We start from the raw sequence: 119,272 nt of genomic DNA on the forward strand, positions 1-119,272 counted from the left end.
ACTGTGGACTGGACGCGATCGACCGATCGCGCAGATCTACCGATCCCGCTAGTCCCTACATAACATGAATTACACTTTACAGATCCGGGAGGGAGTATATTTCAACACTTATTCCACAGCACTTTTCCCCAACAGACTATGAATATATCGTTTTTCCTAATCATTATATTTAAGTCGGATCACAAACAAACCTAAATATCTGCAGGATCTAGGGCACTGGCGTACGGTCCCACCGCTGTGGCTGCAGTGTACCGGGGCACGCCGTATTCCTTCAACGCAGGCGCGGTTCTACGGGTGGGCTAGGGGGGGGGCTGTAGCCCCCCCCCCCCCATTTTTTTTTTTGTCTAGCCCCCCAAAAATAAATTCCGTAAAAAAAAAATGCATTAGCAAAAAGAAGGATTGTGATGTACATGCGAACAGTCTCCCCCTAAAGAAGAAATAGCCGTGACAAGGGTGCATTAGTTAATACAATATCCCAAATGCAAATGACAGAGGACACTCTTCTGCCCATCTTGTGAGAATATGATAGAAATCCAATCACGCATACCAACACGAAGCTCATTAGAATGAAAAAAGTGGCAATAAAAAAGTTGCAGTAAATAGCGTTGCTCCAATGTACTGGTTTGATCATGCTTTAAAAGGTAGAATGTTAATCCCTTTTGTATCTAATCTAAAAGTAATAGGATTACACAGCATTTTCTTTGTCATCTTTGCATTAAAAGGTCTGCAATTATCTGTTAGATTACCAAGATTGCGTCTTGTTTTAGTTAAACATCCTTTTAAACAAGGAAACTTTTGTAAGGTAAAGTTATTAATTAATGAAAGTCTACCCTGCCTTGCAGGATCACTCAAACCAGTACATTGGAGCGATGCTGTTTACTGCAACTTTTTTTATTGGCACTTTTTTCATTCAAATGAGCTTCGTGTTGGTATGCGTGATTGGATTTCTATCATTTTCTCACAAGATGGGCAGAAGAGCGTCCTCTGTCATTTGCATTTGGGATATTGTTGAAATCGTGCATTTCTATTTCATTAATTAAGAATAATTTTTTGGGGGAACTTAGGACTTGTGATACATGTATAGTGTGAATGAGTTTAGGATTTTATTGGCGCTCCCCATTGAAAATATGGCATGATCCCCCCCCCCCCCCCCCCACTTATTGATTTTCGGAGGCCTTAAGTGTCAGGAAAAAAATAACCGGTCCACATTTCAGCACGCCTCCCTGAAAAAATTCTGGATCCACCGTGCTAGCCCCCCCCCAAATATTTGTTCTAGAAACGCGCCTGATTCCTTGGTATTCCCAGACATCACATGGGCATCATATGACAGGCACGTGGACACGTGACCCCCCCCAAAAAAATGCGACGCCTAAAAAAAAATGCGCCGCCCAAAAAAAAATGCGACCAACAAAAAAAAAATGCGACCAAAAAAAAAAAATGCGACCAAAAAAAAAAAATGCGACCAAAAAAAAAAAAAGCGACCAAAAAAAAAACATGCGACCAAAAAAAAAACATGCGAGGCCGTTGGCACATATGGAACACCATAGTATCTTGTAATCATTCCCAGTTATACTTTTTACTAGAGTAAAAAGATGAATAATTTCCTTAGGCCAAAAAAGACGTCTCCGGTTTCTGGTATGGAGCTTGCCCCAATACAAAAGTTGTGCGGTGACGCGGTTTTTTTTCCCTCTTATTTTTTTTTCTTCAAATGTCGGCTGATGTTACAGGTGACGCTTCGATCCCCTTAAAACTCTCAAATATATCCTTCAGAGTGGAGCTTGAGGTGACCTCGGTCAGGTAATAAGGCTTGAGAATTTTGCACCCACTTATACGATGATCTCGACCGACACGAACAGCCTTCGGGAAATTTGGATAGGACAAAAATCAGAGAAAATGGTAGTAACGTTAGACCATACATGCAACATTGACATCGTGCATGAGCTGCCAGACTGCTCCATTACATATTGCGCTAATTGAACTGAAGAAGCCATTCTTTTCTTAGACTTCAGAAAAGCGTTCGATACAATTGAGGTTAACTTCATTAAGAAAGCGTTGGAGTTGTTCAACTTTGGTCCGTCTCTATTAAAGTGGACAGATGTGTTGTACAGTAACATAGAGAGTTGTGTCACACAAAATGGCTGGTTGTCAAACTCATGAATTCAATGTTACTAGAGGCATCAGACAAGGCTGTCCTCTATCAGCATTATTAATTATAATTGCTGCAGAAATTTTGGCTCTGAAGATTAAAGCTAACGAAAACATCAAAGGTATCAAGATAGATCAAGATGGAAACCTAACGGAAATTAAAACCGCCCAATACGCCGATGACACGACCATCTTTTTTAAAGACAAAAACTCCATCATGGGTGTACTAAATGAAGTTGGTATTTTCGAAAAAGTGGCGGGTTTAGAGATTAACCTCAATAAAACAGAAGGTCTATGGCTAGGCAAAGGTAATAATAATTGTGATCTTGCCGGTGTCATATGAAAGTCCGACTCGTATGAAAATCTGACTCTTTTTCCCTTTTATTGGTTAAACCCTCTCACGTGACCGGTCCCTCTCCTAATTATCTATGCATGAGCATGCGCAATACCACCAATGAGTCCGTATTTCATAAAACCTAAATTCATGCTACACCGGTATAAAATGGCCAGTGGACCCTTTTAAGTGATTAGGTGTGTATTTCGGCAGAAGCCAAGAGAAGTTGAGAGAGCAGAATTGGAACAGTAAGGTTACCAAGTTAAAAAGAATTTTGAATGCTTGGAGAACTAGACACCTAAGTTTGGTCGAATTACAATCGTTAAAACACTCGGTGTTTCTCAAATTATGTATAATGCTAGTGTGTTGCATGTACCAGACTCAGTCATCAAAGCTGTAGAACGAATGCTCTATCATTTTGTTTGGAATTCAAAATGTGATAAGGTGAAACGAGACACAATGACGTATGATTGATACTCAGTCTCAAATTAAAGCACTGAAGGATCCTGGGAATGTCTAGCTAAGAAAGTTCTTTCTCCGTATGGAGGAGTTCCGTTAATATTTCAATTTAGCTGTCTTCCTGCTGATATTGTTAAAATGTTGGATATATCAAGTTGTTCTGTACCTAGGCTCTACACAGATTTGTTATGGTTCTGGTTCGAAATCAAAGATCAAAATATCGGTGTCTTTGGTTTGCAACTAGATCCCACAGAAATAAGAAACCAGATCCTGTGGGGTAACAGTCTAATACGTGGGCCTAGTAATGGTAATCCGATTATCCTCAAACGCTGGATTGAATCAGATATTGTGTTTGTGGGAGACCTTTGTCCTAATGGTTTTGTTCCTTGCAAAGACATTTGGAATCAGCTCATCTGTAAAAGAAACCACATCGCCGAGACTTTTCAGATTAGAAAGGCAATTCCGTACATCTGGATCAAAACTGAAAGCTGCTACTCCACCTCAATTCAATGCTCCGAATACTGATGAAATAGTTGTTAATTCGGAAAATAACACTACCATCCTAAATAAGCTGAAAACCAAGGTAATTTACAACATTTTTGTGAAGAAACAGTGTATGGTTAGCAAAAGTGAAATTTACTGGAAAACTGTTTTTCAGCTTCCGCATGACTTTAACTGGAAACAAGTCTGGAGTTTTAAAATTAAAAAAGTGTCGATAAATAAATATAAAGCTTTTTGTTTTAAGGTACTGTACAACATACTTCCTACTAAATCGAATTTATCCAGGTGGAATCTAGACAACTCATGCAACTGCGACATTTGTAATGAGTATGACAATCTAAACCATTTTTTGTTTTCACGCAAACATCTGGTTCATTTTTGGAAACGTGTAAATCACACTATTTTATCTGTTAATTCTAACTTTAAGAAAGACATCAGTTTCAAAGAGATTGTGCTAGGAAATAGCACTAACGACAACAATTTCGATAATGTCAACCTTTTTATAATTATTGCCTCTTTTACTGTTTTCAAATGTAGGGTCATCAACACACATAATTCTAAGACAATTCTTAACCTCGTGTTTCTTTGGATGACATTTGTAAATGAACTTAAATTTACTGAATCCCTCTTACCAAATTTCAATGTATCTGTCTTCTGTGATTTAAGTTTGTAGAGTATTATTTCAATGTGTAACTAAGTGATGTTTTTGTTAATATTTATTGTTAGAGGAATGCGAATAATAAAAGGCCTGGAAAGGGCAAAAGAGAAAAAATATATTGCGCTAATTATAAAGCGTTTACAGGTTCCAGAGACACGACCATCACTCCCTCAGTCTGGCTTCCAGTCTCACAATTATAAAATTACAACACCGTCTGCAAAATGGTGCCCGACTAAATTCAGTGCAATTATATGGGAGTCCAGAGAGGCCACATAAAGCTTATACTCGATCGTAACCCCATCTAAAAAATGTGCAGCAGCAGGATTGCAGTCAAACCAGTGCATGCAGTGAGTTTGGCGGTTTTGAGACATCATCTTACATTGAAAAAAAATACTTTTTAATTTGCCGACGCGCATGGCTACGGCGACGCGCGCGCATACCAGAAACCGGAGACTTTTTTTGGCCTAGTATAAATTCTGTGAATTTGTAACAGTTCTCTTTGATTGATCATTTGATAAGTTTATTCGTTTTACTTGATATGTTATAGCCTTTTATCTTAGCTTAGTTTATTCCAGTAGCTAGCCTTTTCTTTATTTTCTCTATATCCAAGTGTTCAATCTTCTATATTCCTTTTTGTTTTAAGATTAATTTGATTATTCAGGATCTTGGTAATTTTCGTCCTGATTAACTTTTACTTTCTTATTTTGAGTCATTCATATTCCCTGAATTGTTTTAAGTGTTATTATGCAACAGGTGTAACCTTGTCATGCCTGAGGCATTGGTCTTGGTACAATGTCCTTGGGGTGTACTTCTGTGTAAAAAAAAAACACCTACGTAAGCACGCGTACTTGTGGTAGAGGGCATTGACCAGCACTGGTGACCATGACAACGATACGCACAGCCTATTGTTTAAAGAGACTTTCGCTTTGATTATTTGAAGATCCATTTACTTATTATTTTATGAAGTTAATATTTATGTTCACTTGACCACTGAACTGCATCAGAGACAGGTTGTTGGTAGCACCCTGCTCCTCTGTTTTACTGTCTCTGTCTCCTCATAGTTATTGAACCTGCCATTATGTTCATCCTCTGTCCTGCAACAGCACAGACAGCCTTTCGTAGGCCTATACTATACTGGACAGTTGTGAGATTTGGCGTAGCCACGTGCATTCGTCAACTGGCAGCTGGAGAAGGGGTATAGATATATCCTTTTGGACCCCTTTTCGTCAAGTCATCTTCATTCTCATTGTTTACAGCACAGTGAGAGTAAATGTCTTCAAGTTTCCTTCAGCATCAAGTCAACAAATCCCCCTACTCTATTATTTCCGTCAAGTCAAGCCAAGTCACTGAGTCAAGTTTCCAAGTCAAGTCAAGCCAAGTCTACACAACTTCTCATCAAGATAGACCCCTTAATTACCTTCCCTTAAATATTCATTGAATAATTGTATCATTTTGTTTATTATTTTAGAACCCTGGGTTTTCATTTTATAATATAGATATTCTCCATAGTGGGGATATTTATATAAGCATACAGCGTGTGAAAACTGTTCTCTATTTAGCCGGAAAAGAATAAATTCAACTGGTTTTAGCCAAATTATAAAAAAGCGTAACTAGTAAAAATTAATTGTGTCGGCGTGTGCACATTGACTAATCATGCCCGCTACAAATGAATAAAGCCAGAGACTTCTGGTTGGATCTCTCTATTTTTTTTTTTTTAATTAATATCCAAACTCCAGAATATACTTTTTCTTGAAGGGGGCCATCCTAGTATCGCTCAAATATGACACAGGTCTGTTCCCACAACCGTATTGGGATAATGTTCTTACTGCACGGAGTGCATAATAATTGTGCAATGTCCTCTGCCAGTAAATCAGGATATTCATAGAATTAAGATTAAACCAACTTGTGTTCATTACAAACACTGGAGTAACAACGGTGTTTTCTTTGTGTGTAATCTTGAAAGGGGAGACTTTCTTACCTTGGTTAAGTTTATGACTAAATGTAATGTTAAGAATAATTTTCTTGAATATGGAGGGTAATTAAGGCCATAAAAACTCTTTTGGTACTGCGTTGATAGGTACCAGTAGGGCACATATCTGCTTCCCTTTTAGCTTTCATTCTATTCAATTTTAGGCTACTCTTGGAGGACACAAAGGCTCCAATCAGGCGCGGATCCGGGGGGGGGTCAATCCCCCCCCTCCCAGCTCTGGCAAACTATTTCAAAAATTAAAAATTATGCGAACCCCCCCCCCCCCCCCCCCCCCGCTCCGACACCCAAAAAATTATACTGGTAATAATGTCCGCCTGTGCACAAAATACTGACATAGCCAGCTTGGTTAGGGGGTATTTATACACTATCCGCAATATTGTGTTAATAATCGTCAGATTTGAACAGCGCCCCCATTGAAAGTATGGTAGGAGTCCCCCCCCCCCTCTCCTATTGATTTCGGGGGCCAAGTGTCCGGAGAAAAACAAAACAAAACCTGTCTACATTTCAAACATGTTGAAACCCCCTCCCCCCTCTTTGCACAAATTCCTGGATCCGCCCCTGCCAATCGCATTTGCAACATCTGCTTAAAAAAGTAGTCTGTATTAATGTATTGCTAAAGTGGGATAATACTTTGTAATAATCAGCGGTACAAGCGACACTACATGGTGTCCCAATAAACAATGTGCATGAAGAAATCGCTGATTTTCTCAAAAGTTGGTCAGACTAGCTAATCAAATTGTATAGCATTTTCAAGCCTATGGTCTGGATTATAATTGGTGAAAAAAATCAAGAAAATGCAACGATGCAAACCGTACCAGAGATATCTTTAATTTGGTAAGGCTATGTATTTTTCAACCTGTACAACGTAACTTCCACACTTAGTATATATTTGCTTGTATACAGCGTGTCTCAATAAACATTGTGCATGAAGAAGTCGCTGATTTGCTCAAAAGGTGGTCATACTAGCAAATCAAATTTTATATTATTTTAAAGCCTATCTTGTTTATAATTGGTGAAAATATAAAGAAAATCCATCAATGCAAACCAGAGATATCGTTGATTTTGTAAGGCTACATTATTTTCCTCCTGCACAATTAGAATCTTGTATTTAAGCATGTTAACACAGAACGTCAAAAGGGTAAGCAACGTTGACGCTCGAGTAATTTGAATGTATAAATTGCTCCGTTTCATCTTAAGTGGGGTCTGGGAACCAGACTGCAAAAACATGATTGGTTTTCTTGGTTTTTCCAGCATATACAAGCCCAAAACGTGAAAAAGTCAGTTTAACAACAATATTTGCCATTAACATACTAATCCTTCAAATCCATTTATTTCTGAGAATTGCAGCGTTTAAAATGTGATTAAAAGTCCAACCGATGTTTACATGAAGAAGCTTGGCTCGAGCGGGCCACCTTACATTTCAGCACATGTTCCAAAAGTTTGATCACACACTGCTTATAAATGATTTTCTCAAAATAATTCTTGTCTCAAGAAAGTTGAATTTTCGTGTTTCACTCCATGGAAATGGACAGGTCGGTGAGGACATTACTTGCGCTAATGGACAGCGCCATCTATTGACAAAAAAACAGTTCATGTTTGCAGTATATTGTTTGACAGGTGTATCTACACATATGTACATGTATAAGGGCCAACCACGCTCAGCAAACAGCCGTTCACGTGCACAACCGCGGGTCGATTTTTACGACTGCTATTCATGGTTTTACGACCCTAAATCCTTCCATTCTGGAATAGAAATGGTTAACAGGCCTGGTCTATGCATTAAGGCAGCTATTAATGCGCAACGTTAGGGAAGCAGCGATTACACTGATCATACCGAAGTTATCCTCCTGATTGTCGAGTTTGTGTGAAAAGTGCACACCAAATATTCATCGTTCTTGTTGTTGTTTTGAGTGGGTGGGGATCACCATCACTCAGTTGCCCGTGTGTGCTGATTTTGAGCACGCACTTCCCCTGATCCACATTTTGGGCCAATCTACCACAAGCCGGCAGCGTCGGTTTAGATCCCGGTCTACACTCACGTCATCTAGTTGCTGTACCTATCGTACGGAGATGTTTCGACGCCAGAAAGCTCCGCCTGTATGGGTTTGGTTAACAGTGGTGACATGGCTTGCCTACTTGGTAAGTTCTGTTTGCGCTATGCACACTTCAAATTAGCTTCCTATCCTTGTTCGAGATTTGATTTTGAGAGTGCAACAAAATGTGTTCAGTGCTAGGCATGCTGTTAGTTTTGAATACATTGTATATATGAAATACACTTGAGATATTAATTTATTCATCTGGTGAAGAAAAATTATTTTACTTATTTTAGATGGTTGTATTAACTAGTGCCATTATGATTAACGACAACACACCTGGACCCCATTTGAAATTAAAAAAAGAACAAATATGTTTTTATCGGAACATCCTTACTACACCACGGACCATACACAGAACCGGACCTAAACAATTTTTATAGTGTCCATGTACCATGTATATTTGAATTGTGATTTGATAACGTCCGGACCAGGGTACGGGTGTTGTGTTTACTGTTGCATAACTACAATAGTTTAACCATGGAGGAATAAGAATTCTTATTCCTCCATGGTTTAACTCATCAAGCAATCATCAAGCAATCCTTATCAAGCTCATCAAGCAATCCTTATCATCCGACACCCCCCCCCCCCCCCCCCCACACACACACACACAAACACCCACACATACACTCCTCTTTCTAAATGGCCGATTTGCTTTCCAAGTACCATGGTACACGTTCATGGAAATGAAATCCAGGGCATGCGGTACCCCAACAAGTGTGCATACTTTTTCTCAATACAGTATCCACTGAGCTGAAACTTTCACAAGTTTGTGCACCCGCCTTGAAATGATTCTATCGGACAATTTTGTATGATTTTTACCTGATTTATTGTTAATTTAAACAAACATGGAAATTGGAAGAATGTTTGCCCAAACGTGCTACAGATGGTTGGTATTACCACCGTTCGGCACAATGGGCAGCCGAGATTGCTCGACGCTGCGACTTAGTCTGGTTCCCTGACTTCAAGATCCCCGACGGTACATTATAATCGTTAGCCATATAGCCGTGTACGTGCATTATAATATTATACTCGAGGCCGTAAACAGCTTTTGGGCATATACTGGGCATCAAATTTTGTCAGTGTAAACTTCGATTTAAATGAAGTTCAAACTTGTCAAGGACTGATTTACCAAACACGCAGTCATTTCTTTGGAAAATACAACAATGTCACACGTAGTCAATTATAAAACCGAGCCCTCGCGAACAAATGCGATCGTTGACAGCGAAAGATGCAAGTTTGGAAATTTCTAACATTTTCGGAAGCGAGACTAGACTCTACCCTTTTTGGTGACGAAAATATGCGCCTACTGCACATAGAAGAGTTAAAATCATTAATACAGTTGACATAGTTGCACCTACAATTGTTTCGTTTTAATCGTATGCTCATTCTTTTCGATTAGGTTGGATTGTTTTCAATAAGCATTTTCTGACTGCACTTTGGTAGCTTTCCCCTGATACCACTTGACATCGGTTTGAACTAAATCAACATGCAAAGAAGTGGATAATGTACTCAGTCGGCATGATCAAATACGCAGGACGGCAAATGTTATCCAAAGACCCTGAGGCGCATTCGGCGGCATCAATAATTGCATTACTAGCCTATAGAGAAACAAACGGAGATATTATCCTCATAGCGCACGCAGCCCTCACACACAATGGACGGAGAAATACTTGCATCCTACGTGGATACGATAGCAGTCAGCGCATACCAAATCAATAGAAAGTTTTATAAACATTCTTTTGTCGGAAAATTTTCTGTGTGCTTTTCATTTATTTCCTAAAAGGATCAGTTCATAGGTCCATGCAATAACAATGTCTGCGATTGGGATGACAAATTCCAGCAACTCCTGCTTACTTTGCGTTGTACTTGCTATATCTTGACCAAGAAAATCGGTATTAAAATGTAATTGAACTATGCATGTAATTACAAATCATTTGGTGCATCTTATCCGTGTCTTAAGCATATTATAAAATGGCTTTTAATCTGACAGCACTACTTTCTCAAAGTTTGTTTTTATAATGTCTGATGGTAATGATAGTCGTACCATTCTTTCACTTATTTTATTCCAATTCTACGTGCTTATTAGTGACGAAGGCGTTCATTTCTTGATGTCAGCTCAGATTATGTCTCGAAAAGTTCCTTCGGCCCCGAGGTCTTCAGTTTATGTCGCTTCAGAGGATTAACCTGGACTGAGAGTACAACATACATGTATAATGGTTTTTCTCAACTGGCCCGAAAGTTTGTGAATACAGCAAATGGTGATCATTTTGATTGGATATATCCTTAAGGGGTTCCAAATTGCTGCTATACATGACCCACGGCGGATCCGGGGGGGGGGGGCAAAGGGGGTCATGCCCCCTTCGTAAACGAATCCATTTTTTTTTTATATAAGTGACGTCGCAAAAAATGGCAGCCAATGCGTACACCACCATCTTTTCCTAAAAATGAAAATTGGTTAAAGTGGTCAGTAATTGCCTCAGATCACACCACAGAGCATCTAGAATCCAACAAATTTCCGGGGCCCCTAACCTAAGCAGGCCGCGCCCCGAACCCGAAGCCGTTAATTTTGGGACCCACTTTTTGGGGGACGGCAAATTTTTTTTTTGGGCCTCCAAAAAATTGTGTTCTGGATCCACCCTTGTGCTAAAAAGGTTTTTGTTTTTAATGGAATAAAAGCATATTGATCGTTTTAATTATATTTTTCCAGGAAATTGTAGTTTTAAGTCAATGGATGTGATAAAATAACATGTCACAGGTTCCTTAATATTAAGATGTAAATACATCTTAATACATCTTAATACGTCTTAATACGTCTTAATACGTCTTAATCGTATGGCATTTAGGTATAACTTTGATCACAAGTTTGTAGAAATGAAACAAGGCTAATCATAAATGACGATTCAGTTCTTCTTGATGTTGTTTTTGTTTTTCACTCGTTGTGGAGTCAATTTGTGGTTTACTATCCGTGTTTGTCCTTCAGGAGCAAATAATAAGCGATCAAGCGAGCGGCGTGTACACGGGACACCATGCCGGGACAAAAGTGAAACTGTAGCCATTGCTAACTGGAGCTGTGTGCATGGAATGCGTTTTGCAACGAGTTCCTACCAGCAGCTGTCAGTGCTAATTTGACCGCAAGCAGGCAGATGAACTTGCACTTATGCTAGCTCGTTTGATATTGAACTTTGTGGCTTTTCATCAGGCAGGCCCGACGGCTTTTCAATTACTCCAACATGACTCTGTGTCGACCTTCTCAATTTGTTGTTTAGCAGAGTGGGCATTATAGTCTGGGTTAGGCTTGATACAAAAAGAAAATACAAAATGTATATGTGTGTAACTTAAATTTATCACGCAGGTGGAATATGGGTTCGTACATTTTGCTACCTTTATACGATCGAGACAACACGATCTTATTCCTTCGGCTGTAGTATTCATTGGTCGCACAATTAGATCTGCTGTGTGCAGTAACGACTTATACATGGGTATAAACAAAATACAAATATAAAATAGAGGGCAGTTTATGTAAAAAGAGTTGCGGACTTTTTTTGCGGGATCCACTCGAGTTCAAACGATTCTGCTTCCACTTAGATTTGCCTTCATTTTAGTTTGCCACGATAGAACTGTAACGGAAACAGAATATTGGGATGGAAATACCAGACGAAATGGCGAAGTACGAAATGGGCATTGAATGAAATCTTGGATGAGAAAGTTTATGAAAAATGGTGGCCGGACTGTTCAAGCCTTAGTTTGCACGGACCGGGAAATGACACTGTGGGTGCTTAATACCTTCAAAGACCTTGATAAGAAAAATGGATTGTTATACGTGAATTTGTTAGAAGTGAAATAATGGTGATTACTAAAGTCGAACACTGCACAACAGTTGGATATTTCTTTCTGTATTATCCACGTGTCGCGCACGATTATTGTAAAATCGTTACATCGCGTGAACTGCCAAGTTAGCCACTTGACTTGGTTAGTATTGTACAGTAAGAATTGATCGGTATCTCAGCGGGAACTCAGTAGTTGTTGTTTGTATTTTATTTTTCTCATTTAAAAAGAACAACGATGTTACCAATAATCGTATACAATTATGTACATTATAGCGATAAGGTTGTTTGAGGCCTCATTTAGTATTTGTCTTTTCGGCATATATCGTAGAGAAACAACATGCCCATAATGCGGTGTGTAGGCCTATGTGATAACGTAAGAAGTATATAAACGGTTATTGTCATTTTGTCACTAGCACATTTGATGAGGTATTGCGTGCCACTGTGAAACCCTTGAGGTATTTGGAGCAGATGTGATGAGATTTCAGCGGATAATCTGACCAACTGCAACACCTGCCTTCTGTCGGCCAGGCTTTGTGCATAGGCACAATACCTCCATCGTGCAATATTTTTTGGTTGGAAGCTGCATTGAAAAACTTGAGGTCATCGTATGCAGTAGGTTGTGTAAAATTATGTCAATATAACTTTATATATTAAGAGTTATTAAAACTTGGGACCAGACGGTTTAGGGTAAAAAAAATCATTCTATTTTTAGCAAGACTTAACTTTCAGAGAATCAGTCCAGTGGAAACTCAGATTGAAAACGCGATGTATTCGTCTTGTCGCTGGTTTCAGTCGAGTGAACTGTCACTGGAAAAGAGCTCATTGTAACTCTTTGGAAATAAAAGAGTAGGTTAAGAAGGCGAGAGTATGCATGGTCATCACCGCTCAGTGCGCTAACATGTTGATTTAAATGGCGTTTCTGGCAGGTTGCAAATGTAGCACTCCGTATTCTCTTTTAAAGTTTTAAAATATGGTTTGATTTTGTATCATAATTCATGTGTCTATCATGTACTGCGTGTTCACTCAAGTGTAAGTAAACTTCTTAATAATCATTATAAAGGCGCCACATGTGATATGCAGTCAGTATAGCGTGCACTTCAACTGACGAGTGGCAAGTCACACCACATCAGCTGGGGCCATCATTAGTACCACGGCAGACTCATTATTGAAATTCTGCTGTGAAATCTGGAAAGTGTAAATGGGATAACATTATACTGCTGGGGAAAAAACGTAAGTGAGATCATGGAGCTATTGGTGAGATCAAAAGCAGAAAAATGCACTAGGCCTATAACTTTACATGTGGGCATCCCTTCCATGCAGCACGGAGTCTTAGCTATGCAGTAATTAAATACATGTATTCCTATATTCCGTACTGGAAGGGACACTCCTGCAGTAAACTGGATAGGCGTCTCCATTCTGTGGCTGTCATTTCCTTCCCTCTTGCCTCAACTCTCCCCCTAAAATCTCTTCCCAATCTTCTCGCAGCTTTTCTCTGTCTGTTCTCCATTTAAGCGCGATTTATGACATCCTTATCATCGTTCTTCACTGACCCACTCTCTCTGTCTCTCCGCCAATTTCATTTGCCGCGCCTGCTCACTCCGATGAAAAATGAATGAGTTAAATAGATAGCGGCGACTTCAAAGTAGACTAGCCCGCGTTTTCGGTCATAGCCGTAATGAAATCCTCGCTGCGGCTTCCCATAAAAGATGAAAGATGGCGGGTATTTTTTAATCACCCATTGATGAGGCGGTCTTTTCACAGCGGTCGTTCTCCCTGGAAAATTCACGAGGATAAGGCTTCGGTGCCGATGTGAATTTTATCTGCAGTTGATATTTTATGATCAAGGTAATGCGAGACATTAAAGGCAGTGAGTCATACTAGACCATGCATATTCCATGGAAATAACCGTCCTTATTGTAACCGTGAACTGAATTTTAAGGCCTTTCTCGTGCGGCACATTGTAGCGAGTCAGCAGTAAATGCTATAGGATTCTATAAAGCTATATAGCTTTCTGTTGGGATGATGCAACGAGACACGTGAGATTCTGTGTCAGAGAAGGGTCATTTTCTGCATCCAGGAAGTAGCATGGCACTTTTCAACGTTGTTTTCTCTTCGAATGCTATCGGCGTGACTAGATTAATATAACTGCCTTTAAAGGTAAATTTTCGTCCGCAGATCGCCAAAATATTATGTTTACTACAAATGTTTATTAAAAGGTCTTGGACACCGTCCACATAATGCCTTACATTTACGGAGAACATGTTGAAAAACCTGTCGCGACAGCGATTTCACCTTATTTAAGTATTTTAAAGTTAAGTGAAGAAAGTCAACATTTTTGGAGCCATTGATTGTGTCAACATAAGAATTTCCTACTTTCAGTGATCTATCCAACTATTATAATCTCGTGGTAAACGCGTTTCAGCCTTAGATCTAGAAGGGCGCATTCTATTGAAAGTGTTCCTCTGCTGTTAGCCCGCATGTCATTCTGCCAAACAAACCCATAATATGCATTACGTCACGGTGATCAAAGAAAATAAACACTTCATTTTACCTTTTCTGTCTGAACTTAAGAGATGTTAAATACACCTTCATTATGAAAGAGAGGCTTCAGTAGTAAACGTATGCCACTCGAATAGATCTTTGCTAAAGTTTGGCAGCCAATCAGTCTAGCTTCTGGGTCGTCCGATACTGCAATTCCATGTAAAATGAAAATACCGTATAAAATCACCACACTGACACATGACATCGCGCTTTTGATAAAAACATAGCAGCTTAATTATCGCTGGATTTATTATTTTTCTATGTTATTGACCTATTAGGCCTATACTGAACAATCACATGTGTATGAGAATCTCTCCGGTTGTTGAGGATAATTTTAATTTTGCTGTTAAAGCCCTGTTACTTTTATGTATACATGACACCATGTCATGTACAGCGAAAAACTGTATTTATGTAGTTCATATAAAGACAACTTTGTCATATTTTGCTATATTTTTAACGCTGATGTACTGTATTCCCACTCCCATGCAGGTGCACTTGACATGATTAGGCCTAAATCTGGACCGATAATATTGCCTTCACTGTGATTTTACGAGTTTATAAAAAACACAAAAGAGCGTGTCGCCATTGAAAGACAGTATATGGCAGGGTACCTAGTCTGTCCTGGTGTGTAGAGAAAACCACGTAGTTATAAATTTGAAGGACTTGTTTGCTTGGGCTAACAGCATTGACAGATCATAAACTAATCGCGTTGTGACAGACAACCTAATCCGCTGATGGAGAACCTGGGCCCTGTCGTTCGAGACGTAAATTATTTAAATTCGATGAATGCCAAATCGTAACCTTCACCTATACATCTGACGATGTTGACGATTTGTATACCACGAATCGTGAACTATGACAGACTGTAGACCCTAATAGGGTTTCTGTTCAATTTGATAAGAAATGCAGACAATTTACTGACAGTATTTATATCATAATGACCATATAGGTTTCCTTTAGCTTTACTTCTTTTTTGACTTAAAACTTGCATTACAATTCCAGTTTCACGTCGTATCATGCATCTGAAATGAAACAAATATGTTGATTTGTTTCCTTTAAGTCTGGAGTCAGCAATGCAATCCGTATAATAATAATAATAATAATAATAATAATAATACAGTATTTATAACGCGCGCTATCTCTGGAATCCATTCAAAGGCGCCGGTCTATAGATGTAAAGAAAAAAAAACCTCAATTATTTGGTATAGGCCTACATGAATAAATAGCACGAAGTACTGTTTCCTGCCGGTATTTGGCCAGTCCGTGTATAAACCAGTGAACAGGGTACAGTTTACTCGGTTTTTGTGATGCAGTCAATCGTCCGTGAACCGTCGGTCAATAGGGATTACCTTGTTTTCTACTTGTGTTGAAGGGTCTATTGTCGCAGTTATATCAAAGCACGGGTACCGGTACCAGAGAATACAAAAAGCTTCACACAAAAAAGTTATCGAGTCAGCCAAAAGGTCTTCGGTGCGGAAGACTTAACACGAGACATGGACGATCTAGTCAAATACAGTTGCCCTTTTGTGAAGCTGCGCATGTTAGCAAAAGCCTATATATCTTTACCGCTGAACGGTCTGTGCATTTTAGTTGACTTTAGATGTAGAATTATACAAACACGAAATATGCCTTAGTCGAAATATATATCCTGCGGAAAAAAAGCTTCCGCATTAAGGCCCCTAACAAGCACAACTCGCGGGCATGAAGCCGGTGGAGTCACGGACCATTTACCTTGCTGTGAAGACGTTACATCGTAAACTCCCCGGAAAGAACTTAATTGCCAGCAGAAATCAAGAGATTTCGTCCAGTTTATGTCCAAACTTTCCAGTGCCATGTTTGAAAGGAACGATTCTTGCCTTGAGTATACACATTGCTAAATGCCACCATCAACATTATTGTCCATCCACTTTTATGCTGTAAAGAAAATCGGGGATGGAGATCGACATAATTTACAAAACTGTTCAAGATTGTTTCGTTGTCAGATCTACAAGTTGAGCCGCGGTTTAATTCTGTGACATACCATCGTCCATGAAAATATGATGCAGTGAATTCGTTGTGTCATATAGTAACATTGACATTTAAACTATGACCAGCTTTACCCCCTTCTCTCAGACAAAAAAAAATTCTATTTTATACTCCGTTGGTGTGAATTTCCGGAAATGTTTCTTGTTCTATTTCGAACATGAGCGACGCGGGAGGGGGAGGGAGCAAGGGGAAGGGACGCTTTCCCCTGGAAAAGTATTTAAAAATATGTACATGTATATGTATATATTAAGAAAACCAAAAAAAAGGGGAAAAAGAAAGAATAAAAGGAAAAAGAGGTGTGAAGCCATATTTGCTATTAATTTAACACACATTTAACAAAATGGGCGTCTGCAGGGGTGTCAACGGGGGTGGGATGAGTAAATGTCCGCCGCCCACCCTCGAAAAAATGATAAATTGAGAATATGCTATCGAAAATACAAGGATTTTTGGGGGGAAATGTGCTTTGCCCCCCCCCCCCCCGGAAAAAATCCCGTCGACGCCCATTAAAATGAAGAATCAACGACTTGCGATGTAAGTGTACTAAGCATGTTTGTATATTGGACCTCTGCCTTTACAGTCAAATTACTATAGAGGATCGCCAAGGTTTTAAAAGAAAACCGGTCACTTTAACCACGAAGCCTGAATAGCCACTATGCCATAATGCCGCCACAAGCAAAGCTCATAAACGTACACCCGCATGTGTTACTATAAAGTTACAATCGGTGATCGTAAGCCACAAATAAAGCATAAATCCCCCGGCTCTATTTATTCTCAATAAAAAGGAAACAATAAACAAAAGAATGATAGGGACGTTTGCCATTAACGGCGGTTGGGTTAGGTTGCAGCTGCATGCAATGACCACGGTCGTCTCCCAGTCCCATTCTAGCCTCCATGCACCAACAGTTGCTATTGAATTAAAATATCTTAGCACCAAATCAAACCCTCTGATTCCAAGTTTGCCTTCCTTTCGGAAGCTTATAGCGGTCATAAGTTGCTGAGGAAGCCATTTTGTAACCCTGGCGAGTTATTCTTTCGCGGGTTTTTTTCATCGGGTGTACTTGCGCTCAACCTGACGATGCATGTTCAATTTCGGAGCAGAAATTAAAATTACAATAAAACATTTCAATCTGCACAAGAAATTGAAATTAAATTTTTACCATTCAAACGTCGTGTATGGGAGACGCGTTTTAAGATCACGCACAGACGCAAGCTGCCCAAGCAAGTAACCGCACTTTCAGTAACAATGTGCAGTGGAGAGCTAGACAAAAAAAATTTAATAGGAAAAAAGTTTTGCGCAAAGTATAGGACCTTTTATATATTTGGTGATTTATCCTGGGCTGTAACACGTTTAAAAAGTGGAGTGTATCCTTGAGACATAAAAAATAGTTTCGTTTTAATAGCAACTTGAATTGAGTGTAACTGCTGGTCATTCAAATGTCTGTGTACAAGGTCGCATTACCGCGTCGAGGTAGACAAGTACGATGTTTGAAACAGACCATTAACTTGCAACTATTAACGTTTCCATTGCTTGGTTGGCTAATATTCTGAATTCTAGCTCAAGGAGCTAAATGCAGTCATTGTATCAAAAGAATGAATACAGTTGCTTCGGATAGCCATCAACATTGCATACAGTCTTCATCTCCCATAATCCATCCATACAGTGCATAGTTGGCGCTGGTTCTGCTGTGTGATTTACGATGTTTGCATTCTTGGCACGCTGTCATAATCTTGAAGTATATGGGCCCGGCCTAGCTCTGCTCGTAAACCCCAACGACGGCTCCCCCAAACACCCGTAAATGCACGGGACAGCATGGGGACAGCGAACTCCCTTTTATGATCAACGACAATAAAATTGTTATTGCAGGAAATCACAGTTATGTAATCATTTTCATCTGTGAGTCGGCGTTTGCATGTCTTTTCGTCCATGAAAGTTAAGCCTGTAAAGTACAAAAAGGCAGTATGCAGTTCGTTTTATATATGGTGAAATTTGTTGATTCGCTGATGTATCTGTACATACGTAGCCTATTTTCCATATCAGAACAAAAGAGACTTAATGTTGACAAAACACACTTTCACACCGTCATGATTTTGGTTGCTAGGCTATTACTTGAGAAATGCATTAGTCGAAGCCTCTAGTGCAGCCTGAACCCAACCATGTAAGCGAATCTTCGAGTTGACCGTCAACATGCCCGGAGCCGTACAGCATCATATCATATTCAACATCATATTCACGGAGCAAGTAAACTACATCGTTGTGACATGCCGATGTAATTACAGGGTTTTTGCGTAGGTTTTTTCCCCAAACGTTTCCCTTTCAAATCTTCAAATTCGTCCAGCAAAATTTAGTGCAATTCCAATGTTTAATTAGTTTTTCAAACAATTTCATTCAATTTTAGTTTAAGCAAATTAAAACCATGGGCACACATGTTCGTCCCCAGGAGTATTTGATTGCGTCACGTCTATACGCCGAACAATGTTATTCAAAAAAACATATTCGTCTTATGTCAGACAATTTAATTGCGATTTTGTTCAATATCGTCATACTTCACTGTGACATCTACATTAGAAGGCGTAATACGCCGCTGATAAGAATAATTTCCCACTTTTTATTTCCTTGATTCTTCTTAGTTTTGTGTTGTTTCTTTTGATTTTATCTTTTTGGAAATACGTTAGGCTCAGTTTTCGGGAACTAAGGGTCGTCCCGCGTAGAATTTGACATTTCCTTCTTTCATTTTAACACTTGTTTTATTCGTTTCAAAATTTTAAAAGTAATATATGTTTTGTTGTTATTGCACTTGTCTTTTGGTAACTGCTCGCTGAGTCTGGTAACTGCTCTCTGAGTCAAGCCCATCTAGGATTTGGTCTGATAACATCATGCGAACGAATGTGCCGAATTGTGCTCGAGGACACAAGGAATATGCTTCAGCACTCACCAGACCAATTTACTTAACACGTGTTTTAAATTGATTGACGAATTTGATCTCTGAATGCTGTCATTGGCCTATGGACCTTTTTACTAATAAATTAGTAGTGGCTGAATCACGGGCTTATTCAGCTAAATGACGGGCTGATTCCGGGCTAATTAAGCTTAATTCAGCTGAATCACGGGCTTATTCAGCTAAACGGGCTGATGTACGCTGATATCCGCTGCCACGTGGTACGGTGGCCTGATGAACGGGAGAATATTGTAAAGGGCTTTGAGATTGTTGACACGATTAAAAGCGCTATATCAGCATTACAGTTTATTTTTTATTTACTTATCACGTTGACACAAAGACGCCCTGATGTGCATTATTGTGTGTGTTCAGTCACGGACCATGGTCCGTGGTTCAGTACAACAACTGAAGCCTCAGTGAAGGGGATGATTGGCCAATTGTAAATGAGGGGTGTATTCCCATCTTTCTGGACATTCACATAAGCCGATGCAAGTGGAAATAATGGCAAATAAATTAATATATCGTAAAAAGACATCACCCAAATGCTCGTTAAAAATATTCATTTGATTCAATATTATACAGGTTGACTGCACACCACTGACGTCGTCAGAATGTCCCAGCAAAGAAACTACTTCTACCGGCGACTGTTGCCTGCAGTGTCCCGCTGGATGGGGCGTCCAGTCGCGCTGTTCAGCAGTCAACAACACCATCTGTACGCAGTGTTACAATGACATCACATTTTCATCCGAGCCCAGTCACACTGCTGGCTGCATGCCGTGTAGAAGATGTGCCAGGAATGAATTCGTCATAAGATCCTGCAATATCACACATGATACCTTGTGCGAGTGTAGGAGGAACTACTTTCATACGGCGGATGGATCTTGTAGTCAGTGTAACACGTGCCCTCCTGGATTTGGTACAACTGTGGCATGCAATACGTACCAAAACTCGGAATGCGATTTCTGTTCAAATGGGACTTATTCTGACGTGACGAGCGCCACCAATGATTGTGTACCTTGCAGTATGTGCCCTGAAGGCACTGTTGTGCTGAATACGTGCACAAGATTTTCAGACACTGTTTGCTCAGGTACATGTCATTTAAGTTGAAGTGATTCATTAATGTAATAAAACGGTGCTTTTATTTTGGGAGAAAAATATGTCCACATTTCTTAAAACTGCTATGGTGAACTCCTTACCTTGAAACGATCTCAGAAACCAAACACAGTCGATATAAATTATAAAGTAGACCTTATATTCTGCCTTTTCTCATCTTGAACGGCAGCCAACGTCGCTAAGGAATGTTTTATGCACAGAGACATGACGGAGTCAAACAGCATTGCAGGATTAATATTACGTCAACATTTGGTATAGACAAATTGTATAGGCTAGAAGTCCATCTTTGATTTCCTTGTAAACAGATGCTATCTATACGTAAATTGTTTTTTTTTAACAAAGATACGAGGCAGTTTGCGAAAGAGTGGATGATATTAAGTGCATTGACATAAAAGAATCGTTTTCATCTACAGTGGAAGATTGTTTAAAACCTCTTTGTTTTATTGATACCACAGATAAAGCGTTATCAACAACCGTTGCATACCATCCAGCCAGTCAAACCCCAGATACGGTTTCACGTGCTATCGACGGTAGATCTCCTAGCATCGTACCCATCTACTGCGCTATCCTGGCTTTCGTTGTTATTGGTCTTCTCGGATATGTCGTCTTTAAGAGATGGTCTTTTAGAAGAGTAAAGCTGCGATCTCATTCGAAGCAAACAAGGTAATTTAGTTGTGTATGGAGCTCATATCACATGCATGTGGCATGGACATGCAGATCTGGTTCAGTGTTTGCATCTGGGTTGCTCCAGATTGCATTTATCTCAATTTCAATTTCAGAAACATTTATTTCCTTCAAAAGCAGAGAAAATCATTATATTATATATAAAGTAGAATAACTGAAGACGTGATCTTGAGGAGCCGGAGCTTGCAAGGACATGCCATTAAATAAATCACAATACATTGAAACATGTTAAATACATTGGAAAACAATGAAGATTTCAAAGAAAAAGAAAAATGCTTATTTGACATTGTTCATGTCAGAAAGAGTGAGAGTGTTTAGTTTAGCGAAGAGAGGTGCAGTGTGGTCACGAGGATAAGAAAAAATATATGAAGATACTCGTGGATAGTTTCTCATAATATGCTTCCCTCAGAGGATGAGGAAAAAAAGTATGGTATCGCATAATGCTTCATCGGGGGGAGAGCAAACGTATGATGATACTCGCTCATGGATGACATCGCATAGTATGCCATTAGCCCTTTGAGATTTATTTACACTCACGATAGGAGGGCGCTAGTTGAAGTGGGTAAACTCTATCTAAATATCTCTAAAAAGCAGTTAGCATCAGATCTTCTTTTAAATTTGTTTGCCTTACCCCCTTCCCATGCAGAATTTCTGGTTTCTTCATTATATGGGCAAATAGACCAATCCAAATAATATATTTCAATTAACTCGTGTGTTTTATGTGGACATGTGCAGGTCTCCCCCAGGGTCTCCGTCAAAAGTCGACATCGAGAAGGCCTGTTCTGGGAAAAATTCTAGTAAAAAAACGACAGCGGATTTTTCGAGTTTAGCATCCGTGAACACTCGGCCGAGCGACCAAACACCTCTAATGGCCGGTAAGTAACTTCTATTTTATCGGTATAATATAGAGTTGCTCAACAAATACAATCATGTTTCGAACCGTATACCGCTTTTTAAAAAATAGCAAATAAGAGTATAGCCTACATGTCTGTGGGCGCAACAAACAAAATGTTTGGAATTTGGTTACGAAACCTGGAATACAAATATATAGCAATATTTCGTTAATTTGTCTATTTTCACGACCCTGATCACTTTTATGTGCTCGAAGAGTCATCCAAATAAACACATAATATTCAGAAATGCATTATTTTTTAAGGAAACAATCGATTTGATCTCAATAAACAGTCAAAAATTAAAGATGAACTTGATAAGTAATTTTGTCTTAATGGAATATACTGATGAAGGATACGAAGTTAAGTGATTAGCGAAAAATGCTTTCATTTATTGAGAACGCATTACTAGAATGAGAAGGCATTTATTGGCCCTGGAGAAATGTCAGTATAGAACAGGTAACTGCATTATGCGTTTCTTTTGCACACTGAACAGTTCCTAGCACAACTTTGTATCGAGATCTACCGACAGCAACACGTTCGGAAGTGGAGTCTTTGCTGGGTATCTCCAGGCTGGATAGGCGGGATTGGAGGGGGCTCGCCCACGAGCTGGGATTCACTGACAAAGACATCGTACATTTTATCAAAAGTTCTCATGAGGATTTGCCCGTTCATCGGATCTTGACTGTATGGTCTGACGGAGAGGGCGCTGTTGTCAGCGTTTTGGTAGCTGCTTTACAAAGACTGAACAGGCAGGACGTGCTTAAGAAGTTACCAGTAATTGCATGATCTAAACAAATTAAAACATCCAGTTTACAAACGATGTTGTATTGTAATTGTAGTATAATGTAAAGTTTGTACAATGTACAGTTAATGCCATGTATCCGTTACCGGTAGTTAAACTGTATAGACTCTCGAATTTGTTAAAGAGCTCTTGATCACTGCACATCTGCAGGATGCTAAATTTTGACACAGCATTGTGATAGTGATATATTGCGGCAGAAAAGGTGTATTGAATCAATGAGCTATTATTCTCGTATATTAAAATATGAGGCGTCAGCTCGCCCCCTTCGCATGCCTAGTCGCCCGCTTTGCGGGAGACTCGCCGCGGAGCGGGCGATTACCCGTTTCGAGGCTGATCAACTCGTGAACCCATGTCATAGGCCTACCCCGCCCCCGGTTACTTCCTAGCTCCGCGCTTCGTGACCACCATTATGGCTCGCTTTCGACGGCTCGAATCCAGCGGCGTAGTATGAGTTACCTTGACTAGCTGAAGAACAAAAAAGTCCTTTTTTCCGCGATTTTGTGCGTATTTACCACCTAAACCCTTTCTTTTCGAGGGTGGCTGTTTATTTTAACGTCCGTGGAAAGCGAATAGCGGTAGTCATTGTCTAACATTAACCATGATATAGGTTTTGAACAGTGCCCCTCGTTCGTTTATTGCTACAGATTGCGCATTTGCATCATCCCAAGACGAAAGTGCTGGAATCGCGAGTGAAGTAATCGAACGCGCTGATATAGACGTACCCTTGAAGTAAGAGTTTTAAAGTTCAACCTCTGCAAAGCTCCATTCTATGTGCGTAAGAATAATGGGGGTATAGTTGCGCTTTTCTGCATTGTTTAGTTTTGATTCAGACTACACCTTCTTTGAATGGCCCACCCATAATCGACGTGTACCTGGTCATCCTTTACGTCTGAGGACTAGGAACAATGGGTTACCTGCAGTAACAATAAACCCGAGGACCTGAGCCCAAGTCCTCAGGCTTTCATGTAGTTATGGGACATGTCGAGAAAAGGTCCAAACAATAGGAATAAAAGAATGGAATAGTAATGGTCCTCAGTAGTATAGTAAGTTTGTAACACCTGACTGCGTGTGGGTGGGTGGGTGTGTGTGTGTGTGAGCTTGTCTTACATACGCAGTGTGGACTTCCGAACAAAAGACGTCCACATAATGTAGGTAGCAGCGACGAAGTGTGGACTTGCCCACGTCCACACAGTGTTTCCCCATTTCTGGAAAACAGGTTTAGAGGCATTTTTGGGTTAGGTTTATCTGTAGCAGAATGAAGAGAAACACTAAAGGGAATCATTGAAAAAAAATTGGGTTGTAAGAGTTTTCACAGTTTGAGAAAAATGAGTTTTTCCACTGGTGTTCCTTAACTACACGAAAAGAAAGGAAAGTCCACACTAGGTATGTGAAACAAGTCTGGGTGTGTGTGTGTGTGCTGGCTGTGTGTGTGTGCTGGAATTTACTACCTTACGGAGACATGAACACAATAGGGAACAAAAGATTGTATACGTCTCCAGAAGAACATTTCTATAGATGAATACGTCTCCACAAGAATTTCACGAAATAGATATATGGATTTTACTCAAAAACTAGGAATTTCCAAGGTAGGTTGATTAGTCGCAAATGGAAGAGTTTTAGAAAAGGGATATTTAGTCCAAATTTCAGCCCAGGAAATTAATTCTGGTTAAAATAAGAGCATTTTGAAACTTCAATTTCAAACTCGAAAACTTTACTACACGAGAACAAAGAAATGTCTCCACAGGAATACAAATTCCAGAATGGGTGTGTTGGGAGGGGGGTCGTCTCGAAGAGAAGTGATGGTTTTACTTGGGTAGGACCAAGTCCTATAGGACCATTATATTTCTGGTGTTTTTTAATTTTTAATTTTACAAAGGCTAGGCCTAAGTGTATTGAAGTTATCAAGGTTATTACACATGTGCCTACATTGCGGTTTTGAACCTAAATAGTGCTTAACACTGCGTCACAAAGGTCTTATCACGAGAGTGATCCTCTTCCCCTAACAAATACTTCATCAAAATTTAGAACAAAGATGAAGCAGTGTGTTCAATCTGCCGCAATCGGAGGCACGATGCAGGGTTGTAGGCCCTAATAGCCCTCAGACACGGATGACGTCACACTTTGTCTACACGTGCGCTTTCCTATGGGAGCCAGGTGTGGACAAGAGCCCCCAACCTCCCATAAGAAGGTACGCCCGCAATCATAGCGTGACGTTATTAATGTCTCAAGTCCATTAAGTCAAACATTGGCTTACCTGGGGCGAAACGCCCCTCCCCTGTTCGAGGCATGTGGAACAATCACCCTAATCCCCCAAATAATGAGGGGACAATATGCTATAAATTTCAGCTCTTTGTACTTAAAGATGTTCCAGGCACAATAACATAATAATGTAAACTTGTTGACGCGAAGCTGAACTAGTTTGTGGAGGTAGTATTTAGGGCTATGTGACGTTAAAGCCGTTTTAGGGAGGGGGAGAAATGCTTAAAAAAGAAACGCACCAAGCCTCCAGATTTGACAGTGCTTAATGTCCGTTTGATTTCATCATTGTCTATTTAGGTTTTATTCTCTCCATTTTTGTGTTTTGGTGTTAACATTAAATGCAACTTATTTATTAGGACGAATGAGAACTTGCACGTTACTCGCATTATATAAAATAAATCAATAAAATTCATGACGTGGGTCACTTTTAACTTGTAAAATATTTGTCCTTAAGATATTTTTTTTATGTTAACTAGCTTCGCGCGGCACCCGCTAGCTGGGTGGAGCCGTGAAAATTTGTATTGTTTGAAGGTTTTAAAAAGTTGTTAAGCTACGATTTCAAAATATCTTGCGTGAACGAAAGCCTAGATATTTTGTGGAAAACGATGAAGAGACAATGGGCGCTGTAATGTCATCCGACAGGCAACTACCTGGAGGCTTGTGCTTGTGATAAGGCCCAAATTATTTATTATCCCCTCAAGCACATCAGCTTGGGAAAATCCATAATTTTGGGCGATAACTTGACAGATTTATCAACGAACATGATGGATTTATCATCGTACAACGTATGGTGTGAATCTTGCAAAATTAATGATAAGTGCGCCCTCGATTGAGGTATTTTTGAGAAGGGGTCGTTATACAGTCAGGTTCGAAATGAATATTCATAGCTATGAATTCTTACGATCGACGGTTAAAGGTTGTACTAATGTATTACTTTGACCTCAATTAGGACGTTGACTCCGAGTGGGGATGGTGAACCTTGGTAAAGCAGCCACATTTTTTTTTTATCATCAACGTTATGTTTTGCGTAATAGCGATATGTTTTGGAGTGTTTTCATAGAAATAATGTAATATTTAGCTGTTCAAAGTCTGAAAGAATCAAATTTGCCAAAAAAGCAAAAGAAAACAAATAAATCTTTTTTTTTTCACGTGCCAACCGTGACTTCTGAGGACAGTGAAATCGGAGCATGTATATATTATACACCATTCAAGGACCTGCATATACTGGATGACCGCATAATCAGAGGAACCGTTGATAACCAAGCCTCTCCATTAACCTTGCACTTGGTGCCCTCCGCAGACTCCTGAGGCCTTTTACAAAAAAAAGTGGCACACAGACAGACAGACAGACAGCGTAGCAATATAGGATATAGCCTTTCCCTGCCAATTTCACAACGTTTTCATTCAAGTCTACGCCTGGTTCATTCAATTTAGAATGCAATTGCAAGATGACGCAGATCGTCATTCGACAATCATTTTCATTAATGGGCAAACATATTTACACATTTTCAAGCATCTTTCAAGCATCTTTTAAGACTTCCTGCATGTCCATATTCATATACAATGCCATAATTATGTGGATACACACCTATCTTTCTTAACTAAGATATCATACAGATTGGAGATGTGATCATCTGATGGAAGTGTCCCAAGAAAACATTGGAGAAATGGTAACAATTGCCAAACATACAGTACATGCCCCGATGTCTTGCACGTCAAGAGATCGATGGGTGAATCAGCAATAATTGAAAACTTACAAAAGACAGAACGGAAAATAGCAGTAAACAAAGTTAAAGGATAAGAAACATGTCACCATAAAGATGCTTCTTATAGATTTATTCAAACTTTTAAACAAGTAGATCAACAGGAAAAGGAAAATTCCTTATCTCTTTTCATTATTTCATTACATCAGCTATATCCCTCATAATTTATATCAGTTAATTTGTTACATTATAAATTTTACATTCACAAAGATTTTGAAAAAACATTAACCTCGGAGGAAAATGGAAAAACGTCAATTTGAATGACCAACCGATGAAAATGACTGCCCATAAACGAATAAGAAAAGAAAAGCATGATAATACTACACATGCGCACCGACGTTCGCTAATTTGAATGCGTCAACCGTCAAAAGATGTCAAAAACTTAATTTAAGAATGCTACAAATGAATTCTTGAACGCACCAAACCAAAACGAAATGGAATGCCCTCAAACGAAAACGAACGTTCGGAGTAAAATCTTAGGTGCCTAACAATTATAATTGAATGCATGCCTCAACAGTGAAAAAGAAACCCCAATTTGATCACATGTGTAAAAAAATCACGCGAAATTGAATGGCTGATAATGAAAATAATCAGAAAAATTCGGACACTGGCCGGGAAAACCTACCGGTATATTATCACCGCTTTTGACTTAAAATTGTCCGTACCATGTCTCGATTTCAAATTTTGTCTGTTAGTTTTGTAGCCGCGATATGAAATATGTGTTTAACCATTGAAGTATCAGGCATCAAAATGTTAGAGTTCATATGGCACATGTTTCTATCAATATCGAACTTCCAATGACCGGAATCTTTCAGATTTGTTTCCAGTTTTGTTGTGTCGTCCATAGTCTGGTTCCCAGGCCAAAAGATGCTGAAAAAAAGACACAAAAAAACGGGCCGAATATGTCCAGAGTTTACCGAATACATTTTGTTGACACTCGTTTATCTTCGCAACAGTTTCTATACCATGCAGCAAAATACCTGTCATGATTGTTATCAGTTTTGAAAATGTTGAGGTCATTATTGTATTGCTTGTATTAAAAAAAATTCCAATGCCAGGCGTATTTCCCAGTACATGTATTCGTGTATCTGTATTATTGTGCTTGAGTATATACACGAGGAACTGCAGGCTTTGTCACGTGACGGCTAGCAAACCTATGATTTGTCAGAACAGTCAAGTCTGGGGAATGTGACCTTTCCCAAGTTCTGAGAGGTGGAGGAGGACGTGTCCCACCCCGTGCCTCATACCCCCAGTTACGCCACTGAAAATCATCGCTCTTGCTTGCACAATTTTGCAACGGTCGGCAACAGAGGTCGATGTTAACAGCGCCACCTAGTTTCACATGGTGTGTCAGGATGTCCAGACCCGTCAATAGACCATTATCATGTTGCGACCATCTTGATTTCTTCCCATTAAAATCAGCGTAACCAAATTGAGGCTGGAAGGAAAAATAGTCTGGTTCCTTTTTGCACAAAAGCATTGTCATTAAGTACTGTTATTGGATAACGGGGACATGACTGAAATGATGGCAGCATGATAAAGGTCATAGTGTTGTTTCGTACCGAGGTCGATCCAGTTGGACTACAATCCTGGCCAAATCTCGCTGGGCCCCCAACCCCCCAGCCCCCGCTCAATGTTGTCTCTCATTGCGCGGTGTGTGCTCCATCCGCTGGAGAGAACAACATTGACCGGGGGAGCGGGGGAGTTGGTGACCGTTGGAGGCTAATGTTATTTCCAAGTGTCCCAACCATTTTGGCCGGGATTGTAGCTAGTCAAATCATGCAGCATTCCAGTGACATCTAGATCGACCATTGTTAAGTCTAGTCGACTCTAGTCTAGTCAGTCAACCGAACTTGCTCCCAGCTAGGATGAAAAGAGGAGTCTGATTGAAGCAACTCCCATATCTGATAAACCCATCTTAGCCTCTCTCCGATGTCTTCCAAAGCGTAGTTCAAGAATATATGGTATTTGATTAAGTTGATTGCTTGCTAAGGTATGTATCTAATTGCCAAACAAACAAACAACTCAACGAGCAAAAAAAACACACCAAAAAACACCGAAAAAAAATAAAAACAAAAAGGCACACAATCATTGATAACAATAATTGTCACTCAAGATGTTGGAAACAACTTTTTTGGGGGAAAATCTTTGTTCAACCAGCCTATCTTTAGGTGGCGCCTTGAGCTGTTTTCTTGTTTCCATGTGTCTTCTAGAATGTCTTGCTGACGTATAGTGTGTTGCATATTTTATGTCGTTGGAGCTACTTCTTATTGATTGTATTGATTTCTTGAAGTAATGTACCAAGCCATCCCTCCCTGTAAACTATTGAATGACAAGTTGTGGTAATGGTGTTCATATTAAGTTGACTCTTAATATCTAGGGAGCTGTAGGTCAGACAGGCCCTCTCCCCGCCAAATTGGAAAAGGAATGCGATTGTCATTGTGAACCAAGTCCAAAGTACCTATCCCATCAAACGCTCATAAAGCGACCCTAAAAAAAAAACACTCATTCTGGCTCGACGTCCCTCACACACAATTTCCACCAATTGTCTTCGTATCTAAAGGGGTACATTATGGCGATATTTATTATTCATCATCATTGATTCGTGAGCGTTTTTGGTGCCGCTATATTTACGAGAGCATCTTGTCTGATGGAGATTAGTTTGAACACAATGAATGTGCCTTGTGGTGAGAATCAATACACCCAGAGAAAGCATTGCCGCAGACTACCATACGATTGCTACCGTGTCCCAAAATGTTCATATGCATATTTGGGATGTGTCCTTGCGCATCAGCGATGTTAGTTTAATAAGAAACGTACATTCTTATCCCCAATAAGAAGCGTCTTTTTGCAATGGTTGTCGTCTAAGATCACACATAGAGCAGACGCCATGGGACTGAACAGAGTGATCGCATTGCTCCTGCCAGTCGTTATGGTAGCGACTGTTGCCTCAGCCACACCGTTACCTTTCCTGAAAAAGCGACCGAGTCTTGATATTCTGAAACAATATGGGAAACACTCTGGCATCGACATCGGACAAGAGATCCACAAGATGCATCTCAGGCAGCGAATCGGGGTCCTGGATGCCCGAAAATATAGTATTGACGAGATAAGTGACACCGACGAAGTAAGTGTTTTGAAGAAACCTCCAGGGCTGTTTGACGATACCGACATCAAAGATGCATTTTCAACACAGGGGGTGGGAGACAGGATGCCAAGTAGTACCGAGCTAGATGACTTAGATCAGGAACTGCAACAAGTTGACTACTCCTTGCTGGCACTTGAGCTTCAAGAGCTTACTTCACCTGCTGGGAACTCTGATGGTTCTGCAACTTCAGGTTTGATGGGTTTTGAAGACGAACTGATCCTCCTGACGTCTTCAGGTATGCCTAGTCCTAAGAGGCCCGAGCATTATCCAACTGCAGGTGTCTTCACCCATCTTAACAATGAGATAAGCTTATCTGCAGAGGATCTAGAATCACAGCTGCAGCATCACGCTCAAAGTTTGGACGCAGAGTTGCAAAGCCTGTCTGACTCTGACATTACAAATGAAGGCGATGGATCTGAGCAGTCTGGAAGTGGAGAAGGATATCTGGAGTATCACCCGTCACTTGACAACAACGACAACATGGTGGTGTCGACTTCGCAACATATTGAGGATCATCCGAGTGTTCCAAATGACGACCACCTTGCAGAAGTGTCTGGAAGTGGCGAAGGAAATCTGGAATATCACCCGTCACTTGACATCGACAACAAAATGTCGGTTTCGAATTCGGTACATATTGAGGATCGTCTGAGCATTCCAAAAGAATTCAATCGTGAAAGAGTTTCCTCTGGCGCTATGCTGAGTGGTTCGGGTGATCTATCTGGTTCCATTGTAACCACAGACAGTTCGGTACATGAGGAGTTGACATTCACTAGTTTGCCACAGACCGACATCAAAGACCCGCCGAAACTTGTACTTTCAATTGACCAACAAGACAACCAACAGAGTGTGAGGATTCTCGACTCATCAATGAGTGGTTCACACTTAGTCCAAATGACCGATGGATATGGAGGCGTACAGGGGAACGGGAAGGGGACTCTGTCTATGGAGGAGGGGTTGGAATTGGAGCTAGAGGGGCTGAGTCTGGTGACTGATAGCAATGCGTCTGTAGATGACAGCAAGGAGGAGAATGATGCCGGCTCAGGATGTGGTACCGGTACCGGTACTGAAGGTATGCATTCTTTATAATGCCATGTTCAATAGTCTGCCTAATCTAAAGAAAAGCAAAGACAAAATATCAGTGTTATCATAAGTCGTTTGGATTTGAATTAGAGCAAGTTAAAAGAAATCATGATGTGACCTGTTGATATCAGTTTCTTTTACGATGATTTAAGAGGCACCACATAATTGTTCTTGACAACAGCATTCGTGCCGGCTCTTAGTACTATGATACCAGCACCTAGCGATCCAGGTACCCATGGCGATTACGGCATGTTAACACCAATTCCATCAATAAGACCAATGACTATGGACAATGGATGTCTGAATGATCAAATGGCCTGTCGTGATGGAGTACAGTGCGTACCTGTTGAGAACTTCTGTGACTTAGTCAAAGACTGTGAAGATGGTTCAGACGAGGACCCTTCCATTTGTGGTAAGTCAAACTAAAAAGCAAATCAATAAGTCAATCTGAATCCGTTCATGTCCCAGTTTATTTTCACGTCGGCAGTATATCACCAATTTGCATGGGGTGGGAACTTTGGGGCCTCATTTTACAAAAAGTGGCCAATCATGCATGGGATTGGTCTCATTTTGAATCATTACAAAGCTATATAGTTTTTCAAATTCTCAAAACGCTGTTGGGCAAAATAAGGAACAAGCCTTGAAAGCGGGACGTGCCCCTGTGCGCCCCCTCTCCCCGATTAGACCAGTCGGTAATAATACACATTGTATGCACTCATTCGCAGAAGCACATGCAAGCAGTGCATTGGTAATGCATGGAAATGCGAACATTTCAGCTGCATTTTTTCAAGTTATGTTAGTGTTTTCGCTGCTTGATAGGTAGAAAAATCCTCCTCCAACGGTAGAATACATATACAGCTAACATGGATGAAGAGTGGGAGAAAAACAAATAAAGTGTAAATGATTGAAATTATTCATTGTTTTTAACGAAAGCTAGAGAGGCCACCGTACAAACAAAATATCTTGTAGCGTTGAGTGTTACTATGTATCAGTCGCTGCGAGGAGAGACAGTAATTTCGCATATCTTCTCTATGCTTCCGTAAATTCCACAGACACTCAGGTACAAAAAAGCACACGTTTTCATCATTTATACCCTTTATCTCGCACACATACGGTTTCCTAAATGTGTTTCTGCAGTCTTGTTACCGGTGTTGTGAGCAAATTTGGTGCTTAAATTGTCACCAAAAAACTGGACGTTTTATATGTTCCTTAATGAACTCAAAATCCCTAAGTGAATGCCTAAGGGGTCACGAAATATCATTTGGCATTGAATACAAAATAGGGTTTTTCAAGTGCAGGAAATTATGTACATAGGCCTAATCATGATTTTCTTAGGGTGAAATTTATTTCAGCCATTTATTTATCAATACAGCGTCATCCAGAAATTGTGGACCAGAGCTTTTCAAATGCGGTCCGAGTGCTCAGTGTGTCAGTCAAGTCGACAGGTGTGATGGAATCTACCATTGCTCTAATGGGGAAGACGAAAAAGATTGCAGTAAGTTCATTAACAAAACCATTCCATGGAATGAGATTGCCCTGGGCCAAGCTCATCGCTTTGAACGGTGCATCGGGAACATGAGAATACGAAGGAATGGTTTTAGTCGGTTCTGTATCGTTCCGATTCCAATTTTAAAAATTGTTTCGTAGTTTAAAGATTCAGGAATGTAACTTTCAGAAGTTTTTGTAATTTGTTATTTTCTCTTTACATGTGACGTCAAAGTAAAATGTAAAATGGTTCAAGGTGCAATTTCCCGTCACACATAATGCGGTGGATACAAAAGAGGTCAGCCTATCATGCTGGTATGCCTAACAAACATGTTACAAATGTTCGGCCAGATTTCGCAAAAAAAAATACATCATGTGTTAATTTGTTTACTTTTAAATAAAGGTTTCAAATATCAGGATCACGAAATCCACATAATGTCTTACATTTTACTGAGAACACGTAGGAAACCCCCGTTTGTTTACATCTGAGGCGACAGTGGTTTTTGGCCTCGTCTATACGTTTTTCAAGCATGAAATTTGATCCAGATTATCAACAAAAGACTGGGGCCGCATTAAATGCACTATAGTAACAGTGAGACTCACACAGCAATCCTAGGCGTTTGAAGAACGTTTTGAAACGAAAACATGTGTGACTGGTCTAGCGCTCCAACGGCTCGATTTTTTGAGGACTTTTGTACCCTGAAATTCCTTCGCCTATAATTACACTGACGGAAACAGCAGTGGCGTAAGCCTAGCCAGGGGAGTGCAAGGGGCTATCGGGACGCTGATTGAAGCTAAGAAGGGACGGCGAAAATGGATTATAAATGCAAAATCGGGACGAAACATAAGCGAAACGTAAACTCTATTTTGCAACGGGCAAACAAAACCAAGGCTACGGGCCTAGAAAACACCTTTTTTCCAAGGGTATAGTTTTGTGAACGTTCTTATTCTTTCTAACGATCTTTCAAACTATTGTCTTTTCGTGGTAAACACTATTTCGAGCACAAAGGGGCGGGCGCTTTCTCTGTGTGTATTAAAAAAAATGGACTGCATTGAATTTTAGGCAAATACGTTTTCCCAGGTTTCTGTATTATATCCAAAGGCGCAATTAATCAGTTTCCACCTGATCTGCACCGCATGGTGTCATACTAAGCAGACATTCTTAAATCCCAGGATGAGCGTGACATCGACACGGCACGTCTTGTGTACCGGCCGCCAGGATAGTTGATTGGTGTGTGTCCACTTGAGAGTTCGATTCTCAGAAACAAGCAAGGCACTGTAACATATTATACTTTAATGTTTCAGAGACCTGTACGGATCTCCACGGTGAGATGCATGTTCTCACGCCGGAGGATTTTTGTGACGGTGTGAAGGATTGTGCAGATGGATCAGATGAGCGCAGAGAAAGGTATAAAGCTATACATGTACTTATCACAAGCCCAACCAAAACCGTCATGTGTTAATAAACAATGGTTGCTGTGCGGGGATTGATGAACAGTGACAATTTTCTCGGAAACTTTTGCTTCTAATCAATTCTTATTTATTCAAGGGTAAGCCACGCCTTGTTTTTACATCATTACGTCCTGATCAATATTCTGATTCGTTTCTCGATCCATCTTTGGGATGGGAACAGGCACGGCCATGCTAGGCAGGTACACCTCAATTAAGACTTTGAATGTCATATTTACTGGGACAGGATATTGAAGCAGTCCAATGAGGTAACATCATGACAGCTTGTACAATAATAACCATAATAATGCTCTAATACGAAACTTTGTGATAGGGCGCATGCACGGTGAGATTGGAATCAATATTCTTGCATACTCGCCAACGTCATAGGAATGAAAACTATTCTCCGTAAGGTCAGTGTGAAAATTGTCCCACATTTTGGAATTTTGAACGGGCAGCTATCTGTCAGTAAAAACTGACAGCTGTCGGAGATTGACAAATCATTGATGACAGGAAAATGTACTCTGATATCGACTGCATCCTGCCTGATGCGTGTATGGTTTATGTCTCCCTCAGGTGCGAGTTGCCATGTTCACCTGGATATCGTAAATGTAAAGATGGCTTGCAGTGTGTGAAGGAAGAACTCTTCTGCAACGGAATTTACAGTTGTCACGATATGTCAGATGAAATAGATTGTGGTAGGTCATTGCTCTACGATGGCGAATATAATTCTTGTTAAGTCATGTGAAGTGATATTCAGTTTATCCTTGTACAGTTTGGGTGCCGGGGGCGGCGGAACCAGGGGGGGGGGGGCATTTTCCCAGGCCAACAGAAGTGCCCCCCTCGCGGCTGGATGAAAACAAAACTGCCCCTCAAACGCAAACGTATGAAAGTACAATGTATATGATTGCGCTACAACAAAACTGTATTCCTCTCTCGCACCGGGGCGGCAGAACGGGGGATGGGGGGGGGGGGGGGGAGGGGGCAGGGGGAAACGTTCCCCCCCCCTGCAGATTGACCCAAGTGCCCCTCTTGCGGACATAAATGTGTCCCCTCGAGCGTAAAATGTGTCCCTCGCGATGAAAACAAACCTCGCCCTAAAATTTCGGATGACTCGTTTTCAGTAATGAACGAGGAATATGAAAACCAAGCCCCAAAACCCTAACAATGCGCCCTGAAAATGGGAACATAGTGAGTAGTTTGCATACTATTTTGGAAGGTGGTACCCCGCCCCCTTCCCCCCCCCCCCCTTATTTGATTTTACGGAGGCCAAGTGTCCGGTGAAAAAAAACTTGTCGACATTTCAGCACGGATGCCCTCCCCCCCCCAAAAAAAAATGCTGGATACGCTGCTGCACCAACGGAAGATGCCTTTTACTAAGCAAGTGCCAATTTTCGATGATGCCCCCCCCCCCCCTGTTTGAAAACCATTCTGCCCCCACTGCTCTCGCATTAACAAGATTGTGCACCTTATCCAGATGGAAAACTACCCCTCGAAAGCACAAATACCCCTCTCGCAAAAACAAAATTGTACCCCTCTCGAGATGGAAAATTAACCATCAAAAACAAGTGTTTTCCTCGCGATAACTTCTCGAAATAGAAAACTGCCCCTCGAAAGCACAATTGACCTATCGCCGTTTGCGAGTTAGCCACGCCCCTTAGACAACCCTATGGAATTTTTGTGACACTAAGTTTTGTTTGTCTCAGATTTTGCGCGTTTCGCGTCCATTTGTATATCATGTAATTGGACAATATTTCACAAGCTGCGTTGACGCGATTCTAACGCGTTCCACCGCGAGGTCAATTAGTGCCCCGCGCGCAACATTAAAACTGTGCCCCCTCTCAAGATGGAAAACTGGCCCCTACAGTCAGTTGCCGTGTCACGCGTAGCTGCTCTATTTTCTCGTCCACACAACTGACAGCAACGCGAGGCCAGCGAACGATGGCCGTAGAAATGGCTTCAGAAAATTCGCAATTTTCATGGCAAACCACAACCGATCCAAACAAACAAAGTTGTTTTAGGTAGTTAAAGACCTACTTAATACATCCATCAATGATTTTTTTTTTCTCAAAAAAAGAAGGATTTCGATGCATTTTGACGATATTATTTCACGGACAAATCGACTAAAAATTAGGTCATGAAATTTCCGGGTTATTTTCGAGAACGGCGAAAGTCTCCCGAATGTTGAGGTAATCAAAGGAAAGAATGAACCTTTGTCTACAAAAAATCTCGTGAACGTGATGTCGTTAATATTTTAAGAATTCGATGTACACCTAATGTTTCCAACAACTTCCATTTTTCACGAGAAAAGATCGTCGCCATTGTAAAGTATAGAGCGAGGAACCCAAACACAGTGTGTCCTTGTGACCCATACGCCCACTGATTGGTCGAGCTCGAGTATGGCCTGCTTAATATTCATAAGTCATTCATTGCACGTTCGCACGTGCTATTCACAATGTTTTCAGGCCAACGTACATGTACATGTACATGTACGTCGGCGTACTTACGTGATTGCAAATCATGAAATCTCGCAAAAGTCTTCATTTTTAACCGGTGATTTGGACCAAACATTATAAGTCTCCTGCACGTGTTTCACATGAAAATAAAGCATATACTTTCCTCTATCTACTGAGCCTTGCCGTATCTTTTGGCCTTTTTTAAGAATCGAATGTTCACCTAAAAACTATCAGCCCTCGCTTTTGTTGATAAAAAACATGATTTTGTTTGACAGGCCGTAACAACACTTTATATTTGTCAAAAGCAGTTATTTTTGGTATCAAAATAAAGCACACGAATTCAACTTTTCACTTATTTAGCCATTGTGGCCAAACAGTGCATGTATCCATGCACTTTTCATGTTTTTCTGTAGTCTCGAATAAATCTCGTAAAATCTCGATTACGCTTTTGGGCCATGCGCGCTTGACCTCGGGACAAGAAACTGAGGTCAAACTGGGCTTTGTGCGTGACACGGCCACTGACTGCCTAAACTAGTGCACTTCACGCGAATAAAATACAATGTAGTCCCTGAACTGGCCATCAAAAGCAACAGTGCCCCTTTTGTGATATTAAAGGTCTCTTTACATTACTAGGTAAAAGAAACACAAAGAGCAAGATGGACAACGTTTATAAGTTTCTCGTCATTTATGTTTATATCGAAATGAACTGGACCATATTCTTTTCCTCCACTTTCACACCGACGCCGGAAACTGCCCCTTTTTTGAGCGAGTGCCCCTTTTCTGTGTCCCCCCAGTTTGAAAAGCGTTAATTCCGCCGCCCATGTTTGGTTGTAAATTACATGTAAGGTATGTACACAGGAACAATGTACGCAAGGCCTGTCTTTAGCAAATTGGCTTTTCATTTCACTTCTTTCGGAATGATGGATCCTTCCCACCAAAAGTAAAAAATGTAAAAAAAAAAATTAATTTGAAGACTTAAAGTTTAAACGGACTTAAATTGAGTAGCCATATAGGACTGCCTCCGGAAGGATATTCGTCTGGACCTCATTTGATAGTAGTAGCAGGATTCTTCTTATTCACAATTGGAATTAATTTCGTAGTTCACAGCACTGCCTTCTTTTTTATTCTTCTTTTTCCCGTTGGAAATCGCATTGGCGAGCTCATAATGCTATAATAATGACAATTCCGTTTGGGCATTAAGGCCTATCCGCGGGCCACTCGAAAAGTAATCACAGGATAGGAACAGGTCCACGGTATATTTTTCAACTCGTTATCAAGGCAGCCTAGCCTAATTCATGATGTTTTTTTGTGATTGAAGGTCGGACACCGAGTGAATGTCAAGACTTCGGTATGTTTGCATGTGATGGTCTGTGTCATCCCATGTCAGCTATGTGTGACTCTACATATGACTGCAGCAGTGGCATTGACGAAGACGGCTGTGGTAAGGACACATTCCTTCCAAAACTTGTTGAAATAAAACACGCAAGTTGGACCAGGAATCATACGGAGGAGAATCCTGACAGTAATCTCGTTTTTCAAACCCGATTGTAACTTCTCCAATGAAGTTTGTACTAATAGGGTGAAATTGCAAACTAGATGTCTTCAGCTTGTCGCCGTCGCGTCTTGATCCTCTCCATCGCTTGTGTACACGGTCCATGGCCTCAAGTCGTGCGTCGCACCGTAGCATCGGCCGTCACGTCGCTTCGTATTGTATTCAAGAGGCGTGTGCATGTCGACACCATATCACGTACACTACATTTTATCCAGCGAATTATATTATGTCACTAGTTCGATGCCGAGCCGTGACAATAAATGCGACGGCGACATGGATGGTACAATATGGTGCACGGCGTAACGTGCGACAGCCTAGAAAGAGTGTGGTGCGAGCACGAAAATCGCTAACATAAAGGACGACGTGATGACGGGACGACGTGGCGGAGACTCTGCCGTCGCACCGCGTGTTTAGAGGCGCCTCGGTGTGTCATCTTTAGGACACCTTTGGGTGCCATTGATGGCCCTGGACCGTAATGACGTCACGCTTTGAGTACCCTCTTGTAGGAGCCAGGTGGCGTCCCCACCTGACTAAGAAAACACTCAAAGCGTGACGTCATGACGTTCCACGGTAGTCATTATTTTTAAGACTCATTTTGCTGAAGGATCAATTATTTCGTATATTGTTTTTTTATCCGAAGCAGTTCTGGGGTATACCAACTTTGGATTCGCCAATCATCATTATTGCAGGCCCTATCTGCTTATAGTGTGACGTCACTTCAGTTTAACCACGCCCACTGACCATTAAGTAGCATGGATATGAACCATTGGAACCGGAAGTTAACGCAACTTACGTGTTTATCCAATGGGCGCTAGTGATCAGTGGTGCGCGCGCGTGTATGACGTTGTTACTTACGAATGATGCTTCCAAACGCTGGGATGTCAATAGTCGTTTTTATATAACCGACACACAGATCCTTGTCATTTGATTGGTGGAACTCACATCACGTGACATTCGTTATTGCTCCCATTCATGCCGCGGCTCAAAAAGCATTACTATACCTCATACATAGTCATGACCGAAAGCCGAATTCTCACTGGTCCATTCACCATCACGTGCCAGATGTTATTTTTGCTGTTTACCAAACGCGCGCGCGAGTATTCATGCACAGGCTAAGTACGCATGCGTAGTAGACTGTCGCACGGGTTACCCGTTGTCACGGTCTCACTTCTCCGGCGTGCTAGCTTCTCCGGGTCGATTTGGCGGATAACTGAGCACGTTACAGTACACGTTACATGAGCACGATTCATGCTCATGTGTCCGCTGTGCTTACTTTTCCTCGGGCTGTTTTCTGAAGTCTACCAAGCCCATTAATAACACAGTGAGGGACACCCAAGAATGTGTTATGTAACACTTCCTGTGGGTCAAGTCATTCCATGGTCTTGCAAGCATTCTGATTTGTGTTCCCAGCGTCATGCATGTGTGTGTTCATGGAGGAATAATTAAGAACGAACTCCTTGGTCCGTGTTCCTTGCTCGTTCGTGGTCCATTTTGTCCTTATTTTTGCAACCACGGCTTAAAATAAATGTGCATTTCAAATTCAAGTCTTTAATATTGGGAGTTAATAGCTAGTGCGCGCCACGAAAATTCTATGCATACAAATATCTTACGTACACAAGTACAGCCCCGAAAAACTCAGCACACTAATACAGTGACGAAAATGTACACTACTGCGCAATTTTGTGCATGCGTGTTGAAGCGAAATTTCCGTTTTGGAGAAGCTAGCACGCCGGAGAAGTGAGACCGTGACACCGTGCGACAGTCTACTACGCATGCGCTTTACGAAGCAATCGTTGAACTGTCGCACGGGTGAAGCACGCACGCAAGAACATCGCCCTATAGCTACACATGAAAAGATGGTTGCACACGTAAATGATAATAAGCGTTTTTCCAGATGAATGATGCCGAATTGGAGAATATTGTGGACAATATAAAGATGCATGTGCTAAAAAAAGTTGTCCACAAACAATTGTATTTAAAACCATAGTTACTGTATTGCAAACGAACTGAACTTTTCGGAGTTTGAGCAATATTATTCTTCTGGTGAGATGGACAAGTTTCTCCGAATATTTTTTTGCGGATGCATACTGCGGGAAAAATCGGCAACTGAATATGTATGAGGTATAGTAAAACAAATATAACATGGTTTATTTCGGGTGGACAGTCGATATTAGCTCCCCTCGGTATTGGAAGTTGACAAACTAGTTCCCTCGGCTTCGCCCCGGGAACTAGTTTTTCAACTTCCAATACCTCGGGGAGCAAATATCTACTGCCCACCCTCAAACCATGTTATATTTGTATACTATCCGCCCATGGGGAATGGGAAATACTATTGAACAGTTAGGATCATGACGCGGTATTTGTGTGCAAATGCATGTTGGTGTGCGCGTTCAGCGTTGCGCGTATTGTTCCAAAAAGCCAGCGCTACAGCGTTGGGTTCAAACATTTTCGTGAAGGGATGGTTTGGAAGAGAGAAATACATTTTCCTCCAGTTTTGTATTGAAATAAAAGTTCAAATGTATCAAATGACAAGGATCTATATGTCAGTTACATAAAACAAATATTGAGTGGCTTTAAATTGTGAAATGGGAGGAATATTATCGCTCAGTAAAATCCGGACTTTTCCATTTCACTCGGCTTCGCCTCGTGAAATGGAAAAGTCCAGATTTTACCTTGCGATAATATTCATCCCATTCCACGCTGAGCCACTCAATATTTGTATACCATAATAATGCTTCTAGATAACTAGATATCTTCAGTCAAACCTATACTTGGGGACTTCATGAAGTTACATCCATGCTTCTTCCTGTTGAGCCATTTTACATGTTTTCTGGTTCACTGTCTTCGTTTGTCTTGTCTCGATGCTTTAAAGACATAGTCGACTATAGTCCATCATTTGTAATTTGTGCATTTTGTTCGTTTGAAGCAACAAAAGTGTTCACAATCTAATGAAGGGTACTGAACAACTAACCTGATGGAGTTTCAGCTCAGCTTCAGCTGTATATTCCGAGAAAAACAGCATTCTAGGATCTCAATTTCAAATCAAAAGTTGCTGAATCATGTTTTGAATTGTTTTGAATTGCAGCTATACGCGACGTCGCGCACTGATCCGACGAATTATTGCAACCGCGCGCACCTGTGCGTCGTGCCAATGCTTGCGCGCGCTGCGCCGAATAACAAAACGAACTACTAATTTAAATTGGAAAGGCCTTCTTTCGTTGATTACTTCAAAATGATAGCTTGCCAGAAAGATTAATTTCACAGGGAGTTTAGTCCACTTACTATCTTTCAACCAAGTATGTTTTCAACAATAATACGCCAGTTACTTTTTCGGATGGCTGCAAATGATGGACTATAGCTTTAAAGTCAACAATGTTATAGGCCGCTTGCAGACGCGACCGATATTGACGCGCGAAGGTGCACGACGCCATGTTATGGGACAAAATGTGCATGGATAGATATAGGCCTGTCCCACAACATGGCGTCGCGCGCCTTCGCGCGTTGATTATCGAACGCATCTGCAAGCGGTCTATTGGAACTGAGAAGCATTCTGATGACGTCAAAGGTCGTGCCCGCTTTAACTGGTGATTTTGTTTTTATTTGGACTTCAACAGATCCATGACGACAGGACGAAGCGGTCGGGCATGGAAACAAGAAGCAACATCTTTACCATTCCATGAACTCCTAGACATTATTATAATATTGATTTATTAGGTTGAACTACTGTATCATTAAATTTAAAAACAGATTAAGTGTTATTAATTAATATTCGCCGTTTGATCGACTTAATAATTTGCACGAGTGCCAAAACACACATTTTTAGAAAGTTAAACAGACTTTAAGAAGAATGTACAGTTTTTAAACGTAGTTCTTGAATACACTTGGTCCAAGCACTTGTACTTATAGTTTGAATTTGGAATTGGATTTTTAAAAATACAATCTTAATGTTATTGTTGTTATTCTATACATAGTGACACGTATGAAGTTGAGGCAACCAATACAGACTGAGTCTGTATTGGTTGCAATGCCTCTTGGCAATTCCACATTGCATGCAAGTCTAATTTTGCAAAGAAACTACTGATTTTCATGTGACACATACCCGAGTACAAAGAGTGACGACTTACTTTGATTGCAGAATCTTTAAATAGGCGTTAAATTACATTTGTTTGTTTGTTCATTTTGGTTGGCAGAGAAAAAAAGGGGTAAAAAAGGATTTTAACAGAATGCTCACTACAATACCGTGCGGATCGACTGTATGTTGTAAGTACATTGTATTGCGACTCAACAACCACAAAGAAGTGCACTCTTTATTTCCACTCTGCGTTTGTTTCCTAACATCTGAGGTATTTATTGCCGTTAGAAGTGTGCAAATATTCAAATAGGTATACAAGCAACTAAAAGATGGAGTAGTTCATTGAAAACCGTACCTCTCGCCTCGCCAACCCTTTCTGTCAGTGACGTCATAGGCTGACTAGCTCATGGTTCGAAATGGTGAGGGTACGGGATGCGATATTTTTGCCATGCCACACATTCGCTATGGGCGTATGTATATCGAAGCACGTTGAGTTGCAAGTCGCGTTCTCGGACATTATTTGCCCTTTCAAAAATCCTTTTGATTAAAACAGTAAATATAGAACAATAAAAACATAGCCTGTGTGATTCGAACTGATGATCTACATACTTATAGTCGAACGTAGCGACTACAGTACAGCAGAGACTCGCAATAACTGTACGAGTTGTTTTGAACATTAGGTTCTTGTATGTATTGCGCCCTCCACGTAATTCACTATAGGCCTACTTCAAATATATTTGCAATGCCGTCGTCAGTAAATGCACTTATGCCGAAAGTTTTCGGAAAACCCCATAACTTTTGTCTCATCGATGCGCATGCACGTCTATTTTACATATGAAGCGAGACATTCCGGCACCGCGCCGGTCCGCGAAATTTCTTTTCACAAACGAGATCGGACAATATCAAAGAGGGCGCTTTCTCTGCGTTAATGCATAACGTCCGATATTGTCCGATCTCGTTTGTGAAAAGAAATTTCGCGATGTCCATGGAAATTAGAGAATAAGTTATATACAATGTAACACGAAAAAATAGTGTTTAAACCACCGACGATTGGCAGCTTATTCGTGGACTGGTTGGAAGAAGTCCTGACTTCTAATCAGGTGATCAGAGTTCGAATCTCAGTGATCGTTTTTCACTTCATTTTTACCTTTTAAATAAGTAAAGTGATGAAGGAACATTTCTCACAAGACGTAAAGCCCATCTTGGGTTTGTGTTATGGAGAACAAGGCATTAGATATGCATGTAATAGAGCAATCAGAAGAAGGGAAGCGGATGTCGTTTGGGAAAAAAAGATTCGCCACCGGGCCAGAGCCTATTGTGCACTCGCGCTGGTTTCTCCCTACCTCTCTTAAGGTGTTTTTTTTAAGACATTTTGAAAATTTTTCTTTTGTTAATTTGTGGTTAAGAGGTGTTTTTTTTCCCAAGGGAAAATAAAGTCCGAGAACCTGACTTGCACCTCAACGTGCTTCGATATACGCCCATAGCGAATGTGTGGTATGGCAAAAATATAGGTTTTCCCGTTCCAATTCCTAAAATGTCCATTCACTTCTGAAAATCGGTCATTCATTTTCGTCTGAATTTGAGAATCGCTCTGCACACGCGTTTCCTTTTCGCTACCAGAGCATTCGATTCCATTTCAGTTCAATCAATGAATTGATTGAGCAGCACTTTTCGTTTATGTTCATTCAGATCACGGATCCTAGACACCAGGATAAACGACTGTTCTGAGCTCCAGTACAAAATGCACTGAGCGGACTTGCCTTAATAATTGGTTAGACGCGTGATAACGGGCCCGTTATATTAATACCCGTTGGCGCGTAATCGCGAATTTTCCAGATGTGCCATTGTGTTGGGTTTTTGCACGACATCTAAAACGGAAATATTCATAAAACTGTAAGTAAAACTACTTCTTATTTAAGATATAATTGTTCCAAATTATTTTAAAAATAAATACTTCAGGATATAACAGATGGTATTGTGCAGTTTTTGTCGTCATAGATGAAGTATTTACCCGGGAAATAAACGTCAAATTTCGAGAACACCGTTTACCCAAATTTCGTTTTTAATTAGGCTTTTATTAAAAAGTTTCAGAGAGATAGGATGCCGAACCGATGAAACAAAAGCGACATTTCCTTGTTCATCTAAAAGCTAAAGATATTGTGCTCGGCATTACCATGGTTATGTAGTTATCACTTATCAGAATTCAGTAATAAAGACCAAAAACGTAGACTCATGAATATTCAAAAATATAATTCGCTGGCTTGACAGACTTCGAGGCCAGATCGGGCGAAGAAGAGCCTTGCAAATCTGAAAGCCACCGCGCGCAGTGGTCTTTGTTGAAAAGTATTCATGGTATTTGCCACCAGTACAGGCCGTTATCACGCATCTAATCAGGAGTTGGGCCGAGTCGTTAATCCTTGTGTGTAGGATCCGTGTTCAGATTCGTTTGCAAGACTTCTCTTTCGCGTTTAGAGGGCGATTTCAAAAAAAATGTCCCGGTAATTGGATTGGCTCTTATCAGGTCTCACGGGACTTTGGAAAATATACATCATAGAATAGCAGATCAAAGTACCAAACAATGCTTACTGGGTATTGACTCATACATCCGTAGAGTTCAGTTACTGATACCTGTAGACTGGGAATAATATCAGTCATTATGACGGAACGGTCGACATTAATATTGTACCATACAAATCATGTCGCGAACGACTTTATTCATTGACATGTACATGTATATGCCAACGAGAATTGTTGAAATAACTCATAAACATACTCTACACAAGTAAACATAAGCTTCGTGAAACACTCGTAAAAAAACTAAATCTATTTAAATCAAAGCAAAAGGCAATTAAAAAAAAGTTTCACCACATACACTTCTATTATTACAGATTTACATATATTTACACCTCCGATCCAATTAGCCGAATTCTAAGAGAAAAGGTATAATTATTTGCGCCACACGACCAATTGAATACAGGAGGAAGTAGCCATGACTTGCATATAGCAGAAATATACCCAGAAATTAACATGGCTCTAAGATGTGTTACATAGCCGAACATTACGCATAGCGCAAAAGATTTAGACATGGCATGTTGTACAGAGTTGATACATTATTATAAGTGAACGTGGTTTAACTACATTCCCGTGTAATGTTATTCTAATATAATGGTATTTTGCAAAGACTTAAATTAAAAGAACTGAGTAATGTATCTTTAGTACTGAACTACAACAAGACCCCAAGTAGCATACAACAGTATATAGAGGGAAGATGGGGTGCCGAGGGCAAAACACTTCATGCTGTTGCAGATACACTGTAACCCCCCAAAAAACCTCGCCATGTCCACAAGAAACCTTGGTTGCAACTCATAAGCTGCTGATTAAAGACTACACGCTTCTCTTTTATCCAAGGTCTTTATAATTTCAAGACAAATACTACACTCTTTATCATAAACACATTACATCTCTGTTATACATATATACTTCATTCTTCTGATTAAACACAATCAAGAATGATATTTGAACTGTTGAGTAGTATTCTTTGAGAATATGCAAGACATCCCGGGTTACTTAATTACTTTCTCGATGTATTTTTTTACAATGCACAGGGTTTTAAGCGTATGTTTGCAATGGAAAGGGGATGCAGCAATGGATATGAATAATATATAACATAATATGGTCAAGGTCAACTAGGTGATCGTAATTTTATGGCTGGATTATATTGGATATTAACTATTGCAAGTGATTCTAATCCCGAGTTACAGTCCTCTGCCGAAAACTACTTCTTTTTAATTTTTGCCCAGTACAAGATTCCCCATTTCTTCAGGATCCAAAAATTACATTAAAAAGAAAAAAATCAAAATCCTGGATTGTGTGTCCTTACATATTTGCATAAATAAGCTTATGGGGAAGAAAAAGACTGTTCTGTGAGGAAACAATGTTTAAGAAACATTTCCCAATTCAATACAGCAAACATGCCATTTAACAGCTCATGTGTTTTTGTTAAGATTTGTGTGCACTGATTGCTTTCAATCTGTCATGTTGCACCTCGATGACCATAGCTTAAGGAAACCCTGTCTTTACTATGGTTGAAGGAAACCATCCACTCGAAGTTCACAACTAATACTGTCTGCAGTCACTGCTAATATTTAATGTTACGATCTAAAACCACCCAGCAGCAGAGCCAAAACTGTAAGTGTAGATGTACTGGATAAATGACAAGTGAAATTGGGAACTACATGCCAGAGTGCACTCTTGTGTAAAGAAACCAGTGATACAACTGTAGTTGTAAATAATCATCATGGGACTACTCACTTGGTTTATGATATGGTCTGAGAATGACGAGTGTATTGTACAATTCTAAGAAACAGCTGCAGATCAGCTAAAAAAAGACAACGGATGGGTTTAGAATAATTCAGGCTAAAATCCATGAATAAGTACTTGTTCCTGCACACATTTTAAATGATCAAGTTCAAAATCTATGCAACCCTCCATTCACAAAATTGATATTTTTTTTGCAAAATGTTATGTCCAGAAATAGGAAAAAAACTTGTCAAAACATGTGCAAGAAATCAGCTAACAAGACTTGTTTTGTGCATTTTTAAACGACGACCTCAAATGACCTCTAATGACCCCTACCTGAGCTTTTACCTCAGTAATCCCATGAAGAACTGTGTCTTCCAACCCAAGGGTCACTGCATCCAAGTTTCTTCCAAATCCATGAAAGCATGTAGAAGTTATTATTTTCTTTCAAAACTTTAAGATACAGGTCTAGGGTCATACGGGTCTACGGTCATAGTCATACAGAATATAGGACTGGTGTCTCCCAAAAGTTCATTTAGGCGACACAAAAATGCATTATGCTTAGCACGTAATGGGTAAATCAGATCAGAATTTTTTTTTTTAAATCTGACAGATTCCCCTCCCGTCTTTATGTAAAATAAATAAAGGACAATTTAGCCAAATCAGGCGCTATATAAAGTTTTGTAATTTTCAGATTTTTCCAAAGGACAAACCATGACCGCACACAGTTGGCAGGACTAACTATGTACATGTAATATGTTCAGTCAAGAGGCAGTTCAGAGTACATGCTTCATTCAGAAAGCCTATCACCAAATTTTGTCGAGAATGCTTCATACAATGTACAATAAATAACTTTGACAAATTAAAAAAATCAAGCTCCATCAATACTAAATTGATCAACAAAATAAGTAAGCTGAATTATTATTAGTGTGAATTTGTTTGTCTCCTAGTCCATCGTTACATGTATCTTTTATCTCTTCCAATGGCAACTAGGAGACTGACTTCTTGCAACAAATAAAAAGACAAACAAGAATTCAGCTCAGTTGAACAGCCAGCAGCAAAACCAGCTTGCATTAGCAGACTCCTAATCATCTTTATGGTAGACTGGTCCAACATGGGTCATATATTTCTTGATGTATTCTTTGGCTTTGTGCTTGACATTAGAGTTGACTTCCAAGTCCTCAAAATTCTTGCAGTGTTTCAACTCTTTGTCCATGATGCCATGCGTCAGCTGCAACAACAAAATACCCCCAAAAAACATCAACAAAAACCAAAACATTTCAGTTGTCAGTACCACAGAGCATCAATTCAGTAGTTTGTAAGATATATATCTTACAAACAATATAAGCCATTCTTTCTGGACAGGAGCCTGTCACATAGATCTGCACTGGCATTTGTTTCAAAACATGCAATTGAGAATGGTTATAAATACAGATACGCAGCGGAAAGAGCAAGGGATTCTCATGTAAATCATTAAATGCCATCTGGAGTAATTATAAATATTCCAAAAATATTTAAAAAAAAAAAAAATTAAGTGTATTTTGCTAAAACAAAAACATAAATGTTTTATAACTATGGATTATCATATGATCGATAGCTTTGTATTGCAATTGTTTAAAAGCACATCCAGTCAATTGTACTAGTTCATCAAAGTGTTACATGTAACAATTATCTTCAAGCAAACTTGAATCCTCCATCCCGATTGGTTGATCCATAGCAATGATAGGGTTGTATCTGGTTTGTTAGTGTGATGTCATCACAACTTAACCATGCGTACTTCACATGGTGTAGCATAACACGAATGGAACCGGAAGTGAATGCAAATTGAGGGAAAGATTTCCATACCTGGACATCACTTGACACCCTGTGCACAAAACCTATGAGACTGGTCTGAAAAAGTGTTTTCTCAGTAAATGCTTCAATATTTTCCTTGCTAAATTTGACTTTTTAGGAGATATGTTTACTTTCTGATGGCTAATAGGTCACTGCAGGGAAAAAGTAGTGATGGCCAGGTATGGGAATCTTTCCAACTCAAGTGTTAAGCCAATGGGCACTTGTAAGGCGCCTATCAAATGCCCCCCCCCCCCCCCCAAGGTTTGATGTTGGGGTTTGGTCATGTTTTTCATGCCCCAGGGTGGGGATATTTGGTCACTGAAAAACATTGTTTCCATTAGCATACTACAGGGAAAGGCAATCACTAGTGTGTCCCACGTATGTATGTCGGGGATTGTCACTTAAATTTTGCCCGAGGGGTGGGGATTTTGTCACTTCAAAAGTGACAATCCCCACGTCTTGGGTGGGGCAGCCGGATGCGGGGGGACAATAGATAGGCGCATAATCAGAGGCCACTTGGGGGAAACAATTGATAGGCGCATAATCAGTGGTGCATGCGCGTGTGGGATGAAGTCACTAACGAACCAGATTATCTCATACTGCACGGTCCTTATTGCAAGGTGCGTAACATATGTTCTTCTATGATACGCATGTTTTCCTACTGCATGCAGGTGTTATGAGATATCGCCTAAAACATTACCACGGCGTACGTGTTCCATCTTTCCTGTGTGTCAAGTTTGCTCAGGCTCATGGAACACTAAAGATGTAGTGGGTCTGTGTTCCATATACCACTCTGCCTGCAGCATCATGGCATATGGGACACAGATGCACTACACTGCGTATTCCACTCACACTTGATGGATAATTAAATATCAGACACAAGTCAGTAAGACTCTAAGAAAGCCAGATCTTAGCAAAAGTAGCACCAAACCTCTTGATTGATTTGTACATACCTTGCGTGCCAAGTGTTTGAAGTCCTCTGTGTTTGTAATTCTTCCCACCTTACAATCTGGTTTACGATAAGTGTTCAAGCAGCTTATCACGTAATGAGACATCTGGAAATACAAAGGTTGACACCAATACAAATATATTGTAGAATATGTCAAGAATCATCTCCATGTCACCTCAGATTGTGTTACAAATCAAGTGTATTATCACGTCTTGGTAACAAAAGATCAACTTTCACACAGCAGGTCTGAACTCTCTGTTTTCTCCTTGGAATGACCCCCTGAAGGGACCGATCCAGTAAGCTCCGCCCAGTGCGCACGTGGGCAAATTAACACACGCTCCTCTCCAATGCCACGCTGCATTTTCCTTCCGCGCGCATCATACGCGCGTGCACGCATGTCGGACTTTAGTGCACGCACGTCGGACATAGATGACGGCTGTGATTGATCAGAACACCATGGGGCGGTGCTTACTGGATCGGTCCAGTCATGTCGTCAATTATTTGTGTGTGACATTTGCAGATTCTCATGGAAATCTTGGCATATGATTGTGATACAGTGCTGCAAATTACTACCTAGGGTATCTACTTCCCATATATACATATTCTGCCCTAAAAAAACACAGAATATCTCAGACTTCTCAGTACCTAATGAACTTAGGGGAAATTCAGAATAGGCAATGTTAAAAATTTCGAAATTGTTTTGCCCCACTCCGAATTTGCGCCGGGATTAGCTGAAAATTTTGATTTTCACAAAAGGCAAAATTTTCCAGCCAACTTCTGACATACAGCCAAACGCCACAAATACTGATTCCCAAGAGTTATTTGAAAAGTTTTGTACGATATTTCTTGCCGAAACCTCATATGTTTCAATACTCCGGGGTGTGAACTAGAGCGTTAACTGTTCAACAATAGGCCGTGCACAACGGCCACTTCAAGATCAATAAATGGTCCACCTCCTCAGACTTCACAGACTTTGTGTGTGTGTACAAAATGCATGAGGGATTAGCGTATTTAGACGTCACCCGGAGGCGAGTCAAGGCAATCTTGACGTTTTAACCCGTCAGCCGTGCCTGTGTATAAAAACAGCCAGTGCAGGCAGAGGTCGGCTATCGATGACAACGGAACAGCACAGACATGACAGACGATCTCGAAGAGGCCGCTGGGCATTTTTGGTTCCTTTCCTTCTTTTTTTTCTCTATTACTATAATTGAAAACTGAATTTTGATTTTCAGTTATTTCCTTTGACCCACCCACCCACCATTTCAATAAAGATCGAAATTTGTAACATTGACTATTCTGTATGGCCCCTTAAAGATCTCCCAAATCCTCCCGCTCAAACCAGATGTCAGAGATTTTTTGAAATTGCATTTTTCCCACGGCGGTGTGAAACACGCTTTGGGCTTGAGCTGATGTTGGTTGGTTGGTGGGTTGGTGGATGGACACTGTACTCGGCCATATATTGTATTCATACAAGTCAAGTATTACACCTTTGCAAGTATTACAGCTTTGCATTCGAAGACCGGTTTTGCAAACACTGTTGCGCATGCATCTAATTTGCATACTTTTTGCATCTTAGATCACGCCCCATTCTTTTCATTTTCTGTACTCTCGAGGTACCAGTACGGCCCGGGTGCACAGACGGTGCCGTATAGCTGTCTTCACACATTACCCGGCCTCGCTGCTACCCGGTCACCGTGGGTTGTACTACTTGGTACTTGTTTTTACAATATGGGAGACGTTTACCCAAACACCAGTGCAGACCCCTGACAGCCTTCAAAAAATGTTAGAGGGGTCCAAAAATGTAGAACCATACAGAAAAAAGGACCATGGTCAAATGGCGGGTGATAATTTTCAAAATCTAAGAATGAAAATATTGCTGAAGAATGCGACAGTAATTGTTTGATCTTCTGGATATAGATGTACATCAGTTATATGTAAACAATTGTGTACATCTCTTAGTTTTTTAAGACAGTATTTTAGATAATAATATTGATATGCTGCAACATGGTTGTTCAGTTCAAACCTCGGTGCCCTGTGTGTTTTACAATGTAGCTCAATGTCAAACTCAGAAGCTTGTGTATGATAAAATACTGACCTTAGACCTGAATTGCAGTTTGCATCTCTTTGCCAGCTCACTGGATGTATCTGCTGCAGCAGTAGTTGTACGTTTCTTGGATTTCTCATCATAGGTAGGAGTGCCAAGGTCCATGTCTGTCTCAGGACCACCAGGCACAGGGGCATTACCATCCCAGCTAGGCATGTCCCATTGAGTTTGTCTGCAAACAAAATCAATACAGGGAATCATAATATGGTAACTCATACATATTTAAATCAGGGATGTGGTGGTACTTCGAGACCGACATGTTGTCTCTCACTCAGGTACGCCGCTACCCGTATTGCACAGACCAAAATGTACACGAGGTGCATTTGCCACTGAAAATATATTTTCATCTGGTCCTCAGACAAGTGAACTATGTAAACCATATTATACGTTTGTAGGAACTAGACTACATGAAACCCGGCGCTCGCATCGAGCCCAGCATACAACGTACGTACGCACACCACAATGTAAACTGTATGCACACAATAACCAACACACCCACACACACAAGAACGACCGCAACACCCGCATGCTCCATTAGTCTCAAAGTGCATTGATACCACTGATCAGTGATTGATACTTGCAGGGCTGGTGGGGGGACCCCTATGGCTTGCAATTACACTCGTGTCTATGCAGCCACTTCCCATAGACGCGTGTGTAATTTCAGGCTGTAGCCAAGTGGCTTTGTACATGCACAAAGCTGGGATCCTGTCTCCAGTCTGCTTAAACCTCGTTCTCAAGCAATGACAATTGCATGCGAGGGAATGCAAAAACCACATGTACAGGAACCTCGCAGCCCTACACACGAGGTGCAAATTCCATTGAAGAAAATACTTAGTCTGGTCCTGAAGACAAGTGAACTCATGTCCAGCCGTGAGTAGCGTATTTATTTTACGTTTATAATAATACAATACAGACATGTACTGTAATTTTCGTAATGCAAGCCGCGGCTTATACGTTGATTTTGCCTATGAAAATGTTTACTGCGGCTTATACACAGGGCGGCTTATACGCCGAGCCTTGAAGAATAAAAATGAGATTTAATGTACTGGTATGAGAAAAAAACTGTTGCTGAAATGAATTATCAATCGTTACCAGACTTGAGGTACCGGAAAGTCATTACCAAACAATTAAAGCACGTCCCACGAAAAGGTACCGAGCGGTACATGTACCAAAAGTGCGGCCGGCGGCCTGCCGTGCGTGAGTGATAGCTGTCTTCGTTGGCACATCGATGTGACATTATTTTGTGCTGCATGCATGCCCAATGCAATATGCACACTTGTGGAACACACCATTTGCATAGCTGCCAACTTTTCAAAATCCTAATTAGTAATCAACCCGCGCGGTCATTTTCAACTGCTCGTTTTATCAAAAGCTTTACCAACATCGAGTACAGGTACATGGTTTACATGTACACATACATGTGCATACCCTTCTTGTTGTGAATAATAATGTACTGTAGGCCAAAAGATAAATAAAAAAATTAAAAATATTTTTTTTTTTTTAATTAATTTTGTTTTAATGTCTGTATCTGTTTGTTGAAGTCAAATAAATAATAACAATAATAACATGCGCATATTTTTTTGGAGATGCATGCTATCGATGTGGAGTTTCGAGTTCGTATCATGTTTTTACACACAATGATTTAGGGCCACCGTATGCAATAGAAATATCCCGCCAACATACCTTGCAAACGCATGCTGATATATCTTTTCTGGACGTTGTGACAAACTCAAACTCTATTACCAATTATTCCAACCATACTCTTATTAAATTCCATGATTAAAGTCTGGCACTGATGGGTCTCATCCCGGCAATAAGCGACCAAATGTGCTCACGATTGTCACTGAAAAGTACTCACATACAGTACACACAACCACACATCCACGAGATGCACACAAACGACACACCATTGAAAAATATTTTTAGTCTGGTCCTCAAGTACTCCACTGCGCACACTGCATTGATGTCTATCAGGTGCTCGACTGCATTCTTATTAGACTTGTCACCAGTCCATCCATTATCGCGACATTTCGCCAGAAGTTTTCGGTCAAAAACAATACTTTATAAGTATTTTTTTTTTCGTTAGGTAGAAAATGGGAAATTCGTAATGTCTTAGTGGCAAATCGTATTTTCGTAATTTAACAAACAATTCGTAATAATTACGTAAAAATCGTAATAGTTGGCAGCTATGCATTTGTGGTAATAAAGGAATGTACTTTCTTGAGAACAATAATTACCAATATTTCCGCTGTTTCAAAAAAAAAGACAACTAATGCTTTTTATGGAGTCCGAAACGATTCATTATTGGACAATCAGTTTTTCAACGTCACAATATAATTTTTTTCCTGGAAATGTATTCAAGAAACGATGAAAAATGTAGAAAAAGGCTAAATCACCCGTTACAAAATTAATGGATTCGTCCATAAACATGCATGCATCGTGTTGACTGTTTTTGAAAAAAGTATGATCGAAAACTTTATTTTTTTTATTGTTAGTACTTGTTAGTAATCACAACAATTTGATAAGTTTTGTTGTAAAAAAAGGACCTATTTATTCTGAGGACAAAACAAATCAGCATCTGTTGCCACAAAGCAAGTTTTGTAGCGCTCCAGTCAGACGACACATGGTGGGTAGCATACTCTCTCAAGTCTTGCGGGAAAATGTTATCATTTGCCGCTCGGGATCACCGGCACAGGCTGCCGGGCCATGCGCTAAGTTTTAGGCCGGGGACTGGCCGGGCCAGCCGGCAGCAATTCCCGGGGTTTATTTCTCACCGTAAATTTCTTTTGTTTTTCTTTAACGAGTTATCGACCGTAAATGTTTTGATACAACTTTTGTGGCCCTTTTATAGTCTTCGTAGTGCAAATGGAACTGGTCCAGAGAATTTTGACATTAGAATTTGGAGGGCTTACAACATTGAAACCACTGCGGTCGGTGCGGCTTACACGCCAGTGCAGCTAATACGCCAACGTAAAATTCTAATTTGCAGATTATACTCCGCGCGGCCTATATTCCGAAAATTACGGTACATCGCAAATTACAGAGTAAGTAATTTTTGGCATAATTAGTTAGTACATTCTACCCCCCCCCCCCATTTTCTCAACGGATTCACACGATTCACGTGGGTTGACTTTTAAGGCCCAAAAACCGGATTTCCAGGAAAAATTCCCCAGCGTCTTTTACTAGGAACTGGACCAAGTCCATCAAAATCCATCAATCACTGTGCTTCCAATACAATGCGTCCAATACATAATGGAATCCACAACTGACCCTGATGGCCCCTGTTGACAATTTATTCATAAATTTGTTTCATTTCGTCATACTACCTCAACGAAAAGTGAATGAAAGCCCCATTTCTAGCAGGCATTTGTGAATAAATAACAATGACTTTAATTGTCATGTGTTTAAAAAAATGTGTTTCATAAATCTCAATTTCGTTTCACGTATTGTTACATCGGAACAGATGCTGCATTACATACAATACCTGGGCATGATAAGTTATAAGGCTTAACTGGTTCCAATACAAGTTCACATTCAAGTGACATCTTGCCAAACTGGGTGGGTACCAGCTGGTCAATGTGCATGTGATATACTAGTGTGGCTGGCTAGCACTATAGTACAACTTGGTACATGGCAAGCCAGCAATGGTATCATTCAAACATGGTTTGAAGAAAACACATGTGGTGGATAGTTGCAACAAATGAGGGCATGGCCTAGTACTGAAATTGGCCATAGTCCTGCAAGGTTATTGTTTTAGTGCCTGCAGTGGTATGGCCTCCAGCCGGCGAGTCGCCGTTAATTTCCACCAGTGATTAACCATCATCTCAGGCATCAAATTGAGTTAGGTAACACACCTTGTGATGGCATGATAGTAGTAGACCTTGCCTTCCTGGTCTCTTGCTGTTCTCCAATTAGGAGGCAACTGTTGGGTCTTAGGCTTGGAAGGTGGGGATGGAATCCCTTGAGAAGGCATGCCTTGGTTTAAGTGCTGCTGAATTTGCTGTGCCTATGGAGGACAAAATCAAACTAAAGATAACTACTGGTAACAATTATGGACAGTATACATACACATGTACATTCAAACACCAAATAACAAGGTCCTTGGGACTTTACAAATTACCTTGTTATAACAGGTTCCTTGTATTAACAGTAATGGAAAACAAAGAAAACCAAAAACTTGGTACCTAAAATGTTGCTTGTTATAAGCAGGCCCTTGTATTAACAGTGTTCTTCTTATCAAGGTTCGACAAACATGTACATGAGCACAAGGCGACACTGCCCTATCAACAAAAATTCACCACTGATAACAAATAAACAGCATACAATACCGATACATTTAGGTGGTGAAAGTTGTGCCATGCACAATGGGAAAAATAACGGGATGCTTAACCGCTTTAAAGTGAGTTTATGAGATGCTCATAAACCAGTAGCCAATTTGCCATTCTTCTGAAATTCATGCATGAAAACAATGAGACATCCCTCTTCACTTAAACTGTTTTGTAAAGTGCACTTCATTAAACATTTCAAATGTTACATGCTTTTCCTGACAACTGAGGACATGGTGACGTGGTTGCTTTGATGTGATTCAAGGCAGTGCACTCTTCAGTTATGGGGTTTTCTGTTCAAATGGTGAACTGCAAAAGTTGCTCACTAGAAACGTTTGTGCATTAATGCCTAGCCACCCCAACCCTTCAATATCCAACTGCGTGTTTTGTTGGAATCTGTTGGAATGAGCACTGCATTAGTAAATTGATAAATGCTTTACAAATGTACATGGGGCATAGGAAAAAATTATATTTCATTAACCCTTGAAACATCAAGCTGGAAGACATCAAACAGCAGGTTTCTTCGAATACAGCTGACATCACTGATCTTTAAAAATCAGTGACTTTTACTCAAGATAAACTGGAATCAATGAAGTCACAGATCAACAAAAAGATCGAGTACAACCTCAATGTGTTCAGACACATCGAAGGTCACATTGATGACATCAACGACAGAAATCATCGGAACAACATCGTCATTCAGGGCATACCGAAAGGCTCTGAAGCAGGTAGTGAGAGAGCAGGTAGTGGTGGGAGCGTACTGCTTGACACCCTGGGGACGAGGTTGGCTATTGAGGAGCTCGAGACAGCAGTTGAACAATCAATACAAGACAGAAAGGATTGTTTGTCCAGAGGGACCATTGCCAAACATGACTATGGGTCTGGTCTTCGATAATTTCCACGAGCTGGCCGACACGCCTTTTGGAGCAGGTACCTTGCACAACACAACGGGTACATATCAGACCGAAGGGGTGCCATTGAAGCATGCAGAAACATCCAGGCTACCTGAGACATCTGTACCAAAGGCAAGAGAGAGAAGGCTAGAAGTGGATCAGCCTGACCTTGAACCATACAGGAAAAAAAACCAAGTGACCGTCTTTTGATACACACAGAAGGCTATCTGGACATTGCAAGAATTAGGTCGCAAAGGTCGAAATATGGATCTTGGCTGGATATGCCAATCCTTGCAGCTGGAGAACATCTCAATATGCGCCAGCTTCAGTGCCAGATATAAAGAAGCTGCCAAAATGGTGCTTGTGTGTGATATTCTAATTAAAAGTCGATTTTGGGGGTTCTTCAGGTGGTGCCCCTTCACAAACACATGGTTCTGAAGGTCAGACATACATGTCCCTACCCACCCACACGCACCATCAAACCTTTTGTGCTCAATATTCTAAATCAACCTCTGTCAGCTCTCCGACTAACAGCTGCTGTAAGTTTTGTGAAATCATCATTCACAACATTGTGTTTGTAGTGACACAGTTACACAAATCTACAACATCCATGTACATCCTTGGCATGGCATGTGTTACACAATGACTGGTAACATCTACAAACACAGACACGTTTGTTGATGGTGTAAATCAAGAATTTTCTACATTTTTGCAACAGCTCTCATTGGTTTTGTACACGTTTTCTAATCGAGGTCGTCCTCGATTTGGTTCCTGTCCTCGATTCATTGATGATGTTGCACATGTGTGTCCTTGATTTACATCATAAACACCACAACCTAGTCCTACCTGTTGGATGTTCGTCTGGACATTACTTTCTGTGTTGAGTGGCATAATGGTCTGAGTAACAAGCATTCCATCAGGGGTCACAAAGGTCACCGTTTGTGCAGGGGCAGTAGGCTGAGGCTGTGGTCAAAACAACAAAGTCATTAATACAGTAATACCAGCAAGTATCATACAATCTGAAATCAAACACTTTGAGCTCAACAAAGTCCTTCAAATCCTGGCGATGCCCATGGTTATAGCCCACATCACAAGTCAATTGTTAAAGCATTTAGAGTTTATTACTTTGCAATTAATTAATTAAAGGTTCACTTTTGTCCAAAGATTGCCAAAATTGAGTGTTTCATACAGTTTGCTAGCCATACTTCAAAGGTCAGGGGTCAAAGAGAATTCACACAACGACTTTAATTTACTGAGAAAATGTTGTTAAACCGTTTGTTTACATCAAGCGTGCCTTACCCTATGCATGTTTTCCAGCAGTTAATCATCCCATCGACTTTTGAACAAATCTCTCAACATAATACTGGCGCCACAAAAAATGCATGCATGTGTCACATATTTAAGGGAAGATACAACATTTTACTGGATTGTAGGGAATGACAGTTTAAAGCATCCTGTAAAATCGTGGCTCCTGGTGTGCTGACATTTCCAAGAAAATATGGTATTTTTCCAACACTGGTTGGCCTGTTGGAGAAAACTGGATTTTTTTCACTAACTGCTTCTAATTTTGCCTTATTAGTTATTCCGCATTTTCTTTGCAATTGATTACACACCTGTGAAGGGGTACAAGCCTTAACCCTAACCAACCTCACTCCTCCAAAATCCTCCTGGCGGTTTTGGAGGATTCTAGAGGATTGAGGATGAATGGTAATTGAATCAAATGAGGATTCTGGAGGATTGAGGATGAATGGTGATTGAAGCACATGAGGATTTTGGAGGATTGAGGATGAATGGTGATTGAAGCACAAGAGGATTTTGGAGGATTGAGGATGAATGCATTTTGAGGCAGGACTGTCTGATGATTTTGAAGGATTTGGCGTTGGTCATCCTTCATTTAAACACGAGTGCAAAATTTTGGGATGAGGAGGATTTTGGAGGATTGAGGATGAATGCATTTTGAGGCAGGACTGTCTGACAATTTTGAAAAATTTAGGCGGAGTTGCAAAATTTTGGAGGATTTTGGAGGATTGAGGATGGTTGTAAGCAACAAGGGCCTAGGGGGTTAGGGTTAATTAATAGACTGATTCTCTGACCTTACAATTCCTCAAAGTCTATAAATTGCTCTGATTCATCTTAAGTGGGGTCAGGGAACCAGACTACAAGAACATGATTGGTTTTCTTGTTTTTTTCAGCAACTACAAGCCCAAAACGTGGAACACGTTATTTTTTATAACATACTGATCCTCCAAATTCATATATTTCTGAAAATTGCAGCAAAAGCAAATGTTGTACATTCCTTTAATAGTGACAAGTCCCAAGCTACTTTCAGACTTGCACACAGTTGCCCCGACATTCCTTTGCAGTGTAATTACATGTACACGAAAACAGTAATATTCTAGTTTTTCAAGCCCAAATGGGTGCATTCTCTTAAAAATCCTCCTTTGAACCAATAAACTCAAACAACTTGAATATTAGCTAATGGATTATCATAAATTAAGAACCTGAAACAAACACTGACTAACCTAGTGCTGTGCATTTCAAATAACTTACTATTCAAATTTTCTAACTTGGACTTGATGGAATATTCGAAATGCGCTGATCAAGTTTTACCTGTTCCAGCCTTAAACTGGCAGCCAATCAGGATCTGCGCATGCCTTTGCTTGTTGAAAATTGACAAAAAGCTCTTATTTAAAAAAAAAAAGGATCATGTATGTATTGATATATTTTTACGAGGTGGCAGAATGGCTGATATTCGACAGATTTTAAACAAGAAATTTGAGCTAATTTTCCTCACAGCTGCTCTCAAACCATTCATGTAAAGTGGCATTTGACAGAAATGTAGCAATTGACAAACAATATAATCACACAGCTTAAACAATTTACACAATTAAAACAATACCATAGACATTTTTCATCTCTTTGAGACCGCTCACATTTTTCGAATATTTGAAACGGAACCCCCCCCCCCAAAAAAAAAAAACAGCCAGTGCTGTACACTTTTTGATGGATGATCAAATATTTGGCACAGCCCTAGACTAGCCATTTTCAAGATTTGTTATAATTAGCTAATTGTGACCTTCAAATTCAGATATGGAGCCAGATGTGACTCCATTACACTATGTAATCAAGTCTATTAGCAAAGCCCACCTGTGGTTGTACCACCTGCTGCTGAATAACATGCGGCTGTGCTGCAATCTGTGGAGCTGGTTGTACCTGCTGAAGCTGAGAGTGAGGTTGTTGAGGTACCACATAATTTGGCCGAGGTGCTGCAGGGACTACAGGTATGTGACTAGGGTGAGGGCCTGGGGGAGCAGGGACCCTGAACTGAGGCTGTGGTAGTACTGGATGAGGTTGAGGATGGCCTTGAGATGGGTTTGTTTCCCAACCCTACCAAATCAATAAAACAATATGTGTTTACCCATTAGTGACTGTACATCCCAAATCATCCCACCACTTACATACGTGTACACACTCACATAACTGCCAACTTTTCAAAATCCAAATTAGTAATTTACCCGCACGGTCATTTTCAACTGCGCGTACATTAACAGTGTATGTACCAGCTTTACTAACATCACGTATATATTGTACATGTGCATACCTTTTTTTTAGTGATTAATCTGTAGTGTACTATAGGCCATAGGATATGTGGAGGAAAACAAAAATTAATTTTTTTTAATTAATTTTTTAACTGTCTGTATTTGTTTGTCGAAGTCAAATAAATAGTAACAATAATAACATATGCACATATTTTTCTGAGATGCATGCTATCGATGTTGGAGTTTCGAGTTTGTATGTTTTTACATACATGTACCTTTACATTAGGGCCACCGTACGCGATAGAAATATCCCGCCGTCATACCTTGCAAAACGCATACTGATTTATCTTTCCTTGACGTTGTGATAAACTCAAACTCCTTTCAATACTTGTTACTAAGAATAGTCCCTTGTTTGTTGTCTTGGAAGTCATGATGATGTCACATTAAGTCCAAAGAACTTTTCGTGAATACTACGAACATGATGAAAACTTGGGACTCACATGGCAATCCTTTGGGCGACATCTTAAAAAGCGAGTGTATGACACACACGCTGGTTCCAAGTCGTTTGCACACATGTATTACACGAACTGGCTGGTGCCCGGCGGTTACATCCATGTCAGAATGACTTGGCTCCAGCTTGACATTGGTAGCAATTACAGCCACGTCCCATAAGACTCATGTGCAATTGCAAGCCGTAGCCAATAATTTGACACAGCTTATATCTAACCAATTTTTCAGCGTTTCGGTTCATAAATTTAAGGTATTAAATTGACAATGTAAACGATTTTGAGGAAATTTGTAATAAAGGGCAATAAATTCGTAATTCGGAATATAGCTCGTATTTTCGTAATGATTACGCCAAATTTTGGAAAAGTTGGCATGTATGCACTCATTACCAAAAATACTTTACAATATAAGATCATAAGCGAACAACATTTCATTTCAAGGAAGCATGTACAGCGAGTCTCAAAATACCCGTAACATTTTTTGCGTCACCTCCGAAACATGTACCGCCATTATATTTATAACATTTTAAAGCTTGGAATCTTAACATATCCCAGATAAGTATTGCTTTGATTTTCAAAAGGATTTTGAAATGGTTTGTGATCAAATAAAGGTACGTCAAAACAAACTCAACCGATTTCAAGGAAAATCAATCATGCGCATTTTTTCTAATGTGAAAATGGTTCACTATTTTCATGATTCTGTCTTTCCTATTCTGTTCAATCCACGTAGACTGCACCTTAAATGAATTTACACTATTGTTCTTTGTATCAAGTTCAATTTTGTCATTCACGTATGTACCTATTCAAAAAGCGTGACACAAGTTTGCATCCTTTCCACGTTTTGGACATGCCTTTATTTGAACATGAATAAATTAAATTTAATTTGGCGGTACGTGTTTCCGGGCAGAGGCTAGAGCCTGGCACACAAAAGTTGCGGGTATTTTGGGACACGCTGTAGACTACTTGATGGGAACAACTTGACTAACCTGAGGGTCGTGGTCTGGCATGGCATGCATCCCCTCAGCAGGCATTACATGTGGTGGACCCTCCAATCCATGTGGATGATGCATAAGTGGCTCCTGTGGTAAGCCTATATCTGGCTGCATGTTCTCAAACATTGGCTGTCCATGCACTGGTATGGGCATTCCATTCTCATCAAATGGTACCATCTCATGAGGATGTGGCATCATCTCATTATAACCAGCATTTGGGTTCATGTGGTGTGGGAAAACTCCATCTGGTAGCATACCGCCATGTTCCATTGGGACTCCCTGATTAGGATGCATCATGTGCATCATAGGATGATCCCCATCAAATGGAGGTGGAATTGGAAAGCCATTTGCATCCACAAACTGAATCCGTCCTTCCTCATCTATGAAATGCGGGTGCTGACTTAGGAATTCCTCTTCTTGTTGTTTGCGAAGCTCTTCCTCCATGTCTGCTTGCTCCACTTGTTTTTCAAATCGTTGCCTCCTTTCCTCTTTAGACAGCCCTGGTTTATCAGCCTTTGCCTGTTTCACTTGCCCTTCTTTGTTTGTAGTTGCTGTCTCAGTCTTCCATGGCTTCCTAAGTTTTGGAAGAGTACTTTTGGAAGTGTCTGTATCTTTTTTCTCTGTAGACTGAGTCGAGTTTTTCTCCTCTTTTTCTTTGCTGGCTGAACGACTACGTCTCTTCCTGTCTTCTCTCCTATCCCAGCTTCGTTTCCTATCTTTGTCTCTATCACGGTATCTGTCACGTTCCCGACTACGTTCTCTTCTGCTATCTCTATCACGATGTCTATCTCTGTCTCTATCTCTGTCTCTATCATAGTCTCTGTCACGCTCCCTGTCCCGGCTGTATCGTCTGTCTCTATCATAACCTCTATCCCGGTCTCTATCTCGATCTCTCTCCGAGAAATCTCGATCTCGTTCACGATCTCTGTTTTTAGGTATCCTGTAAATTTCCTGGAAAGACAAATTAAAAAGGTGTTGAAATCTTTATGACTCCATCTTTTCTCAAAATGCAACGGAGTTGAACCCCTCCTCTTTTGAGAATTTCATTATTCCTTGGCCATCTCATGGATTGTTCAGTTTTTTTTATTTCTTTTGTATTCACAGATGTTAACATTTCTGAATAAATAGATTCAGGCACATGGATGGAGGAAAAGCATTGTGTGCGTGTTGCTCTGAAGCTCATCAAGAGATAGTTATTTTTAAAAAGAATTGGCTTATATCAGCCAGTCAAATGTTTTATACAAAACTAATACGGCCTTTCAGACAGTCAGTTATGCACCCATGAATTCATCCCCACATCACTACAGAGCCCAATCCTCAATCCTGAGGGGTGTCATTTTAAGGGGTGTCAAGAGAATGCCCTACCCTGGAGCACATTGCATGCAACAAAGTACGGGAGAAATGTTTTGATTGGAAATGAAAAAAAAAGGACCCATATCTCATATGTAGAATGCAATGATCCACAGGTTACAGTGTTTGACTTATGTACGATGGTAAGTGGGTTCGAACCCTGCCAGGATCAAGGTGTTTGTGCCCTTGGGCAAGACACTTAACCACAATTGCCTCTGTCCACCCAGGAGTATAAATGGGTACCTGTAAGGGCAGAGGACCGAATGTACGCTGATATCGGCTGCCGCGTGGTCTTGTGGCCTGATGAATGAGGGAATGATTGTAGAGCGCTTTGAGATTGTGATGCGATGGAAAGTATTATATAAGCATTACAATTTTTATTGTTTTATCTCCACCATGAGGATTTGACAAAAATGTACACAAAATCCAAAAATAAAACATTAGGGCATACCAGGAGAGGCCAAACTGATAGGTGGTTTAGTCACAGTTTTATTTAGCAAAACTCAAAACAAACCTTGAGTGAACTCCAAGATTCCAATAACTTTCCAGCCATCGATGCAATTCCTGATGTTTTATCAACTTTAGTACCAGCATCTGCCACATCCGAATCTGATCCAATATCCTGCTTAGAGCTGATTGATCTTGTCTCCTTCACTTCAGACTTCAGATTGGCTTGTTCAGCGGGCAGCTCTCCTTCTTCCACAACATCTGGCTCCACAGGTGTGTCTAATGAGGTATTTCTGGTTTCAGTCATTGTGTCAGAGTCAGCAACTATCTGTGATGCCTTGTCGTCTTCAGGAAAAGAGGCCTTAACATCAGTGATTGTATCTGAATCTGGATTGGATACTGATGTGATGACTGAGTCTGGTTGTGCTGCTGGAACACTGAATGGCTTCAAGTCATTGCTGGCAACCACAGCTTTCATCTCCACAGACTCCACGGACTGGCTAACAATTTCAGACTGGGTCACATTTGAAGATTCTGAACAAACAGGTGATTTAAGGACACTGTGCGATGTACATGTATCCATATTCTCAATGTTAGGAGTACTACTATCAACTTCAGTTTTCTGATCAATCTCTGAATCTCCATTCGCACTCTTCTCACACGGTACAGGTGATGCTGAAGCAGTCTCAGTCATCTCAACTAGAACAGATTGTTTGAGGTTAGCCTTGTCAACACCTCCATCACTCTCAGTATTCTGATTGTCAGTCAATTTAGCCAACTCAGTAGGTGTGCTGCGACTGGCAACCGTGACAGGGACAGGTGTTGCACAACGAGAGGGAGTCTCACTAGCACTGGAGTCTTCGACCTCAGTGTCTGCTTTACAGATATGTCGAACCTTGGACCATCTTTCTACCATTGAGAAAATCTTGCTGTCCTCCAAAGCATTCTTGTGTGGTATGGGTAACTTCACAAGGGTGTTGAGGATCTAAATAAAAATTCACACACACACACAAACACAAAATGGGACTTAGTGCAATGTACACCATAAAACCTTTTTCCCTACTCGCATGTGTAGTGGAAATAAGTAGAATGTCAACATGTAGTTTAATACCGTGTTATGTCCAAAATGGCAGTATGCTAGGGCACATAAATTCAAAGGGTGTTATCTTGCCACCAAGTTGGCTTAAATTTGATATTTTTTTTTTAAAGCATGAAAGCGTTTGTGTGGGTCTCAGTGCATATCAACACAGATTAATATTTTTATTAGCCATTTTAATTGACGCCCTTCCCCACCTACTTTTCAATATGTCATCCCATTGCCAACGCCTAGCATCAAACTGAACATGGTAAAATTAGATCAGCACTCTCTGAATGTGTCTTGACAAGTTCCTGAAGTTCCTGCTAAAATCTGCTGGTTATTGATTTCATGTTTCAATCCACTTTCTATAAATTAGCTCTACTTACAACAGTTTGCAGATCTTATCTTAAAACTTGAGGGATTAATATGGAAAATAACAACTCTGAGTGATTACGTACCTCCATTTTCAACTCCAGCTCAGGTTTATCCCCAATGTCTACCATCCAACTCCATAACAGTTTCAAACCATGATGAGTCAGGAAGTGTTTTAAGCATGTCTCATTTGAAGTATCCTACATGAGGAAAGATTCAAAGGACAGACAATGAAAGTCACTCACTTATGCTTGGATATGTTGTAGTTCAAACCTCAAGTTGCATTCCTGGTGCTCTTCAACAAATTAAATTGTTTTTCTCTGAACATATCTTCAACTTGTATGATTAAGTTCAACCAAAGAAACTCCTCGTTTTCTTTTCCTGCATCCCTCCGAAAAAAAGTCTTTGTTTTGGGCACAACCAGATATGCTTTGCAAATGGACTGGCTCCCAGTCCATACATTATTGACACTGATTGTGGGGCGGGAGCCAGCCTACCCCGAAAGAACTAATAATTCAATAACTCAACATGGGTCGATTTTAACAATAAGATACATATTTAATTTGATGTAATCTGTATAAATAAATGTATCTGTATAAAATCAGCCTTAGTCAAGGCGTTCGTCATTACTGGTCCGTACGCAGTAAACGATTGGCGGCATATCCTCGCTATGCAGTGCATTAAAAATACAGCGACCTCATGCGGCCACTATTTTATGAAAATCATTTGAATCCAGCCTTGGTCTAATCATCCATGCGAGGTTTGGAGGGTGGTGCTCATTATGGTAATAGCCTAAGCTGACCTTAAAGGAGCTTAGAGGAGCTAAGAGGAGCTTAGATGACAACATGACATTACCTCTAATATCTTGAGAAGTTGTAGTCTAAGTGGTGTTGTTTCAGCCAGCACCATGTGTCTAGCAAGCGTTAATGTTTGATCATTGGTCCTCAGGCCTCTTCCATCCAGTTCATAGCATAGCTGCTCAATCTCATCATCCAACTACAATATGGACAATGAACAAATAGTAAAAGAGAAAACAAATCCATGGTAATGTCAACAAGAACTTATTGAAACAAAGCCCCCCCCCCCCAAAAAAAGATATCTTTTCCCTGTATTTGTTTAAAAATATGACCTCCACTGTTTTTAATGCAAAGTCTTCATGACTTTGTTGGGAAACAGTATTGCATGTATTTATACACAAATTTGCACAACATTCTGACCTAACATACTTGCAAAATGTTCAAACACAGGCAGCCATAAATCACTGACATTGACACTGACCATACATGTACAGGAAAATTACATATTCACAGGCTGTAGTGTCAATTGTGAATAAAAGTTACAGGAATAGTTTTTCCACTGGACTTAGGGTACACAGATCTGTCCAGCAAGGATGTATTCACACGTTCACAAGTTTTCAAGGAACTGAAAATTTGGGGGTGCAGAATGTTCCCTCCCCCAAATGGGTGTTAGAAGGCAAAAAAACACTTGTCTCTCTTAAAGGCAACTGCCACTAATTAACCAGGAAGTGTCAAGTCAAAATCCTATTCAAAATTTAGAAAGGAAAATGGATACTCTTGAATATAAAAATACTATTTGACATTGAACACTACATTATAACTTGTAACCAAAATGTCCCATGAAAGGCTTGCCCACTTCTACTAGCCAAACAAGAGATCTAGGTCCATTGAAAACTGAAATTTGCAATGCTTCTACAAATGAAACTTTCTGCACTAGCATTACTCTATTACAAGCAACTTACCGAGGCATCTTCAAAGCTTTCCTTACGTCTGCGATCCAAACTTTCTTTCCTCTTAGGTGTCAAGTCCTTGCCAGTTGCTGCTTTAGTTGTTCGTTTGGGCTTGCCAATGAAGCCACGGCAATTTGCAGAACCACACAGACACTTCTGAGCATTCTCACTGTTCACAGAGGTCAAACCAACAACAAGTCATTTTGTTAAGTTTATAAAAAGTCACAGCACACTCCTTGTGGGATATTACACATGTGATATCCCACAAGCTTTGTACGTACGATACGTACGGTGTGAAACGCTTGTATCGTTGGTACCCACGCTATTTTCACCAAGTTTTCACATATGAGTGGGAGCAGCCAACTAGCAGACGATCAGCTGTTTCGAGCACGCGATATGCATGTGAGTTGCCGTTAGATTGTCATGATTGTTGTGTTTACTGCTGTTTGTTTTCGGGATTTTTACTTCAAAATCCAAAGAATCCAAGACACTCGGGGCATATAGCAGCCTCAGCTTCGCCTGGGATGCTATACGCCCCGCCGATGTTCAAGACGTCATATCCCACATCACAGCAGTCAACAACTGTTAATTATATAACGCTTCATGTACATGTAGTCACCTTGATCAGATGTTTGAAATTTAATGTAGAGAGCACGTTGTGTCTAATTGTTGGGCTTTAAAGGTTCTAAACGGAAAACAATTCTTGACATATGAAACGTAATTCACACACATGATAAATTTATGACTGAAACGTTTGTCTGAAATCACATTGTTGGAAATACTGCAACATTTTTTTTTTTTGGATACAGCATGCATAAATCCACCATTATGCAATGTCTGTTGACATGCTCAACATTAACACGTCACTGAAGCTGACATCGTATGGTGTGTAGGTTATGTTTTGTCACCTTGTTACTACTATACCTGGTTAAGTTATCCCTTTTCTGATAAGTATTAAGTAACCCCATAAAACCGACCCAAGACCACTCTCCGGTGTTGTCCCAACTTGTCATTAACTGATGCTCTGTATTTTAGAAAAAACCTTCCCAAATGAACACTGGCAAACAAAAATATGTTCACTGATGTGGTTCATGAGGTGTAACAAAGCTCCCTCAACCACTTCTAAGCAATTTACAATGACAATCTGAACTTGACAAACGAAAGTTGTTATAACAGACATTTTACACTGTAAGTATGGTTAGAGGGATGAGATTGTCAAAGAAGAAAGTGGACATAATGAATGCTATCTGCTGATTGTACTTACCCATACTGCTCAAACTGGTAGTCAAATGTCAATTCTGTTCCTGCTGCTATCCACTTCTTGGTGAAAAATCCAACACGAAGTTGACCATTGACAGTCCACTAATAGAAATAAATCATGTTGGACAATTCAGCCTTTGATGCAATCATTTGCAAATAGACCAGGGTTTACCTTGTTCCTTTGGGTAGGATTAACCCTCCTAGTCTTCTGCACTTCAAAACCCGTCGTGTTTTATAAAACCACTTTTGTGCATACCGTTAGTACCCACACTTAACATTCCTTTGAGGTAATCTCCTATAGAATGTTGAAAACACTTACTGAACAGAATTATTGAAACAGATCTTTGCTTCTCTAAGTAATGCTCAATTCACTAAAATAACCCATCTTTAAAACTGTCCAATGGAATGCTAAATACTTTCAATCATCCAGCTGAATGAGCACTAGAGATTTCACACAGACATTCCAATTCCAATGAGATTTAAAGGGAATATACATCATTTGCTTTTGCTGTAATTTTCAGAAATGGATGGAATTGGGGGGTTGGAAATATATAGCAAATATAGTTACACTGACTTTTTTGAGGTTTTGGGTTCGAAAATGCTATAAAAACCAAGAAAAAACAATCATTTTCCTGTAGTCTGGTTCCCTGACTCCATATAAGAAGAAACAGAGCAGTTTACATACATTGGGGAATTGTAAGGTCAGGGAACCAGTCTAGCTGGCTCGTACCCGTTCATAGGTTTGTAATCGTTGCAAACAAGTGCGATGGTCAATTGGGGCCAGTATTTGAAAAAAGCCAGTTTTTTCCAACGCTGATCAGCCGATCAGCGTTGGAAATTGATACAAAAATACCACTTTTCTTGAAAATGACAGTATACCAGATGCCAAGATTTTACAGAATGCTTTACACTGTCATTCACTAACAGTCCAGCAAGGTATTTCAAAATAATTTGGTAGTTTTATTTTTTGATGTTTGCAAATGTTGTATTTTCCCTTTAATTGAGTCAAGACTGAAACATTATTTCAAGTCTTTTTCTGAAATGAGAATGGTGAGTTTTGTCTGTTTTCCTTTGCAAGTTTTTGTTCATTGCATTTAAAGGGTATTCATCAATGCGTATCGATAAATGATCAGTTGTGAACAGCAAAATGTTGTGGTATTTCTATTGAACTAAAAATAACTTGTGAATAGAAGGTGAAAATTACATAAATTTTTTCAAAGTAGTCCATGGCCTTAAATTTGAGCAGGGCGGCAGACACAATATATTACACATACATGTAAATATGTACATACCGGTACACATATATATACACTGGCTTGCAAAAGTATTTCTGCACCAGTTGTGTGATTTTCAACTTGAAACGTGACTTCAAGATATCATGGATGGTCAATACATTTCCAAACCTGCGCCTTGTGTCGTTATTTTAGTCAGTTAAATGCAACTTTCCAACACTAAACATCCTTTCCTTCATGCATCGTTGAACCGCCATCTTGCATTGCCTCATTACATATTCATAAGCTCATGAATATCATTACGCTGGCATTTAAACCAATGAGGGGAAAAGTGGGCTGTTTTTCCGGGCCGTTTAATGAATATTTAGGTGGTCAAATCATCGTCCTCGTTCATAACAAATAAAACTAGAATCCCCAGGCCTTATGAGGGATGGTTATTTGCACGTGAATGCTTTCTGTAAGCCCCCATTGCCACTCAAAGGTCAGGTCAATGATCACCAAAAAGAGATGTTCATGCCTGCCGTGGAGAGAAGTGAGGCTTCGGGGAATAAAAAAACTGTGTGGCACTTTCTATGCAAGCACAAGGTTCGGGAATAATGGTCTGTGGTTGCCTCGGCTTTATCAGGACTCAAGGCGTCGGTGACCTGTAGGCAGTGCTGGTCGAGGCATTTACGGTGTTTCAATTGATTCTGATCTTTTCTGCCCATTGTTATCGGCCCAGAATTCCCATTTCAGCAGGACAATGCACCACTGCATATTGCTTTGATTATGCAGGAATATCGGGCAGACCCAACCCCAGATTTCATCCGAGAAATGGGGGGGGGGGGGTGGGGCAGTAGGGAGTTTGCAGGTAATGGATAGCTAACTCCAAGCCCCGACCTGCCAATCCCTTGGAGAAAGATGGAATGAGCTGAAAAGGCAACTCCATTGCCAAGTGCCGCGACGGAATCAAGCCAAGTTGTTCCAAATTCTTCAGTGGATTTGGTATGGCCTGGATCACAAGATCCTTGCCAATCTGTTGATATCAAGGAACTGGCGGTGCCAAGCTGTAACAAATGCTGGGAGAGCTTATACCCGTCATTTAAACTTTTCTTTTCACTTTTGCGTTCTTTGGGCACCGCCATCTTGGATTTTGCAATGCCCCATGGCCATTGACTTTGTACACGGAAGAAAATAGTGACCTGAAATTAATCGAAAAAAATCAACCCAATCCAATGAAAAAAATAGCAGGGTGGTGAAAATTTAAACGGGCGACAAAACTTTAGCGGGGCAGCATAAAATTTTGGCTGGGCAGGCAGCCCTTCTAAAACCCCTCATGGAGAACGCTGTGCACTTTCAGACTTTATTTTTATTAAATGGAGCAAGCCACATATCTACCAACCTTCTGAGTTTCACAGTTGGGGTCACAGCTGTGGTTGATGAATCGAGACATGTTGCCTTTCATCGTGGCATCGATTATCTGATAAATGAATGCAAGAAAAATCGAAATTAATCACAAGATGTTAAAGAGAAAATGAAAGCGCAAACAATTACATTGTTAGATCATTCCATGTCAAATCACGTAATGGGTTACACACCACCTCTTCAAATTGGTTCATATTTAGTGTATGGGGTGATTTTGGCTGCAAACCTGAAATCTTCAGTTTAAGCATCATCAGACCAACCCTTTCGGCACTACTGCCTTCCATTATTTGGTGATTTTAGCCAAAATGGACGTGGCTGCCCATTTTCAAATGACCATATTTCCATCACCCGTGGGCCAAATTTGTTGATCTTGGTTGCTTTAAAAAGGTAACATCATAAGGAATCCAAATTTACCATTATTTTTCATAATTTACGGTATGATGACCTTTTGACCTTGAATTCGACCTTGTGGATCACATGACATTGAGACAAACTTGGATCAAAATAATACCCCACATGTTTTCAACAAAATATTAAAAAATTGGTTGTACCAAATTCTTGTTTGGTTTATACATGTAACACATTTCAGGGACAACAAAAATCCCTGCTTTAAATCCACTAGTGCAGGAAAATCACATTTTGCAACAAGTATGCCAACCTTGAGATGAGCTAGAAACCAATAGGCTATCATTTTCGGTCCAAAAATTGGGCCACCAGTATCAAATGATCAAAAGGAGCAATGCTCAAGGGCGATTTTTTACAAGGTATGCACATCTACAGTTGGAAAATGTGTGATAGTTTTGCAGTGTGAGCGGTGGCAGTTTTTTTTGTGTTATCACTTTAAATTTTTATTTTTCAAAATGGCCGCCAATATGCTTGTTACCAGATTATTTATACGTGGTAACAAACATGTTTTGGCCGTCATTGTTTTAAAAAAGTGATAGCACCCAAAAAGCTGCTACCGCTGCAATGCTATCACATATTTTCCAACTACAGCAATGCATACCTTGCCAAAAATCACCATGAGCATTATTCCCCTCAATTGATACCGACAAAACCCCCAGGCTGATGGCCTACAAACAAAAAATATTGTACCCCCAAATTTTTGACATTTTTGAGAAAACATGTTGGGGTTTAATTTTCATCCAAGTTCGTCTTAAGGTCACGTGATCCACAAGGTCAAATAAAAGGTCAAAATAAAGGTCATCATACAGACATAAAAATAATGGTTAATTTTGATTTCTTATGATGTTACCTTTCCAAAGAAACCAAGATTAACAATTTGGCCAACAGGTTATGAAGATATGGTCATTAGAAAATTGGTGGCCTCGTCCATTTTGACCAAAACTGCCAAAAAATGGCGGGCAGCAGTGCGAAAACTGTTGGTAAGATTGCGCTAAAACGAAAAATTTCAGCTTTTTCAGCCCAAATTACCCCACATACTACAAATGAACTAATTTGAAGGGGGTGGGGTTTAAACTGTTGGGGGTGATTTGACATGGAATGACCATGTTTAAACTTGCAATTGACATTTATATACAAAACATTACCTCATCTGCTTTGAGCGCCATGAAGTAGAAATGGCACTGTTCATCCTTGTTGTATAGTTTCACACGTGACTTGAACTCAGAGTAGTTCAGCACTTCCCCGCAGTATTCCATCACAAACTCGTGACTGTTACAATGCAAAAAACACAATATCAACTAGGGTTAGCTTTGCACACTTTAAGTACCATAACTCAAGGCAAAAAGTGGAAACTCATGCACAATGTCTTCATTGTCACATTTATGTTGAAAGAAAGCAAACAGTGTAGAAACTGCCAGTTTGGGACAGACTCTACCGCTATCGAGTTCTAATGGATGTCCATGTGTGGGTTCTTCATTAAACAGTTACATGTAAACAGCTGATCCTAAAGAAAAATTCAAGTTTTCCTAAATGACAGAGCAACAGAATTGTCTCACAAGGTGCTTTGTATCAATCTGTTTACTTGCAGTTGAGTTTATTGAGGTCTGTGGTTTGAGTATATGTAATTGCAATTAGATTTTCTGGCTTTTTAAAGAGAACTCACAGAGCTATTTGATGCCCCCCCCCCCTTTTAATAAAACCGACTCAAAATCAAATGAAATATATTCAGCCCAGCTGAAAATTGTACAAAAAGCAGTCTACAACCTGTAACCTACAGATGTCCTGTTTGTTTACAATACTGAATGAGGGGAACTGAATAGAAAATATACCAATTAGCCTACAATGCCCTCAACACATAAAGTACATGGCAATGCAATTGGTAGGCTAACTTACATTACGAAATGAAATGTCACCTATTGTGTCAATTGTATACATATTATTGTTTACCACCTTCAGTTCTTTTCCAAGTTGTAAACAAAGGTTAACTTTATTTTTTGACTTGAGTGCTTTTAAATTGATTTCATGCATGGAATAGCTTAAAAAAAACTTGGTCTGAAATCTATTGGACTTATTGGTAGGCAGAAACAGCTTTTGTCTTTGGTTGTAGTCTGTAAATAGGGGCAAAAACAGTTCACAATTAAAATTATCCAAGGTCTACTTACGGTTTTAAGTCCTTTTTACTCTTGAGACCATGTCCTTTATTTTCTGCGAAAAAGACACCAACATTCGCATACTGACGCTGTAGAAGTAAACAAATACAATAGTGTGAAATCACACAAGATTCAACATTTATTAAAAGATGCCTTCAAGATATGGCAAAAATTACCTTTGGACGTACTTCAATAAAACATCACAAGTAAATGCCATCATATATTTTCTAACACAGACTTACTTTTGAGAACCTCCTGTTTGTGCAGTAGTCACCACATGGGCATCTGGATGTACTGAAAGCCATAAAAGAACACAAAAAAATATCAGACTTGGTTATACCTTCGCATAAAATTCTAAATACATTCCTGCATCAAAAATGTAAGGCTAAAACAATCTAAATGTTTTGAAGTCTCTGGCCTGTTTTCACACTTTTAGCTTTTCAAAGGTGGATTCACAGAGGAATAATTTTGTGCAAAAATAAAGGCTAATGAAAATCAAGTTGTCTCAAAGACGCTTTAATTTACTCCACAAGGGTACATGTAAATGCTCTTATTTGACAAACATTTGTTTAACCCTAACATTCCCAAATCATCGAAATCCTCTTTGCGTAAGTGGAGGATTTTGCAGGATTGAGGGCATAACACGATTTTGTCTTTGGATGATGGCGGATCCAGGCTAGCAGGCCCCATCTGATGTGGAATGAAACTAGAAGATTGAGGCTCTGGCCGTTGTTTTTTTTTGCCCCGAAAAAAAATGATTTCGGAGAATTCAGGATGTTGATTGTTTTAGGCAACATTGGGCAGGCATCCAGTATATGCAGTAATATAAGTTGAACCTTAAAAATTGTCCGATGTTTTTTCAGTCATATCATGTCATCTGCATGTACATGTATGTACGTGTATGTACATGAATGGTTTCTACCCGTTAAATTCTAATGGTGTATTTTTTTTCAGTCACCAAGCATCATTTTCTCAGATTTCATATTGTTCTTGCTTAAAACATGACAATAAACCACTCACATTGTGCACTGTGTGTAGCAAATCTATATTTTGTGACATTTTGTTTATTGACATCAACGCACCATGCTCGAGGTTTTCTGATGTGGGGCATGGTCCCATGGCCAGTCATATTTAATTGAGAGGGCTCATCACTTGCAACTGGGCTACCTCGCACGCATCCTCAGTGATTTCTTATCTGTTCACATGGCCACCGCAAAGAGCTATTGATTGGACTGCTGGTGTGCAGGCCACAATTGGGCCAGTGGTGGTGATCAGGCTAGCTCAAAAGCCAGGATTTGTTATGGTTACGGGTTGGATGTATGATTAACAATGCTGCATGCAAACTGCATCCCCATGTGAAAAGACCACGTCCGTTGGGCAGAAATGAGTCATGAAACAAGTTTTGCAATGTTGTTTATACTTATTTGTGACTGTTTTGGCAGCGTTTTCTATGGACTGGCCTAACGAAAGTTTGAGGTAAACGATGCAGGTCTTTCGAGGTACAGGGGTATTCTAAGCACTTTTGAAATATCGATATTACTTGATTATTCGATATTGTTTAAAAAAAATTGATATTGATGAATGATATCGACAGTACCAAAATGCATTACATTATCCTCAAAATTAATCTCCCGTTTGTGCCTTTACTTTGTGTTTAACGTTTGCTGTATAACGGAATAAAATTCAGCTGCAAACTGTGTTTGAGAGTGAGAATAAAGCATCGCGAAATGCCAAGTGGCAACACTTTGTGATTGCATTCGCTGGAATTCGTGGTCTCCAGTATGAAAACCTCACAACAAGCTGCCCTTTTTTGACTTGGAGAAGTTCCGTTGTCCGCTGTTTATTTTCGTACATTCTCTCATTGGCAATGCCCGGTGCTTGATGAAACTAATTGATCGAGGGACGAGCAACGTGCTCTGGAAAAATGCATGGGAATTGATTTGTTTATCTGTGGTGGTTTGAAGAAGTTCCCTCGTCTAATATGTTCCCACATATTTCTCGCTGGGTATTCCCCCACCCATCGGCGGTCCTTGTATGTGCACAGTAACCATGGATATACAAATGCCTAGCAACAACGATATTGGATTTCCGATAAATCGATTATTGAAGATTCTTATATTGACAGTGCTTTATTCATATACATAATATCCTATTCGCTTGACAGGAATGGGGTATTACTTTGAGATAAACAGAGTTTTGAGGTATCTGACTTTGTGGTAATAAGAGTTGATTGAACCACTGTTTACTGTAAATCCTCTTTACTCCAATTACTTTCGGCTTTTCCATTGCCAATCCACAATACATTAAGGGCTGGGAATGTAAAGCATCAAGTTCTCAAATGAAAGCCTTATTTAAAGTGCTGATTAAATTTTGTTCCATGTACTTGTACTTACCATTCTATCATCAGCAATCGGTTCAAGCAATCTTCCCCACATGCATGAAATCCACGTGCACGTTCACTCTTTGATGTTACGCAGTCACACACCATTCTACGAGCTTCTTTCCCCGCTTTAGATTTTTTCCTGCAGCACAAAAGATTAACTCGTTTATAAATTTTCTGTTTCAAATGCATGTACATTTCAGAGCTATTTCAGGATCTTTCTGTTCACTCAACATGTAAAATGCACATCTTTTATGCAATTTGCTGCCATCCTGCAAGTGAACTGAATTACGCTAAAAAAACATTGTAAAATTAACTTTCAAAATTGCATACAGCCGGGAATTACAAAGAGATGCTCAAAAACTGCTACACTGGTTATTCAGTTAATGCAAATATTTAGCAATTACTGCATTTGAACAAAGTCACTTGAAAAGTGAAGAGTAATACATAACAAAACTCACCTCTCTGACAAGTAGCAATTTTCTGGAATATCTTCATAGGTGGGGACCTCATCTCCTGTGACTATTCCCCAGGATTGTTTGTTGCTTGCTTTGGTTTCCTCTGAATGACTATCTATCACTTCACCTTCTTCAATATCCTTCAAGCTTACAAGAGTATCTTGGGCAGCAGATGGTGCAGACGCTGCAGCATCCACAGGTTGTTTGGGCTCACTATTAGAGATGCTTTCAGGAAGTTCTGATCGAATAAGAGACTGAGTAACTTCCACTTTTTCCTTTCGTAATGGTGGTTGTTTTTCAACACGAATGTTAGGACCTGTAAAGTTCTCCTCCCATACATCCCGAGTAAATTCCGAGTGGTTATAAACCGGACGTCTAATGCCTGAGCCTACAATTCTTGGATATTCCGTTTGTTGGTTTTGTGAGCTCATGTTACCTGCCTGAACATGACTAATGTCCATTGGTCTATGAGGAATTGAATCCATCACCTCATCTTTGTTGACTACAGCAGGCATATTTAAACAACCCTCGTCCACTGGATGATCCTCTGCTCCATCATTTTTGCTCACAGCAACCTGCAACTGGTTTGCATTTTGTCCTAGATCAGATGGATTTTTCAAGTTATCAAGGTCAGGAAATACCAAAAGACTGCCTTGTTTCTCCTTGTCCAAGATTCCATGAACTTCTTGGATGGTCTCCTGGTTTAATTCCATACCTTCCAGATCCGTTTTCTGATCATGGTCCTCGTCACCTTCTGTTACTGGCCTTACAAGATATGCTGGGAGATCTGCCTCTTCAGTGCCCTGGCTGGTATCCATTGCCCCTTTATCAGTACATGGAATTAAAGTTGTTGACATGCAGCTTGTACTGGTAGCAACAGGGGCACTGCATATAGACGTCATGGCTTCTGGGCTTAATGGTGATGGTACATAAGCCTCATTGGTCACAAGCTTAGATGTTGGAATTATTTTGGATGCCTCTACTACAGGACTGGTTTGACTGGACAAACTGACATCGGTCGTCAATATCTCAGATGCACAAATGACTTTCTCCTTTCCATCTATAGGATCACAAGGAATGACCTTACTGACATCAGAGGTCACACTGGGAGAACTTGCATCTATCATGTCAGCATCTTTAGCAGGAATCATGGAGCATTTAGTGTCTGTAATGGTGGTTTCTTGGGTGATAGCTGATGACCCATTAATATCAAGTGAAACGTCTGACAAATGTGCAGACTCAGACTTGTCAACATTTGCATTAGGCAGCTGAGCCATCAGAGTAACAGCGGCATTAACATCACAGGCTACATCTTGAACAATTTCACAACTTGGGACTGTTGATATGTTCATTTCTGCATCTCTTATCTTTCCTAACTGTGCATCCTCATCTTTTTGACACTGTATTACTGGAGGTGTGTAAATCACATTTTCATCAGGTGGTGGACTATCTTCTGGTGCATTCACTGACTCAAGATTGCCACTTTTCTTCATAACCTCAGGCTCTGAAACATCATTATGTGGGGATCCATTTGAGTTATGTGATGACAAACGGCGTTTTCTTCCAGATGCTGTTGATGTTTCTGCGAAATCTTTTGGTGATTCACTTAATCTCCTTTTCTCTATTGAACGAAGGCGTGTGCTCCTGCGTGTAGGCAAAGATTCAACATTTGACTCATCTGTTCCACTTCTTCCCTTGTTGCCTCGCCAGGATCTCTTTTTCTGCCTCGGTGCGTCACTCTTTGGTGATACACTCACAGATTCTCTCCTTTTAGAAACATCTGCAGAGAAACAAATGTCTACTTCCCGAGTTCGAATTGGCTTGAACAAACTCTCTTTGGCTGGGTCTGATATGTTCAGTTGGCATGTAGAAGTAATTTCCACTTGTAGGTTAGACTCCTTGCATTCCAAGGAAACTGATTCTTTCTGCAAATCATCTCCTAATTCCCTCTCACCACTATTAACAGTTTCTGCAGGTTGCAATTTCAATGTTGAAACTTTGGTTATTGTTTGTACAGCCTCACTTGAACAATTACACAAGTTATTCACTGAGTCTTGCTGGAGGAATACTTTACTGACAGATTGCTGATCTGATGGTTGTGCTTTGGAACTTGCACATTCAGTACTGGTAGACGTAGGAGTCAAATGTATTGAATCCGTAGGCAGTTTATTTCCTGCCTTTTCAGATTCATCGAGTGCATGAGATTGAGTAGTTTGCTCTGGAACCACTACAAGATTCATCTCTCCTGACATTTCCATTGCTTCTTGGGGTGGTCCACATTCTGATGCCAAGAGTGGAGTATTACCATTAGTTTCTGGTGTTATTGAAGTTCCTGATGTTTCATCTGCCAACTCATCTGATGCACTGGTAGTAGGTAAACTTGCATCTTGAGGTAAAGTTTCAGGCAGTGATTTTGTACTGGAAGCTGTTGGAACTGGATTGTCAGACTGCTTGCCATTATCAGCATTTGGTATGTCGTTGTAGTGCAGCAGAACATTTGGAGGAAGAATCTCTGCAGGAAATTGGTTAAGATGTATCATGTCTACATCAAAGTCCCACAAGTCGTTTCCTGAATGGGCTGCATGCATGGCATCTTTTCTGACAAATCCCTTCATCCATTCTATGACTGGCCCTTTTCTTATAGAGACTGAGTCTGCAGATAGCTGAACATCTTGCAGGTTAGGCTGAATTACACAAGATGGAGCATTATCTGGCACAATGCCATTTGTTGTGTTACCTTGATTGATGATATCTTTGGATAAACTCTTGGCCAGCGATGACTCCTTGTCCACACCAAACCGCCTTGTTACAACTGTACGGAGTTGTTTAGTATCCTTTGATGGTTTGTCTGTACTATTTAGTTTTAATGACCTGGGAATCATCATATGGTTTGATGCTTTGGATGTCACATTTCTATTTACAACACATGTTGATTTTGTTTCATTCTCAATGGAAGAGATGTCCAAGCTCAGTGTGACTTCAGTTGGTGCTGCATTCAAGTCCCGCTGTATCTTTGTAGTCCTTTCTGATTTCCACTTTGAAGGTTCATCCTCTGATATAGGAATTTTCTCCATGTTCACATGAGACGCATTAGTGCTTGCTACCACTTCATTGAAGTCATCTTCAGGAACTGATTCAGAGACCATAAGTGCCTCATTAACTGCATGTCCTGCCCCTTCCACTGTTTTTACATTTGATTGGTTATTATCAGACAGAGACTTGCGATCCTGCAAACATGCTTCATCAACTGCTTTCACAGATACAGTCTCAAAATGCATCAGTTTTTCAAACTCTTCCATTTCCTTCTCCAAAACAGGTTTGGAGTCTGCATCAGCCACAGAGCCCAGGTCCTGGTTAGTTTCTTTTGTGTCTTGCTTGGCCTGGTCACTATCAGATGATAAACTACTCCGCAGTGTACTTTGTGATCTTGTCACACAGTGTGATTTCACTGGAAGCACTGAATTGGTGGGAGAAATCAGGTCAACTTTCAGTGGTATCTTTTCTGCCATAGTGACACCAGTGCTTTCTGGCGATGTGGTAGTCCCCTGAAGATCCTGTGGAATGAAATATGGTACAACCAAGACAATTCAAAACGTGCAAAGTGACAGGATAAGCACAGCACAATTTAACACCTTTTTTTTGTAACTCTTTTCTTTCAACATAGGTATTGGACAACACTTGAATTAGTTTCTATTTTATGAAATGGAAAAATTTGGGGGCTAGCAATTTTAAGTAGATATCATTTTACTAACCATCTTAATATTTTGTGTCCATAGGTACACGAAGAACGTGCATGAGCGACTATAAACGCACATGGTCAATAGCTAGCAAAAGCCATTTTTCCAACAATGTCTGGCATACAAAACACTATAACTTTAAAGTATACTCCATACTATTGATAACTTACAAATAAGTAAGCTATTTCATAATTATTTGATATTTTTGTTTTTGCATATGTTGTCCACTTCTTTGGAAATAAGTAAACATATCTTAGAGGATATAAGAAAAAATTCATCTTATGATTAGTGAATGCGGTACCCACTGCTATGTACAATGGATTTGAGCCGGCCAACCGATCCCATTGGGACATCTGCTCTAGAAAGCAGGAGGTCGTGGGTTCGAGTCACACCCAAGTGATTTTTTCCAACTTTCAATCAGGAGGTAACACACTGAGTATACAGTGTAAATATGTCAGTGAAGGGCAAAACCTAATTTGATATACATACATGTATATCTTATCTTAGAGGAATTATCCACATCTGTTTGGGTGAATTTGATATTTAAATTTTAGTCCCATTATATGCTTAGACGGTCTTTGTGATTGCCCCCTCCCCAAATAAAACAAATTATAATAATAATTATAATAATAATTATAATTATAATAGTCAATAATAAATCAATCTATAAATAAACAAACAAAAAAAGAAAACTTAATAAAGAAAACATTTAGAGGAGAAAGAGACAGTTATAGTTTTCATGACCATTCCCAAGTAACATGATAAATGACCACAATTATGGGGGCCACAGATTTGTTCAGGCTATTCATTAGCACTGCTGCCATTCATGCCTTCTGTCAACATGGGGTCAGGGCCAAAGTGCAACTCTGCACAGTACAGTAAACTCCGGCTAAGACGGCACTCTCGGGACCAGAGAATTTGTGACGACTTACGCGAATGTCGGCTTCTGCTGCAAGTCGTCATTTTGCCGACTTACACAAATACACAAATTGAATCACGGAGTGAAAAAAATAGATTGAATTAATGGCCTATGCGCATCTGTATCTGGATCATGCAAACAAGATTCATGGCTAAATTTCAAAGGCTTTGATTTTACCCTGGTCTATTTCTACATCCATGGTTGATTCCAGCAAATATATCCTCAATGTTTATCATCACAAACAGGCTGTGGTATTGATCACAGAAAGTCATGCATGTACATGTACGTACGTACAAAGCAAGGACGGCGCGGCCGGCTAGCGTTAACAGTAGTACGATATACAGATCGCTTGCATACTGTACGTCCATGTACATGTAGTGTACATTGTGTACGTACATACGTGTACAGTCACGAATTAAATGCGTGCATTCGCTCGTACCCCCCGCCCTGCAAACAGGGCGCTAGTAAGGGCTGATGAGCTTCACAGAATCTTGTGAAGGAAGTACAGATTGACCTTCGCATGCAGCTAGCGCGCGCTATGCATGATGGGCAGCGGAAGCTAGTTTGTGGACGCGTTCTACGTCACAGCACCCGATTTCACAAAACTCATCGTAACTTACGATGCATCGCAGCGCTGCGACGCATCGTATCCCTACAACGCGTCACAGCTGCGACGAGTCCTGCGATCCATTTCACAAAACATGTCGTAAGTGCGACGCGTCGTAGGTGTATGTATAGCACAATTCGGTGACTGTTTTATGTATTAAGTCAGCATACAGTAAATAGTCGTCTGGTATTCAACAATGAGTCGTCGGATCTCCGCTCCAAATTTGTTAAAACATAGGACAAAATGGCGGCTGTGCGATGCAATTTTAAAGGAAAACGAGCTCTCAGTGGACTGTGTAGCTACTTTGAAATTTCAACTGCAAAATTCTAGGCTAATTCATAATTATTCAATGAATTTTCTATTTACAACTATACACATTGCCTCTGTATTATAATCTCGTTTATGTGATGTTGATGGCACAAAACTGGCTAAAAACGGACTCTTCTTATTTTGCGACAACCACTAGACACGTCGTAGCTTGCGACGTATTTTAAGCCATTGTCAAGGAACTTACGAAGCGTTCAACACATCGCAACTTTCATGAAATGGATTATACGACGCGTCGCGAGTTGCGACATGTTACACGTCGTAACGCGAGTTGCGATGCGTCGCAGCGCTTCGAGAAATCGGGTGCAGGTCACGCAAATCTATCCAATGAGAGCTCAAATGATGTTAGCCATTACCAGCGTCCTGTTTGCAGGGCGGGGGGTACGAGCGAAATGCGTGCATGGTACTGGTACAATAAGGGGACCCCCAAAATGAACAGAGCACATGCGTGCAGTCGAGAGGGGGTACTGGTATTGATGGTACGGAATGGACATGTACTTCGTGTAAGCGAACGATACACACAATGTACAGACTGTGCATGATAGAGTGCACACGTGCGATTCGTGTACACGTGCTGGCCGTGTACACGTGCATGCATCAATCACGGGCCGTGCCATTGATAAACGGATGTTAGTTAGCAGTGTGTGGGACTTTTCACTGGACACATCTTACAAACCGCAGAGAACGATGCCGACTTATACAGAGGAATTTGTGTGGTTTTGAGGAAATGGGACTGAAAGTAACACGCCGACTTAGGCGAAATGGCGGTTTACAAAGGCCGACTTAGAAATGAAAATGTCAATGGAAATGCATTAGAGACAATCGGGACTTTCGTCAGACGGTTGATTTAAGCGATATGACGGTTTATACGATGTCGGTTTAGCTGGAGTTTACTGTAATTCACTTCTGGTGTGAACATAATCACAACATATAAATCTGAACAAAGTCAAATGCATGTTGGTGTATTCCCACATATCTTTTTAAAGCTTACCTCTTGGACATCAGTTTCTCTGTAGACCAAAGCAGTGTTGACAGGCATCATATACATACATGAAAGAGAAATAAAATATAATAGCTTATTAAATATATTACATCATTATTATCCGCAATGAGACTAATCTGACGACAGCCATTTTCTGAGGTGGCACCGTGCTTGTGCGAGTCGTACTCAGGTAGTATTCACGCTATCCGGGCTCCTTCCACCAATAGGGTTACCAAAATGCATGCGTGCTTTATAAACAAGTGCGGCATGCACGTAGGCATGGTTTCACCTCCAAAATGGCTTCTAATTTTGTTCGCCAGATTAGCCTTTACAAGGAGCCTCTTTCGGATACATGCACATGTACTCATATCTTGTATAATGGACATGTTTACATACATATTTAGCAGAGATGAAACTGGCATGTGGCAAAAAATCGGAAAATAGGCCAAACAAAAATACGTGTCCGAAATCTGGGCCGCGCTGCCATTACACACATATACATGCATGTACAATACACTTCATGCCCAATTTCCGGACACCAACTCCTGCTTTATTTTTGATTCAAACAAAATTTTACGATGAAAAAAAAAAACGGTCAGTGTTTTCATTGCATAAAATGCCTGAATTACGGTTAGAGTAATGGAGTCATCAATAAAGAAGTTCACTTCTTACTTGAGAAAGTCGAGGGAAAAGTCTGAAAGACAAGGGCACCGTTCATGGTGCTTCAATCATGTCCATGATTCAACCATGATTCATACATGGGAAAAATCAGGCATTACCGTCTTTCTCTTCCAACAAATGCCAGTGAAATATTTCGCTAATGCTCTCTTCGCTATCCTCGAGATAATCATCATGATTTTTAAAGCATTGCATTTTGTACAACTGAATCTGAAACCTCCGAAAATCGCACTACATAATGATTGTATCCACAGGATCCTCCACAAGGCTACCCGTCCCGGCCGGCCATGTGCTAGCGGACGGTACGGTGGTGCAGTACGTACGCACACGCTGGTACCATTGCATATTCGCACGCACGTGCGACACAGTGATTTTTCCATGTCGCCTGTCAATGTTTAACCTTTTGTCCAGCCGGAGAAGGCTCCGATCAGTGTTATGCCCTGTGTTTCTACCGTTGAAACTCTCCAATAACGACTGGTGAAAGAGATTAAAACTACGTTCGCGATGATTTTAGCACGCCATTTCCATCGACTTTTCTTCGAAATTATGATTGAAATAAAATGACATTTTGTGAAAAAATCATCAGAAAATCAAATTTTGTGGGACACACTGTAAAAAAATTGGAAATTTCGTTGAAAAATTCAAAAAGTCGGTTTTCCGATTAAAATCGGAAAAGTTTCATCTCTGATTTAGCAGAATCAGAATAAATCCCTTTGAAACTTTGGGTGCATTCAATCACCTCACCCGGGTTGACTCGGGTCAAGGCAGACAGGTGAGCCATGATGACACGCTTATTGAATGCTCAAATGCAGGTCATCATGATCTTCAGACGACGTCCGTAGCTGTGGCCTTATAGCCTTTTGGACTGAGTCTTACTTTGAAATCTCCTGTTTTACTGTCAATTTTTTTCTAAAGGTAATGACTTCAGAATGGAACAATTGCCTCTAAACTTGCATAGATAAATAATTATGTTTAGATTTCAAATAAAGTTGATTTTGAGTCCAGTGAACAGTCCACTTGAATTTCCTGCTGCCCGACTGTCATATGTGTCATCTTCTTGAAAAGAACAGCACATACATACAAGTGACATATTCCCACCACAGACCCTGCAGGGTTTGCAGTGGTCAACTGGGGTGAGCCCTGATAATGATGTCAGAGCTAATTGAACTGTACGGCGCTAACCCGAGTTGACCCGGGTGAGCTAATAGAACCCACTCTTTAGATGAGATTCATCAAAAACTTTGTAAGGTGACACAACGTTGACTACAATTGTATGTCAAACCATAGAGAAATAAAACAAATGGTCAAACAGTGAACACCATACCGCACATGATCACAGCTTACTTGTACCTACATTCACACAGTTTAACTAGTTATCATCATACCAGTTTAATTTAATAACAATTTGAGTGGTCATGATACATGTATGGTTCTAATGCTTTGTGCTGTGAGGTATTATTAGACAATAATTTGCATCCACCATTCATTGCATCTTGTGACTGAGATAAATTTACTTCCAGCAAACTGAATGCACAGTAAAGATGCAATGTGTATCCAGTTCACAATTTTTTCCAGGACACCGTAGTCGGCATTTACTGCAGCACATGCACACTGCACTGCACTGCACTAGTATACGAGTATGCAGCAGGAAAAAATGTGCCACTTACAGGTACATGTGATGCATAATAGATTGCGCAATACAGAATAAACCACAGTTGTGTTTCAATTAATCAACTAGGCAGGCTCAAGATTAGTGGTGTGCATTTACAGGTAGTATAGGAACTGGGTACCCTTTTAAAATAAAACAAGGGTACCCAGGTACCCGTATTTAAGGAAACCCAACCCCAAAACCTTTTTCCCGCATTGTCTGAGAAGTTACCAAGTAATTTGTAAAATTGGTTACGGGTACCCGGTCCCATAATCTAGAACCTGTTTCTGACATCAGCTGTCGAGTACTCGGGTACCTGGTTCCGATGCACAGCCCTACTCAAGAAGTCAAATTTGCTTGAAGACAAATACTGTAAATTGACTGATCATGCAATGTTTGAGTGCATGTTTTGCAATGGCAACGAGACCCAAAAAATGTGCAAGGGCACTTAAGGGAGAATGGTGCCAACAAAATAAAATGTCTTCAAGAAAACCACATAGGGAAACTGACTAGGTGTATTATAATTATTCTATGGTTGAACAAAGAAATTGACTGGAGTGGGGTTTGAACCTGCGACCTCCGGATTACCATTCCGGTGCTCTACCAACTGAGCTATCCAGCCCTATGTTGGCAGCTCCCCATTTAGTCAACGTCTTTGTTCAGAAGGCGCTAGTCAGAAGCAAAACCTTTATGCCATGTAGCCAGGGACCATGCAAGCAACATTGGCAATGTTGCAAACCTGTTTCTTTCTGCACGTATTTTCATCTTCATGATTTTTTTCGGTGTCTCAATGCTTTTGTTTGTAGCGATTCAGCAAAGCGCAATTTTCCGTGTGACCGTTGCTGTGTGCCAGTGACCGCCGGAGGCGGGGCCAGTCCACATGGCAGTCCACGCACATTTTTACCGTGGCGTCGGCGTATACTGTCGGCGTCGGTCTTCAAACTTAGACCTATAAACAGAGCTTCACCTCTTCAAGGGTTCAGTATCATTAACAACCGACTTCGGCCCCCTCAAGTCACTTTGGATGTGAAAAAGTGGAATTTATAAAATGTAAAATATAAATTGCCCTCCCAACCATTTTTTTTTTCAATCAGAATGATGTAAACCTAAGAATTTATTTGTAAATGGCCATACATTTTTTAGGTTAATTGCAAATAAGTATCAAACCTACATATTTTTATCACAGACCAGAGCAAGGTGTTCATCTGCTTATTTGTCTTTACCAGCAGTACATGTTGACATGAGTGGTAAATATCTGACTGATTGTTTTGGATCGTAAACACGTCTTGCATATTATGCGCCTATCAATTGGTCCCCCCCCCCCCCCCCCCCCCCCCCCCCCCCCCCCCCCCGGTTGCCCCACCCGGGCTGCCCCACCCAAGACGTGGGGATTGTCACTTTAGAAGTGACAAAATCCCCACCCCTCGGGCAAAATTTAAGTGACAATCCCTGACCATGCCCCGACATACATACGTGGGGCGCACTAGTGAATGCATTTCCATGTAGCACGCCAATGGTAACAATGTAATTAGAGTGACCAAAATCCCCACCCTGGGGCATAAAAAACGTGACCAAATCCCGACATCGGACCTGGAGCTGCGGGGGGGGGGGAAACATTTGATAGGCGCATTACTGTAATGTAACCGCAATCACGCGATTGACAGCACAACCATGGTGGCTCACCATGGAGCTAAAAAAGGCTAACACACGATTTTCCTGAACGTATCCAACAGCAAACACATCGCCATTCAATGAAAGGCCCATGGTATGTACAACGTTAATACAGTGCACGCAGAAAACATGCAGGAACACTACATTCTACAACGATATGAAAAGGACGCGGTGACATGTCATGCATGTATGCGGTACATGCAACGACGTGGGTATACAGCAACACGCACCCTCCAAACGTGACCCGTGTCCGCCATCTTGGAATCATCATGTAGCGATGTATTATACGTACGTACGTACGTACGTGTGTGGATCCGTATATCCCATGTGGGTTAGCGATCTTTTATAACAAAGAAAATCGTAACTTACCAGCTGTACAAAGTCTCCAAATATGAGCTAAAAGAAACAAATCAAAGCACTTACAAATCGTCCTTCAACGACATGCAAAAACTTGATAGGCCATGTCTGGACAAAATTTACCCCCGATATCTCTACTAAAAAAGTACTACTACGTACAACGCGGCCCAGCACAGTCGAGCTAGCTAGCTACAGGTACACGTCTGTCCGATCATGCACTCGGCGTTTTTGTGTAACCTTACCAAGGCCCAATAACCCTCTGTGAAAACGATCTTCAAGACATGAGACTATTAAGGAGAACCACATTACCGTATTTTAGTTTTTCGTTTTTTTGTCTTCGGTTAGACAACGTCTGCATAATTTTTACTCACCTTGTAAAGCCACTGACTGGGTAGCAACGTTTCGATGGGAAATGTAGGCCTACCTTTTCCCCGTTGGCAACAAACATTTTCAGGAACTATTTGCGCCAATGACGAACGCCGTGAACAAGTCTTCATTATTGATAGCGACAAATGTTCTTTTGCACAAGTTCAAGAGCGCTAACTGACGAAGTTCGCATTTTGTTTTATCACTACGATCCCCTGTAACATGACCAGACCCTTTTTAAGCCCTGTTAAGCCACTACCACAGTCACTCTTAATCGGCGTAAATTATGATGTGCATTTTGAAAACGAGTTCAAAATATTGAGACTTGTATTATGAATGGATTATTATGAATGTTTAATTTTTTAATATTGCCTTATAATCGCTTGGTTCCTGTAGTTTCGGCTTGCAACTGCTGTTTTATGTTTTCCTCATGTTATTATCAGTTTTTTTCATATTTAATTTTATACTCTTACTACATCACTGAACATACCTTACACTATGTATAGTTTTCATTGCATATTATGAGATTCTTGCATTGTGCATGACAATAAATGGTGTTCTACCACAAGACAAATGTGACCCTCTATTTTAATTTTCATATGAAAGGAGAGAATCTTGTCAATAGCAGCGAAGATTGTCTTCTTCATATGTTGAGCATGCACTTGATCTAGCAACAAATATAACTTCCAAAATCAAGCTACATCATTGCATCTCTGAAAACTGTAAAGTACAAGCTGTATGATGCACCCATTGACATTGTTTCGTCCTTGTACTGCAAAACAGTTGACTGTAATGTTATTCAGTCTTTATCTGTATCAAAGTGGTCACAAAAATTGAATTAATGATATCCATATCCTCAGCAACTTGGGAAACATATTTCCATGAATAACCCCATGATGTATTTCAACTTATATGAGATTTTTGCCTGTATATTTCACCCAATATTTCAATTTGAGAATTTCTCTTTATTTATAAGGGCAAAGATAACAAGCTTTTTGAAGCTGTAATGTTTTGGTAATAATTTACATTAATATGCATGTTACAAAAACATGTTCAATGTAAGTTTTACTAGATTATATTTTGTTGATTTATACAAGCATATTAAAAATATGACTGTACTACATGAAGCGTACATTGATAACATCTAAGATACAATCCTCTGCATGTCACAAAATAAATTTTAAAATTTGAATCTTTGAATCAAACTACATTGCATCATGGCCTAAAAAGAAAGGGAACACTTCAGAGATACTGTATACATTTATTTGTTATTAAGACCCCTTGAAAAGTAGGATATTGTCATATTTTTATACATTACTTTTGTAAATGTCAAATCTCAAAAATCTTATATTGGAACAATTGTCAGCAAGTACTTCAATAATTAAGTACGTTTGTACATGTTCATGGATAATTTTGCATAAATGTGAATTGTTCTTGGGAAAGTTGTTCAATGAATATTTTGTGATTGGTTTACAATTGTACCAAGACAGATACCACAGTGAGACACAGAATTACACCCTACATTGCATGCAAAGTTACATGCTTTCTACGTTTGCTATAACTTGTTAAAAAGTAATGAGAACGGAGGGTCAAATTGATGAAATAGCACTGTTTCAAATAAAGTACTCACTCAGTGGGAAATGCTGGATCATATTCATCAGCCATTTCCAAAATATAGCATAGACTACTTTTTCCACATTTGTATTAGAAACGGAGATCAATCACATTTCAATCAGCCTTCACGATCCCCTACATGTCTGTAGCCATGATGTTCCATCACTTCCAACACATGCAACGTGAGATGTGGTTGACCCTACATATATAAACAAAAGAAGCAATAATTTTCTTGTTATATAAGACACCATAGTGCCATTCAAACATTTTCATTCAATATGCATCAAGAAACATCAACAAGAGTCCAGCTTCATTTTTTTTTCAATCCTGGGTCATTAACGATTGAATCACTTGAATGGTATAATACACTTCTAACCATCTGAAAAGAAAATAGCTTTTTTTACATGGAGTTATGTAGTTCAGCACATAGCCTAGCTGCCTAGTAGTGCATAGCGGACATGGCAGGCTGATGATATTTACTTGCACTATTTCCCACTATATGGAGCTTAATAAGTATCATTATGTGATGTTTAAAAGCCTACACATTGCTTGTTGACATTTGACATAGTCACAGTCGTAGTGTATTGAAATGCGACTTTTCCACAAGACTCGGAGTTACCATAGTAGGCCTATAGAGGAGTTTTTAATTAGAAAGAATTTAATGTAGGGGTGGCCTTTTTGTTGGAACAATGCCGAAGTTACAATACGAACACCACTTTGCCAATTGTTGGTTGTGTACAACTGGGTTGGGAGTTATTTTCTAGGTATATTTGGTAAGCACCACTTTTCTGTTCAGTAAATATTATTTTCTTGGGGGCTTTTTTCTGAATGGCTCATTGGCTGCACTACACCCGTAAACATGGCATCAACAATAACGCCACGCTCCACCCTCGCGTAAATACACTCAAAATTGTCATGCGGCATGTCGTTTCGCCAGTATTATAAGTACATTGTACATTGTACTTACATACAAAGCTTTCTGTAAATTCACTTAAGCGTAGGATCTTGCATTGCCAAGAAATTTGAGGGGAAAAAATGACCACTACACAACATACGAGCAAAACTTTATACATGTATTTTCTGAGGTCACGCACAGTACGCTAGTACTGAGTCATGCATGCCCAAAATGATAGGAGCTGTCCGGGTACCCGTACAATCTCGTGCGTCGAGTGTTTCTACGCAACTCTGGAGTGTGGCTATGTATATAGCCATGTTCATGGGTCTATGGCTGCGCATGCGACAGCTTAAACATTAGTTTGCTGAAGGTCATCTTTGATTCCTCCGGCAGCATTTACTAAAACTTAAAAGAAAGCCGGTGCAGCAAATAATATGACATACTTAGGCCCTAAGCCAATCAGAGATAACCTCTATAAAAAATAACTGCTGCCTTATTTCGGTGATGTAGTTACGGGCCCTGTTTCTTTTAAATGAATGAAACCACTTTTTAGATTACTTGAGTCACCCAGCTAAATTGCAATGTTTAAAACCAACACCATGGATAGAGGGCAGGCCTTTGATCTTTATGAGGGAAATTTTTGGGTAAAATGACAATGAAGATGACAAAATGCAACAAACATGACAAATAAATGTAAAGCAAGAAGCATGTGTACAGAGCTTCGAAATCACATGGCATCAACTGAAAAATGCGTCAGAAAATTTTCTACCAAAAAATACTGTTCAAAATTACGAAAAAATTGGGGTCATCAGAATGACTGCAGACTGTGTGCAGACAGCAGAGTGCAGTTGTGACATTGCAAAAGGGTGCAGAATTCATTGGACTGTTGTCATGGTCAAGATGGTTGTGGTGGAATGATAAAATTAAAACACTTAGTTTTAAGCACTAAAACGAAAGAGGAGCTCATGACTACACAATCGCCGTATTTTCTAACAAAATTCGAAATGGTGACTGGTCTATAAAAGACGAATCCCAAATTCGTGATTTCATTTTTGGGGTGCATCTCACAATAGACTCAAGTTCCGTTGATTTGTCATGTTTGTCAGGCATGTCACTTGCAGCAGGATGCATGAGGCGTTGGGCCACAGGAAAAAAAGTATACTAAATAATACGTGTTATAAATAAATAACATGCTGTGGATAATACTTTTAAAAGAAAATTCCAACTTACATGACTTAAAACCGCTTTCTTTCACTCAGACAGTGAGCTGAGCTGAACTGAGTTTGCGAGTCGCCATCATGCATGTCATGTTCTATATGTCGAGTCGGCACGATCGTACCCAGTTTAGCCAGAACGGCCATTAAAGCCTGCATGGAGTGTCTGGGACGAGTTAGCACGGACTATTTCGTGGTATTCTGCACCTCGTTCATTCTACAAAAGGTACTTGAAAATGATACCAGCGAAGAAAAAAATAAACTGGTAGTGGTATTTGCGTCGGGGTGATGTAAATGGTGCTCTTTTCACCCGTTGCGCGCGTCATAGACGAAATGGATAAATTCAATTTCAACTTTTAAAATTTTCAAGCCGAACACCTATTGTCATTGTACTTTTTTCTTCGTCTGTTCCTCACGGAACCTGTTGTGCAGAGTTTCTACTAGCAAAGCTCAGAGAGACATAATACTTAGATGTCCCTAAAAGTTAAAACGTCACGATAACGTCACCAGGTGTCAAATTATACTATATCAAAGTTCAATATTACAACAACAAAAAAATCATATTTCAAGAACCACGAGTTTTATTACGAAAATTAAAATTATGCGTGTGTGGTTGCAGCGATTGCTACCGGAGTGAGGAAAACGGTATCCAACAGCAAGTGATAGACTGTACGGGTGCGCGCCTGCAATAAAATTCCCATAGACACTAGTGCTAAATGCCCATACTTCAAAATTCATTTAAAAATACTCAGAAATCTCACAGGTATTCAAGCTGCACAGAAAAATGATGATCAACATGTCATCTTTCATTTTCTTTTCAATTTTGGTTGGGTTGACCATTGACTTTTTGAGATATTCTCACCCAGAGAAGAACACCCCTAAAACGAATGATGTTTCCCAAACTGGAAAAGTAGCAATTTTGAAAAAGAATCCCTCCACAACATGGCTAAATAGCGCCACTTTCGGGCCCGATTGCATCCAAAATGCTCAGAACTGGAAGCTCCAAGTCCAGGCCAGAGGTTCAGTGCCACATGTCTTCAATTCCCCAATTCCATGGTTCTCAGAACTCTCTAATATAAAAGATTTTCGCCAACTCGGCACCTTGCCAACTCGGCACCTTGCCAACTCGGCACCTTGCCAACTCGGCACCCTGGCAACTCGGCACCTTGCCAACTCGGCACCCGCCAACTCGGCACCTGTAAAAATACCAACTCGGCACCTAAGAATAGTGCCTGACGAGAATGTTGCACTTTGCCGCTGACCGATAAAGCGCAGCGTGTTTTCGCGTGGACGGTCAAATCGTTTTGTGCCGGCGTATGTATCACGCGCGCACGGTGAAGCCTGGCGGTGCGATTCGGCCCACAATTTGGCGTATGGTACCACTACTCAGCGCAAAGCACACGGTTATTTTTTGGGCACTCGTGAGGAAGGACCCACCCTGCTGATTTCCTTCGACCTCGTGCGTCCCCCCCACCGCCTAAAAAAAAAAGAAGAGAAACTAAGACCACAAAGTAATACGTGGGACAATTAACTGATTATTTGGAGACGGATCGTGGTTTGATCAGGTGCTGAGTTGGAATTCGGGAGAAAAAGGCAAAATTCGGGTGCCGAGTTGGCTAGGTGCCGAGTTGACAAGGTGCCGAGTTGACAAGGTGCCGAGTTGACAAGGTGCCGAGTTGGCTAGGTGCCGAAGTGACCGATACTGCAGACTGTGTCGCTGCGCTGCCGGTGTACCATGAATTTAGGTTTTATGAAATACGGACTCATTAGTGGTATTGCGCATGCTCATGCATAGATAATTAGGAGAGGGACCGGTCACGTGAGAGGGTTTAACCAATAAAAGGGAAAAAGAGTCCTATTTTCATATGACACCGGCCGACAGAAAGTTTGTAAGGAAAGGGTCCATCCTATTAATATTCCACGATTATCCTGATAATAAATACACTAAGGTAATAAAGACACTACAAGTATTCATGGGCGTCGCCAGGATTTTTTCTAGAGGGGGGCAAAACATATTTTTGCCAAAAAATGCCTGTATTTCTCAACACATTCTCGATTTATCAGTTTTAGAGGGGGCAGGGACATTTTGCCCCCCCCCCCCTCCACCATTAAATTTACACCACTTTGACTTCGCGCCTCTTTTTCTTTTCTTTTTTCTCTTTTTTTTCTTCCTTTTTTTGGGTGCTTTTCCAGAGGGGGGGGGGGCAAGTGTCCCCCCCCCCTTGCCCCCTCCCCTCGCGACGCCCATGCAAGTACATGTATTAGCAAGTTCAACAAATCGTCATGTCTCTCTCCGTTAGTAAAAAACGCCAGCACATACATTGCATGCCTGGCTCAAAATCAAGTTGTCCCTCAGGCCCTCGCAACAACACGTGCCTGAGGTTCATGGCCCTGTGTTGTGACACTTTGTTGATTGCAGTCGTGGAAAATTAAGTCACTAGAGTAAAAACAAAACCCAGATGTTTGTCAGTCGGGGGGGGGGGGGTCAGCCTAGCTGGAAAGTTAACCAATTTCCATGTATGTAGCAATGGTCCACATGCATACCAATGTAAGGAAATGGACGTCTGCCGGGCACATTGTGGTGGGTGTGGTCAGGAGGGCCATGAGAAAGGGCCCCAAAAAGAGCTAGATCAGCTGGTGAGTTAACCCACTGAAACCTACTGGAAAATGTTGAGCATAGTTCCAGGTATCATGAATGGTCACTGCCAGACATTTTCAGTGGTGGAGTGTGCCCGGCAGACAAAAAACCTGTACAGGAGGGGCGTGGTCATAACCCCCTCCCGTTCCTTTTCGCTGATACAGTTGCAACGCGACGATATAGAAAAATGTGAAACCAATTTCTTCAAGTGCCTTGACGCTTGTAGAAAATAAAAATGTAGCTTACGGGCAATTTAAGATCAGACTACTTTTATAGCGATGGGAATAGCATGGAGGGGGCAAATAATAAAAAGTTTCAAAAACAGAATGTTTATTCTACATACATTTCCCTTGTTTTTTTATGCGTTGAAATACACTTGGACACAACGTAAAACATTCGTACAGGAAAGCACTTGTTATTTTCACCATTTTGTGGGCGTGGCCTAAATACACAGATTCTGCATTGTTAATATTAAATTTACATCACTCCGACGCACATTCCATCTTTGAATAGTTTGCTTGCAGTGCCTGCTGGTACATCAGATTCAAACTAGCCAAACTTGTTTGTTTCTGCATTCAAAAGGGGACGTTGAACAATGTAGGGTCCACAATTGACGACCGTGTACAAAACACGACAGGTCTTCCTAAAAAGTTAAAGTAAATTATAACAAAATAGGGACAATAGACGGTCCTCGATTGCACATAAATACACACTTCTTATGGCGGGCCGTTAACACGTTATTAAAGAGGTTTCGCAAGCGAACGGATACGCTTACACTTACGTTTAGCTATCCGTATCCGTTTTTTACTTACGTGTAGCGAGCGAGATATGCGTGTCGTCTGCATGTATGACGTCATACGCCACTCACTATCCGCTAAACGTGCAGACGACACGCATATCTCGCTCGCTACACGTAAGTAAAAAACGGATACGGATAGCTAAGCGTAAAGCCCGGTTCATACTTCACGTGAAAGCAAAAGCGATGCGAAATTCGTGACGTCAACAATACATTCGAGGCGCGTCCACCATTGTTGACGACATGAATTTCGCTTCGCACTTGCTTTCGCGTGAAGTATGAACCGGGCTTAAGTGTAAGCGTATCCGTTCGCTTGCGAAACCTCCCTATTATGGGGAAGTGGTTTTTTTTGTATTGTTAGGCAAATTTTAGGAATGAGATATCGGGACTTTCTGCTATCCCCACAATGTTTTCGGTGCCTACAAATACATCGAAGCAACAAGTGTTTGCCCCCATAAATACGGAACAAGAAGGTATGTGTGAACGTACCCGGGAGCAAAGGGACAACATAGTGGCACAGAAATTGATGGACCCGACGAGGAAAACGCTTTGTATTTTCATATTTGTGGGAACCAAAGAGAATAGAAGGGAAGTAGGGAAAGGACAAAACTCAAAATTGCATAACAAGAAATAAATGGGGCCGGCACACAAAAGAGAAGTTAAGGACAAGAGGAGAGATCCACAGGTGAACATCAAATGAAGAAGAAATGATAGGCCAGGAACAAAAGAGTTTTGTTTGCGTGAGGATAACAGAAATGGGGTGGGGGTGTTGAGAGAGATAAGGCTGGGGGACAAAGAGAGTGGCAAGAAGTGGGATCAATAGGAGACATATAAATTGGGTATTTTTCTCTCTTGTGCCCCCTCCTTCCCAATCCCCTTTTCCTTCCATTCTCACCCAAGCCCTAATACCCCCTTTGATGTACCTCTCCCCTGCATACTCCTCATCTCTTTTAAATGTTCCTCCATCCATCCCTATACATGCACGTGTGTGCCCACGTGTTTCTTTCATATACATATCACTGTCGTTTTTTTATTGAAAAAGAACTTGTGTAAGTTTAAAACGTTTATGTTATTGGCAATCTTATTTAAAATCAACTTTGCAGTGCACCATTAACACAGTTAAGAATGCAGAATATGTGTTTTGTCAGCAAAATTACAAATTTGCCTCTTTTGATTTAGAGTGCTCTTACTCGCACCCTGCTTTACATATTTAGGCCACGCCCACAAAATGGTGAAAATAACAGGCGTTATAATGTAAGAATGTTTCAGCTTGTGTCCAAGTGTATTTCAAAGCATATAAAGAAGAAGGGAGATGGGTGTACAAGTCTGGGTTTTTTTTTTGTAAGTTTTAAAGTTTTTATTACAGTATCTGTGCACCAGCACAGTATTTTATATTGTGTAATATAGGTTTTCTCTGCTAATTTAAAAGATTTTTCATTCATTAAAATTCACCAACTCTAACATTCAATTTCGTCCACAAAAAATTTCACACGCTTTTACCAAAACCAATTTAGTCATTTACCATTCAATTTTAAAGTTTGGTCACCCTTTTTAGTCACTGGGTCGAGAATATTCGTCAGTACAGATCAAATCGTCCAAGCTGTTGCCGAATGGCAGCATTCAGCGATCAAATTAGTCTTATATAAATCAATAAGACGAATTGATTTCTGAATAACAAGGTCTAGCTAGATCGACGAGACGAAATCGAATACTCCGGCGGGGACGAAAACATGTGCTCATTGTTTATATTTGCTTGAACTGAATTTGAAATTGTCGGACAAAGACGAAATTAAACATTGGAAGTGCACTTAATCGATGTTGATGGACGAATTTGAATATTAGAAACGGTGAATTCGAATGATAAACGTTTTAAAATAGCCGGGGAAACCTATATATATAATGTACTGTGCACATCGAACATGGTCAATATAGCCTACTTGTTTCGGGAAATGGACGTTTGATTGGAACAGTGTGTGTTCTTTTTTTTTAAATGGGTAGAAAATTAGCCAAAAGGCATTGGCAACCATGCCAGGAAAATTTGACAGGATTGAAAGAGTTCATTGCGATGATATAAGCGAAAATGTGCTTGGCCCCGCCCCCTCCATGCTATTCCCACCGCTCTTAAGTTAATTAGTCTGATCTTAAATTACTCGTAAGCTACATTTTTATTTTCTACAAGCGTCAAGGCACTTATAGAAAATGTCTGGCAGTGGCCATTCATGATACACGGGACTACTATACCCAACATTTTCCAGTAGGTTTCATTGGGTTAATTCACCAGCTGATCTAGCTCATTTTGGGGGCCCTTTCTCATGGCCCTCATGACACCAAAATGTGCCCGGCAGACTTGTTATACGTGGAAATTGGTTAAAGGTATAGTCCATCATTTGTAATGTGTGCATTTTGTTTGTTTAAAGCAACAAAAGTGCTCAAAATGTAAAGAAGGGTGCTGAACAACTAACCTGTTGAGGTTTCAGCTCAGCTTCAGGGGTATATTTCGAGAAAAACAACATTCTAGGATCTTGATTTCATATCAAAAGTTGCTGAATCATGTTTTGAATTGGGCCTGAATCATAGAGCTATTTTAAATTACTAGAGCGCTAAATCCTCATTCTTGCGCGCGGAGACGCTTTGAAGCCGTCCTGGGCGCAGACATTTTGAATTCATGTGCGTGTTTGTAGAACATAATGAAATTAGATGGATTGAATTTTGAAAGTGTACTCTACATGCAACGGGCAAGTAGAACATACGCAAACAACTTAAGCGCGTTATTGACGGTTCAAAAAAACGTTTCTGCAGCGAATACGCGCACGCGTTGCGCTGTTTACGTAGAACAAAATGACACGCTCATTTGCTGATCGTGCGTTTCGGTTTTGGGCGTTTTGGCTTCGATAACGCACCGGTTTGCAATACAAACGAAGATATGCAAATAGCCGTACAAAAGCCGTACAACATTTCTAGGTCTCCATAGATAGGTTCAGTTGTGCACAAACATGGATGCGCCCGGCAGGCATTACTTTGTACACGAAGTCAGCGCTTTAGTAATTTAATATAGGTCTATGGCCTGAATTCAGCGTCCGAGCTAGACACGTTCTCACTGAGCCATAGATATAGAATAAAAAGACTAGATCGGCAGCGCATGCATACGCGCCATAGAGTGTGCACAAATGTTCCCGTTCCCGCATGAACGCCCTACGCGCAGTATAGTGCGTGGGGCAAAACCTGCGTTACGCGCACCTACATTCCCATAGGTTTGTGCACTAACTTGCATTTTTATGTCCGTAAAAGTAACATTTTTAACCAGTAATTATTATGCATCTACCAAATTCAATATGCATTTTCAAGCTGGGTAGTCACCTCGAAGTTTGCTCCATTTTCCCCTCGTACTTATCTTTCGTTTTAAAATGGTGGTGCGCGTTGCTAAAAAAATCTCCAAATAAATGTCAGCTTATCAGTTAAAATGTGTATAAAGACAATGAAAAGGAAAACGTAGAATGTAAAAACTGCTTTAAATTACCGTTGAATTATTTAATAAGGAAATTGTGAAATGTTTCAATTGATGATTTTAGAGATTTGTGTTACAATTATTATCCTTTTTGGGATTAAAACAATTTACTTGGATTGCATTTTATATGTATGACTTTTAATGACAATAATATTGCCCATGAAAACCGTTTTAAGAATGAAATTATATTATATACACTCCTATAATGTTCCGGCCTTCTGAATGCATTGGCAAATTCGAACCTTTTGGGAGGATGGCTTGAGGAGTACGGATGATGGTTGTGTGTTTGTTGTGCATATTTCAAAAAAGCATCGGTGATATATTTGACCTCAATGTGACGCTAGAGTGGTGGCGTGACCAGGCTGAAAGGAGGGGGCGTTTGTAGATGGCAACATCATGGTGATCTTAAAAGCGAAATCGGAAAAGCTGATACAAGCGAAATCAGGACGGTGAAAGTTATATTCTCCAACGAGCAATAAACAAAACCACCAGTGCTACTCATAGGGAAACGAGATGGGTAAACCTTACGAACGGTTACAAGAAACCTAATTAACTCCTCAAGTTTATTTACATTGTGCTCTACCCATTTTGTTTAACATTGTGAGATTCTTGCGCCTTCTTGAAGATTTTCAGATGCTCGATACGCCAGTAGAGGAGAGCAAAATAACACAAAATGATCATCATTCTCTTTGATGATGAAGAAAATAGCACTCAAACAACTGGATGCAAGGGTTTTTAACCAACGCGCACCAGCATGTTAAAACGGGAAATAAATACGAGATATAATATGGACCAAACTTCGAAATGAACATGCAGCTTGATAACCCATTTTGAATTGTGTTGGAGAAATAACTACTACAGGTCAAAAATATTACTTTTAGGGACATAAAAATATATCTTTCCATAGAAACCTACGGGAAAAAAGGTGCCCCACGCGCTAAAAAATGGCGCCGCCCTTTTTATTCTATATCTATGCACTGAGCCGATTGCAGCTACGCGATGTCGCGCACCGATCCGACGAACAACCACGCGCGCGTCGTGTCAACGCTTGCGCGCACTTCGCCGAATAAAAAAAACCGAACTACTAACGGAAATTTCCAACGGTGCTTCTTTTAAGAAGCACCGTTGGAAAGGCCTTCTTCCGTAGATTTCTTCATAATGACAGCTTGCCAGAAAGAATAATTTCACAGGGAGTTTAGTCCCCTTATTATTTTTCAACCAAGTATGTTTTTCAACAATAATTACACCAGTTACTTTTTGGATAGCTGAAAATGATGGACACGGGCTTTAACTTTCCAGCTAGGCTGACCCCCCCCCCCCCGGGCTCCCGTACAGTGGCACTAGCTGTACTAGCTACTACATAAACTGGGTGTTCCACATGCACCAACCTAATGACGGATCCAGAACACACAAAAGAATGGGGGGGGGGGCCAAAAATGTTCGTTCCCCTAAAAAGTGGGTCCAAAAAATTACGGCGTATGATATGATGGGGTAATTCGGGGCCCGCTCAAGAGCCCCGAAAAATTGTTGGATTCGGAATGGTCTGTGGTGCGATCTGAGGCAATTTCTGACCACTTTAACCAGTATTTTGGAGGAAACGATGGTGGTGTACGCAGTGCCTGCCTTTATTGCGACGTCACGTTAAAAAAAAAAAAATTGGGTTCGCTTTTTTGGTGGAGAGGGGCGGGGGGATGCCCCCCCCCCCGCACCAACCATAGAGCTATAAAAAGCTCCATGCACCAACTGACGTTCAACAAAGGGGTATTTATTTCAATTGACAGACACGACCATAAAAAAAAGACTTTTACATTATGTACATATTACTTATTGTAGGCTACATCAGCAGGGCCGCAGTCGAGTCAGGCCGAGACCATTCATAATTTTATATAGACTTCAAAAGGGGGCGCTATTTAAAAATAACAGTGAGTCTGGTGCCTAGCCAGCCACATGAGCAATCCAGTAGTGCCCTGGTAAGTATCAACGTCGTCGCCAATTCATTCAATTGCGCACGGAGCATTGGTTGTCGTCATTTTTAACCTTTTGTCATTGGAACTCGGACTCGGAGAGTATTTTCATCAAACTATGATCGAACAGACATAAAGTAATGTGTATGGTGATCATACTGACGAAAATGACAATCTAATACACGTAAGTAATGAAAATGGAGTAGATAATTGCGTCATATTCGTTTGTCATTCCTGTTCCATGTTGTTAGCTTGAGTAACTCTAGCCCTGGTGGACTCCCTTTCCTCCCTACGTTACGGAGGGAGTCCTGAGTAAAAAGTTTTCAAAACCGAACGAAAACATTTCTGACCAATAATTTCAATATTTTTACCTTGTTGGAGAAGCTAATTTTTACGTTGTAGTATTCTATGTGTCCATATCTGTTGGGCTGATGGGTTCAGGAATTCCATATGCGATGCTGACCGACCTTAATCTGGAAAATAAACTCGAAAGCAACGTAAAACTTGTACGTGTTTTTAGACTCTTTTCATCAGTTTCTCACCGCCGAGTCTATTCTAGTCGTACATGATGTACGTCTGTGCAGCGTGTAGTCTGGTTCCCTAGACTGGACAATTATTCTCGACGCTCATATCACGCCTGGTCCGGGGGCCAGACTATGCAGCATGAATATGCAGTGCGCACGCGCGATTTGCTTAGTAACCACCCTCATACGCACGCGCACTTACTTGAAGGCGCGGACGCTAATCCAATGACCGAGCGTGTTTTCGCGCCAGTTACCAGAAACACGTTTCGGCTTTGGTCATTGGTTGAGCGTTTTCGCGACATCGGTTGACTGGAGTGACGTCACGGTTCCAACCAAAACTAAACAAATGAGGGCGCTAGCGTGCGTACGCGCTTTCGTACGCACGTACATTGTACATGACGTACAACTCTGGAATAAACTGATGAAAAGAGACTACAAACACGTACAAGTTTAACGCTGCTTTAGACTTTATTTTCCTGATTAACGTCAGTCAGCATTGCATATGGAATTCCTGAACCCATCAGCCCAACAGATAAGGACACATAGAGTATGTAGGCGTGAAATAAGCTTCTATAACGAGGTAAAACATAACAAAACTCTGGTAAAAATGTTGGGTGGTTTCATGTAGAGAATATTCTCGTCCTGGACATTAGTCGTATTGCAATGAAGACTTCGTCCAACCAGGGCTAGAGTAACTCATACATGTCATAACTCCAGCTAGCCCCACTAGTGTGGCCGCGGTATGCTGCGCTGAACCTCTGGCCACACACCGTGGTCCGCGCACTACTGAGGACGTTTTCATAAAAATTGCAGGGAATTTCTTACATATGGTTGTATTCTACGATGTCCCATCTATCACTTCTGGGATGCTTAGGTGTAATGATGTTCAATTTTCCGAGATATTCTTGAATCTTTCTGGAGCCCATATGCACTCGTGAAACGTCTGGTGATGGCAGCCATTTTGAATGTGACGAGAGATGACCTCAAGCCGTGACGTCGCGTTTATGCAAATTGCTTGTCGAGCGAGGGCGCGAGTTGCATATGCGACGGCTGTTTCCTGTGCCGTAGATCCTGAATAGAGATCAGTGCACGTGGCCCCCACTGCCCCAGACGATAAATGCATGGTACGGTGTCACCAAAGTATGGCAAATCGGTGGAGCGTTTGTATGGAGGGGTACCCGTAATTCAACGCTCCACTCAGTAGAGCTAAACTCCAGCTGACATGATAATATTCATTCACATGTAGCGCTGTACTCCTAGAACTATGACTATGCTCATCGATGAAGAACCCCGCAAAATTGTTTTCAGCACAAAACACTAATTAAGTACAATTTAATTTCAATTGTACTTAATTAGTGTTTTGTGCTGAAAACAATTTTAATTAGTGTTTTGTGCTGAAAACAATTTTGCGGGGTTAAAACGTCCATCAAAATGCAGACATTTCCCACAGAACTGCTGCACAGTTTGCCCCCAAACTCCGTACTACACCTCATGACATACTCACGTAATATGCGCAGAATAAACATCGCTGAATTTTGTCGTTTTTTTTGCTAAAATGATGAAAAATATGGGTAATCCTTATCTTTAGGACACCTCTATTTTTACGAGTTCTGTTCAAAAACTGACTTTTGCAGGTGACTTTCCAGTACCAAAGTGACTTTTACAGGCTAAAGCAGTCTTATTTCTTCAGATAAACTCATGTTAGTTGTAATTTTGAAAGCACTTTCAAAGAAAATGTGACTTTTCTACCTTTTTTTGCAGTTCACCATCTTGCTTTTTAAATATATTTTCTGTTTGTCATCGTCATCTTTAACCCCTCATAAATCAAAGCCCTAACCTCTTCTTACAAAATTGAACATGCTGATATTCAAGAAGATGTCATTTGCATTGGTTCAAATGTGTCAAAAATATCAGAATGTCAGTCACTTTTGAGTGTCATTTAGACAGCTGTTTTGGTGAGTCTTTTAACCTTATATAGGAACGGGGTCCTAAAGGTAAGGATTACCAAAATATGCCCTTTCCGCACTGAGCCAACCTGACACTAGACTTGACTCAAGTCGGAATTGCTTTAAGTGGGTATCTTAAAAAAGAAAGTAGTGAAAATCACTTAGTTTACGCCTTTCCAGACGCCCGACAAGGTACACTTCAGCGCGCGTTCCACTTCAGTGCCGTATAACAATGCGCACACACTGTATGTACATTGTATAACACGTGTATTACACGTACATGTACATGTGAGTGCATGTATTGCAGAGCATGTGCATACATGTGGTGCAAAAGTTAGCAATTCCGACTTGATCATTCTGCCATCAGCACCCCCCCCCCCTCGCGTACACGCGCCTGTATTCATCGATGCATATGCAACACCATCTGACCATCTCTATGCATATGCAGCAACATCGCTTGACCAATCAAAGTAATCGTTTTTCGAAGACTCGTTTATTATTTTCAGTAGGTATGGAAGGCTGGATAACAATCTGCAAAAGTTTAAAAATGTAATCTTAATTTGTAGATTTCAAACACATTATATTTGGATGATAATGCTAAGATCAGCTGCTCTTGGATGGAATTAATAAAGAATACGACATTCAAATGTTATTCAAAACAAAGGGGAATTTTTATTGGGGTTAACCTGTAAAAGATGTTGAGAACCATTGATACCGCTTTGTGTTGTGCATACCCAGAGCCGTTTCAAAGCATTCGAACGTACGCGTGCGTGTATCTGTTTACTCCTCACCATGGGATGCGTGTGCGTTCTCCGCAAAACTTTGGATGTGCGAATATGCAGACAACGCTGAGTGCGTGTTAGGAATATTATCAAAACAATCTGCGCGCGTTTTTAAGAATAAAAACGCTCATTACCTGAAATACTGTGATATGATTGGCTTCTACCGAAATCGGCAGAAGCCAATCACATCGAAAATTAATTTCCATAGACTGTGTACAAACGTGGAACAAACCAGCGCGTACGCTTGGCAGATTGACCAAGTCTGGGTTGCTGCATCACTTGAAAAAACATGTACATGTACATTTTTAACATGATGGTCCGGATTCGACGCATGAGGGTGCGCATTATGTACTGTAAGGACATATGTGATATGCGCTGTGAGTGGATTTAGGCACAGACCGAGCGCAACTTAGACTTGGCCAAGTCTAACCTGACACTTGAAATGTGCACGCATATGATCCAGCGATGATTTTTCGGTTTGCTCGGAGCGCGCCGCGGGGGCTACCGTACTTGCACTTGTACGCATGCACATACTATCATTTCGCTTGTACCGCACCCCCCACGGCGCGCTCCGAGCGAACCGTAAATCATCACTGGATCATATGCGTGCACGTTTCAAGTGCCAGGTTGGCTCAGTGCGGAAAGGGCATATTTTTCATCATTTTGGCAAAAAAAACTGACAAAATCCAGCGATGTTTGTTCTGCGCATATTACGTGAGTATGTCATGAGGTGTAGTACGGAGTTTGGGGGCAAACTGTGCAGCAGTTCTGTGGGAAATGTCTGCATTTTGAAGGACGTTTTTGTACTTAATTAGTGTTTTCCGCTGAAAACAATTTTGCGGGGTTCTTCATCTATGAGGCTCCACTACCATAGTTCTAGGAGTAGTAGCGCTGGAGACATAACCTAGTCGTGAGAGTGTGGTAGCAAGAGACCCTCAAATAATGGCCTCTCAAAAATTGTCCATTTTCAACTCTAATATCCCACCCCAGATTTCATTTACATACATGTACCTCATACATTCAGCAGTCATTCACGAAGCTAATGATCGACTTGAAACAGACCACAAAAAAAAAAAAAATGTGAAAAATCTTGACGATTTCGGTGGCTTCACTGACACACGATATGCATTTTTGTGCATACCCTTGGGGAGAAAAGGCCCCAAAAACTGGTAAAGAGAGTACAAATGAGAAAAACAGTTACCCCAGACAGACCCACACATTCATGACATGCCATAAGACCCTTAAATTGTTCCCAACAAACGGTAATTTTGAAAAAAAAAAAAATATTCCGATAAACTTACCGCTCATGGAAAGTGTGTCTACCGAGTTGTGCCATCCATTTCTTGGCTAGATCGTCGAGCGCGTGTGTGACGTCATTATCGAAGAAAAACAAGTTGCGCTGAATGACTGTTGCGCGTAGTGTATGTGCCCTGCGCCGTATGACAGTATGGGCTTTTGGCGCGGAGCGCATATATATGTCAGTGTGATTTTTGAGCAATAAAAAACATTTTTGACTCTAATTTGATCAAAACAAAACAGGGGCCCTACACTTCACGATCGCCCTGATATTTCTTGACACATCGGAACAGTTGGTAATGACACCTTCTTTATTATCAACAGATTTAATTTTGTGGAAAGAGGGCAGGGCTTTGATTTATGAGGGAAATTAAGGGGTAAAAGACAACGACGACAACTGGTAAATAGACTCAAAAACCAAGATGGCAAATGGGAAAGCTAGATGCAATGAAAGCTTGATGCTGATTGGCTAAAAAAAAAATGTTTTATTACTTTTTTTATCAGCAAATCAGCAACGGGCTTTCATTGTGTCGGGCTTTCACTCGTGTTGTGAGAACTACAACGTGCACGTCTCACGTCTGACTGCAAAAAAGCGGTAGGAAAGTCACGTTTTCTTTGAAAGTGCTTTCAAAATTGCAACAAACATGAGTTTATTGGAGGGACAGAGACTGCTTTAGTCTGCAAAAGTCACTTTGGTACTGGACAGTCCTCTGCAACAGAACTCGTAAAATATAGAGGTGTCCTAAAGATAAGGATTACCCCAAATTTATTTTCGCATTTAGACTACGTATGCAGTTCATTTATGCTTTAAAAAATACTCACCTTGTTAGTAACATTACAAAGAAAAAATAATAGGCAAGTGTACAACTCTCCAGTTTTCGTGTTATTTCCCGGTCTATTTTGGCATCCGTTTGTGTGTAACTCAAATGCGCCATGTTCCAACTGAACAATGCTCTCCTGCAATATATATACAGGGATCGTTCACCTGACAGTCACGCGGCGCACTGCATGCCCCGTATACCCCTAGAACTATGGGTATTACGTGTAAAAGTTAGATCTTAAGAGACCCTTAAAAAAAAAGGCCTCCACAAAATTGTCCTTTTTACCCCTCAGCCGAGAGGCTCGAGGGGTATTGTCATCGCGCGTCCATCTGTCCGTCCGGGCAGCTTAGTTTCCGGATGATAACTTGAGTTGGAAATGTTGTTTGGGATTGTAACTTCGGTAGGGGGTTGCCCTTGGGAGTAGGCAAGTTGGGATTGGTTTTGAGGTCAAAGGTCAAGGTCATCGTGGTGAGTTAAAGGTAAATGGTTTCCGGATGATAACTTGAGTTAAAAACGAGATTTTGGTGTCTAACTTTGGTTGGCGGTTGCCCTTGAGAGTAGGCAAGTTGTGATTGGTTTTGGGGTCAAAGGTCAAGGTCATCGTGCTAGGTTAAATGTAAATGGTTTCCGGATGATAACTTGAGTTGGAAATGTTGTTTGGGATTGTAACTTCGGTAGGGGGTTGCCCTTGGGAGTAGGCAAGTTGGGATTGGTTTTGGGGTCAAAAGGTCAAAGGTCAAGGTCACCGTGGTGAGTTAAAGGTAAATGGTTTCCGGATGATAACTTGAGTTAGAAATCACATTTTGCAGTCTAACTTCGGTAGGGGGTTACCCTTGGGAGTAGGCAAAGTGGGATTTGTTTTGGGGTCAGAAGGTCAAAGGTCAAGGTCACCGTGGTGAGTTAAAGGTAAATGGTTTCCGGATGATACCTTGAGTTAGAAATGAGATTTTGGTGTCTAACTTTGGTAGGGGGTTGCCCTTGGGAGTAGGCAAGTTGGGATTGGTTTGGGGGGTCAAAAGGTCAAAGGTCAAGGTCACCATGGTGAGTTAAAGGTAAATAGTTTCTGGATGATAACTTGGGTTGGAAATGAGATTTTGGTGTCTAAAATTTTGGTTGCCCTTGGGTACAGGCAAGTTGGGATTGGTTTGGGGGTCAAAAGGTCAAAGGTCAAGGTCACTGTGGTGAGTTAATGGTTTCTGCATGATAATTTCAGTTAGACATGATATTTGAGTTTGGAATGTCAGTTTGCCCCTTTCCACAAACTTCGGCTGAGGGGTTTCAACAGCAACGCTGTTATTTTTCCTTCTATTATCCCAACCCAGGTCCATTTACATACCTCATAACCACGCAGCAGTCCTTCACGAAGCTGATGATCGACTTGACACAGAACAAAAAAATAATAAACTAGAGGTTCGCGTTTGTTGAGTTACAAACGCAGAGTGGTCGGCGGACAGCCTTTTCATTATACACTGCCCAGTTAAGTTAAGAACATAAGTTTATGTAGAAAAAAGGATCAGGAAATTAAATCCCTTCAAGTACAATCAATGTTTTAAAAAGATATCTTTAACGGTATAATAAATTTCAGTAAACGTTCTATGTGCACAAAAAGTTATTTCTGGTTTAATGATGTCATCAGTCAAAAATGGTGAGTGAATACTGATAAAGTCCGGAGGATAATTTCTCATTGTATAGTTAAAATAACGTATGAAAATATGGGAAATATAATTGTTTGTATTAATAACACCTAACTTCCGGTTTCATGACATATTGATAACACCTAACTTCCGGTTTGATGACGTCACAGCATTAGAGATCCAAAGGTGAACATTGTAATGGATATCATTATTTGGTTTTCGAAGATAAGACAGGGATCAAATGAAAGAATTAAATTTAAACTATGATCTTTTTCAAATTCTCCTTAAAGTAACTTCCAGTCTGATGACGTCATGAATTTGAAACCTTGCCAAGTTATCTCTGGTTAATCAGAAAATGTCAAGGGGCGATTTGGTAAAATTTGGACTGATGGTTTTACAATTAAAGAAGGGAAACTCTATTTTATGTGCCGATAGAGGGCGGCGCCCTTTCAGATGATGACGTCATCACACTGTTTTTTGCGTCTTGCATTCCTCACTAAACACTTTCATAATATATATGTCTGTAGTAAAATGCTTCCGCTTTTGAGTTATATTCAGTTTTTATTGCACTTCCGGTAACACCGGAAGTGAAGGTCAAGCGGTTGTGCGTCCGGGAACACGAAATGTTTCTCACGGCATAGTCTACAACCTCACGAAAAAATGAACACGATACTCTATTTAGTTCAAAAGATATAAAGCAAACTATTTTGTCAAAATTTGCTCTTAAATCGCTTGTAATTTGATACCTGATGACGTCATGATGACGTAACAAAATTTATAACATCTTCGTAACACGGTACAAGTTCACACAAGGTTTTGTGATCATACCGTGAACCATTCGGAAGAAATGCTGCTTTGTTTTGATGTCAGGCTAACGTCTTCATTTTGAATTCACCTAACTTTGACCTTCCGGTAGACCCGGAAGTAAAGGTCAAGCGAGTTCACGTACACGACAAAAACTGTTTAATTTAAAGCGATTAATGGTCTGTCTGATTTACAGAATACAAACATCATTGAATGTTTAGTTCAAAAGTTATAGGTGAAAGTAATTGGTCACTTTTTAAGAACAAATCACTTGTAATTTGACACCTGATGACGTAATCATGACGTCAGAGTAATATGCACCACTTCGGATGAGGGTCGATATATATTGAAAGTTACAAGTTCATACCATATACCGTTTAGGAGAAAAGCCGCGGAGAAGTATTGTCCGGAAAAAAAAAAAAAAGATTTACCAGAACAATAACAGAGAGTGGTCGGGTTGTGCCCGACCACTCAAATATGAAAAATGTTGATGATTTCGGTGGCTTGTCCATAAAAAACATCCAGTTCCAACGGCTGTCGTCCATGTTGTGTGGTTAATTATGCAAATGCAATGCATCACGTGATGACAATCGAAAAATCTCTGCGTGCGATGTATGTGGGTACAATGCCGCTTTTACCCGCCGCTAGTGGGTTCCATTTTCGTCTGGTGCCCTGTCGTGGAAAACAAGACAATGTTTCATGTGTTACGCATTTCATGCACAAGGCACTCACAGTCACTTTCCACGACAATGTACCAGACAAAAATTAAACCCACTAGCGGCGCGTGAAAGTGGTATGGTAATTGGTGTTGGAATTTAGATACGCAAATCACCAATCACCAAAATGATACATGTACATCACCACGTGATTCGATTTGGCTTTGCCATCTAACATTACGTACTCATTTACAAGCCAAAATTGATCACTTCTTTTAAGTGGGCCCAAAACGTGGCCTGATTTATCAGAAACAAAATAGAGTTCGTATTCCAATGGAAACTACATTTTTGTTGAAAAACAGAAAGAGATAATCTGGCATAAAATCCCCTAAATAACATCGTAAACACGCCATGGCGACGTATCATTCTGTGATCACGTGCAAAACACATGCACCCCGCGTGCGTGGTCTGTCCCCTAGACTTGCAGACAAGTCACTACACTATCCGGGAATAGCCATACCGCATGAACATACATGTACGTCGTACTGTGGGACAGCGCAGTATGCTGTTGCTGTCCACGCTGGCGCGTTGCGGTGCGCGACAGGCGAACAAAACTGGGCCAATTACTGACTTTATTTCAAGTCTACCTGTCCCGCCGCGCCGTAACTATCGCATGTAGAGCATTTTTTTAAAGTAAAATTCTGTCGCGTCGCGTTGAGCCGAAAATTTCGCTTGCAGGGGGAGTTTGGGGCAATTTTGGTTCTAAATTTGACTGTTTTTACTAAATAATATATCGCTTTTTCCATGTTTTGATTTGATAGAAAAGGCAAAAGCCCCTTATATGTGAAAAACCAGTCTGAAGTTGAAACCTATTTTGAGATGGACTTTTTCGGCTTAAACATTTGCATTTTTTCCCCAGTATTTTGGACGCATTATTGTAGACGTATGAAAATTATGATGACGGTCAATAACATGTGAAAATTGCCCCGTAATACCCTCTGATCAGCATAAACCCAAAGAGCTATCGCGCGGCAACTTAGAAAAAAATGTTGTTCACTGTCGCGTGTCAGCTGCGCAGATCAATGTCTGCCGGTTTGTGTACCTACTGGATAGATCCACACATTCTAGACATTCCATAAGACCCCTTAAATTGTTCCAAACAACCGGTAATTTTGAAAAAAGAACAAAATAGTCTGATAGTGATAAACTTACCGCATGTGTCTGCCGAGTCCTGCCGTCCATTTCATTGCTGATCGATCGAGCGCATGTGTGACGTCACTATCGAAGAAAAAAAAGTCCCGCTGAATTAACGACTGTTTCGTGTAGTGATATGTGCCCCCGCCATATGACAGTATGGGCTTTTGGCGCAGGGCACATATCAGTACACGAAACTGTCGTTGATTCAGCGCAACTTGTTTTTCTTTGATAGTGACGTCACACACGCGCTTGATCGATCAGCAATGAAATGGATGGAACAACTCGGCAGACACATTAAATTGTGAGCGGTAAGTTTATCAGAATATTTTATACTTTTTTTTAAATTACCTGTTGTTTGGAACAATTTAAGGGGTCTTATGGAATGTCATGAATGTGTGGATCTATCCGGGGTAACTGTCTTTCTCATTTGTATTCTCTTTACCAGTTTTTTGGGGCCTTTTGTCCTCGAGGGTATGCAAAAAAAAGCACTCCGTGTGTCAGTGATATAAATGTGTAGTCAAAGTATGCCTATTCGGTGGAGCGCTAGTACGGAGGGTACCGTACCAGTTCCAGCGCTTCACAAAGTAGAGCTACATGTTACCTTGAGTAACTCCAGCTCCAATGCTCATCAGGAATTCGACATACATGTATAGAGCTGGAGCGACAACTACGTTATAAAAACTAGATCGTAAGAATCCCGAATGACGCGACCATATATCCCCAGTGCATTTCAAAAATGGCTCCACCCACTGGACGTGACGTGGGCATGTACCTTCATGCAGTGTGCGCGATGAATGTGCGTACCGTACCGCTTTCAGGCGCGCTAGCGGTTTCAATTTTCATCTGGTGTGATGTCGTGGAAAGCAAGACATTGTTATCTTGCTTTCCACGACATCGCACCAGATGAAAATTGAAACCACTTCATGAATGTCTGCTGCATGGTATGAGGTAGGCCCATAAATGTGGCCTATTTACTGTATTACCTCCGTAAATATAGGCCACACTGTAAAGATTTCCTCAAAACGTTAGCACTTGTTACCAAATTAATTTTCACATTCAGACTGCGGCATAGTTGATTTATGCTTTAAAAAAACACTAACCTTGTTAATAAGGGAATAACAGTGTGAGGAGCCGGTCTTCACTGCGTGATAATGACCGGGTGTGGGGGTGACAGCTGTTAATGGACCGAGACGAAGTCGAGGTCCATTAACAGCGGTCACCCCCACACCCGGTCATTATCACGCAGTGAAGACCGGATCCTCACACTGTTATTCCCATTAATAAATACCTTTATAACGAAATAAACAGTTAAAATGCTCCAATTTTGTGACTTTTTTTCCGGTGATATTTCCAGACTTTTTTGTGTTCATGTTCATGGGCCATATTTTAGCTTAATAGCTATAACGACGTAAACTCAACAGAAACTGCTGCTGTAGCGAAACAAATTACAACAATGTTTTCATATCTTTACCTGATGGAGGAAGCTGAAATCTCGTTTACACATTCCTTGTGTCCGGAATTACAAAGATGCTTGGTTTAGGAAAGGTAAATATGTCGGTGGGTGAAGTGTTTCAAAGAAAATATATCGTAGATCTACGTTTTCGTCGTAAACATCCTCAGTATATACTGCACTGCTGTACGATGTCGTTTCAAAACTTCCTTACGCGCGCGCACGCACGCATCCCTAGCAACTGTGTTGCGTACGCGCGCGTCAGTCTCACGCAATGGGGGTTGAGCGCATGTGCAGTGCTCAATTGTTAAAAGCTACCGCAGGACTGTTACTATATTTTGACCAATCATTGGCTTGCATGGGGCTGAACGGGGCTTGATCAATGCTGGTTCAGGGGCCATTTATTCGCTTGATCTTTGAAGCCGGTCCATTATCACCGTTAATGACCGGCCACGTGATCGAGTCTCGACCAATCAGAAAACATCAACTCTCCAAGGTATTTATTAATAACAAATAAAATAATGCACAAGTGTTCAACTCTCCAGCTTTCGTGTCATTTCCAGCTCCTTTTGGAGGCTTCTTGGCATCCATTTGTTTGTAACTCAATGGCAACCATGTTCCAAATGAACAATGCTCTCGCGCAATACCTGATGGGATACATGGATCGTTCACCTGTCAGTCACACGGCATGCCAAATGCCCGGTAGTCTTGGCACAAGACCGGCTTTGTATTATTTTCGTCTACGTGCAGTTGGTATAGCGCCCTCTACCATTGATGTCGTTTGGCTGTGCTTGCCACAGCCAGCGTGCGCTATATACCAACTGCACGTAGATGAAAATAATCCAAAGCCAGTCTTGGGCCAAGACTACCGGGCATGTGGCATGTCGTGTGACTGACAGGTGAACGATCCATGTATCCCATCAGGTATTGCGCGAGAGCATTGTTCAGTTGGAACATGGTTGCAATTGAGTTACACACAAATGGATGCCAAGAAGCCTCCAAAAGGAGCTGGAAATGACACGAAAGCTGGAGAGTTGAACACTTGTGCATTAATTTTTATTTGTTATTAACAAGGTGACTGTTTTTTTTAAAAGCATAAATCAACTATGCATGCAGTCTGAATGTGAAAATTAATTTGGTAACAAGTGCTAACGTTTTGAGTAAATCTGATAGTGTGGCCTTTATTCACGGAGGTAGTCCAGTAAATAGGCCACATTTATGGGGCTAGGTATGAGGTACGTATTATGGAATCTGGGTTGGGATAATAGAGGGAAAAGGGACCATTTTTGTAATTCACTGGGGAAATACGGTCGCATCATTCGGTATTCTTACGATCTAGTTTTTATTACATACATGTAGTTGTTGCTCCAGCTCTACATGTGTGTACATGTACATGTATATGTCGAATTCCTGATGAGCATTGGGCCGGAGCTGGAGTTACTCAAGCTAGTTCCATGTGAACATGGCAAAGATATCTGGCCATCACTAATTATTCCCTTCAGTGACCTATATCAGCCATCATATGTGAAAGAATTCCACTCATATTTCTTAATACGACCTGAAAAGTTTTAAAAGTTGTAAATCTGATGAAGAAACACTATTTTAGGAGTGCAAAAATTCTTTGATAATACTTTAACTTTTTCTGTCATGGCCCATAGACTTTGTGTAGGAGGTCTGACTCTGAGTGGAGGCCATGTATGGAATTCTTTCCATAATAGTTATGTCCTAAAAAGTCAAATTTAGTAGGGAAAAATATTGAAGTATTTACTGAGAAAACACTTAGAAATTTTCAGACCAGTCTCATACGGTTTGTACAATGATAAAATATAGGGCTGAGGTAACTCCAGCTAGTCTACCTGTAAATACCTCAGCCCTATAATTTATCATTGAGTTGTCCTATTGGGCTGGAGGAAATTGTCAACAAGGATTAGCAACTCTTAAAATTGAATTCCAAAATGTACCATGTTATGCCCGTGACACACTAATTCCCCTTGGGACTCACCCAAACCTTGTCAGGCATAACCACTACCCAGGTCCCTGAAGAAAATAATGATCCATGATGAAGATTCAGCCTACATTTGCAGTGATGAAGATTCAGCCTACAATTGCAGTGAAAAAGGAGGCATTAGGCCAAAAAAAAGTCTCCGGTTTCTGGTATGGAGCTTGCCCAAAAAGTAGTGCGGTGATGCGGCTTTTTTTTTTCGCTGGCCAGAGGTCTCGTAGGGGTTTTGTTAGCTGGAGTTACCTCAGCCCTATATTTTATCTTTGGTTTGTTGTAATAGGGCAGGAGGAAACTTTCAACACGGACTAGCATCAGTGAAAATTGAATTCCAAAAATGAGTCCCAAGGGAATTAGTGTGTCACGGGCACAACATGGCACATTTTGGAATTCAATTTTAAGAGTTACTAATCCTTGTTGACAATTTCTTCCAGCCCTTGAGGACAACCCAATGATATAATATAGGGCTGAGGTAACTCCAGCTAAATCATGTCCATGATTGAAAGGGTTTACATTCAACTTGGAAAGAATTGCGTACACGGACTCCACTTTTTTTCAGTGAAATTTTAAGCGCCAAAAAATTGCATCCTAGGCCTAACAAAAAAAACTGTATACGGTAATTTCTCGACTCTCACCCTCCTCGACTCTCGCCCTCTCCTTTCCTTCATTCCACTTTATTAATCACTTACTTCAGTACTTACTTCATGTGGGAAAACAAAACATATTTCACATTTATGACGGTGGCGAAAGCTGCAGTTTACGCCGTAAAGCTATTAAGCTCACTGTACACACTTGTATCTTGCTGCGGTACCCGGCTCCTGTACTACCCGTAAATGCACACCCCTAGCAGTGTTGTGGTCGAGGCCATTATAAGTCCTCATAAGTCATCCAGTCCCAAGTCAAGTCACAAGCTATTCAAATGAACGGTGACAACTGTCCTTCTTTTGATCCTCTGTTTCTTGCGACCACGGCAGCTTGTGATGTACTTATGATCAGACTTCTAATGGACTTGACTACCAACACTGCCATCTACATGTAGAGTGCCTCATAATTTGAAAGCAATATCTCTATCATATACAGACATGTACATGCACACGTATGTATTCCGCTAGTCCATACACGTACTGTACATGCATTCCCACCTCCCAGCAGCCAAGATACATACATAAAGCATGTTAATGTGAAAATATTGTGAAACCCAATATTTCATTTGCTTACAAAATGTACACGTGATTAGTTTCAATAATGTTTCTAGGCAACATTTTAAGTTGTTATTCTTCTTTTTCAGGCAAACACAAAAGAAAAATGGGATTTGAAGTAGGACGTTTCCGTGGTGAAGTGGATGAGGAACTAATCTGTCCAATTTGCAGTGCTGTTTTGGAAGATCCTGTACAGGCCCCAGAATGTGAGCATGCCTTTTGCTCAGTATGTATCCATGAATGGTTGAACAGACAACGTACGTGCCCAGTGGATCGCAATCCCATCACTTCTCAGCAACTCAAGTCAGTTCCACGCATATTACGGAACTTACTTTCTCGTTTGTATATTGCATGTGACAATGCTAGCTTTGGTTGTACAGTAGTTGTCAAGCTTGACTCTCTTCAGCAACATCTGGAAGAGTGTGATCACAACCCCAAGCGTCCAGTTCAATGTGAACAGGGCTGTGGTATGGTCATTCCAAAAGATGAGCTCAAAACGCATAATTGTGTACGTGAACTAAGGGCTGTTGTTGAGGAACAAGCATCAAAAATAGGAGATTATCGGGCTGAAGTTGAAGATGTCAAGCGTGCTCTGGCAGAACACCGCCATGAAATGCAGATGCTGAAGGATTACATACGAGCGATCAGAGTCTCAACACCAAATGCTAATCCCTCCGTCCAGGCAATCGAAGATGAATTAGAAAACAATGAGATAGTACGATGGGTGAATACCATTCCCTTAGCAAAAGTCACGCGTTGGGGAGGCATGATCTCTACTCCAGATGCTGTATTGCAAGCTGTCATCAAACGCTCTCTCCAAGAAATTGGCTGTCCACCACATCTTGCCACTGAGTTGATGGAGAATGCTCATGAACGCAATTGGCCGCATGGGTTATCAACCCTGGAGACACGACAGATGAATAGACACCTATACGAGCGATATGTTACTAGGCGTGTACCTGGCAAACAAGCAGTACTGGTTATGGCATGTGATAATGTACACATGGGGGAAGAAATGTCTCTGGAACCAGGATTAGTCATGATATTTGCTCATGGAATAGAGTAATTAAAAAAACCCACATGATTCCATTCATGCAAGACAAACATTTCAGGGTTTGGGCCCTTTTATTACGTTGTATATTTAAAGCGTCAAATGTAAAACCTATAGGCCTATTTATAACTGAGACTGACTGAGAAACACTACAAAATGCAATTGGTACATGTAGAGATTATTACATTTATTTTACAACAAACAAGTTTGTTCATATAATTTGTTTCCCCCTGTGAAATAGTGAACTGTATGCAGTGCATGTGCCGACAGTTTGGTTTGAAGTAGATGTATACATGCACCGGTACCTACATGGTTTGAATAGGAAACAATTACATGTACTTGAATCCCAGCAGTTGATTTGACAAAACTTTACAAATGGCATATCTTTATTGTGCAACGTTTTAATGCGTTTGTTGCACACATTTAGGACACTCTTCTAAAAGATATGTTGCGCATACATGTACCGGTAAGTCTATGGTGTATGTACCTTACAGAGTCATTTTAGGTGATCATGTACATAATACAGCGTACATCCGTACAAATTTAAATGACCAATATTGGTACAAGAAATTCACAGCTTTTTATTGTGATGAAATGCCCATGAAAAAATTTGGAGGGTTGCTGTCTAATTCAGAAGAAATTGATACGAACCATTTTCTTAATTGGTGGGCAGAGCTACAACTGTTTTGTGACCAATGTGAAATTGTACACCAAGAGTCATTTGATGTAAAAGCTGTGATAGTGATCATAAAATATTGAAACACTTGATATCTGCAGTTACAACAGGTTTTTGAAATCAATTGTTAATACAGTGGGCAGCTGGACAACAAATTTGTTGCATAAATCATAAACATTCAATAAGTAATGCACTAACTTGTGAAATCAGCTGTAAATATAAACATGCTCGTTTGATGCTAAATCTTTTGTTGATGGATTAAATGTCTGTATAATCTATTGTAAAATTAACAGCAGCTATGCAATGTGTATATCAGTGGAGCAAAACATGTGTCTGCTTTGACCAGATACTAATATTATAGGCATTTGCATAAATTATTCTTTAATATAAACTTGAGGAGAATAAAGTTGATTGGCTGTCATTGAAATCCAAAGAAACCATCAGAATTAACCACTCTGTTCCTTTTAAGTTATTTCCTGTCTTCAAGGCAGATTGACTATGACTGGGGAAATTATACCTGCATACATGTACTACTGTTTAATGATCTGGAATGCAGTTTCCAATGAGTTTAGCAGGTTTTGAGATAAGAGCGATAGATGAGTAATTATTTTCCAACATTATCCGGTATGCAGGCTGTACCGAGCAAGTACCAGTGGTCAGTTGTCATCTTCTGGAACATATGCAAAATGCTTCTTTTCACAGATTTTTTTCAGCAATTCCGTACCAATGTAAACTGTTTGCAGATTTAGGTCAAAAGTCACATGGTTGTTAGCAGTGGTCAGATTTCAGGGAAAATGCAAAATGCTACTACCTCATCTTTCAATTGAACTTTGTTGTGTTCAGCCATGACTTGGAACAGAATTTTCTTCTTCTTTTTTCTAGTACTGCGCATGCCCAGTATAGACACTGCATGTGCCCATTTACTAAAAAGTTGCTGTACATGGCTGGGTTCTATTTTAACTTACACATTCTCACCAGATGAATATATACAGAACATTGCTCTCATTGAAGGGTCCTTCTTGATCTCCAGTGATTCCTAAGTGTGATGTGACGATAATGCATTTGAACCAGTGAGAGCAAATTTAATCGGAACTATATTGAAAGCATGATAATACACAATGTACATGTACCATAGTTGAATTAGTCATAGGATTAGTTATGATAGTTTAGTTGACAATTGTTGGTTCAACTAGAGACATTCATGCTTTGATATTAGCATGCAGGTGTAAGTTAAATCACAAATCAACCACTACCGGTACATTATGGTTAACCATTGGTTCTTGATCAAACTTGCTCTACATTGTACATGTGCCCATTTCTAAACTGGTTCCCACATACCGTATGAAGTTTAGAACATGACAATGGGACCAGGAAGCAGCATATCCTACATCTCACTCACTGTCTCAGTTAACCAACTTAATGCACACAACAAGCAATGACATGTTTTAATGCTTTTAAACGTTTTACTTACCTTTGCAGACAAATTGCAGTGAGTCTACATGGTAGATCCCCCATTATTCCCTCATTAGAAAGGATATCCATACTAAAACAAAATTAAAAGCTAGCTTAGGCAAAGTTGAAATTAATGTTTGTTTTTTGAGTGCTTGAAGTTATATTCTTCAAATAGAGTGGTTTATTCTGTAAAAAGGTACATTTGTTTTGGTTAAATGTATGTTTTCACTGTACATAGATTCTGATCTTCCAAAGCTTGTAAAGTATATATAAATTCTGTTACACATTGTACATAAACAAGTACATGTACATACAGTAACTAATATTTATGTATTTACTTCATGGCATGTGCTTAAATGTTAAAATAGTAACTATAGCATTTGGTTGTCTACTAATTTTCTTTAGCCAAAGCATGTATGTGGAGCATGTGAGTTAGTGCTAGTGTCATACTCATAGTTATTTATGTAATACATGTAATATGAGAGTCGCGGGTAAAGAGTATTAATTAGTTCAGCATGCATAGCTATGAACACTTCTTTATAAGCATTTTCAGAGTGGAGAGTTCCAAATCTAGAGATAAGTGTTCATATATTGTGATGAGGCCTCATCATGAGAATGTTGGGCTACTAAGGGAAGGAGATTTGTACAATGCTGGTTCACGCTTGCTGTCCATCATATTATTATGCTGTTATCTACATGTACACATCCAGTGGGGAAGGGTAGACTGGTTTCTTTTCCCTCCATCATGTTTGACTTCTTTTTGACCAGTCTTGATAGTTAGGTGTTTATGCTGAATATTAAACTGGTAGCCAGGGTTGCGGCTGCACATGTACACTAACATATTACATTGTATATATTGAGTAGCTTGTCTAATGTCTATCTACCTACCTACCTAAACATTACCTAACAAATTGGTATCACTTTTATTTTAATTGGGGTAAGTGTACTGTGTGTTCTCATTGGAAAACCACTGGCTAATTGATCCAGTTGTGAAGCACTCTTAAATGCTGTCAGATGTGTGCTAATATCTCTTACTCTCTTCTAAATCTTTAAGATTGTGGACCTTTATGGCAAAAATATTTTTATTGTGCACTTAGCTTTAGTTTCTTAATTTATTCCCATATATCGGCTCAAGTTTGTATTGTAACACTAAAAGTCTTGCAAGAACAAAATTACATGTATGCTTTATATATTTTATTGCCTCAGTAACATGCATATATCCTGTAGAAGTGGAGGAAAATGTTAGGAATTGTAGGGAGGGACTCCCCTGCTGGAGTAACCATAGCATGTGTGCTCAATCCAAACTACCTTTATGTAAATTTGTGTGCCAAAGAATGCATTTTAGAGTACAGTCTAGCTTATATCCCAGGCGCGGATCCAGATGGGAAAGGGGAGGGGGGTGTTAAAGAAATTCCCCTGCTCTGACACCAAAAATATACACATTTGACAATTATAGTAATAATACTTACCTATATGTCCGCCTGTCTGCAACAATAGGACATAAAAGAAATTTGAAGGGCCAGAACCCGCCCCCCCCCCTTGCACTAAGTCTTGTATCGGCCTCTGAATCCCATTAGTAAATTGAAATCTGTTGACAGGTTGAATCGGTTCTGCATCAGTGGCGTCGCCAAGGGGGGCCAGGGGGGGCACGTGCCCCCCCTGGAAAACCTAGTGCCCCCCCGAGTGCCCCCCCATCTGAGATTTGGGTTGGTAAAAATATATATATATATATTTTGTTATATTCAACTCCCATCATCTGAGTTGGTTAAATAGCAATTTCTGGAGATATCTTCAGATCGAATTTAGCATCAAATGTGGCACCATTTTGCATCTAGCCCATCCTCCGTACGCGAAAATTTTCCAAAGGGGAGGGGGG

At 40.4% G+C, this 119,272-nt stretch overlaps 4 protein-coding genes and 1 non-coding gene across 13 annotated transcripts; 3 read left to right on the top strand and 2 right to left on the bottom strand.

Moving 5' to 3' along the window:
* Positions 1 to 7,764: 7,764 nt before the first annotated feature.
* On the top strand, positions 7,765 to 23,023 carry LOC119722603 (tumor necrosis factor receptor superfamily member 16-like). Its single transcript, XM_038192789.1, has 5 exons — positions 7,765 to 8,226; positions 20,095 to 20,599; positions 21,081 to 21,288; positions 22,045 to 22,184; positions 22,696 to 23,023. Exons 1-5 carry the CDS (start codon positions 8,158 to 8,160, stop codon positions 22,986 to 22,988), a joined length of 1,215 nt encoding a protein of 404 aa, XP_038048717.1. The 5' UTR covers positions 7,765 to 8,157; the 3' UTR covers positions 22,989 to 23,023.
* A 6,660-nt stretch (positions 23,024 to 29,683) lies between these two features.
* Positions 29,684 to 42,355, top strand: LOC119722604. The gene is made up of 7 exons (XM_038192790.1): positions 29,684 to 31,243; positions 31,436 to 31,666; positions 32,627 to 32,749; positions 34,045 to 34,147; positions 34,765 to 34,886; positions 37,963 to 38,085; positions 41,811 to 42,355. The coding sequence occupies exons 1-7, from the start codon at positions 29,917 to 29,919 to the stop codon at positions 41,816 to 41,818; spliced, it is 2,037 nt and encodes a 678-aa protein (XP_038048718.1). The 5' UTR covers positions 29,684 to 29,916; the 3' UTR covers positions 41,819 to 42,355.
* A 2,587-nt stretch (positions 42,356 to 44,942) lies between these two features.
* Positions 44,943 to 91,127, bottom strand: LOC119722605. Of its 7 annotated transcripts, XM_038192793.1 has the most exons (21): positions 91,023 to 91,127; positions 88,914 to 89,096; positions 82,573 to 82,591; positions 75,995 to 79,545; positions 75,547 to 75,675; positions 73,396 to 73,447; positions 73,166 to 73,242; positions 72,149 to 72,272; positions 70,576 to 70,653; positions 67,967 to 68,064; positions 66,715 to 66,871; positions 65,811 to 65,951; positions 65,042 to 65,155; positions 63,573 to 64,490; positions 61,703 to 62,659; positions 59,819 to 60,058; positions 57,518 to 57,634; positions 55,308 to 55,459; positions 51,445 to 51,625; positions 49,354 to 49,455; positions 44,943 to 47,798 (listed from the first exon to the last, which is right to left on the bottom strand). In XM_038192793.1, exons 2-21 carry the CDS (start codon positions 88,946 to 88,948, stop codon positions 47,652 to 47,654), a joined length of 7,389 nt encoding a protein of 2,462 aa, XP_038048721.1. In that variant the 5' UTR covers positions 88,949 to 89,096; positions 91,023 to 91,127; the 3' UTR covers positions 44,943 to 47,651. The 7 variants fall into 7 exon arrangements, with proteins under 7 accessions (XP_038048721.1, XP_038048719.1, XP_038048722.1 ...); XM_038192791.1 differs by lacking the exons at positions 88,914 to 89,096; positions 91,023 to 91,127 and adding an exon at positions 87,289 to 87,556; XM_038192794.1 differs by lacking the exons at positions 88,914 to 89,096; positions 91,023 to 91,127 and adding an exon at positions 86,984 to 87,223.
* Trnat-ggu lies at positions 85,439 to 85,511 on the bottom strand. Its single transcript has one exon. It is a non-coding gene; the product is annotated as a tRNA-Thr (tRNA).
* An 8,787-nt stretch (positions 91,128 to 99,914) lies between the features above and the next one.
* On the top strand, positions 99,915 to 118,571 carry LOC119722606 (E3 ubiquitin-protein ligase NRDP1-like). 3 transcript variants are annotated; one of them, XM_038192800.1, is made up of 3 exons: positions 99,915 to 100,093; positions 104,962 to 105,052; positions 114,307 to 118,571. In XM_038192800.1, exon 3 carries the CDS (start codon positions 114,324 to 114,326, stop codon positions 115,281 to 115,283), a length of 960 nt encoding a protein of 319 aa, XP_038048728.1. In that variant the 5' UTR covers positions 99,915 to 100,093; positions 104,962 to 105,052; positions 114,307 to 114,323; the 3' UTR covers positions 115,284 to 118,571. The 3 variants fall into 3 exon arrangements, with proteins under 3 accessions (XP_038048728.1, XP_038048727.1, XP_038048729.1); XM_038192799.1 differs by lacking the exon at positions 104,962 to 105,052; XM_038192801.1 differs by lacking the exons at positions 99,915 to 100,093; positions 104,962 to 105,052 and adding an exon at positions 111,921 to 112,093.
* The last annotated feature ends 701 nt before the right edge of the window (positions 118,572 to 119,272 follow it).

Source organism: Patiria miniata, unplaced genomic scaffold, assembly GCF_015706575.1.
Source record: "Patiria miniata isolate m_02_andy unplaced genomic scaffold, ASM1570657v1 HiC_scaffold_16, whole genome shotgun sequence".
In the NCBI taxonomy this organism is placed as follows: Eukaryota; Metazoa; Echinodermata; class Asteroidea; order Valvatida; family Asterinidae; genus Patiria; species Patiria miniata.

Excerpts from the sequence above, each read along its gene's own strand:
- LOC119722603 (XM_038192789.1), top strand. The coding sequence starts at position 8,158 with ATGTTTCGACGCCAGAAAGCTCCGCCTGTATGGGTTTGGTTAACAGTG. Across the intron at positions 8,227-20,094 it reads TGACATGGCTTGCCTACTTG|GTTGACTGCACACCACTGAC; the intron begins GTAAGTTCTGTT and ends AATATTATACAG. Across the intron at positions 20,600-21,080 it reads TTCAGACACTGTTTGCTCAG|ATAAAGCGTTATCAACAACC; the intron begins GTACATGTCATT and ends TTGATACCACAG.
- LOC119722604 (XM_038192790.1), top strand. The coding sequence starts at position 29,917 with ATGGGACTGAACAGAGTGATCGCATTGCTCCTGCCAGTCGTTATGGTA. Across the intron at positions 31,244-31,435 it reads TACCGGTACCGGTACTGAAG|CATTCGTGCCGGCTCTTAGT; the intron begins GTATGCATTCTT and ends TCTTGACAACAG. Across the intron at positions 31,667-32,626 it reads CGAGGACCCTTCCATTTGTG|CGTCATCCAGAAATTGTGGA; the intron begins GTAAGTCAAACT and ends TTATCAATACAG.
- LOC119722605 (XM_038192791.1), bottom strand. The coding sequence starts at position 87,365 with ATGTTTGTTGCCAACGGGGAAAAGGTAGGCCTACATTTCCCATCGAAA. Across the intron at positions 64,491-65,041 it reads AGCTGGAGTTGAAAATGGAG|ATCCTCAACACCCTTGTGAA; the intron begins GTACGTAATCAC and ends ATTTTTATTTAG. Across the intron at positions 47,799-49,353 it reads TCAAACACTTGGCACGCAAG|CTGACGCATGGCATCATGGA; the intron begins GTATGTACAAAT and ends TTGTTGTTGCAG.
- LOC119722606 (XM_038192800.1), top strand. The coding sequence starts at position 114,324 with ATGGGATTTGAAGTAGGACGTTTCCGTGGTGAAGTGGATGAGGAACTA.